This window comes from Mesoplodon densirostris, chromosome 18 (assembly GCF_025265405.1).
Source record: "Mesoplodon densirostris isolate mMesDen1 chromosome 18, mMesDen1 primary haplotype, whole genome shotgun sequence".
NCBI classification, from domain to species: Eukaryota; Metazoa; Chordata; class Mammalia; order Artiodactyla; family Ziphiidae; genus Mesoplodon; species Mesoplodon densirostris.
The window spans coordinates 47,933,764-48,047,909 of record NC_082678.1 but is presented as its reverse complement, the minus strand read 5'-3'; the positions used below and the strand labels follow the sequence as shown (position 1 = coordinate 48,047,909).

Genomic DNA, 114,146 nt, shown 5'->3' with positions numbered 1-114,146 from the left:
CCCTTGTCTGTGAGTGCAGGGTGTCCATGTGGCAGCAGCCACCTGCGGCCCTGTAGTGCGGTGGTTAAGAGCAAGTCCCTAGGATGGGATCTCGCTTCTTACAGACCAGCAGTGTGTGGAGATGGGAAATAAATCAACAGTGAAATACATGGGATGTCAGAGGGTGGTGAGAGCCCTGGTGAGAAATAAAGCAAGGTGGGCCTCCCGGAGGAGGTGACTTTTGGAGCAGAGACTAGAAGGAGGCAAGGGTGGGTACTATGGGGACGTCCTGGGGAAGAGTGTCCTGGGCAGAGGAGTGGGAGCTGCTCAAAAGGTTCAGGATGAGCAGGAGATCCGTGGGGCTGGAGTGGAGGGGGTGAGGGGGGAGATGTAGGAAGGAATCAGAGAGGAGCTGAGGACAGACCGCTGGGGATTTAGGGCCACTGTAAAGACTGTTGTTATCTTAGGAGAGGTAAGAGACTACTGGAAAGTTAAATCAGCAAGCCCACCAGCTTAATTTTACCTCCTGCGTTTTTCTCAGCTCTCTCTTCCTCTCCATTTGGGCTCTAGCCACGGTTTGGATCTCGTCATCACTCCCGAGGGTCACGGCTGTCACCTCCCGGGTTCTCCGTGCTGCTGGTCTGGCTGCCTTAACTGCATCCTCTGTCCTGTAAATACTAGTCAAGTGCTTTCTGTATGCCCAGCAGCTCCCCAGGCTCTGGAGCTGCAGCAATGAAAAAGACAACAAGACCTCTAACCCCCAGAGCCTAAATCTGGTGGTAGAATGGTCTAGACAATAAACAAGTTAAAATTTGGGGTTGAAGTATAGTATGCCAAGTACACAAGTCATAAATGTACCTAAGCATAATGAATTTGTTTCACGAACAAAGTGAAACCAGTACTCAGATCAACAAACAGTACTCACTCTCCTGGCTTCTGATAACAGACTAGTTTTCTCTGGTTTTGAACTTTATGTAAAGGAATCGTGCAGTCTGTTCTCCCTGGTGCCTGGCTTCTTTCATTCAACCTCCTGTTTGTGAGATTCATCCGTGTCGTTGGGGATGGCAATTATTCATTCACTGTGGAAGGCTTTTTTTTTTTAAATTTATTTGTTTGGTTGCACGGGGTCTTAGTCGTGGCAGGTGGACTCCTTATTTGCAGCAGGTGAACTCTTAGTTGCGGCATGCATGTGGGATCTAGTTCCCTGACCAGGGATCAAACCCTGGCCCCCCGCATTGGGAGCATGAAGTCTTTACCACTGTGCCACCAGGGAAGTCCCTGTGGAAGGCTTTAACTGAGGGGCACCATGGTCTGAGGTAAGCTCTGGAAGGCTCATTTGGCTTCTGTGAGGAGAACAGACTTAGAGGCACAAATGCAGGAGGAGGGAGGCTGGTTAGCCGGCAAGAGACATGGGTGGCTTGGCCCAGGCTGCTGGCTCTGGAAATGCAGGAAAATGGTCAGACTTCAGGTATATTTTGCAGGTAGACGTTATAGAATTTGTGCATAGACTGTATGGCAGATGAGGGAGAGGAAAGAGTCAAGGATGGTGGGGCTCATCATTCAAATCCCCGGATTTTTGTGTTGAGAAAAATGGGTTTTACTGAGATGGGAATCAGAGTGAGGGACAGATTTTAGGATTGCAGATTTTAGGATTGCAGATTGTTTGATTGGAGATTTCCATTTTGAACATGACTGAAATGCCACACTAATATAGGGTGACCATATGTCCCAGTCTTCCCTGGGATGGTTTGAGTTATGTCTGTGGTTCCAGCTTAATTCACAGCACCCGCTTTTGTGCTTAGAAGTGTTTGGATGATGAATTGTATGTTCCTCTTACATGCTGGGCATCCATGTGGCTATGTCAAATTGGGCTGGAAGCATATATTTGGGAGCTCACAGATGCATTGAAAGTTATGGAACTGGCAGAAATCACCTAAGAGGAGATGTAGATGGAGAGAGAAGAAAAGGTGTCCCAGAATCAAGCCAGCAAGGAAGATGGAGAAGATGGGGCTTTTGAGGTGCGAGAAAAATGAGAGGGTGTGGAGAGTCAGGGTTTCAAGGAGGGACAGTTTGCCGCCTGCTGGCGAGGGCAGAGATGTCCATTTGGTGGTCAACACAGACGTCACCCGTGAACTTGGCGACAGCAATTTCAAAGGAGAACTGGGCACAGAAGCAAGTTGGAGAGTGAGGAAGGAAAGGCGCTAAGAGTAAATACCTCTTTCCCGCATGTCTGGGAGGGAGGAAGGCGAAATGGACGGTAGCTTTAGGGGTTGCGGCAATAAAGGAAGAGTCTTTGAAGAAGGGAGTAGCACATGCTGTTTAAAGGCTGTGGAATGGTCCTTCAGAGAAGGATTACATTGATTAGGCAGGAGAGGGGCTGCCTGCAGGAGCCTAGTCCTTGAAAAGCACCAGTGCAGGCCCTCTCCTTTGGCAGGCGTGGGACACACTGCTTTCACGCTACTCGGAAGAAAGAGAAATCTTCTTTCTTTATAAGTAATTATAAATAATTAGGACATACAAAGGGTATAATAAATCATATAAGGCCACTGTCCAGCTTAAAAAATATTCTCAGTATAGTGATAGTCCTACATTCCCTTCCTCAACCCTTCCCCTGCCCCAAAAACCATCATCCTGAATTAGTTTTTTATTATTTTCATGCATTTCTTTTACATTCACCACATGAGTTTTAATCCCTGAGTGGTATATATTAATAGTATCATTCTGTGTGTCTTTAAACCTTCCACAAATGTATCATCCTGCAACTTGGCATCACTTCATATTGTGAGATGAATCTGTGTTAAGTGGCTTCCCTTTAGTATTTCTCATCGCTGTAGGCTTTTTTTTTTTTTTTTTTCCCACCCCTTATCTAATCTCCCGTTGCTGGACATTGAGGGAGCTTTCTTTCTTTCTTTTTTTTTTTTTTTTTTGCCATTACACAGTGCTGCTGTAACATTCTTGCTACATCCTTGTGCACTTGTGCAGAGTCTTTTGGGCTCACGTTTAGGAGTGGAATTGCCGAGCTGTGGGTTTGGGTTTTCCATCTTTCACGGCCAGGGCTGCCACATAAGGTTATGCACAACCTTGCCATTGGTTGCCAGATTGTTCTTCAAAGGGGTTGTATCAATTTATGTTCTCATAAGGAGGGCCTAAGAGATCCTGGCCGTCCACATGCTCACCAATACTTGGTATTGTCAGGTGTTTCAATTTCGCCCATCTGATGAGTGTGAAATACACTTATCAAAGTATTTAATCTGCATTCCCCTGATTACGGGTGAAAAACATCTTTTTGTAAATTTATTGGCCACTCAGGAGTCTTCATCTGTGAATTACCTGGGCCTATTTTTCTGCTGCATTGTTTTCTTCTTTCTTTTTTTTTAAAATTGATTTGTAGTTCTTTCTGTATTATAGTTAGTAATCTTTTTTTGTCAGTTATCTGTGTTACAAATATTTTCTCTTAGTGTGAGGCTTGTCTTTTCATTTTGTTTTATGGTATCTGTTCATGAAAACAAGTTTTTGATTTTAGTGCCAAATTTATCAATCTTTTATAATTTGTGCTTTCTTTGGTGTCTTGTCTAAAAAAACTTTCCTACTGAGAGATCACAGAGAAATCCATCTATACATTTTTCTAAAATATTTACATTTTTTCCTGTTGTGTATCTGTGTTTACATTTGTTTTTTAAGCAATTAAAATTATCTCTGAAAGGATACATATGAAAGAGATTAACATCAGCTGTCTCCAGGGAGTGGAATCAGGTGACTGGAGATCAGAGTGAAAAGGAGTCATTCACTGTATATCTTTAGTTGCTTTTGAGTTTTGAACCATATTAAAAAAATAACTATTCAAAAATAAGTGAATAATTTAAATAAAAAGTCATTAAAGGGGCTTCCCTGGTGGCGCAGTGGTTGAGAGTCCGCCTGCCGATGCAGGGGATGTGGGTTCGTGCCCCGGTCCGGGAAGATCCCACTTGCCGCGGAGCAGCTGGGCCCGTGAGCCATGGCCGCTGAGCCTGCGCGTCCGGAGCCTGTGCTCCACAACAGGAGAGGCCACGACAGTGAGAGGCCCGCGTACCGCAAAAAAAAAAAAGTCATTAAAAATGTTCTGCAGGGAACCTACACTGTTGGTGGGAATGTAAACTGGTACAGCTACTATGGAGAACAGTATGGAGGTTCCTTAAAAAACTAAAAATAGAGCTACTGTATGATCCAGCAACCCCACTCCTGGGCATATATCCAGAGAAAACCATAATTCGAACAGAATTATTATTATAATAATTATTATTATATATAGAATAATTATTATTCCAATATTCATTGCAGCACTATTTACCATAGCCAGGACACGGAAGCAACCTAAATGTCTATCGACAGAGGAATGAATAAAGAAGATGTGGTACATATATGCAATGGAATATTACTCAGCCATAAAAAAAGAATGAAATAATGCCATTTGCAGCAACATGGATGGACCTAGAGATTGTCATACTGAGTGAAGTAAGTCAGACAAAGACAAATATCATATGATATCGCTTATATGTGGAATCTAAAAAAGTGGTACAAATGAACTTATTTACAAAACAGAAATAGAGTCACAGATGTAGAAAACAATCTTATGGTTACCAGGGGGGAAAGGGGGTGAGGGATAAATTGGGAGATTGGGATTGACATATACACACTACCATATATAAAATAGATAACAAATAAGGACCTACTGTATAGCACAGGGAACTCTATTCAGTACTCTGTAATGACCTATATGGGAAAAGAATCTCAAAAAAGTGGATGTATGTATATGTATAACTGATGTACTTTGCTGTACAGCAGAAACTAACACAACATTGTAAATCAACTATACTTGAATAAAAAAAATTAAAAAATTAAAATGTTAAAAAAAAGGTTCTGCAAAAACAGAAGTTGTTTTTCAGAAACATTTAAACCTCGAATGCACCTACAGTTAAACTTTGTGCATGGTGTGAGAAAGGGATCCAGTTTTAAATTGTCCACAGGATAGTCACGCCTTCCCACCTTTCTATGCTTAGCTCATTCTTATTCAAGACTCAGCTTAGATTCATATATTCCAGCTGTGCTGCCATGATACCCTATAGAGCAGTGCTGTTCAGTAGAAATACAATGCAAACTGCATATGTAATTTAAGATTTCCTAGCAGCCACATTAAAAAAGAAATAGGTGAAATTAATTTTAACAATATATTTATTTAACCTAATATATGTAATCAGGGTCAAAATTATTGAGATAGTTCACATTCTTTTTCATACTAAATATTCAAAATCTAGTGTGTACTTTATACTTATAGCAGACCACAACTCAGACTGGCCACATTTCAGTTGCTCCATGGCCACATGTGGTTAGTGGCTATCATATTGGATGACATGGCTGTAGAGACTGCTATCACAGAATGTGCTGAATTATACGATCTGTCCTCACATCATCCTGTTATTAGCCAGTGAGCTTCTGAAGGGTGGGCACTGAGTCTTAGTCATCTATGTACTCCTTCTCTGTGTACCTAGTAAGTGCTTTGAGTAGAGGTCCTCAATTTTTGGTTGAATGGATTGAACTCTGGAGACTTCCCAGGTGGTCCAGTGGCTAAGACTCTGAGCTCCCAATGTAGGGGGCCTGGGTTCGATCCCTGGTCAGGGAACTAGATCCCACATACCGCAACTAGGAGCCTGCATGCTGTAACTAAAGATCCCGCAGGCAGCAAGATCCCTCATGTCACAACTAAGACCTGGTGCAGCCTAATTAATTAATTTAAAAAAAGAAATGATTGAACTCTTTTTTTTTTTGGCTGCACCACGCAGCCTGTGGGATCCTAGTTTCCTGACCAGGGATCGAACCCGGACCCCGTGCAGTGGAAACATAGAGTTCTAATCACTGGACCGCCAGGGATGAACTCTAGACTGTTGATACACTCTTCCTTATATAAAGCTGAATCTGGTTCACTGGAAATTTCCAGGGGCCCTAGCTCTGCACCCTGAAGCCTCACAGGAGGTGAAGTTCCCCTAAATTTTCTCTTCCTCTAAATATCCCAGAGGCTCTCCCTTCCTTTTCTCTTTTTTCTTCTTCTTCTTTTTTTTTTTTTTTTTTGCAGTACGCGGGCCTCTCACTGTTGTGGCCTCTCCCGTTGCGGAGCACAGGCTCCGGACGTGCAGGCTCAGTGGCCACGGCACACGAGCCCAGCCGCTCTGCAGCACGTGGGATCTTCAGCCGCTCTGCAGCACGTGGGATCTTCCCGGACCGGGGCACGAACCCGTGTCTCCTGTATCGGCAGGGGGACTCTCAACCACTGTGACACCAGGGAAGCCCCTCTCCCTTCCTTTTCTGATCCCTCCTTGTCTGAATGACCACTGGGCTTCTGACCAGGATCCACACATGCCTAGAAAACGTTTTGGTACATTCTCCAATTACTTCCCATGTCAGTGTTTTAGTTTCACAACTGCATTGCAAGTTCCTAAACGCCCCAAGGTGAGCAAGGCCTCGGTGGTCTCCTCCCAGGTGATCTCCGCGGTGCCCAGGTGGGTGGCAGGCACACACGCTCAGCCTCCTCTCAGGACTAATGTTTACAGTTCATCTCATTCTTCCTCTGCTCAGATATGTCCCCACTGCCTTTTCTGATCTTCAGAAATCAGAGCATTTCAGGGCTAAAAAAGCACACAGACATCCCCGTACCAACCCCTCGTTTTCCAGCTGAGGAAAGGTAGGAGCCATGAGTGATGTCTTGCCCCAAATCCGAGTGCCAGAACCAAGGACCAGGAAAAACCCAGAGTCCCAGTTCTGGGCCACTGTTTCCTCTATTCTGGCCTCCTCCTGGGCCTCCTCTTGCGAGACTCTTCCTCAGTCCTGGCTCCCACCCAGGCGGGCCAGGCTGCCCGGTCGGGTGGGAAGGCCAGGACCCCAAAGAAGTTCTGGTGGAGCAGTAGGGTGTGTGACTGTGTCTGTCTGGGGGTGTGTGGTGGAAGGGCACCAGCGGGTTAAAGTGAACACCGGACAATGATGCAATCACAGACTCCAAATTGAGTGCAGGTCGCTTTAAGAAAGGAGTAGCTGTAATCTGAAGCCTGCTGGACGCTGGATTAGGAGGCAGCAGAAGAAGCTCTGGGGCTTAACAGCAGCCCCTCAGTGTGCAGACCTAGGCTGGGGCGCGGAGCTGCGGCGCACTCACAGGTAAAGAGCTCCCTGTCTGGTCTGCATGTGTGTCTGGGGAAGACGGGAGGCTCCTCTGGGCTGGAGGGACGGGGGTGAAGCAGGGTACTTCAGGGAGCAGAAAAGAGGGGTGTAAGGGAGAGGAGGTGGGGAGACATTAGTTCCTGCAGCTTGGGCACCAGGGTGAGTAGGTTAGAGAGGGCAGAGGGAGTTGGGGGCCAGAGCCCACTTATCCCCCAACCCTACTGCACCACTAGGAGAAGAGGCCGGAAAGACTCCTGAATGAAATGGGTGGGAAACAATGGAGGGGGGTGGTGGCGGGGAAGAAGCAGAGAGCTTGGCTGCTGGGTCAGGTCTGAGCATCACTTCAGGGGGCTCTGCAGCCTTGGGGGAAGGAGGCTGTCGGGGAGCTGTACCTCCACTGGGGCAGTCAGGGAAGCAGCCCATCCTGCAGCCCGGCCATGGCTTGGGCTCAGCTCCCCGCTGCCTTTTCAGAGTCAATTGGTGCTGACTTCAAAGGTAACTTCCCGACACTGCCAAGCAGCTGGCCTGTGGGGAGGCTTCCGGGCAGGCCTGGGATGGAGGACAGCTGGGTCCTTCTATCCAGTGCCCACCCTTTTTCTTTGGCCAAATCAGCTGCCAGTAAAAGCTGGGCGACCAGTGGGGGTTTGGCCTCTCACCAACAATGACCGCTATTTAGCCCAGCCGGTGTATGGGATTTGGGGGCTCAGCGGCCGGAGCTGGAGAGGAGGGCTGCCCGCACCCTTGGTGCTCCCTGGGACAAGCCACAGCAAGGAGCGGGTCTGGGCCAGAGAAAAACTTCAGGCTTCCCAGAAACCCCATCATTGTCTGGCCCAGGCGGGTCCACCAAGAGTTCAGCCCTCAGGCAGCGGGCCAGGCAATTGTGTCCCTAAGGCTGGTCCTTCTGGGGTGTGGGGAGGTGACACTCATAGGCGCCCTGGCCCCGCTCATTCAGGCTCCAAAACTTCAGAAAAAAAGTCGCCTGCGCACTGATGGGGTCACCACGGTGGGGTGGGCCTGGAGGGACCCCTCAGAATCTCCCTCCCAGAGCCAGGGCAGAGGGTGGTGCCCTTCCATGAACTGCCCATGAGGTCCACTGCCATGTGGCTTGGAGGCTGTGCGGTCCTGGGAGGAGGAGGAGGGATGGTGTTCGTCTCACAGCTGGGTTTAATCTGAAACACATGTACTGGCTCAAATTTATCCTCCCAGCTTGAAGGCAAGATCACAAAATCAGTTCCTTGTGTTTCTTGATTTGGGCAATGTGGCCGGAAGGCAGGCCTGAGCTTGGCCCAACTGGGAGGATATCTACCTCCTCTCCCTGCCCTCCCCCGCCTGGTAGGACAGGAATCTGGCTTGGACACTGCCCCTTGGACAGGATGGCACCATTGTCCCTGTGCCCCTGGCCAGGCGATGGAGGCCTGGACAAGCCCACGGAACAGTCATCTTGGACAGGGCACCGAGTGTGCTCAGAGGGGCCCCCGTGCAGACCCTTACTCTCTACCCTCTCACTGCCCTTGCAGGGGGTTTTCGATCATCTCTCCGCTTCCCTCATCCCCAGGGCTTCAGGTGGAGGATTCAAAGAGGGGCCATAAACACTATGCGTCCTGGAGACTGGCTCTGGGCCAGCTGTGGACCCAGGTGCCTTTCCCTGCCAGGGTGGCTCACCTCATCTTTAGTCCTCAGCCCACTCACGTGGTGACAAGTGATCACATGACCTGAGGTTTGGGCTCACACTCTGTAGGGACTCCTACAGAGAAGATCCATCTTCAAGTGCATTTGAACTTGGTTTCCTTAAACACCACGCCAGGATGACATCTCCCACCTCCTCCCTCCTATCTCAGTTCCCTACCCTGGCCCAGGAACTAGAGCTAACAGCTTTCCCTCTAGCCCTGCATCTCACTGAATTTCCAGTCTCCGCTAAGCCAGTCTGCTGAGGCTCAGGCAGGGAAGGCCCCTGCCAGCTCTGGGTGGGGCTGGCCGGGTGGAGAGAGCAGCTGTGAGCCTGGATGGCCTTAAGGGCTCTATCTTGCACTGCAGAAAGCTTTTCCCGTTGTCTCAATGGAAGATTTCTCCCTGAGTGGCAGGGGCAGCCGTGGGGAAGAGCAGCTGGCTGAGAACACAAGGGTCTGTGGAACTCACTGAGAGACACGTGCTCGAGATCAGGGTTTAGAGAGAAAGCCGGGCTGGGGCCCACAGGCCGTCCGGCCCTAAGCCGAGCAAACTCAGAGGCCATCTTTTCTTTTGCGTCCTTTCATGCTCTACAATGTTGTCCAGTGGCTTATTAGACTTAATTTTAAGGACTTTGACCAAAAATCACACACTGCATTCTTAATTTTCCTATTTGTTCTGAGAAGTCAGGAAAGCATGTGTGTGTGTGTGTGTGTGTGTGTGTATGGGTATATGAAAGGAAGAAAGAGCTTGAGACCCTTGGCCTATGTGTGTTTGTGCACACAAGGGTGTATTTGTGCTGCAGGGGAGGGGAGGGGCAGGGGAGACAGGTGATAAGTTCTTCTTTTTTTGAAATAAATTTGTTTGTTTATTTATTTATTTTTGGCTGCGTTGGGTCTTCGTTGCTGCGCGGGCTTTCTCTAGTTGCGGCGAGCCGGAGCTACTCTTCGCTGCAGTGTGTGGGCTTCCCATTGCAGTGGCTTCTCTTGTTGCAGAGCATGGGCTCTAGGCACACGGGCTTCAGTAGTTGTGGCTTGTGGGCTCTAGAGCACAGGCTCAGTAGTTGTGGCACACAGGCTTAGTTGCTCCGCGGCATGTGGGATCTTCCCGGACCAGGGCTCGAACCTGTGTCCCCTGCATTGGCAGACGGATTCTCAACCACTGCGCCACCAGGGAAGCCCAGGTGATAAGTTCTTGACATGGCAGTATGGATGGAGGGAGAGCAGAGGTCCTGGTTGCTGAGACCTTGTCCCACTTTCTAACCAGAAGGCCTCTCAGAAGATCTTGTTTATGAACACCCCCAGCTGCCTTCATCCCCTCCCACCTCCGCATCCTGATTCCAGGGGTGAGCTCATAGAGGCAATGAATGTAGGAGGGCAAGGAATGCGGGAGCCCTAGACCCAGAGTTCCCTTTTCCCTTGTGGTCCAGGGGTCAGACCAGAGTCCTGTCCAAAGAGGCTACTGCTCAGGAGGTAAAGGGACTTGGGTGGTCTTACTAAGAAGTGGGGTTACTTAACCTGAAGGAAAGAATTCTTGGAGGTTTCAGAGCTAGATCCGAGCTAGTGGGGGGAAGAGGACATGGCTACCTCCAGGGAGAAGGGGGGTCCTGGGGTTCCAGGAGTAGGGAGACACATTTTGACTCAGGGATCATTGGAGAACTCACCTGTCTCTGGTGTCACTCACTAAGTGCTATGAAGGCATCATCTAATTTAATTCTCATCACAATAGGTAAGTACTATTTGATTTCCATTTTACAAGAGAAGACACTGGGATTTAGAGAGGTATTAAGACACAGAATTGAGGGGAATTCCCTGGCGGTCCAGTGGTTAGGACTCCGCACTTTCACTGCTGGAGCCCGGGTTCGATCCCTTGTCGGGGAACTAAGATCCCGCAAGCCGCACGAAGAAGATACAGAATTGAGATTTGTACCCAGGCTGTCTGACACTAGACCCAGCACTCCTAACCATGAGAGTAAGAGCTTTTTTTTTTTTTTTTTTTTTTTTTTGTGGTACATGGGCCTCTCACTGTTGTGGCGTCTCCAGTTGCGGAGCACAGGCTCTGGACATGCAGGCTCAGCGGCCATGGCTCACGGGCCCAGCCGCTCTGTGGCATGTGGGATCCTCCCGAACCAGGGCACAAACCCACATCCCCTGCATCAGCAGGCGGAGTCCCAACCACTGCGCCACCAGGGAAGCCCCGAGAGTAAGAGCTTTTGACACAGAACTGTCCAAGAAGGGAACGAGTTGCTTATGAGGCCACAGGTTCCAGGGCAGAGGAATTCAAGGAGAGAGTTTGAGAACTTGGGGGTAGCAGGGGCTGGACCAGATGCCCCCATTCTCTATATTCTGTGATTCTACATCTGAGACCTAGGTTCTGCCCCCATGCTTTTACTAGACATTGACCCAAATTCTGTATCAAGAGCTGGTCAGTGTGCCCGCAGGGAAAAGCCCATGTCCACACAGAGGAGCCCACTGCTGGGTCTTCACTACCCTGGAAGTTTAGGCTCAAAGGTGGGTCTCCTGGCACAGACAATGGATGAAAGCACAAGCTCGCCATAGGACCGTGGGCTGTGAGGCAGGGGGAGGGCTGGGGAGGTGCTGAGAGGGAGGGAACAGCAAGCTGAGGGTCCACTTCCAGCCCGGGGAGGCTGGAGGGAAGGTGCCTAGCCCTGCCAAGGCCCTGCTACCTGCCCAGGGTGGCCGGGTGTTGCAGGGTGGTGGGAGAGGGAAGCAGCCTGCCACCTCTTTTGCTTTCTTGCAGGCCCCAGGATGCAGGCCTTTGTGCTACTTCTCTGGACTGGAGCCCTCCTCGGGCACGGCAGCTGCCAGAACCCCGGCCTGGAGGAGGTCAGAGGCGGGGTGTGTATGGTGGGGGCCTGGCGGGGCATCAGCAATTCCAGCCCCTCCTCAGTAGGCAGCAAGGGAGACAGGACAACACCCAGGTTGCAAGCCAGGCTCTGGCCTTTCTGTCTAGACAGGGCCTTGGTTTTTCCATCAGCAAAACATAAAGTGTCTCACCCTGCCTTTCACAGAACAAGAGTGGGGACAAGCGTAAGATCCAACAAGGTGAAAGGCAAAAATGCTCTAACAAGTCCAGGGCTGTCCCTTCAGTGAAGACCTTTTCTCATTACCTTGCATTACTTGTGGGTCTCACTGAGTGGGTGGTGGCCTTGGATATTTGTTCCAGTCCTGACCAGGGTGCAGCAGAGGTGTAAGAGTGTGGAAAGGCCTCTTTCCTGTCCAGAGAGAGCACAGTCGGGTTGCAAAGGCAGATGCTGAGAAGCCTATGCTATGTGACAGTGGGGGTGGGGGAGTGACTGTCACACAAGGGACCAGGGCACTTCTGGACCAGTCCCTTGTCTTTTAAAAAATTAATTAATTAATTTTTGGTTGTCTTGGGTTTTCACTGCTGCATGCAGGCTTTCTCTAGTTGGGGCGAGCGGGGGCTACTCTTTGCTGCGGTGCGCGGGCTTCTCATTCGGTGGCTTCTCTTGTTGTGGAGCACAGGCTCTAGGCACGCGGGCTTCAGTAGTCGTGGCATGTGGGCTCAGTAGTTGTGGTTCGTGGGCTCTACAGAGCAGGCTCAGTAGCTGTGGTGCACGTGCTTAGTTGCTCCGCGGCATGTGGGATCTTCCCGGACCAGGACTCAAACCTGTGTCCCCTGCATTGGCAGGCAGATTCTCAACCACTGCGCCACCAGGGAAGTCCCTGGACTTTGTCTTGAGTTCCAAGTTTGAATTCTGGTTCACCCTCTCACTAGCTTTATCATCTTGGACAAGTCACTGTTACTTGAGTCTGTTTTCTTATCTATAAAATGGGATTAAAAATATCCTTACAGCGCCATCACAGACAGTCACTTATTTTTTTATCTACTGAACACCTACTCTGTAGGTGTGCTGGGGATGGGTGGAAATATGAAAGACTCAGTTCTGGCTTTCAAGGAACTCAGTGTTTTGAGATAGTGGTCTTTGGTGGTATCATCTACATTGACTAGTATGAAATGAAGTAAGTCAAATAAAAAGAACTAGCACAGAGGCAGGCACATGGAAGGCAGTTAACACAGAAGTGGTAGTTGACTCTGAAAAAATGGTCAGAAAACCAAAAGGTGCCTTCAGATTGGGGCCATCAGGGAAAGTCTGTGGTGGAGGGGGTGATATCTAATCAGAGCCATGAAAGACAGGAAGGGTTTGATAGGAGGGTCCAGGTCGAGACCTGCGAGCAGTGAGCAAGGGTAAGCAGACAGGGAGCCTGTCTGGCCTGAGAACAGAATTTCTTGGGAAGGGGAACTCCTCTCCTTTTATTTATTTATTTTTAATGTGTTACAGGCTCGAGGCTCACAGGTCACTGGCGCTTAAAGCTGGCCAGCTAACTTCTCCCCAGCAGAGCGCCCCTACAGGAGCAGGGGCACAGACTCATTCCAACGTTAGGCTAAGCGTACCATCCTCAGGCAGGACAGCCCTCAGGGACCAGAAGGACAGTCCCACACAAAGCGATGAGACCAGTCATCCCGTGCTCATTTGCACTGGTCCTTGTGCTCAAATGCAGGGCTCCCTGGCCCCTGAGACCACGGGGCTGCCAGTGGAGGAGGAGGATCCCTTCTTCAAGGTCCCTGTGAACAAGCTGGCGGCCGCCGTCTCTAACTTTGGCTACGACTTGTACCGCGTGAGATCCAGGGAGAGCCCCGCTGCTAACGTGCTCCTGTCTCCGCTCAGCGTGGCCACGGCGCTCTCTGCCCTTTCACTGGGTGAGTTCCTGGATGCAGAAAGCCCTGCATCCTAGAGCTGCCCTCCGGCCTCTGCACATATCTGACTCTAAGCCCTGGAGACACTTCGCTCAGGGAGGGTGAAGAGTGCCGAGAGGCTGGGCCTGGGGGTCCCGGCGTGTGCAGAGTGGGAGCTCGGGGGGCAGGGCACTGCTGATACGGGTGTGTGGCCTCGGGACCACTTACTGACATTCCTTACGCGAGCTTCTCCTACGTGCCAGCCTCGTCGGTGTGGCTAGGCTCTGGGGACATAACTGCACACAAACAGGCACGGTCTGTGCCCTCGCTTGGGTCACACAGCTGAGCTCACGGGGGAAACAAATAAACAGCAAACTGCAGAACAGTCTGGTAAGTGTTGTGATGGGAGAAGCACAGGGACTTGAACCCTCACTCCCACCCTTCTATCTCCCTAGGCCTGATGCCTTTAGCCTACCTCCAGGAAAATCTATTTTTCCTCCATTGCCTTCAGATTCCTTTCCACCTAGAACATCCCCAGTACCAGCAGACGAGAAGACTTAGGGTGCGGTGTCCCTGCCCCGTTCCAGGAGCTGGCCTGACTTGGGCCCCAGTGGGCAGTTACAGAGGTTTACACGCCCATCCCTCTGGCAGGAGCGGAGCAGCGGACAGAATCCAGCATTCACCGGGCTCTCTACTATGACCTGATCAGCAAGCCAGACATTCACAACACCTATAAGGAACTCCTTGCCTCCGTCACCGCCCCGGAGAAGAACCTCAAGAGCGCTTCCCGTATCGTCTTTGAGAGGAGTGAGTCACCCGGGATGCCTGAGGCGCGTGGGGCTCTGTGCTGCACATGGGGGTTTCCTTCTAACCACCAGAGCACGTCTGCTCTGGCCAGGCCTGGCCCTGGGGGGCAGGAAGGGGCCCTGTGAGCCCAGAGAGGATCAGAAAGAGGAAATGGGCTGAGGGAGGCAGCGGGAGGGTCGGGCGAGGGCAGTAGTGTGAAGAGAAACAGTAATGAGTGAGGTCTGTTGTTCCCCGTCCAGTGCCTGGGGAAGCTGGCACAGAGTCCTGGCGTGTCCCGGGAAGATGCCAGGCAGGAAGTCGGGGCCTGCCGAGGGTCAACCAGAACCTCTCAGAGAGGATGCTGGGTTACCTCTCAGCGCACGCTAACCTCTGCCCCGTCTCTTCGCAGAGCTGCGGATAAAAGCCAGCTTTGTCGCACCTCTGGAAAAGTCGTATGGGACCAGGCCCAGAATCTTGACCGGCAACACTCACTTGGACCTTCAGGAGATTAACAACTGGGTGCAGGCCCGGATGAAAGGGAAAATCGCTAGGTCCACGAGGCAAATGCCCAGTGGAATCAGCATTCTCCTTCTTGGTGTGGCTTACTTCAAGGGTGAGGGCTTCTCCACCTGGCTTTTGGCCAAGGGCGGACAATGAGTGTCAGATGGGGCCAGGAAAGAGGGGAAGTCAAAGAAGGCAGAGGAGGACCCAGGGAAGGCACCTGCCTGAGGGCTGCCTGCTTGTCGTCAAACCCAAGGCAAACATTGGATAAGTGCCTACAAAGTGTAAGGGGCCGTAGAGAAAGACTAGCAGAGATAAGGGGGCACTCCCACTCTTGCACCTGTTTGGGGCAGGCACTGGTAGATTTCTGGCTGGAGCCAGGTGAGGGTCCAGGCCCAGCTCTGCCTGTACTGGCTGGAGAGCCCTGCACAAGCTTCATAGCCTTTTTGGGCCTGTTTTCTCATCTCTCACTTGGGGACGATACACTGACTTCAGGGACACTCTGTCTGTGTCGTCTCCCATCATTTTTTTTTTTTAACATCTTTATTGGAGTATAATTGCTTCACAATGGTGTGTTAGTCTCTGCCTTACAACAAAGTGAATCAGCCATACACATACATATAGCCCCAATATCTCCTCCCTCTTGCGTCTCCCTCCCTCCCACCCTCCCTATCCTACACCTCTAGGTGGTCACAAAGCACAGAGCTGATGTACCTGTGCTATGCAGCTGCTTCCTACTAGCTATTTTACATTTGGTAGTGTATATATGTCCATGCCACTCTCTCACTTCATCCCAGCTTCCCCTTCCCCTTCCCCCATCTCCCATCTTCACATGGACCCTAGCATCATGCCCGGGGCACACAGCAGGTCGCTGATAAACCGTTGTTAGTTTTCTAACAACATTCTTCTAGGCTGTGTTGATGTGCCCAAGTCTATTCCACGGGCCCAGTGTGAGGCCAGCCCTATTCATATGAGCCTTGGGTAAGATATGTCTCCCCTTAAAGTGTCTATCAGGCAGAGTGGACCCCTAAACTCCTAGAGAAAAGTCCTCCCTGAAGCACTGAGCTCCAGGACATGAAAGAAGCTGTCACAGACCAGCACGTTAAAGGCCACGTTAAACTATCGGCTTGCTGTGTGAGCGCTGGCAATCACTTCACCTCTCTGGGGTTCTGGGCTTTTTCAGCTATGAGAGGGTTGATGACATGATGTCGAGGTCCCTTCCAGCTCTAGCCTCCCTGGATTGTCTTCCGGACACAACACTGTAAAAGTGTACACCAGTTTACCTTTCTCCTAGGCTATCACAGAACTTGAATAAACCCCGACAATCAACCTATTTCCTCCTGAGTTTAAGTATGGAAGGTATTCAGGACCCTAGAAATTTTGTGGTCCAGACTGCACATTCTGAGATAGAGCTATTCCCTGATGTATCAGGGCCTCTGACGACTAAGATTCCTGTAGCCAGGCAATTTTCAGCAATATGCTTTGGCCTCAGCACGGTCCCAATGCCTTTCTGGTCTCCTGGGGCTCAGGGCACTCCATTTGTTTCATTCCAGGGCAGTGGGTAACAAAGTTTGACTCCAGAAAGACTTCCCTAAATGATTTCCACTTGGATGAGGAGAGGACCGTGAAAGTCCCCACGATGTCAGACCCTAAGGCCATTTTACGCTACGGCTTCGATTCTGATCTCAACTGCAAGGTCTGTAGGGGTAGAGTGGGTAGTGGGTGCGGGGACAGGCAGGATGGTGTAGTGGGAATAGAAGGACTTTTGTGTGTGTGTGTGTGGTACGCGGGCTTCTCACTGTTGTGGCCTCTCCTGTTGCGGAGCACAGGATCCAGACGCGCAGGCTCAGCGGCCATGGCTCATGGGCCCAGCCGCTCCGCGGCATGTGGGATCCTCCCGGACCAGGGCACGAACCCATATCCCCTGCATCGGCAGGCGGACTCTCAACCACTGCGCCACCAGGGAAGCCCTAGAATGATTTTTGAGATGACAGCTGTCTAAATTTTACTTGCTGTGTGACTTTCAGTAAGTTAATAGTTTCTCTGAGGCTTTTTTCCTCAAAATAAAGGGGCATAGTTATCTAAGCTTCTCCTCTCACTCAGGGTTTCCTGTAAGGGTTGATAAGGTAATGTGAAATGGGCCCTCAAGATACTTCCCTGCTGGTCCAGCGGTTAAGACTCTGCGCTTCCAATGCAGGGGATGTGGGTTTAGGGAACTAAGATCCCACATGCTGTGCAGCCCAAAAAAAAGTATGCAGGGGAGTGTCATGATCAACGTATACTATACGTCTGAATAAATCTGAAAAAATGTTAATAAGCATGAAATTAAAAAATTAAAAAAAAAGATTGGGCACTCAAATGCTGGTGTTAATTCTTGTCTTTTCTTTCCTTCTTTTTCTCTTTTTTTGGGGGGAGAACTTGTATTTCTAGAAGTCAAAGTTAAACTTTCAAAAATTGTCACAAACTCCAAACCGCTGGCATTCTAAGTCTTTCATACCTGACTTTTGAACATTCGAAGTCAGTAGTTCCTCTTTCTTTGGAAATCGGACAAAACACCTGAAGCACTGGAGATAAATGCCATGTATGCATTTCTGTAGATGATTTCAGGGGCTCTTGGGACCTCTGATGCCATCTGTCCTGTGGACCTGAGGTTAAGGACCGCTGCTCAAAGGACCATTGTATTGCTGCTTCTGTGTGCTCTGCCTGGAGTCCCTATTTCTAGTCCAGGGCTCTGTACATAACAGATGATCAGTAACTGTTGGCAGACAAACCTTGGGAGAAAACACAGACCTGGAATTCAATTCTAGCTCTTTACAACCACAGGAGAAAATTCTTTCAGCAGATAACTTCAGTTGGTATTAGGCCCAGGTAAGAAAAGACAATGGCCTACTTTTTGAAGAAACATCAGTAGACATCTTGCTGTCGGAAAGCAATAGCTTCGAGGGACAACTGTTACATAGATGAGGGGCTGGGAAAGCGTGGCAGGGCCTGGTTACAGGAGAGGAGAAGGCGGCTTGGAGGGGTGTGCCTATCTCTAGGCTCCTGGGCTCCAAAGGACTAACGCCTGTGCTTCCTCCCTGTCGTTTCAGATTGCCCAGCTGCCCTTGACCGGGAGCATGAGTATCATTTTCTTCCTGCCTCTGAAAGTGACCCAGAACTTGACCATTATAGAAGAGAGCCTCACCTCTGAGTTCATTCACGACATAGACCGAGAACTGAAGACTGTTCAAGCGGTCCTGACCATCCCCAAGCTGAAGCTGAGTTATGAAGGCGAACTCACAAAGTCCGTGCAGGAGATGAGTATGTTTCTGCAAGAACTCTTTGCTCCTGGGGTGGGTGGGGTAGAGTCTTTGAGCCTTCCACCTTGCTAAGCGGAACGCAAAGGCTCCACGGCATTGTACCAAGGCCAGGGATGATTCCTTAATTCTAATAGTGCTGGAGAGGAAGCCTGAACTGCCTTCCTTATCAGACTCACTCCTCAGCCCCAAGAGCATACGTCTTGTAACAGCAACTCAGAACACTGCCTCTCAAGATAGGTCTCTTGACCTGGTTTCTAATCTTAACCTCACTTGCTGTGTGCTCCTGGGCAAGTCACTTAACCCTTAACCAGCCCAGAGCTCTACATACCTCACAGAAGGTCAGAAGTGGTGTTCCACTCCCAGCCTGCTTGCCTTCTTGAGGATCAGAATTTAAGAATCAGGACTGTACTCTTCCTTGGGGTGTTGATGAGGCAAGGTTTTAACGGAAATCTCTCTCAATCTCTGCAGAGTTGCAGTCCTTGTTTGATTCACCAGACTTTAGCAAGATCACGGGCAAACCTATCAAACTTACTCAAGTGGAACATCGCACTGGCTTTGAGTGGAATGAAGATGGGGCGGGTACCACCCCCAGCCCAGGGCTCCAGCCTGCCCACCTCACCTTCTCCCTGGACTATCACCTTAACCAACCTTTCATCTTTGTACTGAGGGACACAGACACAGGGGCCCTTCTCTTCATAGGCAAAATTCTGGACCCCAGGGGCACTTAATACTCCAATTTCACGTTCAAGTACCCCAGAAGAAGAAAACGCTAGAGGGATGGCAGATTATATATTACATGAAGGCTGCCCCTATGTTTCAATGTATACTTTGCAATAAAAGTGCTTTATCCTTAACTTTTGTTACCCTGTTCCTCCTCCTATTTTGAGCTATGTTAAATTTAATATGAAGATAAATAACCCTTTAGGAATTTGCTGGTCCCGTATTTATAGCCTGGGTCTAACTAAACTCTGCAGAAAGTCACCAGGTGAGATAAGAACTGTAGTGCAAACAACTACAGTTTGCATTCTACAGTTTGCATTGATTCTCTGCTCTGTGGGGTTTACACTCTAGGTCACTAATCCCCCGGGAAGGAATTTCCTGTCTCCACAATCAGTGGACCATGCTCTTAAATACACTGGACTTTAGGTTTTAATGCAAGCACGGATATCCCCCAGTCAAGCTAATGTCACCTGACAACACAGGATAACATGCAGACAGATAAGGGAGGAAGTTTGTAACTTCAGGAAATAATTCTTTATTTTATAGAGCATTTAAAGAAAGCTCTCAAGTTCACATAAAATGAGGTCTGCTATGTAAAATTCTACACATATTCTTTTTAAGGAAGGGGGCCTATTTTACAAAGTACAACAGAACCTCCTTTTTCAGGAACATGAAACATGCCAAGTGTTTGGAAAAGAACTACAGAATTGGTCAAGACTGAATTTTTCTTCCTGAAAGAGTTAGCTCTACCAAAACATCTCACTGGCCACAGCCCTTGCCAAAGTGAGTTAGTGGAAAGGAAGATAAAGGCGATTCTGCCTGCCCTTCATTCAAGTATTTGAGTGTGAACCACGTTCTGAACACTCAGCTTCCTGCAAAGCTACTGCCAGGCAGCGTCAGGGCTATTCAGTTCCTGATTATAATGCCGGGGCAACCACTGGGCACTTCTTGGGCATGGCCGGGGTGGGCAAACTCTCAAAGCAATGTGTATGCTTTTCCACCAACTCATCTGAACCACTTGGTCCCCAGTGATGATAAAGCACCCAGGGTTCCGGCCTTCTGACTGGGATGGGGTTTAGACTATTGCTATACATCCAGGTAGACAACAGCTATCATTACTACTTTTTGTCTCTTAAGTGTGAAACCGCTAGCAGCAATGCCCACACCCTCAGCACCTTCTGAAGTTGTTGTTTTTTTTTCCCTTCTCAGTAATTATGCAGTCTGTATTTCACTTGCCTGCTTGGGGACGTAGAAAAAAGCGGTCTCTTTTCAGGCTTGCTAATAAACAGAACTCAGAAACGATGTGTTATAAAGTCATTGCTACAAGCTTGATTTTATTAGTGTTTGGTCAGTGAGTCTGCCTAGAGTATACAATGAAAACCACAGAATAAGGACTCGAAAACTGGTAGAAAACAAATTTAGAGTTGCCATCCTAGGAAGAAATTCCCCAACAATAAAATGGCCCCATATTTATTTCTCTATTCACAATTTATACTCCACCGGTTTTAACAAAGGATTCAAGGAAGCTAGGTACCATAAATGAAACTATATCTCCAGAGGTAAGGAGCCTCACTAATTTCTTGCTTATAATTATTTTTCAATTACAATACAACTATTAAGAGTTTAAGTTCCCACTGGAGTGGTACACAACATTACTACTAGAAACCAAAGGAATGTTCCAGGGAAACAGACTATCATCATTTAGTGAGGTGGCGTCTAGCCAAAACCCCAGGCTAACATCCAGATGCCTGCAGATCAGCTAAAATCCTTTTAAAGGGCTTAGGCTCTCCCTCCAGATACCAGTTTTAAGTTTTTTCTGGGAACCAGGAGTTTTTGTTGCAGAGCAGTTAACTACTTCAAGAAACATCATCAAAATAGGTGAGCACGTCTCCGACTGCAAAGCTTTCTAAGCCCTCCCCTCCCCTCATACACTAGGCTTGTGACTGTCAGGCAAGACCTGTATTGTTTGGCGACAGCTCAGCAGCAATAGACCCTCTTTAACTCCTCCCACACGGGCTCCTTTCCTGTTGGTCAAGGTCCCCTTGGGACCCTATTCGTTGGGTCCCACAGGGATGGGCAGCAAGTCCAACAAACAGGATCTCATCTGTTGTAGCTCCTGGATCTCATCATTCCAAGGGCCACAGTGCACCAGCAGAACCTTTTCTGCCTGTTGTATTGTGTTCAGAGCTTCGGGTATTGCAAACCTGAAGCAAAGGAGGTAAGGGGAGTGAATCCACCCATTCAATCAGGCAAACATTAACTGAGGGCCTACTCATACCCTGTGGAGAATGTAAAGTAGATCATTTCTGTCTTCAAGGATCTTACAATCTAGAAGGGCAGATAAGACTCTCAGAAACACACTGAAAGGCAGAGTTTGAGATGAAAGTTATGAAAAAAAGGTATAAAGATTCCAGGATTCTGAGAAACAGGCAGATCTCAAAGCACTAATCTGATATTTACCCCAAGGTTTACTCAGGAGTCTCTGCCTTAGAGTCACGGAGTCCGCCTATGGCCTGACTCTGCAGCCCCTTCCCTCTCTCTGACGGGGTGGACTGCCTCTATGTCTTGGGTATCAGGTCCACCCACCTCCTAACCCTAGGACCGAGCTTCAAACACTTTCCCACACAGCAGCTTTACCAAGGTTGGACATATTCCATCTAGAAAGACTGACAGCAGGGCCTCCTAGTGATCCCAGTTACAAAAGCGGATGAGGCATCAACTCATCAACCCTCTTTTTTCCTTTTAACCTTTAAAGCTGGGTTTCTCAACCCTGACACTGTTGACATTTGGGGCCGGATAATTCTCAGCTGTGTGTGTGCGGGGGCTGGCTCGTGCCCTGTCGGATGTTTAACAGCATCTCTGGCCTCCACCCTGAGTCATGACAATCAAAAATGTCTCCAGACATTGCCAGATGTCCCCGGGGGAGCCAGATGACTCGTGCTTGATTACAGCTGCTTTAAAAGGAATAGGACCAGGGGGAAGGAAGAGGCCCTGGAGCTGAGAGTGCTGAGAATGAGTGCTGAGGGGGGGAGGTGTGAATAACTGCCGAGGGGGGTGGGGGGGTGGGGGGGCGGGGCAGGGGAGGGGGCTGAGAAGAACCGCTATGACGGTAGTGGTGGCGGGTTCGGGGGGCGGGGGCCTGGGCAAGTTCTCCCTGGGAAACTCCCTTCAGAGCTAAGAGCTTCCCCATATCTCCCAGGAGGAAATTCTAAAGTTTCAAGTTTGTCAGCAAAACAGAAGGAAGAATCTCTCCTAAACGGGAAATAAAGACGTGTCAACATGCTTAAAAGCACTGTAGAAAAGAAAAGGAATACACAGAAGAGCCTAATAAAAGAACAGTATGTGGCCCGGTGAAGTGCTGGGAAACAAGAGAAAGACTTACCCATTGAAGAAGATTTGGGCCAGTTTGAAGAGTTCATGGCCCATCTCAACACTGGATGGGCCGTGGCGAACCTCAACCACTCGGAGACTCTTCTGTAGATGGGTGGCTGACTTCTCCCAGTCCCCTTCAACGAAAGGAAAATCTGGTTTCAGAAAAGAACCACAGTCAACTGTGGATGAACATTTTCAGGGTAAGGAAAGCTAAATGGAAGGGAGAGCAGCCTCAGTTGAAAGACTCAGAGAGAACCAACCAGACGAGGCCAAGATCATGACCAAACACCCAAGGCAGGCTCATCCTTGGAGCGGAAGGTGAAGACACACCTTACCTAAGGCAGCATAGGCCTGGGCCAGGCCATCCTCGATTTCTCCCACCACGCTGTGTTCCGCCAACAGGAAGCTCTCAGCATCATGCCGGCATCCCAACAACAGCTGAATGGCTCGCTCTATCAATTCAAAGGAAAGTGGCCTCATTACAGACACAAACCCCGTCTTAGAAATGAGAACCCAGCCCTTAAATTCTCTATGGGCTGGGCTGAATGTGGAAACCCCACTTTGTCTCCTTGGGCTGTGATCAACCCACAATTTTTGTTCCAATAAAGCTGTTCTCTTACGTTTTCTCTTTCAATAGCAGAAGGTGCTGGGTGAGGCCTCCCCACATTTACTGTGGGTTTCCAACTTCAGTTTGAAGTGGAATGACTACATTCCATTTATGGTCATTATTTCTCTTGACTCAAAAATCTAAGCTAAAGGTCAACTTTCATAAAAATAGGGTAAATAAATTCCCACGATGTCAAACTCTAAGGCAGAGTTTTCCAAGGTAACGAGGGGCTCCATCACTCCCTTTCTGGAAAAAGCAGGATACTTACATCCATTGGGCACATGGCCCAATGTCCTTTATTTTTATTTTAAAAAATATTTATTTATTTATTTAATTTATTTTTGGCTGCCTCAGGTCTTAGTTGCCACACGTGGGATCTTTGGTTGTGGTGCGTGGGCTCCAGTGCATGGGCTCAGTAGTTGTGGCGCTCGGGCTCTCTAGTTATGGCGCATGGGCTCCAGAGTGCTTGGGCTCTGTAGCTGTGGCACGTGGGCTCTCTAGTTGTGGTGCGTGGGCTCAGTAGTTGTGGTGCACAGGCTTAGTTGCCCCGCGGCATGTGGGATCTTAGTTCCAGGGATCAAACCTGCCTCCCCTGTGTTGGAAGGCGGATTCTTAACCACTGGACCACCAGGGAAGTCCCCCCACTGCTCTTTAGAAGAGGGATGATGCCCTGATGAGGGCAGAACAATTTCTCTAGGAAATTAGGTCATGAGGCCCTCGAATTAAAATAAATGACACTGAACTTCTGGATATGCACAAAGATCACGGATGTCAGAGATAACCTGTTAGTCTTTAACTAAGTCTCTGATGCCTAAGAGAACAACAGCTTAAATCAGTTGGCCCTTTTTCAAGGACACCATGCAAACTGAGCTGGTAAGGGTTTGGTCTCACTGGCCCACAAAGCCATCTTGTGGCTGGCATGGGGATAATTAAATCCAATTCTTCAGTCTTCACCGAGTATCCCTGAATTCAAGGTGATCTCAAAATAAGTAAAAGGGAAGGGGCTGGAGGACCAAAGCAGGGAGCCAGTCTCACCTAGTTTGCCATTTCTGAGAAGCTTCCGGGCCATCCCCACCTGCTGCCGAAGGTCCTGTAGCTGAGAGACTAGGTGATCTCTGCTGACTGATTCCGTACAAGATGTGCTGCCACAGCTCAGAACATCATCTCCCTGTGGAAGTCAGTTTTGTCTTTTTTCCTGTACCAGACACTGCATGTGCTTACATTATAGGATTGCTCCAGAGCTTCTGACCCTATGGGGGAAGGACTCCTGCGGTAACACACCATGACCAAGGGCAGACTGAATTTGGTTCGATGGCGGCAACTGCAATGAAAGCAGGAGCCGATCCCTGCTTGAGATTTACTTTTTGCAACCAAATTAAACTGGTACAGACCACAATTTCTTTCCATCTTGATAGCCCCTATCTTATTTCTCTTTGGGGCTGGGACTTTGGATGACAGACACATTTCTAGTGGTTATGAAAAAGCCATAAGGAAACCAATAGAAAAAAAGTGCTGGGTGAGGCCTCCCCACATTTGTCCTCGGGCTTGTGACTTCAGCTTTCCAACACAACCAGCTCCATGTTCTACTTACAGTTCTAAGACATTTGCTGTTTTTCAGATGCCAGAATCTGTGGCCCCATTTGGCAATAGCAACCTGACTTCTCCGGAGGATCCTTTCCCACCCTCCTGAAGTCAGGGCCTGGGGGCTGAGTGGGGAGCATGTGGCTCCGATCTGGCCCATTCCTCTGGCCCAAATGGCTGGGGGGAAACCGTGACTCTGATTTTCCTCCAGACGCAGGTATCAGGTTGATAAAACACAGTAAGATTTTTGCCTAGATCTCTGTTAGAGTACATATGTTTTTATCCTTCTGGACCGGGGGGATCTGATGCTGGAGCCGCTAGCAACCATCTGGTCACCACAGGAGGGAAGTCTGTCTGCGGTTGGGCTAAATAATACAGAAAATGGAGCTGAGGGAGGGAGAAAGAAAAATTAGGCCTTGGTGACAGTATCTGAGCCCCTGGATCACGTTGTATTTGAAGTACCCCTACGCTGGGACTTCTTAGTGATTTACTTGAGCAAATAAATTCCCGGTCTTCCTGAACCCCAAATCAGTTTAGGTGGGATTTTCTGTTCTTTGCAAGAAGGAGATCACTAAATCCAACCTTTCCCTGTAGTTCCTGCAGGGGGGTAATCAATGTGCGGGGAAGATGGGCAAAAGGGAAGAGAGAGTACTGCCATCAGCACCTCTGAGTCCCAGTGGCTTCCTCCTAAAGATTTAAGGCCTTTAGGCTGGATAACTGACCGCCAGGAAAAGCAAAGAGAAGGGATGGGGGAAAGAGATTCACCTGCAGGAGTGCGCTGCAACGGTGACAACAGAAGGCTTCCCGCCCGGGCCCCTGCGAGGGTCTCTGCTTCTCACGTTCACAAGCGGGACAGGTGCAGTCAAAGAAATACTGAGACCTCAGCTTCTGGCACCTCTCGGCAACACCCATCCTGCTCTCGTGGGGCCCTGCAGAGACACCACGCTTGGCCAGGATTTAAAGCAAGAGAGCATCAAGCACTACTTAAAAAACTTCAGCTTAGCGGAGGGTCTGATCAATCACTCATCATGCGACAGGTACATTTCACTCAAACATTTGTGGGACTAGATACAGAAACAGGCTTCCAAGTTGCGGGGACAGGAAGAAAAAGAAACCAAGAAGTTGTTCCTGGCCTATTTTCAGAATAGGACATTTACAGGGATCAAACACGATAGTGCAGATACAACAGGGCCTAGCGAGGAGGCTTTTCTTCCCCATAAGTATGCACTGCCTCTGCCAGGATGCAGACTCTGCATAGGTGAGGCACCTGCCCTGTGGCTTGCTCAGGCGAATTCACCTCGTCCTTTTCTGCTGGAGAAGAGTGGCCAGGAGGTAGGATGGATGGCTCACCATAGCAGTGGAGAATCTCTTGCCCTTTTCTAATCTGCTGAGATGCCCGAACGGTGGCGACGGTGCTAATAAAGGACACGCTGGTATTGGGGCTGCAGGAATGGTTCAGGAGGCTGATGACGGGGAACAGCCCCGTGGCAAGGCGCACCTGCCTGCTGTCGGTAATGAGGTTCTCTTCAGATCCTGAGAGTGCAAGAGGAAAAAGGGAAAAATGTGTCAGGACACTCGTCCTGGCCTCGCCCTCCATTCCTCAGAAGATGAGCTGGGCAATCGGGCCTGAAGTGCGGCTGAGTCAGAGCTCTACAAGCTGGATCCGAGATAAATCAGATGGAGCATGACTCAGAGCAAACTCTGGTTCCTGGGAAGCAAAGCGAATGAGCACATGAAACGTCCACCAGAATCTTGGAACCTAACCACTGTGTATCAATACCACAAAAAAATCCAAAGATTAGAATTTATAGAGAAATAAAAAAAGAATGATCAGTAGGGAGCCTTCCAGATAGACAGTTTCCTCATGTTCATGACAACATGGAAACCAGAGCACCAGATGAGGTTATTTCCTAAAGACTTTTATAGTCCAAGTGCTTCTGTTTAACTGGTCTTTGGTTGGTTAATAGAACAAGTAACCTAATTATACCCTACACTAAATAGGCCTATCATATATTTTAAAAAATCAATATTTCTTATGCTCACCTCTTCATTCTGCCCTTTGTCCCAACTTGACGGGAAATCAGTCAAGCAGTAGTTCTCACTGAAAAAACTCTTTGGACCACTTCTATTCCAGACAGTCTCATGTCCCTAACCATCTCTTCTTTGAAGCACAATTAAACCAGCAATTTAACCACGTGATTGAAAATGAGGAAGGAAGGAAGAAGAAAAAAGCCTCTAAGCAGTGAGGCTACATCTGCACCAAGGCCCATGCACTTACATTCATGTATGAATTCTCTGTATTCTGCTGCAGGCCCACTCCCTCTTATTTTAGCCATAGTTCGAACTGGCGTGGTTATTCAGTTTCTCAGCCCACCACAGTCCAGAAACAGAGAACTACTAAGAGGCAGGTTTTCTGACAATGGCAAAGGAGATGGGGACAGACTAGAGGAGGAGGCAGAAAACTTATACAAGAATAACAGCCTCAGGCAAACAAAAACACTAGCACCAAAAAAACAAAAACAAAAAAACCAAACCACTAGCACTACTCCGAGCTTAACCAGAGGTTCTCAGACTGATACCATACTTGCATGGGTTTTTGTCATATGTCTATGTCTCAGGAGGATGCATGTACAGATAACCTTGGGCATACAGAAAGGCTTGTGTTCAGCAGCCTTGGTGTAAGCATGAGGAGATAGCGTTCCCGACAAAGCTGGTTGAAATATGAAAGATACTGGTACTTAGAGGGGAACGTTCAGTTTTCTGGAAAACTGCTAAGCCATCAGATAATTGTGGTATCACCATATATGCCAGGAATCTCAATGCACCAATCACCAAATAATGCGGTCTAGGTACATATGAAATGAATAAAGAAAATACAAACCATCATGTGAAAATGTTCTAGAAAGGAAAACATTAACTATCAGGAATAATACTGTCTCTCTGCAGATGATTCTATTGCCTGCTGCCGTGGAAGACAAGAATTAGAACAAGTAAATAAAATTCGCAGGGAATCAAATGACTCAATTTTAGTCAACAATTCTACAAATTGTTTTGAAATCTTTCATTAGAGCTTCTCCTAAAAGCTTAACTGATTTTAGTGTCCCCTCCCCCCACCCTTGTCCAATGCCTACCTTCTGGTACATGTACTAATGAGCAGTAGAAATGCTAAAAGGTAAGGAAGCAGCAGGAAGGAGCAGTGCAGGGCACAAAGAGTTTGTCGTCTGAATAATCAGCCTCTGCGTAATGAACAGTGGACTTGCATTCCCAACTACTGATAACTGGCAATCTATATTGGAACAGCTGCTAAAATTTTCCCAGAGAAAATTATCACAATACACATGAGTAATGTCAGCTTCGTGAATTATTTATGGATTATCCTCTAACAGAAGTAGGCCCAGGAACAGAGTGGGGTGAGTATTTATGTCAGAGTTGAATTCCTCTCTAATTATCTCTACAAAATTAAGTATTGATTTAAAAAATTATTCAATATTTTGCATTAGTCATCTGTTGGCAGAGATCGTAGAAAGTGAGAATGTGTATGTACCTTAACTACCAAATTTAATATGTGACATTTTGTGCACAAAACAAACAAAAAACAGAGGGCCTGAATATTTTACGTAAAGTGTACCTCGCTAATATCCTTAAGTACATTTAGTAAAGAAAAAAAGATTCATTCACAATACTTTCAGAATATACCTATTCTGGTAGATATTTTACAAAACAAGAAATTTTTGTGTCAAAAAAGTAATCAAGGACCCACAGTGAAGGTAGATTCCTCGGTTGCTGAAGAGTTGAAAGCAAATGGCAGTGAACTGATCTGAACCTCCATAGAACCTCATTAAGCCTCCTTACAATGTGAACCTAGATATAGCACGAATATGCCATTCCCACCGAGAGAGATCCACACACACCAAGGTCTGGAATACCATCAGTGGCCAGTTCTATCCCTTAAAATCAGTACCAAAGAGAGATTTCTGAGGAAATTTGATTAAATAGGATTTATACAAAGATAATAACATACATTTTTATAGATTTTTGTCAAAGTCTATCCAAGTTAACACTTTAATCCTTCTTCTGTGCTACTAATGAAACAGCTGCTAATGAAATTCAATGAGAACACTAAACTGGGAGGTGTTGGAACCCCAAAGAAATAATAAAAAGGGATGAAACAAGATTAGAAATATTAGCAGATTGAGACAAAATTAGACTGAATTAAAAAGTGAAAGTGAACATTGCTGGTGGGCGTGTAACTGGTACAACTTTCCTAGAGGGCAATTTTGCAATATGTATCAAGTGCCTTAAAAATGTTCATGTAAAAAAATGTTATCATTTGAACTATTTTATTGTTTAAAGAAACTAGTTAAAGAAGAAATACATGGCAGTGAAAAAAAATTTAAAAACTGACAATTATAGAGAAAGTAACAGTCATTTATAATCCTCTCAGTCAGCTATAAGATTTTGGTGCATTTTCTTACAGTCTTCTTTCTAGCCTTTTTTTTTTTTTTTTTTTGCGGTATGCGGGCCTCTCACTGTTGTGGCCTCCCCCGTTGCGGAGCACAGGCTCCGGACGCGCAGGCCCAGCGGCCATGGCTCACGGGCCCAGCCGCTCCGCGGCACATGGGATCCTCCCAGACCGGGGCACGAACCCGTAACCCCTGCATCGGCAGGCGGACTCTCAACCACTTGCACCACCAGGGAGGCCCTCTTTCTAGCCTTATATATGGATTTTTAACATAATTGGCAACAAGGTGCACATGGCGATTTGTAAGTTATTTCTTTTTTTTTTTTTTTTTTGCGGTACGCAGGCCTCTCACTGTTGTGGCCTCTCCTGTTGCGGAGCACAGGCTCCGGACGCGCAGGCTCAACGGCCATGGCTCACGGGCCCAGCCGCTCTGCGGCATGTGGGATCCTCCCGGACCGGGGCACAAACCCGTGTCCCCTGCCTCAGCAGGCGGACTCCCAACCACTGCACCACCAGGGAAGCCCATCTTTTTAAAAATTATTATTTAAAAAATACATTTATTTATTTATTTATGGCTGTGTTGGGTCTTTGTTGCTGTGCGTGGGCTTTCTCTAGTTGCGGTGAGCGGGGGCTACTCTTCATTGTAGTGTGCTGGCTTCTCATTGCGGTGGCTTCTCTTGGTGTGGAGCACAGGCTCTAGGCGCGTGGGCTTCAGTAGTTGCAGCATGTGGGCTCAGTAGCTGTGGCTCACGGGCTCTAGAGCGCAGGCTCAGCATTTGTGGCGCACGGGTTTAGTTGCTCCGCGGCATGTGGGATCTTTCTGGACCAGGGCTCGAACCCGTGTCCCCTGCATTGCCAGGCAGATTCTTAACCACTGCGCCACCAGGGAAGCCCTGTAAGTTATTTCTTTTTCACTTAATGTATCATGGCCCTTTCTTTATACCCTAACCTGAAATGTATATTAAAATTAAAAAAAGGACTTCCCTGGTGGCGCAGTGGTTAAGAATCTGCCTGCCAATGCAAGGGGCACGAGTTCGATCCCTGCTCTGGGAAGATCCCAAATGCCCCGGAGCAACTAAGCGGCGAGCCACAACTACTGAGCACACATGCCACAACTACTGAAGTCCACACACCTAGAGCCTGTGTTCTGCGAAGAGAAGCCACTGCAATGAGAAGCCTGCACACCACAACGAAGAGTAGCCCCCGTTCGCCACAACTAGAGAAAGCCCGTGTGCAGCAACGAAGACCCAACACAGTCAAAAATTTTTTAAAAATTTAAAAAATGAACTGCATAGTTGCTAGAAATGTTCTCTCATTTTGTCACTCACATTTTAATTTTTGTTTATGGGTGTTTGGAGGTGGGGAGTGTTAAAACAACAACTATTTCATTTGCTTACAATGCTGTGTGCCAGCAACTTTGCTTGGGCTCAGCTGAACATTTTTTCTGCTAGTCTTGCCTGGGATTACCCATATGATTGCAGTCATCTGGCACGTGGTCTTTTGTCCTCAGGGAGGCTAGCCCAGGCTTGTTCACAGTCCACACCATCGTTTTAAGAAGGTAACAATGGCAGCTGCAAGGTCTCTTTTAAGGCTTAGACTCATTAAGTCACATAACATCACTTGTACTACATTCCATTGGTCAAAGCAAGATTCAGCAGGGGAAATAAGACTCTACCCCTTGATGGGAGAAAAATCAATGTCAAGTTGCAAAGGGGCAAACATACAGGGATGGGAGGAACTGTTGTGGTCATTTTTGCAAAGAGTCTTCCCTAGAGGCCTGGAGGTTCATCTAGTCCTCTTATTATCCATATGAGAATACTGACCCACACAAAGGTTCAGTACCCTGAGCTAAGAGTAAGTGGTTAGACTGAGTGGAACAGGAACTCAGGTCTGTTGCCTCCTAGTCCAATGTTTTCATTCCTTCAAGGACCTCTTTCACCCACATTCTCTGTCTTCTTTTCTGATTATAGTGTTTTTGAAATTTGGTATTTAAGTTAAATCTAGCTATCTTCTAATTACCTAAATTTGGTATTATATACTTTAGAAAGCTTCTCTTACCACCTTAAAACTACATAAAAGTTCACTTATCTTTTTCTAGATATTTTATGGTTTAATTTTAATTTATTAATTATTATTATTATTATTTGGCTGAGCTGCGTGGCTTGTGGGATCTTAGTTCCCCAACCAGAGATTGAACCTGGGCCCTTGGCAGTGAAACCTCGGAGAACCACCACTGGACTGCCAGGGAATTTCCTGAATTTTTAAATATTTAACTTTTTAATGGCTTGAAGAAAGAATCTAATACTTTTGGGGGGCTATCATATTAGTGCCATACTGTTTTTAATTACTGTAGCTCAATGCTGATATGAAATCTGATAGTACCAAGCCCCTTCAGTACTCTTTAAAACAAAAAGGCTACTTTTTTTTTTTAATGTTTATTTATTTACTTACTTACTGATTTTGGCTGTACCAGGTCTTAGCTGCGGCATGTGGGATCTTTAGTTGTGGCATGTAGGCTCTTAGTTGTGGCAGGCGGGCTTCTCAGTTGCAGCATGCAAACTCAGCTGTGGCATGCATGTGGGATCTAGTTCCCTGACCAGGGATCGAACCTGGGGCCCCTGCACTGGGAGTGCAGAGTCTTGCCCACTGGACCACCAGGGAAGTCTCACAAAAAGGCTATTCTTACACATTTATTCAAGATGAACTTTAGAATCATTGTCAAATTTTAAGAAAAATACAACTGTGATTTTGTTGGAAACTGCATTAGACTGATTAGGTTAATGTGGGGAAACTGCCATTTTTACAGTGTTCCGTGTTTCCTTCTAAGGATCTGGCATGTCTCTGCATTTATCCAAGCCTTCTTTTATATCCCTCCAAATTAAAATATCCTTGCATTTCTGGAAGAAATCCTACTTGGTCATGTATGATTGTTTCTTTAATAAACTGCTGGATGTGACATAGCAGTGATTTTTTTTTTCAGGGTTTCTACATCCACATTCACATGTGAGACTGGTCTATAGCTTTTCCTCTGGGCTTTGTAAAATGAGTGGGAAAGGGTTCTCGGTTCCTCCATGCCCTGGAACAGTTTATACTGTATAAAAATGATCTGTTCCTTGATATTTTTTCCTTTTATCTTTAAAAAAATGTGGCTGAATATGTTCCTTAAAAGTTTTAAAGAACTCACATGAAAAACAGTGGGTCTGGCTTTTTTTATGGAACTATTTTGATAACTTTTTCAATTTCTTCCACAATTACTAGATTTTTAAAGTATTTTCCTCCTTCTGGAAAAATTTAGGCAATTTATATTTTTCCACAAAGTTGTTTATTTACTGTTTTCAAATTCAATAATCTAAAATTGTATTAAATATTTGCTATAAATTTTAGAATGAATTTATATTATTGGCTATATCCCCTTTATAATTTTGTGGCGTTTTCCCCTAGATTTCTTAATTAGATTTGCCAAATCTTTGTCTCTATCAGGAGTCTGTAAACTGTAGCCTGTGTGCCAAATCCTGCCTGGTGCCTCTTTTTGTACATATGTGGTCTAAGAATGGTTTTTACTTTTTTTTTTGGCCACACCATGAGGCTTGTGGAATCTTAGTTCCCCAATCAGGGACTGAACCTGGGCCCTTGGCAGTGAGAGCATGGAGTCCTAACCACTGGACCACCAGGGAATTCCTGTTTTTACGTGTTTAAGTTGTTGACAAAAGGTGAAAGGAATAATTCTCATGACATGAAAAATTTTAGGAAATTCAACTTTCAGTGTCAATAATAAACTTCTTTTGGAGTCCAACCAGGCTCATTCATATGTATACTTTCTATGGTCGCTTTCATGCTACAAGGGCAGTTGAGTAGTTGCAAAAGAGACCATACGGCCTGCAAAGCCCCAAATATTTACTCTGTGGTGCTTTACAGAAAAAGTTGGCCAAACCCTGGTCTATAGGACACAAGCTTTGGTGGATATACCTCTGAATCCCCTATTTTATTATGTTATCTTGGTTTCCAGATCCTTATTATTAATATATTTGATCAAAGTCAGAGTAGTATCTTAAAGTTTCTTATAACTATGGAGTTTTTGCCAGTTTCTCCTTGTATACTCAGTCATTTTTGTTTTATAGACACAATCTCTATGTTCCTGAGAGCTAAGGTTGATGATATATTGCAGAAGAGTCTCCTTTACAAAAATAAAATGCCTTCTTTATTTTACTATATATCGTACCTTGAGCCCTACTGTTTCGTATTAATATTAATACCCTGATTTACTTGTGATTCCTGACATGTCTTGCCCACTTTGTGTTAAGTGTCACTTTTGTAAACAGAATATACTTGGATTTTAATCTTTTTGACCCATTCTGAAAGATGAATTTAAGAGTTTAGCTCATTTTTATTTACTATTATAGACTCATTTTTATCATCTCCCTATCTTTTGCTCTGTGAACTATTTTTTTTAATGTTCTTTGTTTTTTCCTTAGAATGAAGAGAAAGGTTTAAAACCAATTTAAAATTTACTAAAGTTACCACCATGTGAATAACTGTTTTTAATTTTTAAAATATAGAACAGTTCAAAGAAAAAAGTAGCAATCACCCATATTTCCACTATCAGAATTCATCACTGTTAGTTAAGATTTTGGTATTTTTACTTCTAGTGTTATTTTTTTCTATGTGTGTATATATATATATATATATATATATATATATTTAAAACATCATATAAATAAGAATAAATCATGCATAAAATATTAGAACCTCATAGATGAAGACAGAGTCTCCAATCCTCTTTCCGTCACTCCAGGTCTCCAGTATTATGCTACGTATCTATTTTTCTAGTCCTTTTTAGCCACAGAAAATACACGTATTTCTGGCTATACACAGTCTTCCTACCAAAATTCACTCTTAACAACTTGTGAAAAATTTTACTCAACACCTGCTATGCAAATAAAAATTGACTGTAATGAAATCTCAAGCACAGGGAGCAACAAATTTTAGGCTAAGATTCTCTGACTGTAAGAGGGAGGCCAATGAAGGAAGGTGGATGGAAAACACTTTCGTTTGTCCCTAGCGCTCTGCCACCCTGCCTCAGGGATTCAGCCTGAGTTAGTGGTCACTGCTATTGTTTACCCAGAAAATAGTTCCCATAGTTTTTAGAGCTACTGACATTTACATCTTTTTTGTATGTTCTACTAAGTATTTTAGAGGCAAGACACAACAGAATCAAGAGTTGGCAGCTTTCTGCCATATTATCTGGAAGCTCCATATACTATTTTTTATATTCAGAAAAACAAAAAATGAAAACAGTAGTTTTTAAAATGCCAGTGAATGTACCCTAGGGGAAACATAATTCTGGAAAAACACTCAACAGATACATATTTTAGAAGGTAGCAATGGCTCAAAGCAGCAAAAGCAGAGAAGAAAATGGAGACTAGCTTGAAGTATGATTTTGTTGTATCATGGGATGAGGTCAGTGCTATTTTTGGATGTTCCATGCACTTCAGGATGCGGAATTGAGTCCTGCCCCAAAATACCTCTAGTGAAATACTATACACTATATAACTTGGCAGCTGAATTAAAATTAAAGATAAAAATATATAAACAAAAGGTTGACAGAATTCTAGATTACCTAATACGACACGATCAGAAGAGTTAAGCATGTATATAGTTTAGTGAAGCCACATTTAATATTAATCTGCCTATAAATCCTAGGTGTAGATATGACCTAATTCCTCCCCTCCACAGGGTTAATTAGGAAATTGAGAAAAGTATAATGAGCTGATTGAATTGAAACACATTATCCGCTAAAATGGAGATCACACAATAGAAATACTGGAAACACCATTTCTTTTCTAATAATAGTACCCATTGTCAGTACAGTCGTATTAGAGATGGCACTCATGATGCTGGGCACGTGCAACCTCCCCATCTACCTTAACAGCCTCTTCTATAGGGTCTGGTTCAGGAAAGCAGGGCTAGGGCTGGTCTGTGTCTAGAGGTGGCCTCCAGATTGCTGGCCCCCTGACCAGAAGCCTGCCCAAACACAGGCTGGCCAACAGCTTACAGCAGCATTGTGTGAAAAGCTGTGATGGGCCAGATTCCTCTCTCGGAAAGTTAAAACAGAAGAATGGGAGAAAACCTGGCAATTGAAAACAGAAGAGAGTAGTTGAGTCAAAGGAGTGAGTTAAGATTCTGATACCTTAACTACAGACCCTGCTCCTTCTGCAGTCTTGTTTATCCATTGTTTCAGCTTTCCTCCACAATCAGAAATTAATAGTGTAATAGGTTTTTTTTTAAACAATGTAGTTTTTTTTAAAGATTTTTTTAAAGTCTTTATTGAATTTGTTACAATATTGTTTCTGTTTTATGTTTTGGTTCCTTGGTCATGAGGCCCGTGGGGTCTTAGCTCCCCGACCAGGGATTGAACTTGCACCCCCTGCATTGGAAGGCGAAGTCTCAACTGCTGGACTGCCAGGGAAGTCCCCCCCAACGTTTTTTTTTTTTTTTTGGTATAGGGTTTTAAAGTATTTTTACAAATAAACACATCAGCTTCACAACTCTGTAAAGTTAGGTGCGATTAAACTATCCATTTTACAAATGAGAAAGCTGAGGCAGAGTAGGATCAAAATAAGTTGAGGTCACATAGCTTCTCAATGGCATAATCATAAGACAGCTGTGTTTTCCTTTAGGCCACTGATCTGTTTGAATGCTACTGTTCTCCTTTACAGTCCTTTCTCCGCAAACATTAGCTACATCAAGAAGAATATTGTAAGGCAGAAAAAAGAGTTTACCTCTTACCTGTTTGCTGTATGGTTGTTATTGCCTGAGCATTACACTGTAGCTGTAACATGTGTCTCAGCATGGCCACTCCCCAAATATTCAACTCTGGATACAACACAGGAACCGCTGCTGCTTTCAGCTTAGACGATTTCAGACCTGTTGTGAAGGCCTGTAAACTGACTGCTTCGAGCTGCCTGCACAGTGCAGAAGCACTCAGAGCACAGAGGAATTTGTGCACAGGGCTATGGTTTCCTGTATGGGGTAAAAGGCTGAAGACAGCATTATAATTACTTTCATACTTCCCATTAATATCACACCCAGGAATCGGGGTCTCAACTGTTTTGCCCTTTTTTTTACTCTCCCCTCCCAAGTCATAACTGAGTATTTGTGCCAGATTCTTGCTTTCAGGTAAACAGATATCCCTGTTAGTAATCTCACCACAAAGCTTATTTATGACTTTGCCAGCCTCCTCAAATCTAGCTAAAAGAGTCGACCTCAGGGCAATGTGGCAAAAAACACCCAGTGTGAGAAGCAGCCCCCCTAGAGAACACTCTATACTATGGTAGAGATCCCAGGCCTGCTGCAAACACTCTTGGCTGCAATACTTGGCATAGCTGCATCCATCACAGGGAACTGGGGCCAAAGTGTGCTTCAAACATCGGTGACAGTAGAGGTCCCCGTTGGTAGCTCTGGTATCCCACTTGCTCTCGAGGCCATGATGCCATGGTGGCATTTCTCCTGGGTTAAGGACACTCACAAAAGCATCCTCTTTCACCAGAAGCTCTCCTGGGAGAATATCTTTTGTGGCAACCAGATAGCGGCCTTTTAAAGGGTCCATACATAAGCCGACAGATGATGATGTGTTGGAAATTTGTTCATTCTCTTCCCTTAGGTCCATATCCTCAAAGGCTTTGGTTAGAGCTGCTGGGGAGGTTTCTGTGAGATTCTCCTTTTCTTGTACCTTTACTTTCAGACGACAGAGGGTTCTCTGCAGAACCTGAAATTGGGAAGCTGCTAGGGTTGGTTTGGCAACAAAGTTACTTTCAAGATCACTGATGGTCTGGCTTGCCTCGTGTGGTCTCCCCAGGGTCACCAGACACTCCGCCTTACGCAACAGCAACTTGGGTTGCAACCTTTCTGGATATCCATGCGTCTGTGCTCTGACGATGTCTTTAAGGCATGTCTGCAAACAGAAAGAAAATCCCAAAATGACCCTTGGTCCCTACTCTTCAATGTCCATTTGAAAGTCTTAACAAAAATCTACAAGTTAAAGATTATTAAAAATGGAGCAGGGCTTCCCTGGTGGCACAGTGGTTGAGAGTCTGCCTGCCGATGCGGGGGACATGGGTTCGTGCCCCGGTCCAGGAAGATCCCACATGCCGCGGAGCGGCTAGGCCCGTGAGCCATGTCCAATAAGCCTGCACGTCCGGAGCCTGTGCTCCGCAGCGGGAGAGGCCACAACAGTGAGAGGCCCGTGTACCGCAAAAAAAAAAAGGAGCAACTACAATCATGTGCTTATTTCTTTAAATCATATTCTACTGTGATCTTTTAATTAAATGATTAGAAACAGATGCTGAAGATATTATGCTTAACTGTCATTAAATATTTCTGATTCTAAGGAAAAAAATCTTACAGATAGAAGCATAGTATGATGATTAAGAGGGCATCCCAGTACGGACTCTGCCTCTTGCTAGCTGTATGGCCTTGTGCAAATGAATTAATTTCTCAGTGTCTTAGTTTTCTCATCTGAAAAACAGGGATAATAATACCTCACAGGATAGAAATAAAAATGAAAATAAGGTAATATATCTAAAGTGTTAAAAAGATGCCTGGAACATAGTATGTGCTCAATACATGGGAATTATTATTGTAAGAAGTAACAATATAGGGAAGTTAAAAAGGGCTAAATGTTTCACAAGGTCTTCCCAATGCTGTCTATAGTAGCCCAGGCCTTTCTTGCTTAGGGCTGTGCCTTAGATTCTTGCTCTTCTCTCTTAGTCCAAAGGGCTTAAGTGTGAACTTGCGGTGACTCAAATAGTTCTTAACTCTAGGGTATACTTTAAATTTTTGTAGAATTCCAAAATGGATGTGCCCAAGTGGCATTTTAGAGTTTGTCCTTAGACCTCAATTTGGGGATGAGGAGGAAGCCACTCATCTGAAGTCCCCCCATCCAACAGGCATTTCAGTGCAACTTTTACTTTCCCACTCAAAATTTATATTGAGGGTGAGACTTATTATTTCAGGGATATTCTTTTTTTTTTTTGCGGTACGCGGGCCTCTCACTGTTGTGGCCTCTCCCATTGTGGAGCATAGGCTCCAGACGCGCAGGCTCAGCAGCCGTGGCTCACGGGCCCAGCCGCTCTGCGGCATGTGGGATCTTCCTAGACTGGGGCACGAACCCGTGTCCCCTGCATTGGCAGGGGGACTCTCAACCACTGCGCCACCAGGGAAGCCCTGCAGGGATATTCTTGAGCATGCTCATCTACTTATTAAAAAAAAAAAACCACCCTGAACAAGTAACTAGTTTGCAAACACTTGGAACCTGAAGTATTATTAGCAACGTATCTCATAGCTGATCTTGACACTGAGCACTGCTGACCCACTGGATAGAGTCCACGGCCCTGGGGAATGTGCATGTCTCTTTCCTGCCAACCCACACTACCCCATGTAATCACCTGAGACAGGTGAAGTGAATCAGGAGAAAGAAAAAGTTCGGGAGGTATCAATTTGCTTCCAATTCAACCAGTTCCAATTTTAGCTTTCTAATGTAGAAGCAGGGATGAAGGTCTAGTCCTCCAGGGAACCCCCCTGCCGATCCTCTCCAATCACACCAGGCATCCTGATACTCACCTCATACTGACCCAGGTGGAAGAGGGCTGCAGAGCGATTGGCGTAACACAGTGAAATGTCCTCAGAGTTGGGGCTTGAATGCGATACTCCCTGCAGAACAATGAACCGGTTAAAGGTATACATGGAAACTAGCATCTTTAGAGTTTTTTTTCTTTTCCAGATAATAGGGGCTCTGCTACTAAAGACTGTATGAAATTGGTTAAGTTACTGGATCTCTTTGTGCTTCATCTGCTTCATTTTTAACTACCTTAGAGCAGAGGTGTGAAGATCAAGTGAGGAAATAAATAGGTAAAGCACTTTGAAGACAGTAGCTTCAGACACAGCTTCAGCCACAAACAATATTAAAGGTAAATGAAAACTGAGGAGCATAATCCGGCACATAACGAAGTGTGAGTGGAACAAATAGAAACTCACAAATGAAGAAACATGAATGATACGTGGGAAACAGTTCATATACAGATAGTCAAATACATGAAAATGAAAGCAGAAAAGGGCTACTTTTTTCTACCACCAAATTGGCAAGGATTAATAATAATCATAAAGGTGGGACTTCCCTGGTGGCCCAGTGGTTAAGAATCCGCCTGCCAATGCAGGGGACACGGGTTTGAGCCCTGGTCCAGGAAGATCCCACATGCTATGGAGCAACTAAGCCCGTGCACCACAACTACTGAGCCTGCGCTCTAGAGCCCACGAGCCACAACTACTGAAGCCCGCACGCCTAGAACCCGTGCTCTGGAACAAGAGAAGCCACCACAATGAGAAGCCTGTGCACCCACCGAACAGTAGCCCCCACTCGCTGCAGCTAGAGAAAGCCCGGGCGTAGCAACGAAGACCCAAACACAGCCAAAAAAAATTAAAAAAAATAAAAATAAAGGTGGCATCTCCAATCACTGGAGAAAAGACAGGGATTATTCAATAAAAGTATTGGGACAAGTAGCCACTGAGGAAAAATAAAGTTGGTTTTCGATATATGATAATAAAACTTTCATTAGGATAAATAACAAATGGATCAAAATCTTAATATAAAAATTGAAACTAGGGCTTCCCTGGTGGCGCAGTGGTTGAGAGTCCACCTGCTGATGCAGGGGACACGGGTTCGTGCCCCAGTCCGGGAAGATCCCACATGCCGCGGAACGTCTAGGCCCGTGAGCCATGGCCGCTGAGCCTGCGCGTCCAGAGCCTGTGCTCTGCAACTGGAGAGGCCACAACAGTGAGAGGCCCGCGTACCGCAAAAAAAAAAAAAAAAAAAATTGAAACTATAAGAGCACCAGAAGAAACTATATAAATAATCTAAAGTGATGTTGGAGTCAGAAATACCTTTCTAATTATGACACAAAATCCAGAAGTCATAAAAGGTTAATGAATTTGACCACATAAAAATAAAAAATCTATTTGTAGCAACAAACCAATAAAAGCAATATCAAAAGACAAACGAACTGGAAAAAATATTTGCAACTCCTATTATAGGCAAAGGGCTCATTTCTTTACTTTATGAACAGTTCCTACAGATCAATACGATGGCAACCAATAATTCAGTAGGAAAATAAGCAAATGATATGAACGATTCTAATGGGAAATATAAATGGCTCTTAAACAAATGAAAAGATGCTCAACCTCGTTCATAATCATCAAAATGCAAATTAAGACTCTACTGAGATGCTAGTTTTTACTTAGCAGATTTGCAAAGAAGTAAAATTGATAGCATACTGAGTTGGCATAGGAGTGGGATAATGGTCATTCTCATACATTGCTAGTGGGAGTGTAAACTGGTCTCACAATTACGGAGGCAATTTAGCAATATATATCTCCTAATACATATATCTATATCTCCATTGACCCAGCAATTCCTCTTCTAGGGATTTATCCTACAGATATAATCCTTTATCCTATAGATATGTGCAAAATAACATACATGCAAAGTTTCTTATCACAGAATTGTCTGAAGTAACAAAAGATAGGAAAAAAGGTAAATAGTGATCTAAAGGACTCTAATTAAATAAGTTACTACTATATCCATATAACAGAATATAAGTGGAAAACACAGTGCTGAACTGTGTGTATAGAATGTTATTTATATAAAAAGAGTATGTGTGTGCAGGAGTGGGAGATTATTTGTATTTATTTATATATGCTGGAGTACCTTTGGAAAGATAGCTTTAACTGTGCTAGCTTCTGAGGATGGGAAATGAGTGGCTGGAGGACAGAGGAAGTAGACTGCACTCTATACTCTTGCACCTTAAAAATTCTAACTATGTAAACACATTTCCTATTCCAAAATAAAAAGATAAAATAATGTTAATAATACCAAATAACCAATATTGCTTAGGATATAGAGAAATGAACATTCCCATACTCTGCTAGAAGGGATGTAACTAGTTTTTTCCTGGAGAATGATTCAGCAACAAGTGCCAAAGGCCTTAAAAAAAAATACATTCAGTTGACCAAGCAATTGCCCTTCTAGGAATTTATCCTTGGGAAATAGTCAGGTGTGTACAAATATTTACATAGAAAGATGCTCCTTGCAGCTTTATGATACCAAACACTCTGCGAACACTAGGTGTTAAATCAAGTATAGTTCTCTGTAATGGAACACTAAGCCAGCTGTACAAAAATCATGTTTTAGTGGAAAATTTAATAACATGAGAAAACGGTCACAATAAATTGTTGAGGGGAAAAAAAGCAGGTTATAAAACAGTAAGTACAGTATTATCGCCATTTTGTACAAGAAAAACATATTTTCAGAGGAAAAAGTGGCTGGCTGGATATAAGCAAAAATGCTAACAGTGCTTATCACTGGTTATGGGATTTTTTTCTTACTTTTTTATGCTTCTCTATATTTTCCAAGTAAATATATATTATATTTACAATCAGACAAAAACAAATACTATTTTAAAAAAGAAAGAAAATAGCAGCTCTATGGAAAACTGCAAAGTACCACAATCAACAAAATACTAGTTTCATGAATTAGGAAGGTTCAATTTTTTTGTCTGATTTCACTTTTTAGTTTACTTATTTTCCTTGAACAGCTTCCCCTGTGATCACATTTATGACACACATGCATACAGTTGAAAAAAGATTAGCTCTGAAAAAGAACTACTATTAAGCCATTTACCAGTGATCATTACATCTAATGGATTTTAGTTCTTCAGCAATCACTAATGCTTACATTTTCCAGCATTACAAAGCAGGGCTTTTATCAATTTTAGAAGATGCTGTTGTAAGTCTGATAGTTTTTGGAAAACTAATTCCAAACTTTAAGCATAGGCCTGTTAAAGATGCAGAGTAGGGGGTACACTCTTCAAATTCACACTCATTCTTTCAATATACAGGATTCACAGACCTGGTTTAAGAGGTTGATATATTCTTGCTTTAAACCCATATTTATCTCTAAAAAATTATGGAAGGAAATCTCTCAGGGATCTTGTTCCAGTTTCTACTCTGGAAGCAGGACAAGAGCAACAGATTGTTAAAAGCCACTATTCCTCCTTGAAACCTAGTTCACTGATGGTTAGTGTAATAATTTTAAATATTTGTTGACAACCTTCAAAATGCAGTTCAACTGGGCAGTGGCAATTGAGCTTATTTTCCTTCGTAACTTTACCTAAGTCATACTGGCTATAAGCTAACATGGTGGCCAAGCAAAAATCCAGCTGTTCTCTAAATTGGGACTATCACAGCAATAGCCTCATCAGTTATTCAGACAAAAAAGGCACACAATTCAGTAAGAGCTGACAGACATGGAGGAGGGAGGCCAAGGCATCCAACGAGACTTGCTACACTGTGTCTGAAGGAAGATGAGAATAGAAGTTTCTTGATGGAATTCAGGACGTATAATACAAACTATCCTTTGTTTCAGAATATGACCAAAAGCTGAGTTGTGCCAGTTTTCTTTTTCAAATCCAATCCAAAATTAATAGGCAAAGCTACTAGTGGCTACACAATACACAATTCACAATTCAGCAGTAACGGTTCTCTCTTTTGAAGAAATATGAATTGTTAAATTGTTGAGACAGCCCCTCCTGCTGAGCTGGGCCGGGCGTCGGGGGGTGGCCTGGTCCTCTTACCTTAGAGTACAGCACTGTGGCTCCCATATAATCCTTCTTCTGAAATTTTTTGTTTCCTTCTTCTCTGTAGAAAAGGGGAGCGTTGGGGTCCTTTTCAACAAGGTAACCTCTAGAAAGCCTTTTTAAAAACATCTCATCCTCTGGTCTTCATGAAGAAAGAACAACCACAACAACAAAAAAGCACAAATTTGTTATTTCTAGGAAAACTCCTAACCATTGCACTTGAAACAGGAGTGGCTGCCTACAAAATACTGGGACAAAAGAGGTTGGATGTGTTATGTAATGTGACTGGGGGGAAAAATCTTTGGTCTCAGAGACATAGGGACTGGAATTTCTATTGGGACAGAATATAAGTTTTTTATTCAGTTACTGGCCAATAAACCATTCCTTGGATAATGCATTATACAGAAGTTTGGGTGTGGAGAAGGACACAGTACACAAGTCTTTGCACCAAGGTATACTCACCACCTAAACTTTGTTGAAAATACCTGAGTGAATGGCTGACAGAGGGGAGGGAGGGAGAGAAGGGGGAGGGAGAGACAAGAGGGAGGAGGAGGGAAGGAGGAGGAGGAAGAGGAGGAGGAGAAGGAAGAAGAGGAAGAGACAGGATGAATCATAAAGTAAATGTAGTGAAATGTTAAAATTTGGGGAATCTGAAAGGGCATTGCACAACAATATCCTATTTTTGCAAGTAAATCTGAAATTATTTCAACCTGCAAAGTTTTTAAAAACAAGTATACGAATTCTCTAATGTATAAATACACAAACATACACCTTTTTTTTCTTTTTTTCCAATAAAAAGAAATAGTATAGAATAACCTAGACTATACTCTTTGACTATACAATGCAATGAAGCAAAATATGAATAACATGGGAACTAAAAATTCTCTTAAGCAACTCCTGGGTCAAAGTGGAAATCAAAGACAAAACTGCAGAATGTTTAGAAAAGTGTTTTTCAAATTTTTGTTTACAAAGACCCACAATAAGAAATACCTTTCATGGGCTTCCCTGGTGGCGCAGTGGTTAAGAATCCGCCTGCCAATGCAGGGGACACGGGTTCGAGCCCTGGTCCGGGAAGACCCCACATGCCGCAGAGCAACTAAGCCCGTGTGCCACAACTACTGAAGCCCACGCACCTAGAGCCCGTGCTCGGCAACAAGAGAAGCCACCGCGATGAGAAACCGGCGTGCCACAAGGAAGAGTAGCCCCAGCTCGCAGCAAATAGAGAAAGCCCGCGCGCAGCAACAAAGATCCAACGCAGTCAAAAATAAAAAATTAAAAACAAAAAAACCAGAAAGGCAGTAATGGAACAACAACAACAACCAAAAAAAGAAATACCTTTCACATTGTGATTCAGTAAGCTGCATCTGTGTATGTATATATGGAAATTTCACAAAACACTATTGATCTTTAAGTTAATATCAAATATTTTATTAATATTTAAACACAATACAGAAAAAAATCTCAAAGTAAATAACACAAAAAGGAAAGATTTAATTCAGAAGGTGTGCTTGCCTGTTCAAAATTTATTCCAGTCCAGAAAATATGAGGACAATACCCCATGAATATCTGGTACACCATAGATCCTATTCTTTGTTCTGTTTGTTTTTATGTTGCTGTAAATTAGGTTAAACCTGAAAACCCTATTCAAACAAAGAAGTTGTGGTGAACAGTAATAATAGTAAAATTCTTCTTGCCTAACAATGGATATTCCTTAATCTTAATCCAAAATGATGACAAACTCAATGTTTTTGTAATTGTTCTTCAGTGTAATTAAGAACTAAGCTGCAATAATTCATTCTTCTAGTACCAGGTTTAACTCAGTAATTAAAGTTTTGAAAAGCTTTCTTTTTTTTAATATTTCAAATTTTCTTCTGGAATGTTATGATAAAAAATTTGTGGAAGTGAGATGGAACAATTTTCTAATTAATTTTTTTTATTGTGCTAAAATATTTAAAAACTTTTCATTTTAACTAAAGTATATAGTTCAGTGGCATTAAGTACATTCACAATATTGTGCGACTGTCACCGCTATCCATTTCCAGAACTTTTTCACCAGCCCAAACTAGAACTCTGCGCTCATTAAATGATAACTCTCTATTCCTCCCTCTCCCCAGCCCCTGATAACCTCTATTTCACTTCCTGTTTCTATGAATTTGTCTACTCTAGGTACTTCATGTAAGTGGAATGGTAAAGTAGTCATCCTTTTATGTCTGGCTTGTTTCACTTAACATAATGTTTCCGAGGTTCATTCCTTTTTATAGCTGAGTAATATTCCATTATATGTATATATCACAGTTTATCCATTCATCTGTTAATGGACATTTGGGCTATTTTCACTCTTGGCTATTATGAATACTGCTCTGAACATTGGTGTGCAAATAAATCTGTTCAAGTCCCGTTTTCAATTCTTTTGAGTATAAACCCAGAAGTAGGATTGCTGGATTATATAGTAATTCTATTTTTTTTTTTTTATAAATTTATTTATTTATTTTTGGCTGCATTGGGTCTTCGTTGCTGCATGTGAGCTCTCTCTAGTTGGCAACGAGCGGGGGCTACCCTTCGTTGCGGTGCGCGGGCTTCCCATTGCGGTGGCTTCTCTTGTTGAGGAGCATGGGCTCTAGGCACGCAGGCTTCAGTAGTTGCAGCGCACAGGCTCAGTAGTTGTGGCTCGCGGGCTCTAGAGCACAGGCTCAGTAGTTGTGGCGCACGGGCTTAGTTGCTCCGCGGCATGTGGGACCTTCCCAGACCAGGGCTCGAACCTGTGTCCCCTGCATTGGCAGGCAGGTTCTCAACCACTGCGCCACCAGGGAAGCCCTCTATTTTTTTTTTAAATTGGTGCCTTACTTGTCTTTTTAAAAAATTAATTAATTAATTAATTAAATTTTTGGCAGCACTGGGTCTTCGTTGTTGCATGCAGGCTTTCTCTGGTTGCAGCGAGCAGGGGCTACTCTTCGTTCCAGTGCTCGGGCTTCTCATTGCAGTGGCTTCTCTTGTTGCAGAGCATGGGCTTTAGGCTCGCAGGCTTCAGTAGTTGCAGCACACAGGCTCAGTAGTTGTGGCTAACAGGCTCTAGAGCTCAGGCTCAGTAGTTGTGGCACACAGGCTTAGGTGCTCCGCTGCATGTGGGATCTTCCTGGACCAGGGCTCGAATCTCTGTCCCCTGCCTTGGCAGACGGATTCTCAACCACTGCGCCACCAGGGCAGCCCCAGTAATTCTATTTCTAATTATTTGAAGAACTGCCATACTGTTTTTCATAGTGGCTCTACCATTTTACGTTCCCAACAACAGTGCACAAGGGCTCCAATTTCTCCACATCCTCATCAACACTTTGTTATTTTCTGTTTTATTTTTTTGGATAGTAGCCATCTAATAAGTATGAGGATAATAAGGTATCTTGTAGTTTGATTTGCATCTCCCTAATGATTAGTGATGTTAAGAGCATCTTTTCATATGCTTATTTCATGTGCTTATCTTCTTTGAAGAAGTATCTATGCAAGTGCTTTGCCCATTTTTAAAGAAAATTTACTTATTTATTTTGGGCTGTGTTGGGTCTTTGTTGCTACCCACGGGCTTTCTCTAGTTGCGGTGAGTGGGGGCTCTTTGCCCATTTTTAAACTGGGTTTTTTGTTGTCGTTGAGTCTTAGGAGTTGTTTATATGGTCTGGATATTAATTCCTTAGCAGATGTATGATTTGCAATATTTTCTCCCTTTCTGTGGGTTGCCTATTTAACTCTGTTGATAGTCACTTGATGCACTAAATATTTTACTTTTCATGAAGTCTGATTTGCCTATTTTTGTTGTTGTTGTTGCCTGTGCCTTTGGTATCATAGCCAAGAAAAAGATGCCAAATCCAATGTCATAAGCTTTTGGCTTATGTTTTCTTCTAAGAGTTTTATGGTTTTAGCTCTTAAGTTTAGGTCTTTGAGTTATTTTGAGTTAGCTTTTGCATATGGTGTAAGGTAAAGGTCCAACTTCATTCTTTGGCATGTAGAGTCTAACTAGGAAGCAGATAGAAGGAACCAAGTTCCTTCTTCTAGCCGTGCCTTCTCTTTCTAGAGCCCTAGAGAGGTAAAGCCTCTTATAAGGTCAATTGGCAAAGCAGAAAGTCCCAGCCCCAGCAAAGAGTACAGAAGATCAGAGCTGAGAAACTGCAGCTTAATAACTCGCACACATTCACACATACACATTTTTTTTCCTGAAAGTAAGTGCACTCATCATGGAAGTTCACCTCTAAATATTTCAGCATGCCTCTGCTAAGAATAAGGACATTCTCCTGAATCTTGATATCACAATATCATTATCATGCCTAAAAAATTAACACTAGGGACTTCCCTGGTTGCACAGTGGTTGAGAATCCGTCTGCCAAGGCAGGGGACACAGGTTCGATCCCTGGTCCAGGAAGATCCCACATGCAGCGGAGCAACTAAGCCTGTGCGCCACAACTACTGAGCCTGAGCTCTAGAGCCTGCGAGCCACAACTACTGAGCCCATGTGCCAAAACTACTGGAGCCCACGCGCCTTAAGCCCGAGCTCCGTAACAAGAGAAACCACTGCAGTGAGAAGTCCGAGCACTGCAACAAAGAGTAGCCCCCGCTCGATGCAACTAGAGAAAGCCCACATGCAGCAACGAAGACCCGATGCGACCAAATAAATAAATTAAATTAAAAAAATAACACTAATTCAAATATCATTTAAAATTTCTTCATTATTCCTAAAATGTCTTTTCTTTCTTTTTCTTACCCCAACCTGATGCCAGATCAAAGTTCTAACATACTGCATTTAGTTATTTCTCATTAGTTTCTTTTGAGACAGTCCCATAATTTTTTTGTTTTTCATGATTAAGTTTTTTTGAAGACTCAAGACCAGGAAAACATTACACATTCTGGTTTTGTCTCATTGTTTCCTCATGATTAGATTCAGATCAAACAGTTTTTGTCAAGAATATTAGTCCATCATTAAATCTGTATACTTCTTGTTGTTTCAAACCAGGAGACACATGTCAGGCAGTCCCATCACTACTGGTGATGTTGTTTGGTCACCTGGTTAAAGTGGTGACTGTTAGATTTCTCTAATATAAAGATAACTTTCCCCTTGTAATAAGTAACATTAATAAGTAATCTATGGGGCCATACTTTGAGACCATGTGAATAACCTGTTTCTCAGTGATCTTTCTTCTAATGTTTTGAGCATCCATTGACGATTATTGCCAGAATCACTTATTACACTGGGAGTTACAAAATGGTGATTTTCTAATTCTATCATTATTTCTAAACTTATTAATTAGCATTCTTCTGTAAAGACAAATGTTTCCCCCTTTTCTTTTTTTTTTTTTTTTCTTTTTGTGGTATGCGGGCCTCTCACTGTTGTGGCCTCTCCTGTTGCGGAGCACAGGCTCCGGATGCGCAGGCCCAGCGGCCATGGCTCACGGGCCCAGCCGCTCCGCGGCATATGGGATCCTCCCAGACCGGGGCACGAACCCATATCCCCTGCATCGGCAGGCGGACTCTTAACCACTGCGCCACCAGGGAGGCCCCCCACTTTTCTTCTTTTACTTATTTATGTATTTTTTTGAGTATCACCATGGACTTAAAAAAATTCATTCTTATAAACCATTATCATCATTATACTTTTTTATTATTTAAAAAAATTTTTTTTTGTTTTTGCGGTACGCGGGCCTCTCACTGCCATGGCCTCTCGCGTTGTGGAGCACAGGCTCCGGACGCACAGGCTCAGCGACCATGGCTCATGGGCCCAGCTGCTCCGCGGCATGTGGGATCTTCCCGGACCGGGGCACAAACCCGTGTCCCCTGCATTGGCAGGCAGACTCTCAACCACTGCGCCACCAGGGAAGCCCTCATCATTATACTTTTTGATGCTCAGATTGTTCTAAATTTGGCCAATGGAAACCTCTTCAGACTGGCTCCTATGTTCTTTTTTTACTTAAATCCGTTAGTCTTTGAGCATTTCCTTGATTGCTGGCAAAACAAAGTATTCCATTTGAATCAGTGTAAAATCAAAACAAATAGGAAGGCAGTGAGTGCGGATAGTGAGTCTGTTAAGGATTCCCTAGGACACTAGATTATCAATGCGAGAGGTCCATGTGTCTCAAAAGGTCTTTGATACTGACAAAACGCTTCTAATTTGGTAAAACATTCCTCAAAGACTGTAAATGGCAAGAAAGAAGAGTGTATGCCTGGCTTTAAGTTTTGAAGGTCCAATTCATACTTTCATTTACTGGGCAAACATACGGAGATTAGAAATTTAAATCTTTTTTGGTCATTTTAGATTATGATTGAATAGTTTTACAAACAGTTCTTTGGAACTAACTTGTTAAGTAGAGAAGATTGGGGATGAAGCAGTGAGAGATACACAGAACAAATAAAAATAGAGGCAATTTTTAACTTCAGGGAAAATAAGAGTTGTACAAGAAAGGAAATGTAATTCAAAGTATACTTTGTGGTTCATATGATATTTACATAGACATAATGATATACACGTTGAAAACTGATTTAACCAGTATCACATTCTACTGGTTATATACTATAATATAGTTATGATGATAGAATGAGGGAAAAACAAAGTATATACATGTGAGTTGGGGGTAAGAGAGCTAGATTTGGCATCTAAAACTGAAAATTCAAAAATAGCAATATTAGCATACTGTTTAGTAATATGAAATTAAATTCTGGAAGAAACAGAATGATTTTAAATATCAGTCTTTGCAGAATAGAAATGGGGAAGAGTAAGCGAGAGTTGCTGTTTTTCTTTATAAGTTTTGAAGTACTATTTGACTTCTTATACTATGTGCATATTATTCTGATAAAAAATAAACTAAAAAAGGAAAATATTTCCATGTAATAAGGTACCAGGTCTAGGGACTTCCCTGGTGGTCCAGTGGGTAAGACTCTGTGCTCCCAATGCAAGGGGGCCTGGGTTCGATCCCTGGTCAGGGAACTAGATCCCACATGCATGATGGAACTAAGAGTTCGCATGCCACAACTAAGACCTGGTGCAGCCAAAATAAATAAATAAATAAAATATAAATAAATATTTTTTAAAAAATAAGGGGGGCTTCCCTGGTGGCACAGTGGTTGAGAGTCCGCCTGCTGATGCTGGGGACACGGGTTCGTGCCCCGGTCCGGGAGGATCCCACATGCCGTGGAGCAGCTGGGCCCGTGAGCCATGACCGCTGGGCCTGCGCGTCCGGAGCCTGTGCTCCGCAATGGGAGAGGCCACAGCAGTGAGAGGCCCGCGTACCGCCAAAAATAAATAAATAAAAATAAGGTACCAGGTCTACATAGTTTTACAGGATTTTCTACCAGCTTTAAAGAATCAAATAATCCTTACATTATATAAATTATTTCAGAGCATAGAGAAATATGGGAAGCTCTCCAATTCATGCCATGAGGCTATCATAACCCTGATACCAAGAGTTGATGAACAGAGCACACACACAAAAAAATATATAGTCTAATACCATTTAAGAATATAGATATAAAAATCCTAAAAATAACCTCAGCAAATTGAATCTAGCCCTGTGTTAAAAAAAAAAAAAAGTTAGATGATAACCAGAGTTATTCTCCAAAACAGTTCAACTTCAGTAAATCTACTGATGTCAATTCTGCCTTAACAGATTAAAGTAGAATAAGAAAATGATCCTTCCTCCCAAAATATATATAAAAAAAAGGACTGATAAAATTCAACACTTATTTATGATACAAGATAGCACAACTTCCTTAAACTGATAAAGGGTATATACTACAAACCTACAGCAATGTCCTAAATGCCTCTTACTATTCAACATTGCACCAGAGGTCTAAATAATGCTATAATTAAAAAGTAAAAGAAGAGGTACAAATATTTGAAAGGAGGATTGCTGTTTGCAGATATACTTACTAAAAATTCTAAGTGGATTGGCATAAAAAATGATGAAATAATGTGAAAGTACAGTGAGGTGGCCTATTATAAGATGATTCCTAGCTTATATTTATACCACCAATCATCAGTCAGAGAATGTAATTGGGGGGAAAAAGTCTTATTCACGAGAACAACAAAAACCTTGTAAGAAGTAGAATAAATCTAAGAGGAAATGTGCAAGACCTATATAAAGAAAATGATAAAACTTTATTTAAGGACATAAAAGAAGCCCTAAACAAGTGGCAAGACATACCCTTTACGTGAATGAGGAAATTTAATATTGTAAAGGTGTCAAGTCTCCCTAAATGAATCTATAAATTCCCAATCAAAAACCCAACGATACTTTTTATTGAACGTGACAGTCAATTCTGAAGTTCACATGGGGGAAATATACACAGAATAGCCAAGATATTCTTGAAAAAGAATAATGACTGTGCATATGTGTGTGGGAACTTGGCTTAACAGATAGCAAAGACACATTTGTACCAGACTTCCCTGCTTTCAACTGCTCCTTCTCACCACGTCTGGTAACAAAATCTCAGTGTGGAAACCATTCCTTGTGGTTGAAGTAGGACTGACCCCAATTTTGCAAGACGGTTGGGCATGTGTTACAGGCCTGGCCAATCAGAGGAGCCCACATCTTTGGTTAAAGGGGTGTGCATGCCATCAAAGTTAGGTTGATCAGAGTCCAACCCAGACCTTTTTTGCCAAAACTCTTAGGAAAGATGACCTCTTTTCTTGTGGTTATTAAGCTATTATCAGCATGTGCTCAAGGTTACCAATGGTTATGCTGCCCACCAGGTGGAGACAGTCTGTCTGACAGATGAAGAGATAGAGTCTGATGACATCTTCTGAGCTCTTGGATACAACTCTGCTTAAAAATAGATCTGCCTTTGCACATCCTAGTTTCCATAGCCTATAGATTTCCTAATTTGAGCTGGGTTTCTGTCACTTGAAACTGAAAAAATTCTAGTATGATACTATAAAGTCACAGTAATTAAAACTCTTTGGTTTTGGCACAGACGTAGAGTCTAGAAACTCATTTATAGAAAAGTGGGAATTTAATTTTAATAAATGTGGCATTTTGAAGAACTGAGGAAAGGATGGACTATTCAATAACTGACGTGGGAAAACTATCTGGAATAAAACTTAGACTATTCCCTCACATCACACACAAAAATAAATTCCAGATGGATTAGAGAGCTAAAACTAAAAGACAAAACTACCAAAAAAGTCAGAAGAAAATAAAGAATATTTTTATAATCTTGGGGAAGAGTAGACTATCCTAAGACACATAACCCAGAAACCATAAAAGAAAAAGACAGAAATGGCTGTAAGAAAGTTAAAATATATGCATGCAATTTATATATAATGAGACACAATAAGTAAAATAAAAACAGATAAATAATAGATTAGGAGAAAAATTAGTAACACATATAGCAAAGAAATATATAGTCAGATTCATGAAGACCCCTTAAAAATTATTAAGAGAAAGATAGACAACCCTCTAGAGAAATGGGGAAAGGACACAAACAAAAATTCACAGCACAAATATTAATGAGTAACATCAGAAATGGTGCATTACTTCACTAGCAATCAGAAAAATGCAAATTAAAACAAAACTATTTTGTCCTTAAGGTTGCCAAAATTAAAGACTGTTGCCTTCTGGGACTTCCCTGGTGGCGCACTGGTTAAGAATCCGCCTGCCGGGGCTTCCCTGGTGGCGCAGTGGTTGAGAATCTGCCCGCTAATGCAGGGGACACGGGTTCGAGCCCTGGTCTGGGAGGATCCCACGTGCTGTGGAGCAACTGGGCCCGTGAGCCCAGAAGCCACCTCAATTAGAAGCCCGCGCACCACAAAGAAGAGTATCCCCCACTTGCTGCAACTAGAGAAAGCCTGTGCGCAGCAATGAAGACCCAATGCAGCCAAAAATAAATAAATAAATATATAAATTTAAAAAAAAAAAAAAAAAAAAGACTCCGTGCTTCTACCGTAGGGGGCACAGGTTCAACCCCTGGTAGGGGAACTAAGATCCCTCATGTGGTGCGGTGTGGCGAAAAAAAAAAAAAAAAAAAGACTGTTGTTTTCTAATGTTGGCGAGGATATGTTCATGGTAAGTGGGTAAAGCCTTCTTGGAAGACAATTTGGCAGTATTTATTAAATTTAAATTGCTCACAACCACTGATGCAACAAATCCTCTTCTAAGAATCTATCTTAAATTCTAAACATATGTACAACATATATAAAAGTTGTTCATTGCAGCATTGTTTGTAACAGTAAAAAAACAAAAACAACCACCTGGAAAGAACATAACTGCCCATCAATAGGGAAACAAATAAGTAAGTTGCGGCAATAATATACTAGCAATCTCCTTTGGTTGCTAAAAAGATTAAGGTGTGATGCTGCAAAAAACTTCAAAGAACAAAACACATAATATAATCTAATAGAGGAGAAAAAGATACGCACACATTTATGTATGAATGTACGAGAATACATAAAAAAGAAATAGAAAGTTCCAATAACTTGTGGTAATCTCTGAAAGAGAATGAGAAGGCTAAGGGGGAAATTTTCATGTTTTAGTTTATTAAATATTGTATCAATCTTTTGCAATGAGAATGTACTTGTATCTTACTAACATTAATAAAAAAGAAAAACAACAAGCCAAAGAAAAAAAAAGTATAACCCTAATGGTACCTAGTACCTGAACTGGCAAGGCTCCCATGAGGCAAACGGGCTTTAAATTTGGGCCTTGAGTTTGGCCATCTTGTAGTTTCCAATCCATCACATCAGCCCCAAATGACCGCCAAAAGGTCTGCTGGTTTCAGTTTCCCCCAGGACAGTCCCTGTGCTTGGGGCCAGCCTGATCCTCAGCCTTTAATTACCCCCAGGAAAGACCATGGATAGCGAACACCTAGGAAGGAGTCTTCACTCTCTGGAATTTTAGTCCATCTGGTCCTTGTTGCTCTCTGGTGTCTTTAAAAATATGATTATTGTAGTATCAATATTTTTTAGTTTCAAAAGTACTGCCTGTTGTGACCTATTATAACCTATCCAGAAGCAGAAGTCTTATTTGCCAAATTTGAAAGAAATTTAGCGTTCACAGTCCTACAATGGACAAAATTTGGCACTGGATTTAATACGGGGTATGAGGAAGAAGGAAAAATCAGGCATGACTCCTAGGTTTCTGGGTAGCAACTGGATGGATGGTGGTGTAATTCACTAAGGGATCATGATGATCTGAAGTAAAAAGGGGGAATGATCATGAGTTATTTTAAAATATAAAATGGGGGACTTCCCTGGTGGCACAGTGGTTAAGAATCCGCCTGCCAATGCAGGGGACATGAGTTCAAGCCCTGGTCCGGGAAGATTCCACGTGCCACAGAGCAACTAAGCTTGTGCACCACAACTACTGAGCCTGCACTCTAAAGCCTGCAAGCCACAACTACCGAAGCCCATGCACCTAGAGCCCATGATCTGCAACAAGAGGAGCCACCTCAATAAGAAACCCATGCACCGCAATGAGGAGTAGCCCCCACTTGCCGTAACTAGAGAAAGCCCGCACGCAGTGAAGACCCAATGCAGCCAAAAATAAATAAATAAATATACATATATATATATATATATATATATATATATACACACATATACATATATACACACATACATAAATACATACATATATATATATATATAAAATGGTTCACAGGTTTCTAGTTTTAGGGACTGAAATAAGGCAGTGCAGTTCATTAAGATAGACACCACTGGAAGGTAATCTAATTTCGAAGACAAGATGGTGAGTTTGGTTTTGGATATGTTGAATTTTAAGTATCTTTGAGGCTTTAAGTAGTCATCTGGATTAGACATTTGTGTCTCAGAGAAGAAGTGAGGGCTGGAGATATAATTTTAAGGGTAATCGGCATATAGGAGGTAATTGATGTCATGGGTGTGAATGAGGCTGAACTGGTTGAGAATAGACAGTGACTAGGAAAGAGAGCCTAGGCAGGAGTCTTGAGGAACTCCAACATTAAACAATCAGACAAATCCTCTTCTTTGATTTATATTCCTTTCAGTGCTCCAAAACTTCAAATTTGGATTCTTACTGATACTCCTTTTTGCTGTTAGTAAGCTATACCAATTTATCTTGGTATCAACCAGAGTTTTCATCAGCAGTTCTCCATCATTTTTGGAAAATTTTTAAAGGGAATCCACAAATCCCATAGAGTTTTAACATTATTTTTCAAACTGTAGGTCATGACTCAGTAGGTCACGAAATCAGTTTAGAGGGTCCTGATTAGTACTTTAAAAATTAGATCAATAGAAGGGAAAATATCAAGAAGTACATCACATGCAGTAAGCATCTACACTTTCTTCCTTGGTGAAATTTTCCAGTCTCATGGCTCAAAATGCCATGTAATTCCCAAATTTGTATCTCTAGCCCAAGCCTCATAAATTCCATGCTCATTAAGACATCTCCACTTGAATGTCTACTAGACATTTCCAACTGAAATACAAACCCCTAAATTTCTTTCCCAAGACACCTCCACCTGCAGCTTTCCCAGGTGATGGCAATTTCATCCTTCTACCTATGGCCCTGTAGGTCTACGTCCCAGGAGTCACTTTTTACTTCTCTCATTCTCTAACATACCATATACCATCTGTCAGGAAATGCTATTAAGTACACCATCAGAATCCAACCACTTCTCATCATCCCCACTACTACCACCCTGGCCCAAATTACTATCACTTCCTCTCTCACCTGGACTAAAGCAACAGCCTTCCAACAATTCTATTTCCACTCTTACTCCTGCTATACTCAACACAGTGGTCAGAGCAATCCTTTAAAACAGGGATCAGGGCTTCCCTGGTGGCGCAGTGGTTGAGAGTCCGCCTGCCGATGCAGGGGACACGGGTTCGTGCCCTGGTCCGGGAAGATCCCACATGCCGCAGAGCGGCTAGGCCCGTGAGCCATGGCCGCTGAGCCTGCACGTCCGGAGCCTGTGCTCCGCAACGGGAGAGGCCACAACAGTGAGAGGCCCGCGTACCGCAAAAAAAAAAAAAAAACCAAAGAAAAACAGGGATCAGCAAACTTTCTCTAGAAAACCAGAGACATTTAGCCTGCTTGGGCCAAGAGGTAAAATCGAGGCTATTACATAGGTGCTTATATAACAAAAGAAAAAACACGCTTGTAAAAATCATTTACTGACAAAATTCAAGGTATAATAATTGAGTACAATTCTTTTGTAACACAGGTCTACTAATGAGAAGAATGAAAGAAAATTTTTTTAATGGATACCATTTTGCTAAACTGGAGTTCAAAGCCAATGATCCCCATCATCAAATCGACTACAAATATTTATCTGTAAAAACCATTCTTAGCTGATGGCCACACAAACAGGCAGTGGGATGGATGTACCCTGTGGGTTGTTGTTTGCTGACATCTGTTTAAAATATAATCAGATTGTATCACTCTTATCTCAAAACCCTGTGAATTAGTTTTCTATTGTAGTGTAAAAACTACCACACATTCAGCAGGTTAAAACAATACCCATTTATTATTCTCAGTTCTGTAGATCAGAAGTCCAGGTGGGCTTGCCTGGGCTCTCTGCTTAGGGTCTCACAAGGCTGAAATCAAGGTGACCTCTTATAGAGAGGATCTGGGAAAGAATCTATATCTAAACTCATCCAGGATTTTGAGTTTAGAACTGACAGAAGCCAGTTCCTTGCAATTGTAGGTCTGAGGTCCCCATTTCCTTGCTGGCTGTTAGCCAGGAAGCACTCTCAGCTTCTAGAAGCTTCCTGCATTCCTTGTCATGTGTCATGTAGCTCCATCTTCAAAGTCAGCCAAATCGCATTCAAACCTCATGCTTTGAATCTCTCTGATTTCCCTTTCTGCTACCAGCTGGGAAGAACTCTCTGCTTTTAAAGGTCTGGTCTGATTGGGTTACACCCACCCAGTAATTATATCTCAAAGTCAGGGGGCTTGGGACTTTCATTACATCAGCCAAGTCCCTTCCCAGCAGTGCTTAGGTTAATGTTAGATTGAGTAACGAGGGGACCAGGATTGAGTAACCAGGGGACCAGAATGCTGGCGTGGGGGCAGGGGGAGCATCTTTAGAATTCTGCCTACTATACCCTGCAATAACTTCCTACTCAGGGTAAAAAGATAAGGCACTAAGAAAGGGTCAACTCGATTTGTGCCACCTGCTCTTCCCCAACTCCCATGCGTGTCCCATTACCTCTCTGATGGTACTTCCTACCACTCTCCCTCTGGCTTACTCTGTTCATCCACCACTAGCTGTTCATCCAACTTGCTGTTGCTTAAACATGCCAGACACTCTCCCACCTTAGGATCTCTGCCTGGAATGCTCTTCTCTCAGATATCTCTTTAGTTAACTCCTGTATCTCCAAGACTTTGCTCCACTTTCACTCTTTCAATGAGGCATATCTGATTATACTACTTAATACTACAATCTGTACTCTTGCTCCTGGCACTGCCTATTTCCCCTACCCTGTTCAATTTTTCCTTTTTTTCTACTGTATTTCTCACCTTTAACATACTATATATTTTAACTTATTTATGATGTTTATTGTCTGTCCTTCCTTGCTAGAATTAAGCTCCTCAAAGGTAAGGATCTTTGTCTATTTTTTTTCAAATGATGTATTTTTTGCTTACTAAGCACTTAGCACAGTGGCTGGCACAAAGTAGATGTTCAATAAAAATTCACTGAATGAAGTTTGGGAAACTCCTGCTTCAGTTTTTTATTTACTTAATTTTTATTTTTTTGGCCACGCCGCAGCATGCAGGATCTTGGTTTCCCAACCAAGGATGGATGCCATGCACCCCGCGGTGGAAGCAGAGTCTTAACCACCGGACCACCAGGGAAGTCCCCTGTTTCAGTTTTTTATATACGTATAAAAAACTAGTATACGTACTAGGTTGTGATGTAAAATATATTTCTTATTGAAGAGTGTAGTCAAGAGTGTTTGAAAACTACTGGGGTTAGACTGTATGACCTCTATGGTTCTTTCCAAATATGAGCATTTATGAATTTCTATGTGCAGCTAGTAAATGTCCACTGTATCCTTTGGGATACAGCAAGGTGCACAGCCTAGTGACAACAGCAAGGCACTGATTACTGAAACATAATATTGACACCGAAAAAGCTAAATAGCATCCCTACCTGTTGTATAATAGTAGGTTAGAAAGAACTGTGGAAACAGCAAGAAGTGTTGAATGCCCCAAAATATAAAAACCTAAAGGTAACTCTTCCATCAAAAAGAGGTATAATTTGACGGGCTTCCCTGGTGGCATAGTAGTTAAGAATCCACGTACCAACACAAGGGACACGGGTTCGAGCCCTGGTCCGGGAAGATCCCACATGCCACAGAGCAGCTAAGCCTGTGTGCCACAACTACTGAGCCTGCGCTCTAGAGCCCGTGTGCCACAAATAATAAGCCAGTGTGCTGCAACTACTGAAGCCTGCGTGCCTAGAGCCCGTGCCCCACAACAGGAGGAAGCACTGCAATGAGAAGCCCGCACACTGCAAGGAAGAGTAACCCCCACCCGACGCAACTAAAGAAAGCCCGGGCGCAGCAACGAAGACCCAACGCAATACCCAACGAAGAAAATAAATAAATAAATTTATATTTTTAAAAAAGAGACATAATTTGAGAGCAAATCACAAAAGACAACGTTTTCTGCATCAAAATTTCCCTGGTTAAAGCTTCCATTCACTTACTGAAGAAGCGAAGATGAGAAAAGAAAGATATCGCTTAAAGTCTCTGCTGTAGAAATTGTAACCTGAATGGACTTGGGGAGCAAAGACCACTTCTGAAGTATGTACGATTTCCACTCATCCACGGGCAGATCCATGCTACTTTAAATCTAAAAAATGAATAAGAAAATAAGGAATTCGGATTTCTACAAATGCACAATTCTAGAAAGTCAAGATTCCATTCAAGCATGCATGAAGCAACAAAATCAATTCTTGTGGTCTCTTCCTATAGTTGTTTACACGCTGAGGAAGCATCTATTGTTTCTCACCCCAATTCACTCAACATCCCTTCATTCAGAAATATTTATTGAAAGCTTACTTTGTTCCAGGCATCATACTAGGTACTGGTTATACAATGATGAATCAGAACTCTTACCCAGTTCAGTTTTTTCTTTTCAATCCCCAGATCACTCCTTTAGTTCAAGCCCGCACCATTTCCTGTCCGGCATTCTTTCTGGAGTGTTATAACTAGTCTCCACACCCTCAGACCCCCCACTTCCCCATTCCAAATTCAGTCCATCTTCCACATTGAGACAGATGTCAGTACTCCGCCTTAAATTCATCAATGCTCCTCCTAGCATTTAGGGAAGTCCAGTACAAACCCTTCATTATTTGACTCTTGGCTTACTTTCTAATGCTCAAGTCTCACTTCTTCCTCTGTACCCTACTATTCTAGCTACTCAAAGCTATCCCCAGTTTGCCAGGCTATTCATCTCCCTAGGTGTTACAAAGACTATTCATTGGCCCTACCCTCACTTGGAGTCCACCTGGCAAATTTCCAAACATTCTTCAAGGCCCAGTTCAAATGGTACCTCCTCCGGGAAGCCTTCCCTGATTTTTCCACCTGTGATAGCAGCACACTTTGTGTCTCTCCTGGGGCCCAAACCATGTCTACCTTGAGTTAGTGCTCCTCACAGCAGCAATTCCCTCGACAGACTGTGCTCTCCTCTGAGGGTAGGGACCAGGTCTTATTTACCTTGAGAGATCCCCCACTGTGCCAAGCTCAGGGTCTGGAACCTGCGGGAGCTCAGCTCTGGGTTGCTGAAGGAAGCAAGTCAATGCTTTGACTATATCCAGTAGCAGAGTTACTAGGGCAACAGCTCTACCACTCCTCTGGGCTACCAGTCAGTGTCTGCCCACCAAAGGCCGAGTTGGGTACGTTTCCGAGAGTTTGCTCGGAATGCTAACGTAACTCGTCCACTCCGCGCCCTTCGCTGCGTCCGCGTCACGCTTCGCGCATCACGCATCACGCTTCGCGCGCTCCGCCCCCAGGCCAGGCAATCCAGCGACTAGGCCCCGGACCTGGGCTCCGGTGAGTCATTTGGGCCACCCGCCGCGCTTCGGCCAATGAGGTGGCTGCTCGGCTCCTAAACCCGCCCCCGTGCCGTGCGCGCGTCGGGAGGCCTTCGCGGTGCACGCAAGTCCTCGGGCCAATCGCTTTGGAGCGCGCGGGTTCCCTGGAGTAAAGCCAGGGCTGCGGGGGAGCGGGAGCGTTGGAGCTGTTGCGGCGGAACCATGGTGGGCCACCTGAGCGAGGGGGCCATTGCGGTGAGGAGACGCCTGCGAGCCGGGCGCGGGCCGGGGTGGCTGTGGGCCTTGGGGCTGTGCGGGGTGGAGAAGGGGGAGAGAACACGGGAGGAGGAGACAGCGGGGGCCGGGGAGGAACCGCCGGGTGACTCCCTAGAATCATCACTCCTCAAAGCATTTTTCCCATCGTCTTTTAAACACGTTCATGTTTTTCCTGCTTAAGGAAATGAAACAAAATAAACTGTTGATTTTCGCCCATCTCTCTCCCGCAGCCACTCTCTTTCTCCTCCCCTTCCCCCATCCGCAGCCTAACTTTCCTAGAGTTGTCAGTTTTCAGTTCTTTTTCTCCCCTCCCATTAACCCTTCAACAGACTCCAATCAGTCACTCCCCTGATCACTATAGAAGTAACCCTGGCTGAAGTCAGCAGTGCCTCCAGGTCGTTAAATCCAACAGACACTTTTGAGAGTTAAATTTACCCGAGTTCTCAGCAGAGTTTGACTATTGAGCCTCGCTTTCTTTTGGTAACACCCTCTTCTTTCGGTTTCTGTGGCTCAGCTTGGCTTGTCTTTCCCCGTCTTATTTGGAGATCTCTCTGTAAATTTTTGTTGACTCTTCTCGCGAGACAAATTACCATCTGTATGTCAATTGCTCATAAATTTCTGTGTCCGGAGCCACCTTTACACTCAAAGACAAACCTCTATCAGCTGCGTACTTGATATCTCAAAAACATTTTAAATTCAGCATGTCCCAAAGCAAATCCATTATCTTTCTAAATTTGGGCCTCTACCGTTCCCTGTCTGGATGAATGGCACCATTATTCATTGAGTTATAACAGCCAGAAATTGTGGAATCATTCTTGCTACACATTCCGTCACCCTGGATGTCCAGTCCCTCCCCAAGTCTGGTGTGTTTTACCTCCACATATATCTCTTAAATGCATCTACTTCTCTCCATCCACACTGGCACCATTGTTTCTGCCTGGCCTTCTCACTTCTACCCAGCATAACCCTCCTCCCGCCATTCCCATCATAGCGTATTCCCACCAGTTCTTTCCTCCTTTCCAGCCTTTCCTTTTTTTTTTTTTTTTTTTTTTTAATTTAAATCCGGGTATATTTCATACTCCTGCCTTCCACAGGGGCTTTGAACATTCTTTAACCTGTGCCTACTGCCTGGGTGGTTCTTCATTCTCCCCTGGCTGACTAATGTAACCTTCAAGTCTCTGCTCAGTTACTTCCTCAGAGAAGCCTTCCTTGACTCCCCTTGCTAGGCTAAATCCCTTTATTTTCAGCCCCTAATTCCTGTTTGTTCACGATATTAAACTCTGCCTTTCCTCTCTGTCAAATGAGGTTAATCATACCTAGTACCTATTGCCTAAGGTTAGTGGGACGATTAAATGAGCTATTAATTTAAAGTGCTTAGTCCATGCCTGATACATAATAAATGCTCATTATATGTTACCTATTATTAATAATCACAGATGTGATCTTACATTTATATGTTGTTTATTTGATTCATATCAGTTACTTTCTGTCTCCCTCCACTGGATTGTAAATTCTTTGAGGCCTGAAATTATGTCTGTTTTTTTGCTCAACATAGTCTCCCCAATACCGGAAGGACTGCTGGCAAGTTTTAGGTGCCCAGTAAATGTTTGCTAATTGCGCGTGAGGCAGGGACAAGAAAGGGACAGAGATGGATGGGGAAGAACAGTTGGCAGAGTTGAATGAATATTTTAATAAATTAGAAATAACCCCGAGAAGTGATTGCAAATTGTAGTCCTTGTTTACTTTATAGCTGCTACCTTGCATCCTTAAGACAAATTAGAATTGTTCTTCACTTTCAAGGAAAGTGACTGGTATTTTTCAAGTAATTTGAGTTAGTTTTTGCCATATTCAAAATTTAGGAAACATATTTCCAGTGTTAGGTGAAGTATTACTTAGGTTTTGTTCATAAATGATAAGGAAAATTTGTGTGTGTGTGTGTTTGTGGTGATGGAGTGTAGAGTACCTTTGTCAAGTTTGTTTATCAGCTAAAGCAGGTAATATCATTTTAGTTCAAAAGACATAGACCCCAAAGAGTAAGCACTAACACACAAATAGTGCATTTTCGGCAAGAGCTAACATAAAATAAGAGATTATGCGTGGAACTATTGTGGTAATTAGAACTAATAGCATTTGTATCTTGAGTAATTAGGTAATACAAAGAAAGGGGAAAGGAATGAATACTTTTGATCTTTTCCAATGTGCCAGTTACTTTATTATAGTCAGTAGTTACAGTAACCCTGTAAAGTAGATTTTTATCATTAACCCCATCTTACAGATGAAGTAATTGAAGTCCAGAGAAGTTAAGTAATTTGTGCATGAGGTGAGGATTTGAACATGTGCTCTGAACCATTCCATTCTGTTGTTTTGTATTTTTTTCCTTCCAGTTTTATTGAGATATAATTGACATACAACACTGTATAAGTTTAAGGTGTACAGCATAATGATTTGACTTACATACATCATGAAACAATTACCACAGTAAGTTTAGTGAATGCCCATCACCTCATATAGATACAAAATAAAAAGAAAAAAGTATTTTTTTCCTTGTGATGAGAACTCTTAGGATTTACTCTCTTAATAACTTTCATATATAACATTGTTAATTATATTTCATATATAGCATTGTTAATTAGATTAATCATGTTGTATGTTATTTATCTTATAACTGGAAATTTGTACCTTTTGACCACGTTTGTCCGGTTCCTCCTCCCTCTACTTCCTGCCTCTGGTAACCACAAATTGGATCTCTTTTTTCTATAAGTTTGTTCATTTGTTTGTTTTTGAAGTGTAATGGCTTACAATACTGTGTAAGTTCTTGGTGCACAACATAGTAATTTGATATTTCTGTACATTACAAAATGATCACCACTGTTGCTTTGTATTTTTATTAGCAATGTTAATTTGGAAAATTTAAGTCAGTTCTGTCTTAAGTGTATATATCATGCTATATATCCCAGAAGAGTAAGTCTTATATTCACTATTTATGATGACACAAATAAATTAAAAAGAATGATAAAGTACTACATGTATTTGGTTTTAGAATCAAATAAAACAGAAAGGTGCTTGATGAAAGTACTGACCTGTCTCTTCCCCCGGTTCTGTTCCTTTAAAAAAAAAAAAAACCACCTTTACTGAAGTTCAATTTGATTTACGTATAACAAAAACTATAATACATATTGTTTACAAACTATATCAGTCTGTAATACATCAAACTATATGCAGTAATACATCAAACTATATGCAGTTTGATGAGTTTTGACAAATGTATACATCACCCCAATCTGCTCCTTTCCCATCCCCTGCCCCTACCCTAGGCAACCACTGTTCTGAGTTCTGGTTTCTATCACTATAGGTTAGTTTTGACTGTTCTAAAACTTCATATAAATGGAATCAAATAATATGTACCCTTTGTGTCTGGCTTCTTTCAGCAAAATGATTTTTGAGATTTATCCATGTTGTTTCAGTAGTTTGCACCTTTTTATTGCCCAGTAGTATTCCATGGTATGAATAAACAATTGTTTATTTACCTGTTGAACATTTGGGTTATTTTCCTTTTTGGCTATTATGAATGAAGATGTAATGAACTTTTATGTACAAGTCTTCTTATGGAAATATATTTTAATTCCTCTGAGATAAATATTGGGGAGTGCAGTTGCTGGGTCATGTGATAACTGAACATTTAACTTTATAAGAAATTGCTAAACTATTTCCAAAGTGTTTATGAGAATTCTGTTTGCTCCATTTCCTCACGAACACTTAGTTTTGTCAGTCTTTTTAGGTTTACCTATTCTAGTGAATGTGTAGTGTGGTATCTCACTGTGATTTTAATTTGATTTTCGCTGATGACTAATGATCTTGAGCATCTTTTCATGTGCTTATTGGCTGTTTGTATTCCTTCTTTTGGGAAGTGTATGTTAATATCTTTTGCCTGTTTAAAAAATTGGGACATGTTCTTATTAGTTAGTTGTAAGAATTCTTTATTTAATCTGGACACATCTTTTGTTAGATGAAAGCATTATATATATTTCCTCCCAATCAGGCTTTTCATTCTTTTAATGCTGTTTTTTGTTTTTAATAAATTTATTTTATTTATTTATTTTCAGCTGCGTTGGGTCTTCGTTGCTGTGCACGGGTTTCTCTAGCTGCGGCGAGCGGGGGCTATGCTACTCTTCGTTGCGGTGCGTGGGCTTCTCATCACAGTGGCTTATCTTGTTGCAGAGCACGGGCTCTGGGCGCGCAGGCTCCAGCAGTTGTGACACATGGGCTCAGTAGTTGTGGCTCGCGGGCTCTAGAGCACGGGCTCAGTAATTGTGGCGCACGGGCTTAGTTGCTCCGCAGCATGTGGGATCTTCCCGGACCAGGGCTTTAACCCGTGTCCCCTGCATTGGCAGGCATATTCTTAACCATCAGGCCACCAGGGAAACTCAATGGTGTTTGTTTATTTATTTATTTATTTATTTATTTATTATTTTTTTTGCGGTACGCGGGCCTCTCACTGTTGTGGCCTCTCCCGTTGTGGAGCACAGGCTCTGGACGCGCAGGCTCAGCGGCCATGGCTCACGGGCCCAGCCGCTCCGCGGCATGTGGGATCTTCCCGGACCGGGGCACGAACCCATGTCCCCTGCATCGGCAGGCGGACTCTCAACCACTGCACCACCAGGGAAGCCCCAGTGGTGTTCTTTTAAAAGAGCAGTTTTAAATTTTGATGTTCAGTTGGGTTTGTTTTGTTTTGTTTTTCCTTTTCTGAATTGTATTTTTCTGTCCCCAAAAATCTTTGTCTCCCTCAAGGTTACAAATCTTTTGTCCTGTGTTTTCTTCTAGAAGTTTTATAGTTTTAGTTTATATTCAGGTCTGTAATCCATTTCAAGTTTGCCTTTTTATGTATGGTGTATAGATCATTCTTTCCATTGCAGATATTCAGTTGTTTCAGCCCCGTTTGTTATAAAGACTATAATGTTCCATTGAATTGTGTTGTCACCTTTGATAGAATTTATATATATGTGGGTCTATATCTAGAATGCCTATTCTGCCATTGCTCCATATGTCAGTACTTACACCAGTACCACATTGTCTTCATAACTAGTTATATAGTAAGTCTTGAAATTGGGTAGTATAAATTCTCCAGCTTCATTCTTTTACTGAATCTAGGTTCTCTATATTTTCATATATATTTTAGAATCAGCTTGTCAATTTCTAATAAAGCCTGATGGGATTTTGATTGATAGTACATTACATTTATAGATCAATTTGGGATCAGTTGACTTCTTACAGACATTGAATCTTTCAAACCATGGACATGCTATATCTCTCATTTACTTAGGTTTTCTTTAATTTCTCTCAGTGTTTTGTAGTTTTCAGTATGCAAGTCTTGCATATGTATTGTTAGACTTAGGTTTTTTTTAATGGTATTTTTTAAAATTTCATTTTCCAGTTGTTAATTGGCAGTATATAAAAATACAGTTGTGGCTTCCCTGGTGGCGCAGTGGTTGAGAGTCTGCCTGCCGATGCAGGAAACACCGGTTCGTGCCCCGGTCCAGGAAGATCCCACATGCCGCAGAGCGGCTGGGCCTGTGAGCCATGGCCGCTGAGCCTGCGCGTCCGGAGCCTGTGCTCTACAACGGGAGAGGCCACAACAGCGATTGGGAGTCCGCCTGCCGATGCAGGGAACGTGGGTTCGTGCCCCGGTCCGGGAAGATCCCACATGCCGTGGAGCGGCTGGGCCCGTGAGCCATGGCCGCTGAGCCTGCGCGTCAGAGCCTGTGCTCCACAACGGGAGAGGCCACAACAGTGAGAGGCCTGTGTACCACAACAACAAAAAAAAAACCAGTTGATTTTTGCATATTAACCTTGTATCCTGAAAACTCGGTAAATTGACTTAGTAGTTTTTTGTAGATGCCTTAGGATTTTCTACATACGTGACTACATATAAAGACAATTTTATTATTTCCTTTTCAATCTTTATGCCTTTATTTCTTTTTTAAAATATATATATATATATATATATTTTTTTTCTTTTATGGTACGCGGGCCTCTCACTGCTGTGGCGTCTCCCGCTGCTGAGCACAGGCTCCGGACACGCAGGCTCAGTGGCCATGGCCCATGGGCCCAGCCGCCCCGCGGCACGTGGGATCCCCCCAGACCGGGGCACGAACCCGTGTCCCCCGCATCAGCAGGCGGACTCCCAACCACTGCGCCACCAGGGAAGCCCCTAAAATATATTTAAAAAAAATATTTATTTATCTATTTATTTAGGCTGTGCCAGGCCTTAGTTGTGGCACATGGGATCTTCATTGTGGTATGTGGACTCTTAGTTGCGGCATGCGGGCTCTTAGTTGTGGCATGCAGGTGGGATCTAGTTCCCCAACCAGGGATCAAACCCGGGCCCCCTTCATTGGGAGCTCAGAATCTTACCCACTGGACCACCAGGGAAGTCCCTATGCCCTTATTTCTTTTTCTCATCTTGTTGCATTAGTTAGGAGCTCTACTGCCATATTTAATAAAAGTGATGAGAGTTATATCCTTGCCTTGTTCCTGATCTTAGGGGAGGTCATTTAGTCTTTTGCCATTAAGTGTGATTGGTAATTAGATTTTTTGGTAGATGCCTATCAGTTTAACCCTATCTTCTATTCCTAATTTGCTGAGACTTTTTATAATGAGTAAGTGTTGAATTTTGTCAAATGCTTTTTCTGCATCTATTGAGATGGTTGTGGTTTTTCCTCTTTATTCTGTTAATGTGACAGACTACAATAATAGATTTTTGAATGTTGAGTAAACCTTGCCTTCTTGGAATAAACCTCACATGGTCATGACATATATACATTTTATATAGTGCTATATTTGATTTACTGACATTTTGTTGAGGATTTTTACATCTTTATTGATGAGTGATATATAGATCTGTAATTTTTCTTTCTTACAATGACTTTGTTTTTTCTATCAGAGTAAAGCTAACATCATACAATGAGTTGTAAAGTGTTCTCTTCTATCTCCTGAAATAATTTATGCAGGATTGGTGTTTTTTGTCATTCAGTGTTAGATAGAATTTACCAGTAAAGCCATCTGGACCTAGAGTTTTGTCTTTTGGAATATTCTAAGTTATAAATTTAATTTCTTTAATAGATATAGAATTATCTAGATTTTCTGTATTTTTATGTAGTTTTGATAATTTTTGTTTTTTTAAGGGACTTATCCATTTAATCTAAGTTGTTTCATAAAGTTTCTAATATTCCCTTATTTTATATATATAAATATATATAAAATTTTATATATGTATGATTTATATTGATGCCTTTTTCATTCCTGGTATTGAGAATGTGTGTTTTCTTTTTCTTGACCAGACTAGTTAGAAGTTTATCAATTTTATTGATCTTTTCAAAGAACCAGCTTTTGGTTCAATTGTGTTTTTCCTATTATTTATCAATTTTCTATTTCATTGATTTTTGCTCTTTTATTATTTCTTTCCTTCTGTGTACTTGGGTTTAATTTATTCTTTTTCTGGCTCCTTATGGTGTAATATTAGATGATTGACTCTGGAGCTTTTTTCTTCTCTGATGAGAACATTTAAAGCTGTATTTTCCCCTCTAAGCATTGCTCTAGGTGTATCCCACAAATTTAGATAGATTGTATTTTAATTTTCGTTCTGTTAATAACTTTCTAATTTCTCTTGTGATTTCTTCTTCAACAAATGGGTTATTTAGAAGGTTGTTGTTTAACTTCCAAGTATTTGAGATTTTCTAGATATCATATTGTTATTGATTTCTAGTTTATTTCTAGTGTGGTCAAATAACGTACTCTGTATGAATTCAACTTTTCAACGTTTATTGAGATTTGTTTTACTGCCCAGTATATGGACTATCTTGATGAAAATGTTCCAGGTACACTTAAAAGAATGTGTATTTTGCAGTTGTTAGATGATCTAATTAGGTCAAGTTTATTGATAGTTTAAATTTTCTATATTCTTATTTCTATATTTTTTGGTCTATTTGCCCTGTCAATTACTGAGAGAAGAATGTTGAAACCACCAATTATAATAGTGGATTTGTCTATTTCTCCTTTTCATTTTGTCAGTTATTTTGAAACCCTGTTGTTAGGTGACCACATTTATCATTGTGCTTTTTTTTTTTTTTTTTTTTGGCCATGCTGTGCAGCATGTGGATCTTAGTTCCCTGACTGGGGATTGTACCCGTGCCCCCTGCAGTGGAAGTGTGGAGTCTTAAGCACTGGACCGCCAGGGAAGTCCCCACTGTGTCTCCTTTAGGAATCAACCCTATTATTATTATGAAATGTCCTTTCTTATCCCGGGTAATATTCCTTGTCCTGAAGTCTACTTTGCCTGCTTTTAATGATACATCTTTTTCCAGTATTTTATTTTTAATTTGCCTTTTTATATTTGAAGTGCGTTTCTTGTACAGAGCAAATAGTTGGGTCTTTCTTATTCATTACAATAATTTCTTCCATTTAATTGGAGTACTTGAACCATTTACACTTAATATAATTACAAGTTTGGGTTTAAGTTTTTCATTTTGCTGCTTTGTGTGTGTGTGTGTGGTACGCGGGCCTCTCACTGCTGTGGCCTCTCCCGTTGCGGAGCACAGGCTCCGGACGCGCAGGCTCAGCGGCCACGGCTCACGGGCCCAGCCATTCCGCGGCATGTGGGATCTTCTCGGACCGGGGCACGAACCTGCGTCCCCTGCATCGGCAGGCAGACTCTCAACCACTGCGCCACCAGGGAAGCCTGCTGCTTGTTTTTTTATTTGTCCCATCTATTCTTTTTCTATTTTTTAACTTTTCCCAACTTTTGGATTATTTGAGTATTTTTTATGATTAAAATTTATTTCCACTGTTGGCTTATTAGCGATGCTTTATGTTTTTAATGATTGTTTTAGGGCAACGCATCCTAGCTTGGACTACTATAACAAAATACCGTAGACTAGGTGATGTAAACAGCAGATTTATTTCTCACAATTCTAGAGGCTGAGAAATCCATCAAGGCACCAGCAGATTTAGTTCTGGGTGAGGGCTGTCTTCCTGGCTTGCAGCTACCATCTCACTGTGCTCACATGACCTCTTCTTTGTGTGGAGAGAGTGAGTTCTGGTGTCTCTTCCTCTTTTCTTTCTTTCTTTTTTTTTTTTTTTCTGGCTGCACCTCGTGGCATTCAGGATCTTAGTTGCATGACCAGGGATCGAGCCGTGGCCCCTGAAGTGGAAGCGCAGCATCTCAACCACTGGACTGCCAGGGAAGTCCCTCTTTTTATAAGGACAGTAATCTCATTATGGGGGCTCCACCCTCGTGACCTCATCTGAAAGTATTTGCTTCCAAAGACCCCATCTCTTGATACTCTCACACTGAGGGTTAGAGCGTCAACATATGAATTGGGAGGTGGGGTCAGGACACAAATGTTTGGTCCAAAACACAGTGGTTCTCAAATGTTTTGATTTTAGAATGCCTTTCATTTGTATAAAATCACTGAGTGCCCCCCCAAAAGCTTTTTTTTGTGTGGGTTATATCTCCCTTACCATATTTGAAATTATAACAGATATTTTAAAAATACTTATTCATTTAAAATAGTAATAAACTCATCTGTTAACATAAATAACATGTTTTAGGAAAAACAGTTATATAGTTCAAAACAAATAGAAAAGTGACATTGTTTTACATTTTTGCACATTGCTTTAATATCTGGCTTACTAGAAGACGTGACAGCTAGATATTCATACCAGCTTCTGCATTCAGTATATGGATATATGGTTTTTTTGGTCGAACTATATGGAGGAAATCTGGCTTCAAATATGTAGTTGGAAGAAGGAGGAGTATTTTAATAGCCTTTTTCAGGCTTCTTTTCTGATCTTTGTGATCTTGTAATATAATAAGAAATATATGTTTGGTCTTTGTCCAGTTTTTGGTACACAGAACTCCTGAAACCCTTGGAATTTCCTGAGTGATAGGGTTGGAGGAGCTTTTTTTGTTACTTAGGATAAACCCCTTTCAACCATACCTGAAGTTTAATGAGGTAACTCTTTGTGGGCTCCGGGGTAGCTTCAGGATAGGGGTTGATTGCCAGGAACCAATCGTGTGATTAAAGGGTTGGAACCTTCTGCTCTACACCTCACCCCACAGGATAAAGGCTGGAGATTGAGCTAATCACCAGTAGCCAACGATCTAATCAATCATGCCTATGTAATGGGGCCTTCAGAAAAATCCCTAAACAACAAAATTCAGAGGGCTTCTAGTTTGGTGAACACATCTACATGCTGGGAGGGGGCACACCCCCAGACTCCACAGGAACAGAATCTCCTGTGCTTGGGACCCATCCAGACCTTGTCTTATGTGCCTCTCCATCTGATTTTCATTTGTATCCTTTTAACTATCTCTTATAATATACCAGTAATACTAAGTCAAGTGTTTCCCTGAGTTCTGTGAGGGACTCCAAGGAAGTCCCCACAATTTGTAGCCAAGTCAAACAAGTGTAAAGTGGGTCACCTGGGGACCCACTACTTGAGATTAGTGTATGAAGTGGGCACTTGGACAGTCTTGTGGGACTGAGCCCTTAACCTGTGGGGTCTACACTAATTCTGGGTAGTTAGTGTCAAAATTAAGTTGACTTGTGAGACGCCCAGTTGGTGTCTGCAGAGAATTGCTTCATGGGGAAAACCCACACATTTGGTGTCAGAAGTGTTTTGAATAGAAAATCAGGTTTCCTTTAACACTGTGTCAAAACTCAACAAATGGTAGTTTCTTAAAGGTTAGTTGGAATGTAGATTTGGCCTGTCTTCCATTTTGAATGGATCTTTTACCTATGCATTATTTGTAACGCCATGTTTTGGTCATTTGGAAAATATTGGTTCGTTGCATTTTACAGATCTTCCAAATGTTGATATATTTTGTTATATGACAAAAACTCATGCTTATTAACATCATTACTGATTTAATTAAAGAAAGTCAGTAAGTATTAGGAAGCTGGTGAATACAAGTTTTCAAAAGTCCTGATTTTCATTAGAAAACTCTTCTATCATTGGCAACAAATACAGTTAATTGTCTCACTTTATTTTTGAGAAGATATCCACTAAATTCCCAAGTCTGAATAACCACAGTTTGTCGTTTGCCCTTTCAAGTTAAAATGACGTTCCATGAGAAAAAAACGGCCGGTTCAACTTGCAGCTGGAACAGTTGTAGCAGTGCTTTTCCTCAAGGCCGCAGCCATACTTCAGCAGAAGGACTTTGGCATACTTTCTGTATGGTTGCATAGAATATTAAAATTTTTTTGTCCTCAAGGTTAAGATTTAATGTAATAATTTTATTTCTTCAAGTTTTTTTTTTTTTTTTTAGTGAAACTCCCCTCCCCAGTGTGTTCAGGGCAGTGAAGAATACAGTGACTACTACTATAGTACCTCCGCTAAGGCACCAGTAGTTTTACCTACCACTGCTTTGCACCATCAGTGCAAATGTCAACACAGCTGTTTCAGGATAAACCATGAGTTTTGAAAGTGATTCAACACTTGGAATATTTCAGCATAGTCTGTGTTTGTTCTCAAGCATTCACATGAAAGATGATCTTACTAGATGGTTAGTTGGTGCTGATACGAGATGAACACAAGCAAAGCAGCCAGTCCAGCCACATCTATCTATTCATCCATTCATAAGGCAAAAGTAGAATTCTGCGGAAGAGATATTAACTCAGTCTTCATGATGTATCTTGTTCTTTAATTCAACAAGTTGCTTTATTATTAGCAAGTGGAACTGCTGTGATTTCTATTACTGATTTTTCATCCAGTAGACATTCATAAGTGGTAACAGTATAAAGTTTTATTAGTCCTTCAGCCAGTTTTTCATTGTATTGAATGAACGAGAGTGAGAAGGACAAAAGCTTGTTTATTATGATGAAAATAGTTTTCAATTCATGTACCCTCTGCAAAGGTCTTGGGACCCCAGATGGCAATGGACATTATGAACAATACGTTGTTCAGTGTCTAGAATATGTGTATAGAGAATATTGAGTTGTTCTGGCAGACTGTTAACTTACTTGCAGATCAGCTGAGCCCTCTGAGACTGTAGTGGTCTAGAGTAGCTTTTACTTTGGGGATAGTTTAGTCTATTTCTAAAGCATGGCCTTCCTGGGGTTTCTACTGAATGCACCAGGTGTTTATTGAGTTCTCTCCACTCAAATGGCTAATTGGAACTCACACGTGCTCTAGCCTGGGTGAGCGCCAGTAATTTTTCAGCTTGTAGCTCTCTAATCTTTACTTGGTCTGTGGCACCTCATTCTGTGTACGCACAACTTAGAATTCAGCCAAAAACTCAAGGGAACCCCTGCATAGGTTATTGAAGCTCTTTCTCTGTGCAGCTCCCTCCTGTCGGGTACTCTGCATCCAGGAAGTCCACGTGACTCACCTCCCCAAACTGATCTGTGCTCAACAGGACTGCCATATTCTCCTTGGGTTCCCTTCCCTATGCTATGGTCCAAAAGTGCCTCTGTGCAGAAACTCATTTGTTTTCCTTTCAGGGACCACAGTCTTGTTCTACCTGTTGCCTGGTATTTGAAAACAGTTTATATATTTTTGTCCAGTTTTTAGTTTATGTTTGGAAGAGCTAGTCTGGTATCACTTATTTCAGCATGGGCAAAAGCAGACGTCAGACAACGAGTTTTAGCTAGCTAGTTTTTCTGATGGTTACCTTTAAATGATGCCTTTTAAAAAACGAACTAAAAGCCTGATTAATAGTTATTTTGCCTTTGTTAGAAATTACTTTTCTAATTGCTGATAGAGTCATGCGATTCAACATTCAAAAAGTATAAAAGAGGATGTAGAGCAAGGTCTACCTCCCACACACGTCCCCCATCACCCAGTTCCTCTCACAAAGGCAACCAGTGGTATAGAAACATCTTGTTTTTCTTTTTTGGGCTGCGTTGGGTCTTTGTTGCAGTGCGCAGGCTTTCTTTAGTCGGGGCAAGCTGGGGCTACTCTTCATTGCGGTGCATGGGCTTCTCATTGCAGTGGCTTCTCTTCTTCTCTTGTTGCGGAGCATGGGCTCTAGGCGCGCGGGCTTCAGTAGTTGTAGCACGCGGGCTTCAGTTGTTGTGGCGTGCAGGCTCCGTAGTTGTGGCTTGCAGCCTTAGCTGCTCCGCAGCATGTGGGATCTTCCTGGACCAGGGCTCAAACCCGTGTCCCCTGCATTGGCAGGTGGATTCTTAACCACTGCGCCGCCAGGGAAGTCCCTAGAAACATCTTCTTAAGGCTGCATAATATTCTGTTTTAAGGATTTGCTGTACTTATTTGTTTGATTCCCTATTAATGGGCAGTGTAGGAAAATAAATGTGCTATTATGAATAATGAGTACATACGCAATGCCAGCTTTTTAGATGTAGTATCCTTGTCGGTAAGTATGAATCCCACTTTTATGATTTTATGATTTGTCCAGAGTGATAAAGCTTAAAGTAGATTTTCAAATGATAAGCTCGGAAAAGGGTCTCTTAATAATGTCATCTGTGGGTTATTCCAGACACCAAATTAAAAATATGTCAAGTTTTAATCATGATTTGAGTGCCTATCTCATAAGCATCTGTTTTTACTTTTTCAGGCCATAATGCAACAGGGAGATACATCCATAAAACCCATTCTCCAAGTCATTGTGAGTACCTACATATTTTTATGTCAAACGTTTTTTAAACTTACATATAATTATAAATTACATTTGATAGAGGACATACAATCCACTTCAGGAAGTGTGTCCACTTTACAAAATTCTCTTCATCATCACAGAAATAGTCCAGTCCATGTTGTAACTCTGAGAGAGGAACCAGGCTTTATTTTTAATGTCGTGTTAGCCAGAGTTTGACCTTTGGAGGTTCACATTTGAGGCTTTGCCTTTCTGTCTTTCCACAGTTGGTGGATACTGCCGCGCTACACATCAGTACTTCTGCCTCCTTGGTTGTCTTTCTGCCCTGGGGTTTGTCTTGCTCAAATCTGCCTTACATATGGCCTCTGGAGAGATCTACCTGAAAGCAACTTGTCTGCTTAAAATTCTTCATTAACCCTATCATTCATTTAAGGAGTTCTCAAATTTTAGTGAGAATTTTAAAAATCAATAGGAGCAGAATCCTGGATCATACTTGCAGATTGTGACTCAGTAAGCCTGAGGGTCTGTCTCCCTGTTACTCCCAAACTCCCTGCCAGTCATCTTTTTTTTTTTAAAGGCAAATATTCCCAGTTTTATTATTTTATTTTATTTTATTTTTAAAATTTTTATTTACTTTTGGCTGCGATGGGTCTTCGTTGCTGTGTGCGGGCTTTCTCTAGTTGCAGTGCACGGGCTTCTCATTGCGGTGGCTTCTCTTGTTGTGGAGCATGGGCTCTAGGCGTGTGGGCTTCAGTAGTTGTGGCACACAGGCTCAATAGTTGTGGCTCATGGGCTCTAGAGCGCAGGCTCAGTAGTTGTGGCGCACGGGCTTAGTTGCTTCCCAGCATGTGGGATCCTCCCGGACCAGCTCTTGAACCCGCGTCCGCTGCATTGGCAGGCGGATTCTTTTATTTATTTATTTTTTTTTTTTTTTTGCGGTATGCGGGCCTCTCACTGTTGTGGCCTCTCCCGTTGCGGAGCACAGGCTCCGGACGCGCAGGCTCAGCGGCCATGGCTCACGGGCCCAGCCGCTCCGCGGCATATGGGATCCTCCCAGACCGGGGCACGAACCCGCATCCCCTGCATCGGCAGGCGGACTCTCAACCACTGCGCCACCAGGGAGGCCCGGCAGGCGGATTCTTAACCACTGTGCCACCAGGGAATCCCTCCCTGCCAGTCATCTTAAGGCTGTTTTCGTATTTCATTTTCTTCAGAAAGCTGCCTCTGATTTCCTTTAAGCTGGAATAAATGTCTTGTCATTATGTGCACACCTCTGCTATGTCTCTCTGCCTCTGTCTCCACCCCAGTTATAAGTCTCTTCAGGGCAAGGATTTTTTCTTCCATTTTGTATTTTTATCATGTTTCCTACATAGTACCATACATATATTAGGTGCCTTATTGGATGTTTTTTTAAATTAATTTTCAATCAAGTTTGAGTTAAGGGAGAGAGAACAGAAGAGTATTGGCAACCTATTTTATTCTTGTTTATGTTATGTTTAATAACGTTAGTAGAGAGAGGTTGGTGGGAGAATCATCAAATCCAATTTTCTTTTACTTGGATTTAGGTGTCGAGAATGGGCAAGCAGTTCAATTGTGTTGAGCTAATGGCGAAGGCACTCTCCTGCCACTTAAGTTTACTGATCCCTGGGGACTGAGCAGACAACCTGGCTAATGAATCATGTTTTCTTTCCTAGAACATCCGTCCCATTGCTACAGGGAATAATCCACCCCGTTATCGACTGCTTATGAGTGATGGATTGAATACTCTGTCTTGTACGTATGATGTATAAATCTAGGAATTTGTATTTAAATAATAGAAGTGCACCCAACACTTTGGTTGCAGTAATTGGAGCATTCCAGAAGTCTACATTGGCTTGGCTCTGCCTTCGTAAAGACAGAATTGCAGCTGGCAGAGTGCATTCTAACAATAGACTGGGTCGAGTGGAAAGCTGCCACTTGGCTTAATTTTGTCTAACTGGTGCTCTGTGCTTTCTTTGATTAATTTCCCTTAGGATGATATTGACATTTAGTGAATATGATTGGTTAGCTGTCTGATACTTGTCTTTTTGGGGTTTTATTTCTGTGTTGGAAGCTTTACAGGGAGAAAGGAGAGAATTTGCAGAGTATATACTTACTGTTTCTAGTCACAAGGTGAAGGACCTAGAAAAGATTTTTTAGTCTTTGTCATGAAACCTGAGTGATGGAAAAGATGATTTGGGGCACCTTAAGAAATACTTAATTTCAGAGTAGCAGCAGATGTTTAATGCCCAGCAAATTACAACTGTTTTTCACTATGCAGAGTCTGAGTAGTTTTAATATTTAAGGCATAATGTTTTTCTTTGCTGGTACAGGTATGATCAGCTTTTAGCTTGTCATGACTGAAATGTTTTAGAGACTGAAGTAATCTCTGTGCTTTTCAGCTTTCATGTTGGCAACACAGTTGAACCCTCTTGTTGAGGAAGAACGATTGTCTAGCAACTGTATTTGCCAGATTAACCGATTTATTGTGAACACTCTGAAAGATGGAAGGTATGTGGTATCTTTTTTTCTGTTCTATTGTGTTGTATAATGAGACTAATTTTTGAACAGGCAAGTTCATTGGATGCCAAAATTCAATTAGAAGTCGAAAAGCTTTCAGCTAAGAATTTACAATTATTGAGTTCTGAACTCAGGCAACTAAAATGTGGCACCAAAAGGAGAAAAATATGGAACCGAACTGGAAATTTCACAGCAGGAAATTAAAGCCGAATGCAGAGCTCTTATTTCTAATCTGTTCAGCAGCACTGATTTTAGGATTCTCTTTTTAAATATCTTTTAATGAAATGGGATCACTTATTAGGGCAAAAGAAGATATAATTAATTATGTAATACTGCCCTTTTTGCAGTCTTGACTTTCATAGTAAACACTTTCTTCAGCCCACAGAGTATGCTAAGTACGTACAAGATGCTACATGCTAGAGATACAGTGGTGAACAGAACTGTTATTCACACCTGATTAACCACAGCTGAAATATGACGTTTTTTGTTGGCTAGCAGAGTCATATTTGCCAAATCTAGGGCAATTTAAAAGTCGAAATAAAAATAGGGACTCCCCAGTGGTCCACTGGTTAAGACTTTGCACTCCCAATGCAGGGGGCCTGGGTTCGATCCCTGGTCAGGGAACTAGATGCCGCATGCTGCAACTAAAAGATCCTCATGCCGAAACAAAGATCCTGCACACGGCAACGTAGATCCCACCTGCCACAACTAAGACCCTGCGCAGCCATATAAATAAATAAATAATTAATTAATTAAAAGTAAGTAAATAAATGAATAGTAACAGACTGCAACCTACTGAATAAAATAAGAATTCATAAGTCCATACTGAATAAATGAATACGGGGTGGGGGACAGAAAGCTTTTTCTCTTTTTTTTTTTTTTGCTGTACGCGGGCCTCTCACTGTTGTGGCCTCTCCCGCTGCGGAGCGCAGGCTCCGGACGCGCAGGCTCAGCGGCCATGGCTGACGGGCCCAGCCGCTCCGCGGCATATGGGATCCTCCCGGATCAGGGCCCGAAACGGCGTCCACTGCATCGGCAGGCGGAGTCTCAACCACTGCGCCACCAGGGAAGCCCAGAAAGCTTTTTCTTACAGTAGAATGCCATCTAAAAATGTAAATGGATTGATGGAATTAGAAAATCACCATTTGGCAACCGTCATAGTATTTATTCGGGCAGGAAACATTGATAGGTGCTATATAAGTTTCCTGTGGCTGCCGTAACAAATTACTGCCAATTTGGTGGTTTAGAACAACAGAAATTATTTTCCCTGGAAGTTAGAAGTTGAAGTCAGTTTCACCGGGCTGAGATCATGGTGTCGGCAGGGCGCGGCTCCTTCTGGGAGCTCTCTGGGAGAATCCGTTTCTTGCCTCTTCCAGCTTCTGGTGGTTGCTAGCGTTCCTTGGCTTACGGCTGCATCACTCCAATCCCCCCTCCATGGTCACGTTACCTCTTCTTCTGTCTGTGCCAGGTCCGCCTCTGCCTCCTTAGAAGGATATGTAGTTGCTTTTAAGGCCCGTCGGATAATCTGGGATAAAATTGCCACTTCAATCCTTAGTTGAATCACATCTACAAAGTCCCTTTTTGCCATATAAGGTAACATTCATAGGTTCCAGGGATTAGGACTTGAATATCTTTTGGTTGGGGGTGGTCATCTAGCCTACCACAGATGCTGAAACAAGTGGTAAAAATTTGATGGAGGAACAAGTTATTCATAGGGTAAAAGTACCTCCCCAGAGCATAATTATTAATTGTAAAAGGAAAAGAAGCAATTTCACAGTGGAGAAAGCTGACAGACAGCACCTTATTCCAATGATTGACGTTAACGTTACCAGTAACGGGACAAACAGAAGTCATGTATTACCTGGTAGGATGCAGTGAGAAGAACATCGCATCAGTACTACTGTATTCTTGCCAAAGATGCATAATCTGTATCTAATCATGAGGAAGCCTCAGGTAAATTGAGGGACATTCTGTAAAATAACTGATTTTCAAATTTCAAGCATGAAAGTAAAAGAATCCTTCCAGATTCGGGGAGTCTAAAGAGATATAATTAAATATAACAAGTGATCCTGAACTGGATCCTATTGCTATTAAAGCATATCATAAGACAATTTATGAAACTTGAATGGATTCTGTGGATTAGATGGAAGAATTCTTTATGTTTCAAGTTCAGTAACTTAACCAGGCTATGTCTCAAATGTCAGTGGTTCCTTTTTTCCCCCCACTGGTGCATGGTGCCCTTTCAGTCTGCAGTTAGGAGTTAGGTCTTTCTTTTTGATGAGATTGTTCTGTTATTCCTTAATGATCTTTTCTGTTTCATTTTGAGTTCCAGTTTTTACTTATGTTTCTGTTTCATTTGAGTTCCAGGGTAACTTTGTTCTCCATGTATGTTTTCAGTTTGCTCTAGTCTTTTTTCTAATGCACGCGTTGGATTCAGTTAAGATTTTCCAACATATTATATATTATAGTTCAGTTTTTAGCTTTCTCTGTTCTGTTCCTTGATGTTTATAGTTTAAGTATTAGATGTATAATGATACTGCTTTTGTTCTGTTTTTTCCTTAACTTTTCAAGCGCCCTTTTCTTCTCAATCTCTTGTTTCATCTCATCTTTTGAGTTTTATTGAAATCTTAGTCTTATTTTGCACACCACACTTGGGAAGTATTCCCTTTCTTGGCTTATGCTTTCCTCTAGATGGGATTGGTAATTGTCTCTGCCTCTTCTGTTCCTTTTATTTTTATACACTGTGTGTGTTACATTGTTGCTATGTCATTTCCTTTTATCTTGTTCATGCTTAACGTGGACAGTTCTGTCCAGACTTCATTTGCTCTGACATAGTCTAGTCCAGGTACATCCCCTTGCCAACCTTCCCACTTGGGACCTGTTATCTTCCACTCCAGGCTACCTGAGTGCTTGAGTGGTGCTTTCTAGCCACTTTTCTTTCCTCTAGGGTATGGTATAGGGGAGGGTGGAGAGCTTTGCTGTGGTTGAGTACTAAACCTCGAGCTCCATTCACTCCAGTCTAGGGTGGAGTTCCACTCCCGTGAGCTTTGCCTTATTTCACCGTTCAGCATGGCTGCATGCCGTGTGTTCCTTCCTGCCTCTGCTGAGAACCTGTGTGTGTACGACCAAGTTTATTCCTTACCTTGATGGTCAGTTAGGTTTTTTTTTTGTTTTTTTAATTTATATTGGCTGCGTTGGGTCTTCATTTCTGTGCGAGGGCTTTCTCTAGTTGCAGCGAGCAGGGGCCACTCTTCATCGCGGTACGCGGGCCTCTCACTGTCACAGCCTCTCGTTGTGGAGCACAAGCTCCAGACGCGCAGGTTCAGTAGTTGTGGCTCACGGGCCTAGTTGCTCCGCAGCATGTGGGATCTTCCCAGACCAGGGCTCGAACCCGTGTCCCCTGCATTGGCAGGCAGATTCTCAACCACTGCGCCACCAGGGAAGCCCTAGTCAGTTAGGTTTGATGGTCATTTAGGTTTATTCCCAACAGGGCTTTAGCAGTCATCCTTGTACATTTATCTTTACATGCTCATGCTGTTATTTCTTAGGAGTTGTGGGGATCAAAGGACGTCTGTTGTAGAAAGTATACCAATTAACATACTCTTGAGCCTTGTGTAAGAGTACCTGTTTCTGAATAGGCAAATACACAGACAGAAATTAGATTCATGGTTTCCAGTGGTGGGGGAATGGAGAGTGACTGCCATGGAGCACAGGGTTTCTTTTTTGGGGTGATAGAAATGTTCTGAAGGTAGGTAGTGGTGATGCTTGCACAACTCTGTAAATATACTACAAACCACTGAATTATACTTTTAAAGGATAACTTTTATGGTATGTGTTCAATAAACCTGTTTTTAGGGGGAAAAAATACTTGTTTCCCCCTAACCTTGTCAACATAGCAGATATTACTGATTTTTAAAAAATAATTGCCAGTCATCATTATTTTAACTTAAATTTCTGTATTATAAAAGGAAAACAATAGATATATAAAATAATAAATTCCCCTGTTAGTGAGGTCAAGTGTCTTTTCATATACTTACTGTTTGTACTTTTTCTCTGAATAGCTTTTGATGATATACTTTGTCTTTTGCGTGTGTGTGTTCAGGGAGACGTGGAGGATGCACTTTGTAAATCAGGGATATTAATTAATTCTTTGTTAGCTAATTCTTTATTAGCCCTTGTAGTCTACTTTTTTTTTTTTTTTTTTTGCGGTATGCGGGCCTCTCACTGTTGTGGCCTCTCCCGTTGCGGAGCACAGGCTCCGGACGCGCAGGCTCAGCGGCCATGGCTCACGGGCCCAGCCGCTCCGCGGCATATGGGATCCTCCCAGACCGGGGCACGAACCCGCATCCCCTGCATCGGCAGGCGGACTCTCAACCACTTGCGCCACCAGGGAGGCCCGCCCTTGTAGTCTACTTTTATCGACTGTTTATGGTGTCTTGTGATGTGGAATTAAAGAATTTTTTAAAAATTTAGTCAATTTTGTCCATTTTTTTCTTTATGGCTTCTGAATTTTGTATTTTCCTTAGGAAGCTTCCTGACTGGGTTATTTAAAAATAGTTCTTAGTTCTTCAGACATTCTGTGGATTTTTTAAAGTAGATTTTGGTTCATCTGAGGTTTTGTTTTTTAGTTTTAAAAGCAGTGGGATTATTTTAAGTTATTTAAGGTTTTGATTTTTGTTTTTTATTGAAGTATAGTTGATTTACAGTATTGTATTAGTTTCAGGTGTACAATGTAGTGATTTGATATGAGGTTTACTTTTATATAGGGTATGAAGGAGGAATTTAGCTTAATTTTTCCCAAATGGATAGTCCATATCATGGAAGACTTACAGTAAGGAGTTTATTTTATTCTAAGTGTGATGGGAAGCTATAGGCTTTCGAACAGGGGAGTACTGGTACAATTTGATTTAAGTTTTTTAAAGTTTCCAAGAGATTATTTTGATAGCTGTGTGGAGGATTGATGGTTGGTGACAAAAACAGATAAAGAGAGACTGGTATTCTTTTTATCTGACTCTGTTCTGTTTGCCATCTTTTCCTTTGATCTGCTTGTCTAGTCTCGTGTCAGTGCCAGAGTTTGTTTTTTCTTTCTTTCTTTCTTTTTTTTTTTTTTTTGGTGACATCTTCTTGAGATATAGTTCATATACCATACGGTTCATCTATTTAAAGTGTAAAATAGTTTTTACTATATTCAGAGTTGTGCAGCCATTACCACAATTAATTTTAGAATATTTTATTGCCCTCCAAATAAACCCTGTACCCTTTAGATATCACCCCCAAACTCCCTATCCTCCCCAGCCCTAGACAACCACTAATCTACTTTCTGTCTCTATAGGATGTGCTTATTCTGGACATTTCTTATAAATGAAGTCATATAATATGTGGTCTCTTGTGGCTGGCCTCTTTTACTAAGCATGATATTTTCAAGGTTCATTCATGTTGTACCACATGGTCAGTACGTCATTCCTTTTTATGGCCAAATAGTATTCCATTGTATAGATATGTCACATTTTGTTTATCTAGTCGTTTGGATGTTAGGGTTGTTTCCACCTTTTCGCTATTATGAATAATGCTGTAGATGTTTGTGTACAAGTTTTTGTGTGGACATGTTTCTGTCTATTTTATATATATCTAGGAGTAGAATTGTGTGTCAAATGGTAAATTTATGATTAAATTTTTGAGGAACTGCCAGACTATTTTCCAGAGTGGCTACAGTAATTTACATTCCCTCTAGCAATGTATGAGGGTTCCAGTTTCTCCACATCTATATCAACACAGATAATTACATCTGCCATAGTGTTTCCAGGTAAAGTATCATCTGTAGAATATTTTAGTAACTTACAGATGATGTCTTCCTTTACTTATTTCTCCCCCCAAATTTTCTTCGTAGTTTTTCTTTCTTTTTTTTTCTTCTTTTAGTTTATTTATTTTTGGCTGTGTTGGGTCTTTGTTGCTGTGTGCAGGCTTTCTCTAGTTGCTGCGAGTGGAGGCTACTCTTAGTTGTGGTGCTCAGGTTTCTCATTGCAGTGGCTTCTCTTGTTGTGGAGCACAGGCTCTAGGTGCACGGTAGTTGCAGCATGCAGGCTAAGTAGTTGTGGCTCGCGGGTTCTAGAACACAGGCTCAGTAGTTGTGGTACACGGGCTTAGTTGCTCCGCAGCATGTGGGATCTTCCCACACCAGGGCTCGAACGTGTGTCCCCTGCATTGGCAGGCAGATTCTTAACCACTGCACCACCAGGGAAGCCCACCTGGTAGTTTTTCTATATTTATTCTTCCATATTTATTATTATTCTTCCATGTTTATTCTTTCAAGTATCAAAAAAACCCACAAAAGTCCTGTTGGAATACAAAGAACTGCAGTAAATTTACATAGTATTTGATACTAAGTCCATTCAAGAATATGGTATGTGAATCCCTATATATCCTGTTATCCATCTTCAGATTATCACTTGATATCCAATCTTGTTTTATCTAAATGCCTTCCACATCTACCCTCCTCTATGATTTTGAAGCAAATCTCAGACATATTTCCTCCACAAATATTTTAGTATATATCTTTAAAAGATAGTAATTCTTTCTTTAAAATTCCATTTTTGCACCTAAAATATCAAATATTCTGTCACTGTTCAGTTTCCAACTATTCGTGTGTGTGTCTAATTAATTTGTCTGTATCAGAGTCCAAAGTAATGTTCTCACTGCAGTAGGTTGATAGTTCTTTTAAGTCTCTATGAATCTAGGTTCCTCCTCCATATCTTTTTTCCTCCCTTAGTGTTTATTTGTTGAAGAAACCAGGTCATTTGTACTTTATCCTCATGCACCGTTTCCCACAGTCTGGATTTTGCTGATTGTATCTTTATAAAGTTGTAATGTGTCCTTGTCATCTGTGTTTTCTGTAAGTTGATATTGGTGTATTCTTTTGATGTGCTGCTGGATTCATCTTGCTGATATTTTAGTTAGGATGTATGTATATTACAAAATAAAATTAGTGGGTTTTTTTAGTGTGTTTTTTCTTAGGTTTTGATATTAGGGTAATGCTAAATGATAATAAGCCTTCCATTTTTCTATGTTAATCCAAAATTTGGATACTTTTGGAAGGTAGTTAAAATACCACTAAATATCTATCCGAGTTTTTATAGTGAATCTGTATGTAATATTCAGAAACAGATAGTTTCAAGCTTATTTTATTGAAGTAATATAACCTTGATATGAAAACTTGATAAAGGTAGCACAAACTGATCAATTGCATGTGAAAATCCAAAATACAGCAGTCAGACCATTTAAAGAATCCATCACAATGAGGTTGGGCTTATTATTGCTTAAATAATTGCTCCAGACCATCTACTCTTTTTTTTTTTTTCCTTTTGGCTGTGCTGTGCGGCATGCAGGATCTTAGTTCCCTGACCAGGAATCAAACCTGTCCTCCCTCCAGTGGAAACATGGAGTCCTAACCACTGGACTACCAGGGAATTGAATTTCCCATCTACTATATTTAATGTCCATCTCAACTATGCTAATTCAGGCCCCGTCAGTTCTTCCTGCTGTTGTTCCCCCTGCCTCCAGTTGTGTTCCCCTCAGATTCCTTCATATTGCAGTCCTCTTTAAAATACGAATGTGATCGTGACATTCTTGTTCAAGCACGTATTGAGCAATGACTGTGGACCAGTTGCTACAGTAAACACTGGAGGATACCTGCCATTACTGAAAGTGCAGTTTAGTAAGAGAAACAGATAATAAATAATGAATATACAACTAAAATATATCATATGTGAGTAAATAATCAAATAATGAACATAATTAACCCAAATATTAATCATTATATGTCAATATATATTAATTAAACCTGAGAGAAGTGACCTGAAGGAAAGAAATGATGGCTGTAGAAAGGAGTATAACAGAAAACTGATCTAAACCAAAGATTAAGGAAGCGTCTGAATATTAGATGAGGCAGAATGAGAGACCATCACAATCAGAAAGCGGCGTGTACAGAGGCCTTGTGGCAGGAGAGAGCGGAATGTACACCAAGAGCTGGAAGGAAACAGATGGTGGAGAGCAGTGCACCACGGGGAAACGGCGCGAGATGAGCCGGAGAGGTTAGTGCGAGGCCAGACCTTACAGAGCCTTGTAGGCTGTGTGAAAAGGTTTTTAACTTTTGGCCGAAGGTCCTTGAGAAGTTATTGAAAGGTTTTAGTCAGAATTAAAGATGGACAAAGAATTGGAAGTTCTTGGTTAATAGTAATCACAATTAAAAAATATCTATAGTCATGGTTTTCACTGGGAAAAGGTAATTGTTCAGCTAAGTGTATGTTTCTGAAAACAGATCATCTCTTGTGCCACATATTCTTGGGTTTAGTAATCTAAATTCTTATCATGTCATTTGCTCCTTGAAGATACAGTACGTAGTAAGGACACTGCATTTTAATTAAGGAACTAGCTGGGAAATGAAAACCCTGCAATCATAAAAGCCCTTGATAATGATACAATGAAAGATTAAGGGAAATGTTTATGTAGGAATTGATATCATATGTTTCTCAAGTTATTCAGTAATGAAAAACAATTGACAAAGGGAAATAGTTTTATCGCAGTGATTATTGGGGGAAGCTTTTTAAGTAGCTTGTCGTTTGAAGGGCTTCTGAATTTATTTTTTCTAACATGTTTCTATTTCTTTGCCTTTGTAGGAGAGTGGTTATTTTGATGGAGTTAGAAGTTTTGAAATCAGCTGAAGAAGTTGGATTAAAGATTGGCAATCCAGTGCCCTATAATGAAGGTAAAATGTTTTTTATGGGTTGTAGCACTCAGTTGAATACCTCTTCATAGATTTGGAATTCTTCCTTTTGATATAGTTTGATTTGTTACTCTTACTAAAACTAGTGATTTGGGAGTCTAGCAACCAGGTTATTCTTTCATTGTTTTTTTTTTTCAATACTGAAGAAATGATGGTAGGACTCTGTAAAGGAAAACCTCTCCTCTGTTTTTCTCTACAAACAACAGTCGTACATACTTCTGGCTCTTCTGTGACCAGATGTATGGGTTTTTTTTCTTCCCCCTGATAAGCAATTCTCCATTTCTCTGTGGACACCAGCTGGGTCTCCTACAATTCAATTTAGTTCTGACACTAGCTACCTGGAGTTAGCCTCAGATTTCACAGGGTAAGGGCTCAGTTCCACTGGACGGCCTCCACCCCTCACCCCGCTCCCCTTCAGTCCAGAGTCCAGGCTGGGACTTCCCTGGTGGCACAGTAGTTAAGAATCCGCCTGCCAATGCAGGGACACGGGTTCGAGCCCTGGTCCGGGAAGATCCCACATGCCGCAGCGCAACTAAGCCCATGCGCCACAACTGCTGAGCCTGTGCTCTAGAGCCTGCAAGCCACACCTACTGAGCCCACGCTCCGCAACTACTGATGCCTATGTCTCTAGAGCCCGTACTCCACAACAAGAGAAGCCACCGCAATGAGAAGCCCGTGCACCGCAATGAAGAGTAGCCCCCGTGCGCCGCAGCTAGAGAAAGCCCGCGTGCAGCAACGAAGACCCAACGCAGCCAAAAATAAATAAATAAAATTAAAAAAATAAAAAAGTAAGTCCAGGTTGTTATCTGTGCTTCTGACCAACTAGCTATAAATTGTAGCTTCCTACAACTCCCTCCTCAGGTTCAATTAGAGTGATTTCCTAGAGTGGCTCACAGAACTCAGAGAAACAATTTACTTACTAGATTACCAATTTATTACAAAGGCTATAACTCAGGAACAGTGAGGTAGAAGGGTAGGCATAAGGCGAGGTATGGGGAAAGGGGTGCAGAGCTTCCATGCCCTCAGGGTGTGCCATCTGCCCCGGACCTTCATGTGTTCACCAACAGAGGCTCCCCAAATCCTGCCCTTTGGGGTTTTTATGGAGGCCTCCTTACTTGGGCATGATTGATTGAATTATTGGTGATTAGTTCGACCTCCAGCCCCTCTAGCAGTTATTTTGAATATCTTAGTCTTTAATGTCGGTCTCCCAAAAGGGGAAGAAGAGAAAAATGAAGTGGGAAGAAAGAGTGCCAGCCCTTTAAATCCCTGGAAGGCACTTCATCAAGAGGGCTTAGGGCTTGCAACACTGGAGGGAGCAACAGCAATGGTCACTGTCTCTTTGCACCTCTGTGATCAGAAGCAGCATTCACAGCACAGATCCCCAATTATGGAGGACAGGATCCTTTCTGCCCACCTCAGTTCCAGAAATGGTGTGCAGGCTGCTCCAGGAACAGGTCCACTGCTGTGTGCCACACGGCTGAGGGGTGGGGAATGGGCAGCTGTTACTGTGCTAAGCGCTGGTATTGGTGGAAATTCACCAACCAAGCCTTCCCCTGAAGTTGCAAGCCTTCTATAGACTTCTGAATTCAAAGTAGTTATAACAGATGAATTTTGCCAGTGCAGTTGTAGTCTAGGTTGAGAGATAGATTGCTTGTGCTTCCTACTCTGCTGTCTTTCCAGAATCCTTTCAACAGTGATTATCTCTTGATAATAACTTTTATCTTCTTGTGAAAATATATAGGAAAGCCCACTGAAATCAGAAAAATTTAATTACTTTAAACAAGAGAGACAATAATAGTTTAGAAAAAAAGTCAAAGAATCATCAAATCACTGACTCGAGAAGGCTTGTCTGCCCCTGCATCAAGTCAAATAAACATAAAATTAGAGGGAACTCCCTGGTGGTCCAGTGGTTAGGACTCCGTGCACTCACTGCTGAGGGCCCGGGTTCAACCTCTGGTCTGGGAACTAGGATCCCACAAGCCGTGTAGCACAGCCAAAAAAAAAAAAAAATTAGAGCCTCATTGTTCACCAGGATAAATTCCAGATTTGTTTAAAAAGTTAAAAAATGAAACCATTAAAAATAATAAAAATAGGGACCTCCCTGGTGGTGCAGTGGTTAAGAATCCACCTGCCAATGCTGGGGACACGGGTTCGATCCCTGGTCCAGCAACATCCCATATGCCGTGGAGCAACTAAGCCCGTGCTCCACAACTACTGAGCCTGCACTCTAGAGCCCACGAGCCACAACTACTGAAGCCTGCGTGCTTAGAGCCTGTGCTCCGCAACAAGAGAAGCCACCACAATGAGAAGGCTGCATGCAGCAATGAAGACCCAGCGGAGCCAAAAATAAATTTTAAAAATAAAGAAGTAAAGAGAATGGGGGCTTCACTGGTGGTCCAGCCGGTAAGACTGCGCTCCCAATGCAGGGGGCCCAGGTTCGATCCCTGGTCGGGGAACTAGATCTCACATGCATGCCGCAACTAAGGCATCCACATGCTGCAACTAAGGAGTCCACATGCTGCAATGAAGATCCTGCATGCTGCAACTAAGACCTGGCACAGCCAAAATAAATAAATAAAAATAAAATAAATATTTTAAAGAAATAAAAGAGAATGGGGCTCTTTAAATGGATTGGAATAATTCACAATGAATATTTGATTACATTAAAATTTAAAAATTTGCATGTTAGAAAGGTGTGCAAACATAAACTAGGATAAAATAGTTACAAAAGATAAGTCTGATGAAGTGTTAATCTTTAATATTTACTAAATTTTTTACAAGGGAAAATTTTTTTATATTTATTATTATTGATATTATTTTTTTCAAGGAAAAGTTCTCCGGTAGGAAAGCAGGCATTGGATGAGAAGAAACACTTCACAGTAGAAGGAAAACAAATGGCCAATACATAAGAAAAAATATTAACCCTTACTGGTCATTTTTGTCTTGTTCTTTTAACTATTATATCTTGTTCCTTTAACTATTATATCTTGTTCCTTTAAGTATTATCACCTTTAAGTATTTTATTATGTTAGCTGTAGGTTTTTCATAGATTCTTTTTATCACTATGAGGAAGTTTACTTCTGTTCCTCGGCTGAGAGTTTTTATCAGGAATAAAAGGTGAATTTTGTCAAATTTTTTTCTGTGTCTGCTGATGATCATATCATTTTTCTTTTTTCATTGGTTAATTACATTCATTTTTGAATGCTAAGCCAATCTGATTTCTGGGGTACATATTATGTCATGATCTCTTTCTACTTTTTATGTATTGTTGGATTTGATTTGCTAAATCAAGCAAATCCACTTGATGTGATGTGATTTTGTTTAGATTTTTTTTTTTTTTTTTTTTAAAGATGATGTTGGGGGGCTTCCCTGGTGGCGCAGTGGTTGAGAGTCCGCCTGCCGATGCAGGGGACACGGGTTCGTGCCCCGATCCCGGAAGATCCCACATGCCGCGGAGCGGCTGGGCCCGCGAGCCATGGCCGCGGAGCCTGTGTGTCCGGAGCCTGTGCTCCGCAACGGGAGAGGCCACAGCAGTGAGAGGCCCGCGTACAGCAAAAAAAAAAAAAAAAAAAAAAAAAAGATGATGTTGGGGATAGGAGTTAATTAATTAATTAATTAATTTTTGCTGTGTTGGGTCTTCGTTTCTTTGTGAGGGCTTTCTCTAGTTGTGGCAAGCAGGGGCCACTCTTCATCGCGGTGCGCGGGCCTCACTATCGCGGCCTCTCTTGTTGTGGAGCACAGGCTCCAGATGCACAGGCTCAGTAGTTATGGCTCATGGGCCTAGTTGCTCCGTGGCATGTGGGATCCTCCCAGACCAGGGCTAGAACCCGTGTCCCCTGCATTAGCAGGCAGACTCCCAACCACTGTGCCACCAGGGAAGCCCTGTTTAGAATTTTTACATCTATATTATGAGGGGTATTGGTTTGTAATTTTGTCATACCTTGTCTAACTTTGGTATCATAGTAATCTTGGCCTCAGAGAATGAGTTAGAAAGTGTTCCCTCTTAAATTTTACGCAAGAGTTTATTTGGAATTGGTATTAATTCTTTCTTAAATATTTCGTAGAGTTTACCAGTGAAACCATCTGGCCCTGATACATATATATTTTTTTATGGAACGGCTTTAAACTACAAATGCAGTTTCTGTAACAGATACATAGTCATTCACTTTGATTGTGTGTTGCAAGAAATCTGACCATGTTATTTAAGTTGTTGAATTTATTGGCCTATATCAAAGTAAATAGAATAAATGTTCCAATTAAAAGGCAGAAACTATCAGATTGGATAAAATAAATGTAGTCCCTTATTGTCCTTTCAGTGTCTGTAGAAACTGTGGTGATGTCACCTCTTTTAGACCTGATATTGGTGATTTGTGTCTCTTTTTTTTCCTGATAAGTCTGACTAGGGGTTTATCAATTTTATGGACCTTTTCAAAGAATGAAGCTTTTGCTTTCCTTTGTGTATATAGACCACATCTTTTTATTTTTTTATTTTTGGCTGTGTTGGGTCTTCATTGCTGTGCGCGGGCTTTCTCTAGTTGCGGCGAGCAGGGGCTACTCTTTGTTGTGGTGCGCAGGCTTCTCATTGCAGTGGCTTCTCTTGTTGCAGAGCACAAGCTCTAGGCACGCAGGCTTCAGTACTTGTGACACATGGGCTCGGTAGTTGTGGCTTGTGGGCTCTGGAACGCAGGCTCAGTAGTGGTGGCGCATGGGCTTAGTTGCTCCATGGCATATGGGATCTTCCCAGACCAGGGCTCGAACCCATGTCCCCTGAATTGGCAGGTGGATTCTTAACCACTGTGCCACCAGGGAAGTCCCTTCAGGTGGTTTTTTGTTTTGTTTGTTTGTTTGTTTGTTTTGTGGCCATGCCATGCAGCTGCAGGATCTTAGTTCCCCGACCAGGGATTGAACCTGGGCCCCCTACAGTGGAAGCCTGGAGTCCTAACCACTGGACCACCAGGGAATTCCCCCTTCAGGTGTTTCTTAATGAAAATATAACCAAATACATAAATTATATATTTTCATTCATAATCCACTTTGCTTACACCAAAGGCAGGATACTGTGTACACTATCCTGTCTCTTTTTTTTATCCTGTTGTGTTTTTTTTTAATTTCGGCCTAGAGATATTTTCATACATATACTTAGAGATCTTCCTTATTTTTATTTATTTTTTTAACAGTATAGAGTATTCTGTTGTGTGACTCTTCCATAGTTTAAGCAGCCCTTTATTGATGGGCACTTGGGTGTTTCCACACTCTGGCTACTAAAACAGTGCTGCAGCAGATAACTTTATACGTATGCAGGTACATGGTCAGAGGGGGTTTGATTGCCAGAGGTGAGATTGTTGGATCAATGGATAAATGCCTTTGTGGTAGGTAGATATGCTTGGGTTCCCTCCATAGGATAGTATCATTTTGCATTCCAGCAGTATGTGAAAATACTGGTTTCTTCACAGCTATGCCAACAGAGTATGTTGTTAATCTTTTGATTTTTTTACCAATCTGATAGATGAAAACTCACGTCTCAGTGTAGTGTTTAATTTGTATTCTGAGCAAGGTTAGCATCCTTTTAAATGTTTAAGGGCTTTTTATTCTCTGTGAACTGTTGTGTTGCCCATTTTTCATGTGGGTTGTGTATCTTTTTCTTCTCAATTTTTAAGAGAGTTCTTTAAAAAAAATAGAGGAATTAGTCCTTTGTCTCTGATATGAATTACAACGTCTTTCTGACTTTGCTTATGGTGTTTTCTTTGCTATGCAGCAGTTTACTTTTGTTTTTATGAAGTTGAATTTTCCAGTTCTTTTTTTTTTTTTTTATGACTTTGGGGTTTTGAGCCATAGTTAGAAAGGTCTTCGTCACTGAGTTATAAAGGTATTCACCCATGTTTTATTCTAGTACTTGTGCAGTTTCATTGTATTTAAATCATCCATGCTGCTTCTCTCTTACAGTTGTGACGTCTTGATTTGTGGTGTTTTGGGCTTCACTTGCACATACTTTGCAATTTGTCTTTTTCCCCTAGTTTCACTAAAGATGCAGTCTGTATGTGGGATGTTTGTTTATGGGACGGGTATTCATGCTTCTTGTTGCTCTCTATGATTTTTAGAAGTGGGAAGGTTTTGGACTAGGTCATCACCATGCTTCTTCCAGAAATGAAATGTTCTAGATTTAATTTTTACCTACACCAAACATAATAATTTGGTGCTTTAAATTAGAAAGGGAAAGCTGGAGCCTATTCAGGTAGAATTCTAAAATATTAAATTGGAACATCACAATTGTTTTGCATTAGTAAACTTTTGTTAAAATGAGCACATTGGTTATCTTATTCTTAGCTTTTAGGAAGGAGGGTCAAGACAAAGTGATACTTAGCATCTCTATGAAATCTTTGGATGCCGTAGGGGTGAGGCAGAGATGATTATGCCCAACTTATCACCTTTGGCCAGATTTCTTACATTTCTTATGTTGTATTTAATTGAATGGTTGCTTTGGACATTTTGCCTTTCAGGGGCAAAGGTATTTGAGGTAAAGATGGAGATGAAAGGGTTAAAAGATGATTACCACTTGAGGTCAGAACTATACAACTATGGAAAACACTCCTTTGTCTCAATACCCAGTTCCTCTGGCTCTTCCCTTTCTTCAGGGTCTGTTAAAGTGCAGAGGGATGAGACAGAATTTTGCTGTTAAAGAGTATTTGCTATTGAATTTCATTGTAACCGGATCAGTAACACATTGTTACTTGGGCCATCATGAAAATAGTTTTGTTATAGTGACTACTACCTTATGGGTGTATTTGACAGAAATGGTTTCTAATTGTCTATTGGAAAGCAAGGAGACTGTTATTAGTGGATAGAGAGCTAAGGTTAGATTTGTATCCTCCTAGCACCTAACCCAGACCTGTGACGTATCAGATGATCTAACTCACTAGACCCAGCCCAGAAATAAGCAGAGGAATTCCAAAATGTGCATTGAAATTGTCTCATGGTACTAGTACCACATTAAGTAAAGATACTTACAGAATTTTCAAAATGTGAGAAGTAAAATTTCAAACACAGTTCTTTTTTTTTTTTTTTTTTTTTTTTTGCTATACACGGGCCTCTCCCCGTTGTGGCCTCTCCCGTTGTGGAGCACAGGCTCCGGATGCGCAGGCTCAGCGGCCATGGCTCATGGGCCCAGGCGCTCCGCGTCATGTGGCATCTTCCTGGACCAGGGCACAAACCCATGTCCCTTGCATCGGCAAGCGGACTCTCAACCACTGCGCCACCAGGGAAGCCCCCCACAGTTCATTTTTCATACAATATTGGGTTGGATGGCTTTAAATCTCCCATATTTACCATTATATATTTTTTAATCAGTATGTATATTAGTTCTATGAACCTACACTATTTCTAGCCACAGTATTATACTTAGACTTAAATTTCTTAACTTGCTGCTTAGTTATTAGTATCACTCATTATTGAAAGATACTAGCTGGAATTTTTTTCAGCCTGACTCTGTCCATTTTCTGCCAATAAGAAATTGTACTTATTGGATTGACTCTACCTTAAATTCTTTGTGGTGATTGTTAAGAAAGTAATTGTTGGTAGAAATTGAGTTTTTTGTTACTCTGTATACTCTGTTGTCTGTTGGCTGATTTTTCTCAGCTGGTGGCTCATTTACTATTATAATGATAATAAAAATGATAGGTGTGGGGCTTCCCTGGTGGCGCAGTGGTTGAGGATCCGCCTGCCGATGCAGGGGACGTGGGTTCGTGCCCCGGTCTGGGAAGATCACACATGCCGTGGAGCAGCTGGGCCCGTGAGCCGTGGCCGCTGAGCCTGCGCATCCGGAGCCTGGGTGCAGCAGGAGAGGCCACAGCAGTGAGAGGCCCGCGTACCGCGCAAAAAAAAAAAAAAAAAAAAAAAATGATAGGTGTGAGTGCAAGTAACTTGAGGAGCTCGAGTCTGCTTTTAACTATCCTATATCCCTCCTGGGTCAGAGCCGGCGATAAGAAGCTAGCATACAGCAAAAAGGTCTAAGAATTATGACCTTGATCCACCTTATTGGAATGATTTGGTTTGCAGGTGACATAAAACTGAAGATTATCAGAAGTTGAATATCTGTATTACTGCTTTGGGGTATAATTTTAATTTTTAGGAAGATTATTATTTAGTTGTATACTGATTTCTTTTACGTCTTATGGTTATTGGTTGTATTGCAGTGCATTAAATTGAGGGGCAGTTGTTGCTATTTAGAGTGCACCAACATTCTTGCTATCCATTTGGCTTGGGAATGTCTCTTGTCTTTTGTGCCAGATTTACAAATGTGGTCCAAAGCAGGAATTAAGGATTGCTCTAATAAATGGATTAGTAGCTTTTCCTAACTACCAGATATTGTGGTTATTAGTTATGTTCTATATAATTAGAGTTCTGGCTTCCAGAATTGGTTGCTTAGGATTAAAAATTAACTAGTTGGTGGTGAAATTGAATAGATCTAGTCAGACAAACCTGGGTTCAAGACTAGGTTCTGTCTCTTCCTGGGTGACTCTGGGCAAGTTCCTTGACCTCTTAAACCCACTTTTCTCATCTGTTAAATGAGTGCAATAATACTATCTCTATATATTTTATATGGAGAGCTAAAGAGTAAACGGAATAATGCACTTAACCTTGTACCTGGTACATAGTAAGCATTCAGAAAATTGTAGCTATTATGAACATGTCTATTATAGGGCCTAATTGGAGTCTTGTTAAATATACTGTTTTTATTGACTCTAAGAATCCAGTGATGATAAAACTATACCATTATATTATGTACTACTAAAAAGAAATTATAGCATTACTTTTAATCCATATGTTAAAATGTTTAAAAATGTTGATCTTGCAATAGGTAGACAGATAAGTTACATTTTTAAAAATTGTGGTAAAATACACATAACATAAAATTTACATCTTAGTCATTTTTTAAGTATTGTATCGTTCAGTGATGTTCAGTACAGTCACTGTCGTGCAACCGCCACCACCATCCACCTCCAGAGCTCTTTCATCACCCCAAACTGAAACTCTGCACCCATTAAACAGTCGCTCCCCACTCCCACCAGTCCCTGGTAACCACCGTTCTACTATAGATACCTCATAAAGGTTAGTTACATTTTGATGGAAATGAGTGTAAGAGATCAGCAAGATCCTGTGACCATGTCCTGTTCAGCAACATACTTGGAGAAGCAGGCGTGGAGAGGAGGAAGGGACTTGAGAGTGTTTGAGACAGTGGGAGGAGGAGGAACTAGGGTGGAGTACAGCAGGGATTTGTGTATCTTCGTGGTTCCATCTTCAAATGTTTAAATCTTTTGGTTCATTTGAATAAAATTTCATGAAGCAGGTAAAAACACAGGTTAAGGGACTTCCCTGGTGGCGCAGTGGTGAAGAATCCGCCTGCCAATGCAGGGGACACGGGTTCGAGCCCTGGTTGGGGAAGATCCCAAATGCCGTGGAGCAGCTAAGCCCATGTGCCACAGCTACTGAGCCTGCGTTCTAGAGCCTGCGAGCCATAACTCCTGAGCCCACGTGCCGCAACTACTGAAGCCCACGCCCTCTAGGGCCTGCGTGCCTCAACTGCTGAGCCCCTGTGCTGCAACTACTGAAGCCCATGTGCCTAGAGAGCCTGTGCTCCGCAACAAGAGAAGCCACCGCAATGAGAAGCCCACTCAGTGCAACAAAGAGTAGCCCCTGCTCGCTGCAACTAGAGAAAGCCTGCATGCAGCAATGAAGACCCAATGCAGCCAAAAAAAAAAAAAAAAAATTACAGATTAATTTTTTTCCAACCACTTGGCCCCAATACTGTTTACTGAGCAACTCATCTTTTCCCTACTGATTTAAAAAAAGGTTCACTGTAGAATTTCAGAATGTTCCTTCATAAGACACATTGTCAAAGGAGAACAGTCCTCCCAAGCAATCTCATATGACACTCTGTAAATTCAGAGGTGATGGAAAAGCTAAAACATAAACACAGAAATTCATTGTCAATAATCTTGGCTCTTTTTTCCCTGTAAATGGTGCCTCTCAGTTTTTCTCTCTATAGGAAGAACTAAATAATCAGTTCTTTTTAACCTTTTTAATTTGATGCTAAATTAATTTTACTGTAATGGCACTGTTAACTCCCATTTAGTTGTACCAGTTAAGAGTAACTTTGGCAGGAGGAAAGGGAATCAGTGTGCAGTGTGCCCATGTGAGTTAGGGCCTTGGAAAACCCAGCAGGAATAAACTCAGTGGTGGAAGAAGCAGGGGCAAGGCGGCAGGCAGGGAGCTTTTCCAGGGGTGCTCACCATGTCTGTTCTTAGGGCTCTCTAGGATATGTTTTGAGCTGCACTTGTGTGCTGCAAGCACTCTTAGTGAACAGCCCAGATTGGGTTGACTTCTACTTTTAGTGCCAATCACAAAGGCAACATCAAATTCCATAAATCTATTATTTTTTTTAATTAAGTGTATTTTTGCAATTTTAACATTCTTCAGTTTACTAAACATTTGCAGAAGGGGTGAGGGGCAAATAAATACTCTGATGGTGTGGCATTTCTTATTTTCTGCTTGAGAGACATGTTCGTTTCCCCTCCTTTTCCTTTTAATCTTACTGTCTCCCTGCCACAGCTGCTTCTGAACTCCATCCTCATCTCTCCTGCGGTGACAGTTCACTAGCCTTCACAGTACCGAAGGCGCTTTCAACTCTTATTTTCCACCAACTGTCAGTTGCAAAATAAGGTTGCTTTGTTTGGGAAGGAAAGGGTAGAATCCTTTCTGAATGTCTTCTTTCCCTTTGAAGCAGGAGCACTTCAGAGACAATTGAACTGCTTTTAGGTTTTTGTTACCACCCAGCTTTTTCTTCTGATAGATCCTGCCGTGAACACAGTTCTGTTGATAACATCGATTTGTTGCTATGGAAATAGTGGTAATGTCACAGATTCAGCTCAGTGACTTTATTTCAGGTTCACGTGGGAGAAATGGGCAAGGCTTTAGGGGAGAACCTCATTAAAACCAAAAGCTATCAATTATAAGCAGGTGAAAGGTAAATGGAGCCAACCTTTTAGGTAATGAAAACGTAAGTGTGAACCCCTAGCACATTCGCTGCATGCAGTTGAGTGCCCCAGCATGAATTCCAACCCACAAGAGTCCTTGACAATATCACAAATTTACACTTTCTCAGAGTATTTCTTCTACTTAAGTTTAAGTCTCTTAACCCAAATTACTTGCACTAAAATGGTCTTTCTCTTTTGATCACCAGGACATGGACAACAGCCAGTAGTTCCTCCTCCAGTCTCAGCAGCCAGTCCACCAGCCAGCAGGCCCCAGCAACAGAATGGGAGCTCGGGAGTGGGTAAGGCTGCCATATGAGGATGCCTGCTGATTGTGTGTGGCAGGCTTTCGAATGATGGTTTGAAATTTAATCTGAGACTAAAGGGAGTTTTCAAAATGCTGTTCATGACAGTTGCTTCTTGCAGAGAATAATTCCATTTCTTCTTGGAATTATTGTAAAGTGTGTGATTGAAAAAATGATTAAAGACTGTCTTTTAAAGATACTTAATATGCTTTTTTAAAAAAATCAGAATTATACACTGTGCTTTGTTAACAGTTTATCTGGTAGTTTCTCACTTAGACCCTCTTGACTTTGTGAAATACATACCTTTTAAATTCTTGCCTTTTAACTCTTTAGGATCCGCTTATTAAATTTGGCTTGTCTGTCTCCAGGTTTCCCATCTGGGGCTCTTGTATTTATCTTAGCTTGAAGACGGTATCACTTATGTTGGTCATAGGTCCTGCTTCTCTGTCTCATGGATGAGAAATAGTTTCTTTTTAACTTTCTCTTCAGCAGGTCCTGAGAGGCTGTAATGGAATCATCTTGTTTACTTTCTGGCCTTTGCTTTAGGAACCTCCTCATGTGGGATGTCGCCACTGAAAATTATGATCTGTAGAGTTTGGTTGGAATTTACTTTTAGAGTTTCTTTTTTCTGTCCCAGCTTCACATACATCACCTATTCCCCTCCCCTCAACTATTAGTTTCTATTTCTCAATGCTAAGATTCTAAGAAAAGCAGGGTTAAGACGTCACTAATGTTTCTATGAAACTTGCAGGACATAAGTCTTTTTCCCCATTAGTCTTTGATGTTTTTATCTACCTTGCAAGAGCTAGCTATCTTCTATCCATCTCCCTTTCTAAGTGGATCTATTTATACAGAACTCTCAAATTATGTACTGTCGAAGGGGGGTGGTAGAATAGATTATCTAAAATGGTAAAGACCCTAAAAGTTACTTCCTTAGGCTAAAATACAAATAGTATGTTATTCTTCTTCCCACCCCCCACCCGTACAGATTTATCTTTCCAGTTGTCTATCTTTGGCTTATATTGAGATTGATTTAAAAAAATCAGTTAACATTCCCTAAACACATAACTGGGTGCTGAAAGAAAAAGGACTGGAAGTGTATGGAGGGGAGGCTGCCTGCCAGCATGAAAACTGGATGTGTGTGTGTTTTATATAATTATGTATTGTATACTAGGTATGTATATACACACACACATAAATATTCTGTAGAGTATGTGTGCTTCCTTGTGTCACCTTGAGGTAATTGTTACTGTTGTGTGTGTAGTCGTTTCTTGACTCCCCAGTTAGAAGAGAAAATTTGAAGATCTGGGACCGTGTATGTATCTTTTTTACTAAGTGCTACAAATGCCTAGAATAGTGCAATACGGGCTGTGGAAACTCAATAAATAAATGCCAAGTGATGGAAGATTTACATTTCTAGCCAGATGCCATTCTGAAGAAATGTTTTGATATAGAATATGTGAAATCATTGGACTAAATTATCTTTTCTGAATTTGGAGGTTGAAGCTTTATAGAAACAGCGTGCATGTAAAGATTTCATCTGCTTATAGGCTTTACGTAATTACGTATCCTTCCCAAGTGCAAGACAGCTTCTTAGGCTTGGCTAAAGGAGTCAAGAAGGGGTCACGAAAGCCAGCCACCTACTTGTCTTGAACCGAAAACTGATGCTTGCCCTTTGCTCCCAACTAAACCCAGTCCCGTAAACTTCATTCTAGACTTTCCGTGACTGTAAGACCAGTTGAAAACTGGGAGTTTTCTGGGGATGTTTTGAGGCGATATATTTATGATAGGTATCCTTCACCTCGGATGGCTCACCCACTGTGTCCCTTAATTCCAAGCATTTCCTTTTGCTTTTTCTCTTATGCAACTAGTGACTTGTCATCAGTTTTACCAGTCAAGAAGGTTGATTTTCTTTCTCTGACCCATTATCCTGCCTGTTGATACACGGGAAAAGTTTAAGAGGGTTGACCTCCGAAATAGCAGTGTCTGGATTCATTACCATTATTATCTTGACCTCAGGGCGTAAGTCAGCAGATACAGTCGTGAACATCTGTGTGCCCAGCCTTCTTCCTAGATCTGCCTCTAGCCTCCTGTTTCAGTCTCTGTTTGATGTCCAAATCTCTTGATTATTTAAAAGATAAACTTTGTCTCTCATCTTGTATGATGTCACTAGTAATTGAGAGTTCTTGCAAAACTTACTATAAAATTTAAATAAAATAATGATTGTCCTTCTTTGTGTTTGTTTTTAAAGGTTCCACTGTATCTAAGACTTTTGGTGCCTCAAAGACATTTGGAAAACCTGGAGGTACCAGCCTAGGGAGCAGCTCCGGGGGAACACAGGCCAAAGTGGTACCCATTGCCAGCCTCACCCCTTACCAGTCCAAGTGAGTTATTTCATGGAATAAGTTTAGAAGGGACTTAGAAACGATATAAGAGGTTATTATGGGCTCTTGAGTTACTTATATGTGAACTTCAGGATTACCACACATAAAATAGGTTTCCTCCTTTTTTCTTTCTCTAGAGGGGGAGGAGATAACAAATTGTGGCAACCTTTAACTCTCAATAAAAGAAGGGCAAAAAGAGCAGTCATCCATAGCCTGTGGAATTTCATTCGTTTTAAAAGAATTTGAAAGTTAAAAGATTTAATGTTTCAAGAATCAGTTGGTAGTCCTATGAGTAAGAATAAATTTTCTAATTCAGAAGGTATTTCATCTTATCATATAAGTAGGTGACTTTTAGTCTAAAAATTATTACTCTGATTTAGTTGGCTAAAAGAATCTGTGCTGTTTGTATTAACCATAGTAATATAACCTGAACAGATATTTCTTTTATATGACTTCTTCCCATTCAAAATTAATTTAAGCTGTGGAAAATTAGTGAGTACTCGTTTCAGAATTCTTTCAGCTATGTTTTTGTTTGTTTTTCAATTCTTTGCAATATAGCAAAGATCCGTTCTCCTGTGAAATTATGAGTAAGGTAGCTAATGTGCCCAGCACCTGCATTCAGGATGGGCACTAGGACTGGATGTCAGACCTTGTGCCTCCTTTTTTAGTGGCCTCTGTCTGAGGTCATAGTGCTTGAGGGTGTTTTCTTTTGGTGCCTGAACCAACACCGCGTTCCATATCCTTATATTTATATTCAGTGTGTCTTGGAAACGAGACAGAAGTTTGACATCAGTTATATCAGTTCCCATGATTGAAAATAGTGGCAAAATATAATTGCTGGTATTACTGCATTTTCTAGCTTAGAGCCTTTCATTAAGGGGATAGTGTTGCCTTGGTGATGCTTTTTGGAGAAGGGAGAGCATTCATAAATTTACTTATTTGACAGGAGAATGAGTCAGTGTTAAATCACCTTGTGTGTTTTACTATTTGCTTATTCTACAAACTGTCAAACCTGGATGTCATCGTGGGGTTTTAATTAGCTGGATTAAAATACAGTTTACACTGAAAAATGGAATATGCATAAGATAAGAAAGGCTATAAGAAGATGATAGGGAACCTTTCAGATCTTTCCCAAGTAAGACTCCAAACACTAATATAATGTATTTGGTTTTTAGGTGGACTATTTGTGCTCGTGTTACCAACAAAAGTCAGATCCGTACCTGGAGCAATTCCCGAGGGGAAGGGAAGCTTTTCTCTATAGAACTAGTTGATGAGAGTGTGAGTATTTGTCAAGTGGGGAGAGAGGAGTCTTCTTCTCTGAGAAACAGAGGGCTAATCTCTGTGCAGGCCTGTGAGGTGAACAACAATAGTAAGCCAAGAAGAAACACGATTGTTCTTGTTTTTCTTCTATTGTAGTCTTCTGATGCTGTCTGGGGGCAAAGGGTTAAAGTCATAAATAAAATCCCTGATCTCAAACGAAAGCATTTGTAGCAGTAGAAATTAGTTTTCTAAAGGTGAGTAGCCTCACGGGCAGGAGAAACCAGAGACACTGTCTGACTTGCTGGCAGGCTTAGTCGAAGCCCCAGGGGGTTGTCTGCTTAGGAGCCAAGTGGAGCTTTGGGCCACAGCAGAAGGTATGAAGCAGCCTTGATATGTGATAAGTGATCGGTTTTGTGGGAGATGGATTCTGGCTGTGCAGACACTATGTGCTTTTCTGGGTTTTTTAAAATAAATTTATTTATTTATTTTTGGCTGCGTTGGGTCTTCACTGCTGCACACAGGCTTTCTCTAATTGCAGCGAGCGGGGGCTACTCTTTGTTGTGGTGCACAGGATTCTCATTGCGGTTGCTTCTCTTGTTGCCTAGAGCCTGGGCTCTAGGCGCGCGGGCTTCAGTAGATGTGCCTCGCAGGCTCTAGAGCACAGGCTCAGTAGTTGTGGCGCACGGGCTTAGTTGCTCCGCAGCATGTGGGATCTTCCCAGACCAGGGATCGAACCCTTGTCCCGTGCATTGGCAGGCTGATTCTCAACCACTGCGCCACCAGGGAAGTCCCTCTATATGCTTTTCTTAAACAAGACCAAACCGTGATGAAGAGACGAAAAATCCATGTTGTGGAGTCTCCACAAAGTCTTGTCATGCTATTTCTCTGTCCATTGTTTTTTTTTGTTTGGTTTTTTTTTTTGTGGTACACGGGCCTCTCACTGCTGTGGCCTCTCCCGTTGCGGAGCACAGGCTCTGGATGCGCAGGCTCAGTGGTCATGGCTCACAGGCCCACCTCTCCGCGGCATGTGGGACCCTCCCGGACCGGGGCACGAACCTGTGTCCCCTGCATCGGCAGGCGGACTCTCAACCACTGCACCACCAGAGAAGCCCCATTAGTTTTGTTTATAACTCCTAATGTATACTTCAAGCATTCTTTTCAAACTGCTGCATATTTCCTATTTGTTCAAACCTCTAACAGGGCCGAAAAAAACAGTTGGTTTGTTTTTATTTTTTTGTTTGTTTTTCGAAGATGGGATAATACCCTAAAATGTATTGACTGTGAGGGTAGAATCGGTGTCAGAACCTAATTTTTTTTTTACCAAATTATTGGTCTCATCTGTCATTTGGCTAAAAATTCAGCTGTTAATTTAAGTTTCTTCTCCCTCTGTAGCATTTTGACTGATGGAAAAGTAAAAGTGAAAATCCAATCACAAGCAACTTGAAAGTATGACTTGTTTTTAACATTTTTGGCAGTGACTCCTGAGTATGAAGTAATTCCTCGCTGGGTGCAAACATGTGGCTCAGCACACTTCCCTGGGGGCTTCAGTCATGTCGCTCAGTGTTCGAAAATTTTTATTTATTTATTTATTTAGGTTTCTAACTTGAGGTTAATGAAGCACAGTAACAGGATCAACCGGTTAAACTTGGGTTATTTCAGGGTTACTAACTTGAATATGTGACTGTGAACTGTGTGTTTCTGGGGTGACTGTGCTACTGCTTTAAAGATGTCCTTTTGACACTAAGATGTCCTGTTTTTCACTGGTAAAACTTGAACTCCCCAATTCTAACCTGTTTTCGCATGCTTCTGCAGGGCGAAATCAGAGCGACTGCTTTCAATGAGCAAGCGGACAAGTTCTTTCCTCTTATTGATGTGAACAAGGTACAGTAGCATGGAGTCGAGAACGGGAACAGCCGAGCAGTGGGGTGAGGGGATGCTGTCTGTTGGAGAGCTGTGTGATCTGTAAAGGGTTTTTATATCCGATTTGATGGCCTATCCCATGTTCCATAGCTTGGCCTCTTTTACAGGTCTATTACTTCTCTAAAGGCACCCTGAAGATCGCCAACAAACAGTTCACAGCCGTCAAAAATGACTATGAGATGACCTTCAATAATGAGACTTCTGTCATGCCCTGTGAAGATGGTCGTCATTTACCCACAGTTCAGTTTGATTTCACAGGGATTGATGACCTAGAGAACAAGTCTAAAGACTCACTTGTAGGTAAGTATGTGTGTAAGAATGAAGAGAGTGGTGGTTATTAGTTCTGTTTCCAACATATAGGGGAGGCATGAGACTTCAGTGCTTGCTGTCCAACCTCTGGTCATGCTGTAATGGGAGCCTTGACCATCTCTTGCTAAAACGTTGTGCCTGTGTTTTAGACATAATCGGAATCTGCAAGAGCTATGAAGATGTCACTAAAATCACAGTGAAGTCTAACAACAGAGAAGTCTCTAAGAGGACTATCTATTTGATGGACATGTCAGGGAAAGTGGTGAATGCTGCTCTGTGGGGAGAAGATGTGAGTACCCGCGTTGAGTGGTCAGGGCACATGCAGAGAGGCGAAGACCTAAAGAGCTTCCAGGGTGGTGGTCTTGCCCTGGAAGCTGTGGGGCTTTGGCCATGTCGGCTGTGTAGACCCTTCCTAATGAAGGGTTGGACTGTCTGGGGAGTATTTGAAAACCTTTATTTGATTTACTTCTGTGAGATTTGCTATGATTTAGATTTTACATAGTGAAACGCTCTTTCCTCTAATTCTCGATTAGTTTTGATGTGTCTCCGAGCAGATTCTATATTCTTGTATAGATTCCATGTGCCATTTATTGCATTCACTCTACTGTTGGCTGTTTCCCTTGTTTTTTGTAAAAATGTTTTGTGCGTTCTTCCTGCTAGTGACAATCGTTTGTGTTTGTTCGGTGTCTTTGTTGTTATGCAGGCTGATAGATTTGACGGTTCTAGACAACCCGTGATGGCTATCAAAGGAGCCAGAGTTTCTGATTTTGGTGGACGGAGCCTCTCTGTACTGTCTTCAAGTACCGTCATTGTGAACCCTGACATCCCAGAGGCCTACAAGCTTCGTGGATGGTAGGTTTTATGGGGCTAAACACAAGGGTTATTTGAGCCTTAGTTTGGAGAAGAGCTGGTTCTTTTGGTTCCCACGATCGGTATATGAGCTGTCTGCCAAGCAGAGAGCTTCGTTTCTGGGTGGAGCAGTGCCTGTATTTCTTGGAGACATTGTGCCTTCTGAAAGGATGGCTCTAAATGCCCTTCAACTGACAGACCTGTAATCCCATGACAAACCTGGAGAGTCGCAGGGAGCAATTAGGATGGGAATGCTGCCTGCCGACCTTGATCCTGCGAAGCAGGTGAGGCTGGCGGTAGCAGCTGTATGGTGAAGGCGTCTGTGAGCGGAGGCGTCTTTCTTTTCATGACTCAAAGCTGTGGGCTTCTGCGGCGTCGGGGGAGAGAGTGCTTCTTGTTCCGTCCAGTCTCTGGTGCCGATTGCATCGTCTAGCATGTATTCACTGGACCCTGATCAAGTGCGGTGGGCACAATGGGCCTTTGTGGGCATTGCGTTGTTATTCATGAAGCACTCGGGGGATGAGGAGAAGCTACTGAAATCTCCTCACTATGTCTAGCTGTTTAGGGTGTTTAAACTCTGCCTTAAAAGAGCACTTCAAACTGAAGCATGGTGTGCAAGCATTGATGTGGTCAGGGAAAGCCCTGGAACTAGCTTGAGCTTAAATAATTTGTGTAGCTGTGGTCACAGGGGGGAGTGTGTTGGTTTCCAACCATGTCTTAGGGTTTGAGTGACTAAGGAATTAGCTCATATTACATACTCCCCACTTTTGTTTAAGCCTAATGTGAACCAGTTGCACTAGTATTTGAATAGTTTCATGAAATATCTACTGGCATGATCATGTCACTTAAGCCAGCCTTGTGCATGTAGTCCCTGTGGATCTGTATTTAACTCTTCTGGTAGCTAGCATTGCATTATAAGGGAAGGCCCATTCATTAATAACCTGACCAGACCTAATCACAGCTTTGGTTTGTTCTTATTGCTTGATTTTCGTACAGGCTCTGGAGCTTGAGCCCAGTTCAATTGCATGCCCACATTAAGGTCTTCATATTTTTCTTGGTAACTGTGATCCCAGTCAACATAAAAAGACATGGCTGCCTCTAGAATAAAAGAACTTGGCATTGATCAAAGAGAAGCTCAGTGTACACATCCCACTAAGCAAGGACTGGAGATGTTTAGATCTTGGTTGCAACGATGTGGAGTTTTTACTGTAAGAAGGGCTGCCTCTCTCCTTGCTCTGTTGACTCCGGATAGCTGTCTTCGGTGGCAAATGTCTCCTTGGAGTTTTTGAAACCGTAAACTCATGTAGCTAGTTGTGGTGAAACAGATTTGTGGACCTTGCTGTGCCTCTGTGACAGATTTAGCCGCTGATCAGACAGAACAAAAAGGCAATTGTCTGCAGCTTAGGGCAGCATCCGTTCTGTTCCATGCTCTCTTTTTAAGGAGCCTGTTCTGTATGTGGTTAATCTCAGACTGACTCTTCCCTGCCACAAGTATGTTTCTGAGACACTTCCTCTCGGGCCCCCTTTCCTTCATATTAGCTGATATGTGATCAAGAAATGTAATCAATTTTATAATAATTTAACATAAATTAATTTCACCTTTAATAATGGCATAAATGGGACTTCCCTGGTGGCGCGCCCAGTGGTTAAGAATCCACCTTCCAATGCAGGGGACGTGGGTTCGACCCCTGGTCCAGGAAGATCCCACATGCCGCGGAGCAACTAAGCCTGTGCGCCACAACTACTGAGCCCGCATGCCACAACTACTGAAGCCCGCGCACCTAAAGCCTGTGCTCCGCAAAAAGAGAAACCACAGCAATGAGAAGCCCGCGCACCACAACAAAGAGTAGCCCTTGCTCACCGCAACTAGAGAAAGCCCCCATGCAGCAATGAAGACCCAACACAGCCAAAAATAAAATTAAAAAAAGAAAATAACTTAAAATATATATATATATTGGCATGAGTAAAATCTCACTAAGATGGTAAATCTACAAGGAAACAGATAAATACCTTCTAAGAAATTACTTTGAATCATATAATCTTTTGAAATTATACCAGGCTTAAAAGATCTTTCACCATGGGAACACTTTTTGCTACCCTCTTAAAATACGTCAACTGTCCCTTTCTATCCTGATACATTTCAGTGATGATAAAAATGCAGCTGCTAAGCAAAAATGAGCATCAGTAGCCCAAAGAACTATACCACAGCTCTCCATTGTTGCTTTTTTTGTTGTTGACTTTCCGGGTTACTGTTTTTAGGCCTTGGGCCCTCCAGCCAGTGTTGATATGCAAGGCTAATTTAATAAAAGGTTCTGTGGTAGTTGGGCACTGTCTTTCTTGACCACTGGGGGGCATCAAAGCAATTGAGATAAAAAAGAGGTCATTCCGTTTCTTCGGTAGATACAATGAGGAAGATCCTACCATCAGCTCACTTGGCCCTGACCTATGAAAGTTGGGTGGGGGGGCTTCCCTGGTGGCGCAGTGGTTAAGAATCCACCTGCTAATACAGGGGACACGGGTTCGAGCCCTGGTCCGAGAAGATCCCACATGCCGTGGAGCAACTAAGCCCATGCGCCGCAACTACTGAGGCTGCTCTAGAGACCACGAGCCACAACTACTGAGCCTGCAGGCCACAACTACTGAAGCCCGTGTGCCACAACTACTGAAGCCCGCATACCTAGAACCCGTGCTCCGCAACAAGAGCAGCCACCACAATAAGAAGCCCACGTACTGCAACGAAGAGTAGCCTGCGCTCGCCGCAACTAGAGAAAGCCCACGCAACGAAGACCCAACGCAGCCACAAAAAAAAAAAAAAAAAAAAGAAGTTGGGTGGGGAGTGGATAGCCTGTATATAGCATGTAGGAACAAGTATCATATTCAATAAGCATACATAGTGCCTGGTATTCTTTGTTTTTCAGGTTTGACTCGGAAGGACAAGCCTTAGCTGGCGTTTCCATCTCTGATCTAAAGGGTGGAGGAATAGGAGGGACCAACACCAACTGGAAAACTTTATATGAGGTTAAATCAGAGAACTTGGGCCAAGGTGACAAGGTATCTGCATTCCTAACTTTCTTCACAAAAGCATGTAAAATGTGCGAGACAATAGTTTTCAGATTCCATTTCTGCTACCAGCTGTTAGACCTTAATTCAGAGCTATGAGTCTTACCTGGGGCTCTGCCCAGGGCATGGCGTATTGGTTGAGGATCCCAGCCAGAATGAAGGAGCTGTGCTTTCTAATAGGAGTGTGTTACATCCCTCAGGTAGGTTGAGGCAGAAAGATGTTCAAGCTTTGACTTAGAGAGTTGTGTAGTTCTCAGAGGGAACTTAGCCAAGTGGTAGTAATCAGGTTGTGTATTTTATGAACTGCCTTCAGGTCCATATTTCTTTTCTCTGATTGTTCCTGCAAACTGAAATGCCCGTATACCAAGAAGGTGGCTTTTGAGATTATAGCTCACACCGAGCATTAGTCAGTCTCAGCATCAGACATCGGGCAGTTCACATGTGCCCTCACTGGCTGTAGAATATTAACGTCTCGTGGGCTGAGCGCTGCTGGTATTCTCTGACAAGAATGGCTCTGGTATTTGACTTTAGTTGCAACTCTCCTTTCAATGTTTGTATCTAATGACCCTCCTCCCGTCTTAATCTAAACCTGTGTTCTGTCAGCAGTTCAATATTTAAATCATTTATTTCTCCTCTATGCTCCCCAAACCAGTACTTCCTGCTTTATTATTTTCATGTGATACAATATGGTTTTTATTCCGTACTGTCTCATTTCGCTATACTCTCTTACTCATCATTGTCAATGACTGCAATTCATAATGCTGTTATACGGCATCCTGAGAATGAAACATTGGACAGGTCTGTGTCTCTTGTCAACCAGTTTCCTTCTTAGATCTAGGAGTAGACAGTATGTAACAAGAAATCAGGCCTAGAGAGTACCTGTTCGCACCCAAACTTTCAAGTCACACTTTGAATCTGGACCTTACCTGGAAATATAGAAACATCCTTCAGGCATTCTCCTCAGAGACTCCCCTGCTCTAGGGCCTTTTGGAGTGAGGATTTGCCCAAGCTCTTTAAACATCCACCGTATTGTTTTGCCTCTTCTGTTCTGAAACATCAGGAAGCCCCAGAGGCTGCTGACCTGGCCCTGAATTGAGTACACCCAGAGGGAACTGCTTGCCCCCCAAAATTATTCATCCCGTATCCTTTCCATGAGAGTTAAAAGGCAAAGCAAATAGCAACATAAAGCCCATGCACATGACTTGGCCCTTGCTACACTTACTTATCAGTGACGTCTCCACTTTGAAGACACTTGTTCAGTCTTTTTGCATTCTGAATTTGATGACTCAGACCAGGGATTCACAAACAGGCCCCCGGGCCATATCCAGCCTGCTGCCTGTTGTAAATACAAGCGCATTGAAACCAGCCACCCGCTCTCATCTCCATACTGTCTGTGGACCATCTTGCACCACAGCAGCAGGGTGAGTGGCTGCAACAAAGACTGTGACCCAATGGCTTATAAAGCCTGAATTAGTTACTGTCTAGCTTTTTACAGAAAAAACTTGCTGACACCTGACCAAATAGAGATAAAGTTGAATCTAGACGCTAGAAATCATTGCTGTTGTTTTTAATGTGGGAGGAATGGTTGAACATAACTGTGCTAGATTTTACTGCATTCCTCAGTGTTTCCTGGTTCTGTTACCTTTGGAGGGTCAGAGGAACAGGAGGAACAAGTCTTTGTCTCTTGAAGTCTTTGTCTTTCATATAATCTGTTCAGTTTTAATTAATTTAGTCTAATTTAGAATTAATTCTTTTATTGTTAAGGAATAATATGCTTTATAACTTGGTTTATTACCTTCATGGCTTTTATAATCAGCACAAGTGACTTCTAAAACTATAGAATGAATTATTCCCAGTAATCACACTGTGATCATGAGAACTAGAATATGTAAACACTTAGCCCTCATGTGTAAGGGCAAGTCCAGTCCTGAACATAGGCCTGTGCTCTGTGTCTCATGTCACTGTTTTCTCCTGAAGCCCGACTATTTTAGCTCTGTGGCGACAGTGGTGTATCTTCGCAAAGAGAACTGTATGTACCAGGCCTGCCCAACTCAGGACTGCAATAAGAAAGTGATTGATCAACAGAATGGATTGTACCGCTGCGAGAAGTGTGACAGTGAATTTCCCAATTTCAAGTACCGCATGATCCTGTCAGTAAGTAGAATGGGTGGATGAGGACCACTGTGGTGTTTCTTGAGTCCCTACCAAGTGCCTGGCACTGTCTTTAGTTCAGGCTTTCCAGTTGTCTGGGATGCCAGCAGTGACTGAGAGCTGTCTTATGGAGTGCCTCCTGGTGACTGAAGGATATACAGTTTAAAATGCAGAGGACTTTGGTGGCTTGTTCAAAACCTTTAGTCCAAAGGCCATTGTGGCTGGAGGGCCACTGAGTCCATTGTGCCCAGATTCTGTGTCTGAAGGAGAGTTTAGTTGGGCTGTATCTCCACTGAGATCTGAAATCACACATACACACCACATCTTGTTCCTGCTGTGATCCAGACTTACATTTCGAACTTCTTTCTTGGATACTTTTTACATTCTTTGGAAAGAATATGGCATATATAGTGGAAATGGGTTTTTTCCCTAGAAATTACTTTAATGAGTAGAAAAAGTTAATCTTCCAGTCTCCTTAGTGTGTCTTCCTTTTATTATTTCTTTGCTGAAATAACGTAAAGTTGTGTTTTTTAGGTAAATATTGCTGATTTTCAAGAGAATCAGTGGGTCACATGTTTCCAGGAGTCTGCAGAGGCCATCCTTGGACAAAGCACTGCTTATCTTGGGGAGTTAAAAGAGAAGGTCAGCCGCGTCTTGTATTATTACTGTAATAGTTCCCATGCTATAACACTTGCCCATTTTTTGCTCTTTAATATTTTTTGGTTTGTTGCTTTTGGGTGTTGTATAGTTTCTCACTGATGATTATTTGAGAGCTTATCCGATTCTGTCTAATTGTGTCTACCTTGGACGTGCTAACAATGAGGCGTGAAGTAATGTATAGAAAATGCTTTAAAAACAGCACTTTCCAGCATTTTTTTCTCCTGTTACTGTTAGCACACCAAGAGTTGGTGTGCCTGCAGTCACTTGAGATCTGGAAGGTGTCTTCTGAAATAAGCTGAAGTACAGATGTGCCTTTTTTTTTTTTTTGAGTCTTTGTTGGACTTTAAGTCCATTATGGTTTATCCATCATGGTTTATCCCGGGACATTGAATAGTTCCTTGTGCTACAGTAAGACCTTGTTATCCAATCTAAATGTAATAGTTTACATCTACTAACCCCAAACTCCCAGTCCATCCCTCTCCCCCTACCTGTCCCCACCTTGGTAACCACAAGTCTGTTCTCTATGTCTGTGAGTCTGTTTCTGCTTTGTAGATAGGTTCATTTGTGTGATATTTTAGATTCCACATGTATGGTATTTGTCTTTCTTTTTCTGACTTATTTAGTATGATAATCTCTAGTTGCATCCGTGTTGCTGCAAATGGCATTATTTCATTCTATTTTATGGCTGAGTAGTATTCCATTGTGTATATGTACCACATCTTTATCCATTCCAGATGTGCCTTTTTAATGTAACGAACAGTTTTCTGAAAAGTTGAATCAATCCTGGTTTAAATTCACGTATAAGGTACTTGCTTATTTCATGTTGTCAGATGGAATTCTTACGAAGTAACTTTCTTTCATAAGATAACTTTCTCCATTTCATTTTTATAAATTAGTATTTTCACATATTAGTTTTATTTAATTCAGGGAATAGATTACTAATTATCCTAAACTTAAGAAAGGTACTTGCTCAGATAAAACATGTAAAGACCAATAAAAGCTATATTTTCTGGGCCACACAAATTAGCATCTATCTGTAGATTTTTTTCCCCTGTTTTCCTCCAAATCGGTTAGGATACTTATAAAAGCCGCTAACAAAAAAAAGGGTTTGTCATTTGTTTTGGTGTGTGTGTTTTCTTCTTTTCTGTCTTCTATTCTGTCCGTTTAGCTCTGCCCCTGTGTCTCTTTGAAATTGTCCATGAGCTCTCTAAAAATAATCCCAACAAGCCCTTTTACAGAAATAACTGGAATTGACTTTAAAGTATGATGGTATCTTTTATCTGTTTTGCCTGGTCCTCTATTTTCATATCAGATTTTAAGGCTCGAGGCAGCCTTTCAGGATTTTTTATGAGCTTATTACATTTGGCTGGTTTCACTGCCAGTGAATGAGGACATATAGAAACTCTTCCCTCAGGGACCATGATATTCTTGGAGTAGGCGCTCCATGCTTTCACTGATCTTGAAAGAATCATGGCAGCTGGTGTGATTTTCTGAAGGTTTAACACATTGTTTTATTTACATACCCGAAAGCCTGAGGACTTTGTGTGTGTGTGTAGTAACCTTTACACAAAACAGTTCTATATATAATAAAGCTATTTTCATGTTTCAAGTGGCTGGCAAAGATAATACTTGACTGATATGAACTGTTTTTTAAAAAGTTCTTGTACATTTATTTTATGCATATTTATATAAAATGCTTTCTCTGATCCCTGTTTACCAGACATTTTTTTTTAATTCAGCAGCTTAATCAAATAGTATTTGAGGGGCCAGAGAAAGAGGGAGAGAGGAGTATCGTTTTTAAACTTTTTCCCTAACCTTTGCCTACTTTTCCTGTCTTCCTCACTTCCTCACCAAATCCATAGCTGTAAATCCAGAGGCTGAAATAATGCATATGACAACTTGAACTTTTTTCTGAGTGTGTCCTCCCATCCTTAATTTGTGATGAAGATGCTGAGCCTCAGATCTATTCCATCACAGACTTTTAAAGTTTAGAAATGTGTTTCATAAGAGTGTTTCAGGTTTTTTTTTATTGTGGTAAAATATACATAAAACTTACCATTGTAACCATTTTTAAGTGTAAGTTCAGTGGCATTAAATACGTTCACGTTGCTGTGCAACCATCACCGTCATCAAGCTCGAGAACTTTTTCATCCTCCTAAGCTGGAACGCTGGACCCATTAAACACTAACTCTCCACTGCCCCTGGCAGCCATCATTCCACTTTCTGCCCCTATGAATTTGAGCACTCTAGGTAGAGTATTTTAATTTTTAATAAAATTCTACCTAAACAGTTTTATGTGATGAAATGTCACCTTAGTCATTCCTAAGAAATTTTAAACCACTGGGGGTGATCATTTTCTCAAGGATTTTCCTCAAAGTCTTTTCAGAAATCTCACGGACATTTTCAGATGGTCTGGTAGTTTCCATGCCTACAGTTTTACATTTTTTTTTTGCAGAACGAACAAGCATTTGAGGAAGTTTTCCAGAATGCCAACTTTAGATCTTTTACATTCAGGATCAGGGTCAAATTGGAGACCTACAATGTAAGTAACATCACCCAAGGTGCAGGAGGGTTAGCAGTGGGGAACTGCTGTTTGTCACCCCCGCAACATTATAGTGTTAACTGTCAGTTCCTTGCTTACTGTGTTCCAGACCCAACGCTAAGCACCCTGCATTTATTACTCATTGAATCTTCCCAGCACTGGGGTACCAAGCATCATCCTGTTTTCGGATGAGGAAACAGACTTAAAGAGAGGTTAAGGGTCTTGTCCAGTGTCAACATCCAGAGAAAAAATGCTATGTGGCCTTTTTTTTTTTTTTTTTCCGGCTGTGCCTTGCGGCAAGCCAGATCTTAGTTTCATCAGGGATCAGACCTGTGCCCCCTGCATTGGGAGTGCGGAGTCTTAACCACTGGACCTCCAAGGAAGTCCCACTGTATGGCCTTTTCAGTTAAAACCTGGGGGTTTTTGGTTTGTGTCCCGACAAAATGGACTCACATCTTCCACATGGTTTGGGTTTTAAAGTCAGTATGTGAAACAAAGACCATATGTAGTTAAAATTACCTTGAAAATTCCTTAAATAGCTCATAACATCATACGGTTGTAAAGTCATGATAAAACAGCCTTTATTGAGTACTTACTATCTGCCAGATACTGTTCTACACCCTTTACATACATTGTCTCGCTTCATCCTGGCAGTAACCCTATGTGTAGAAACTATTGTTAGCCCCGTTTTTACCAGCAAAAAAAGGTAGGCATACGGAGAATGAGTAACTTGCCTAAATTCATACGCTAACAAGTGGCAGAGCTCATAATGGCACACAGGCAGTCCAGCCTCAGAGCTTTGCTCTCAACCATGCTTCGAAATACGACTGGGTTTAGTCAGTACAGAGCACACTGTAGCGTGTGAGCCCCTGAGCTGGCCTCACCCGGTTCTGCCTCTGCAGGCAACATCCAACCTAGTGAACCGGCGAGGGGAGAGAATTCAGAAAACTTCTCTGCTTGCCTCAGGGTTTACTCGTCCTGTTTTATTGTCAGACCTTAACCCTAATACCTGCTGATAGCTGTGCTCGGTTTTTTGAGCGTTAAGTGAGACAGGGACTCCAGAGGTCAGTGATACGATGTCAGGGTGGTGTCAGGAAGGGGAGGGATGGAAGGGTTGCTCGGCCCCGGAGTGGTGTGGACAGGGGAGGTGAAGGAGAGCGAGGTCGCCTCTCTCGGGGCCGAGGTGGGCCCACGGCAGGCCTCCCTCCCCTGCCGCGTGTGCTTCTCCTCTCCCCATGGTGCCTACCTTCAGAGCCAGCTGTGTGGCTTTAGGAAGTCACTGTCTCCTCTGGGCTCCTGTTTCCCCCTCTGTAAAGAGAGTACATTGAACTTCATGAGCCCTCTAAGGTCCATCGCGCTTGGAGTCTAGGTTCCTGAGCGTTTGGGAGCACGAGGGACAGGTGAGAGGGGTCTGTATCGAAGGGAGGCCTTTGTCCACTCTCCCGGCCCCAGAAAGTCTGCCCTGGGCTCTCAGCATCATTGTTTCCTTATCGGACTGACAGAACTCTGAACCCAGCGTGTCTTTGTGATTTCTCCTGCTGGGATCATTGAAACCATTGCCCCGTGGCCACAGGCTTTCCTTCGTTCACAAATCGCTTTTCTCTTTTCAAAGGATGAGTCTCGAATTAAGGCCACTGTGATGGACGTGAAGCCCGTGGACTACAGAGAATATGGCAGAAGGTTGATCGTGAGCATCAGGAGAAACGCTGCGGCGATGTGAGCCGAGCCTGCTAACGGGGCAGGAGTCTGTAGACAGAGGGCTAAGGCGAACTGACACCCGACCCCCGACCCCCGCCCCGCCCCGCCTGAGGAGTGCCTCTCTGTGGGGGACTAAGCCGTTGCCTCTTGTGCGTCTGGGAACCCACTGGCTGCAAAGGGAAATCCGCTGGCTCGGAGGACTGTGGTGTAAACCATGTGAGACCTCGGGGTCAGCTGGCGGAGAGTGTAGTACCAGTCACTCCCTCTGTCTTTAGGCTTTTGTCAGTTTTATTAAGATTTCATTGTCTTCAACCGAGAATTATGTCACAAGTAATTGACCCTAAATCTGCAGACAGTGAAATAAATTATGTAAGTAGGGTTTCCACTTCTCCAGTGGTGACACCTCCACGATTTGGGTCCCTTCTCGGGAGGGAGAGCCGAGAAGTGATTGTGCACAGGAACCTGGGTGTTGTAGTAGGCGTGTCTTCCTAGAATTCAAAGGCTCTCTTTCTAGAGGTGCCACATAGTTGTTAATGCTTGGAATGGCAATAGGGTAGAATTATTAATCAAAGTAATATCTTTTTTATCTGAAAATATCCTTCCTTCAGGGTCTAATAGACTGAGTCAGATGGGTCTGATATTAATCAAAATTGTCTCTTCTGAGGAAGGCTGATAAGCAGTGACTTGCCGTCCCCTAGGGACATCCAGGCAACTACAGAGCATTGCTTTAGTTTTCCCTTCAGTTAATGTTGCATTTTGGTTGGAATGCCTTTTCTACCTGTACATATTTCTTGCATTTGTATGTTTCTTTTCTTGATTAAAGCTATGTTAAATAGAAGCGATTTTGAAAGGAGAAGCCCTTTGTTTCCGTTGCTTTGTTTAATAAACAGTATAGTCTCTGCTTGTGAATCCTACTTTCTTTGAATGCAAAGGGCTCTTGTAGCTGGAAAGCAATTAATTAGCCTTCATAATAAATGTTCACTGGGGGGAGATGTTAACTCATTACAAACTCGAAGATTAGTCCAAAGCATGGAGATGATTCTTCCTAATGTTTGCAACTCTGAAATGCATCTTTAAAGGAATGAATATACCAAAAACAAAAAGCCATTGTGCCCTGGAAGCCTGATGATCTGGCACTTTTGGATTTTATTGATGTTTACACAGCAGTCTTAGCACCAACCAGGCTTTGAAATGTGAACAGACAGTGAGCTGGTAAGAAAACAGTAATTATG

At 42.6% G+C, this 114,146-nt stretch overlaps 3 protein-coding genes across 8 annotated transcripts; 2 read left to right on the top strand and 1 right to left on the bottom strand.

Moving 5' to 3' along the window:
- Positions 1-7,018: 7,018 nt before the first annotated feature.
- SERPINF1 (serpin family F member 1) lies at positions 7,019-18,985 on the top strand. 2 transcript variants are annotated; one of them, XM_060081658.1, is made up of 8 exons: positions 7,019-7,158; positions 11,587-11,672; positions 13,371-13,569; positions 14,197-14,352; positions 14,741-14,944; positions 16,386-16,528; positions 17,922-18,132; positions 18,600-18,985. In XM_060081658.1, exons 2-8 carry the CDS (start codon positions 11,595-11,597, stop codon positions 18,857-18,859), a joined length of 1,251 nt encoding a protein of 416 aa, XP_059937641.1. In that variant the 5' UTR covers positions 7,019-7,158; positions 11,587-11,594; the 3' UTR covers positions 18,860-18,985. The 2 variants fall into 2 exon arrangements, with proteins under 2 accessions (XP_059937641.1, XP_059937640.1); XM_060081657.1 differs by having other exon boundaries at positions 11,587-11,684.
- A 1,167-nt stretch (positions 18,986-20,152) lies between these two features.
- SMYD4 (SET and MYND domain containing 4) lies at positions 20,153-60,341 on the bottom strand. 5 transcript variants are annotated; one of them, XM_060080927.1, is made up of 12 exons: positions 59,228-59,479; positions 58,216-58,361; positions 42,556-42,700; positions 38,492-38,581; positions 36,247-36,824; positions 35,660-35,910; positions 25,762-25,944; positions 25,177-25,340; positions 23,866-23,998; positions 22,559-22,675; positions 22,234-22,375; positions 20,153-21,055 (listed from the first exon to the last, which is right to left on the bottom strand). In XM_060080927.1, the coding sequence occupies exons 2-12, from the start codon at positions 58,347-58,349 to the stop codon at positions 20,902-20,904; spliced, it is 2,091 nt and encodes a 696-aa protein (XP_059936910.1). In that variant the 5' UTR covers positions 58,350-58,361; positions 59,228-59,479; the 3' UTR covers positions 20,153-20,901. The 5 variants fall into 5 exon arrangements, with proteins under 5 accessions (XP_059936910.1, XP_059936907.1, XP_059936906.1 ...); XM_060080924.1 differs by lacking the exon at positions 59,228-59,479 and adding an exon at positions 60,256-60,341 and having other exon boundaries at positions 35,660-36,824; XM_060080923.1 differs by having other exon boundaries at positions 35,660-36,824.
- On the top strand, positions 59,644-113,823 carry RPA1 (replication protein A1). Its single transcript, XM_060080928.1, has 17 exons — positions 59,644-59,799; positions 73,394-73,444; positions 75,127-75,205; positions 75,853-75,961; positions 84,643-84,731; positions 95,986-96,078; positions 98,333-98,465; positions 99,641-99,743; positions 101,538-101,606; positions 101,753-101,945; positions 102,104-102,243; positions 102,658-102,806; positions 105,722-105,854; positions 107,841-108,017; positions 108,549-108,656; positions 111,130-111,216; positions 112,829-113,823. Exons 1-17 carry the CDS (start codon positions 59,767-59,769, stop codon positions 112,934-112,936), a joined length of 1,854 nt encoding a protein of 617 aa, XP_059936911.1. The 5' UTR covers positions 59,644-59,766; the 3' UTR covers positions 112,937-113,823.
- Positions 113,824-114,146: the final 323 nt, after the last annotated feature.

Bases quoted from the DNA above. Each gene is read 5' to 3' on its own strand.
- SMYD4 (XM_060080924.1), bottom strand. From the start codon at position 58,349: ATGGATCTGCCCGTGGATGAGTGGAAATCGTACATACTTCAGAAGTGG. The intron at 25,341-25,761 runs GTGAGCCATCCA...GTGTCTCTGCAG, and splicing joins AGAGATTCTCCACTGCTATG to GGCCCCACGAGAGCAGGATG. The intron at 22,676-23,865 runs GTGAGACTGGCT...TTGAATTGATAG, and splicing joins TCTCAGAAATGGCAAACTAG to AGCGAGCCATTCAGCTGTTG.
- SERPINF1 (XM_060081657.1), top strand. From the start codon at position 11,595: ATGCAGGCCTTTGTGCTACTTCTCTGGACTGGAGCCCTCCTCGGGCAC. The intron at 13,570-14,196 runs GTGAGTTCCTGG...TCCCTCTGGCAG, and splicing joins GCTCTCTGCCCTTTCACTGG to GAGCGGAGCAGCGGACAGAA. The intron at 18,133-18,599 runs GTATGTTTCTGC...CAATCTCTGCAG, and splicing joins AAAGTCCGTGCAGGAGATGA to AGTTGCAGTCCTTGTTTGAT.
- RPA1 (XM_060080928.1), top strand. From the start codon at position 59,767: ATGGTGGGCCACCTGAGCGAGGGGGCCATTGCG. The intron at 98,466-99,640 runs GTGAGTTATTTC...TTTGGTTTTTAG, and splicing joins CTCACCCCTTACCAGTCCAA to GTGGACTATTTGTGCTCGTG. The intron at 108,657-111,129 runs GTCAGCCGCGTC...TTTTTTTTGCAG, and splicing joins TTGGGGAGTTAAAAGAGAAG to AACGAACAAGCATTTGAGGA.